At 45.1% G+C, this 124,198-nt stretch overlaps 2 protein-coding genes and 1 non-coding gene across 4 annotated transcripts; 1 reads left to right on the plus strand and 2 right to left on the minus strand.

Moving 5' to 3' along the window:
* The first annotated feature begins 14,933 nt into the window (after positions 1-14,933).
* Positions 14,934-31,622, plus strand: LOC144125641 (uncharacterized). 2 transcript variants are annotated; one of them, XM_077659214.1, is made up of 6 exons: positions 14,934-15,488; positions 16,989-17,043; positions 17,830-17,920; positions 18,995-19,109; positions 25,698-25,766; positions 28,418-31,622. In XM_077659214.1, exons 1-5 carry the CDS (start codon positions 15,102-15,104, stop codon positions 25,740-25,742), a joined length of 693 nt encoding a protein of 230 aa, XP_077515340.1. In that variant the 5' UTR covers positions 14,934-15,101; the 3' UTR covers positions 25,743-25,766; positions 28,418-31,622. The 2 variants fall into 2 exon arrangements, with proteins under 2 accessions (XP_077515340.1, XP_077515339.1); XM_077659213.1 differs by lacking the exons at positions 25,698-25,766; positions 28,418-31,622 and having other exon boundaries at positions 14,963-15,488; positions 18,995-19,233.
* On the minus strand, positions 31,268-95,121 carry Ptpmeg2 (Protein tyrosine phosphatase Meg2). Its single transcript, XM_077659212.1, has 14 exons — positions 94,830-95,121; positions 91,490-91,633; positions 91,312-91,401; positions 83,238-83,362; positions 78,369-78,474; positions 77,847-77,957; positions 74,040-74,170; positions 67,911-68,157; positions 63,169-63,357; positions 59,731-59,810; positions 55,568-55,728; positions 49,435-49,670; positions 42,942-43,149; positions 31,268-41,007 (listed from the first exon to the last, which is right to left on the minus strand). Exons 1-14 carry the CDS (start codon positions 94,872-94,874, stop codon positions 40,769-40,771), a joined length of 2,112 nt encoding a protein of 703 aa, XP_077515338.1. The 5' UTR covers positions 94,875-95,121; the 3' UTR covers positions 31,268-40,768.
* A 2,346-nt stretch (positions 95,122-97,467) lies between these two features.
* Positions 97,468-97,571, minus strand: LOC144126447 (U6 spliceosomal RNA). Its single transcript, XR_013313497.1, has one exon. It is a non-coding gene; the product is annotated as a U6 spliceosomal RNA (small nuclear RNA).
* Positions 97,572-124,198: the final 26,627 nt, after the last annotated feature.

The following is a 124,198-nucleotide window of genomic DNA, read 5'->3' on the forward strand; positions in this document are numbered from 1 at the left end:
AAAAAAGTGCGAATAAGATTACCGAAATGCTTTGTGATGTGCTTTTTAACAACTTGTTGAAGCCAACGTGGTCAGATGCAGACGACATTTTGCGATTATTAAGTAGTGATATGACACCGGACTCGCTGATAGTAGTCTTCTGCGTGAACATATATGAAAGTGTACCTATGTTTGGGCATGAAGAGACGTCCTCGCGGGTGAATACAGGCGAAAATGCGTCGCTTAATATCTGTGCGCACTCTGACTCGGGAACAGTGGCGCCTGTGTGATCAGTAAGCGTAACTTCAAGATGACTGCTGGGGTTCATTACTTGCCACAATTTTTGAGGGTTGTTAGTCAGCATAGATGATAGGTCACGGTTAAAAAGTGTCAACGAGAGGATTTAAGTAAGGCTTGGTATTCTTTGTCGCACTTCTTGTATTTAAGCCACGACGATGTGTGATTGCTCTTGACGGCTTGCCTGTATAATCGATTTTTTTTTTTGTTTAAGCGTCGAAGTTGCTTGTTAAACCATGGTGCAGAACTGTTACTCCTAATTGTTATGGTGGGTATATACGTATCAACAAGGGCAGAGAACACATTTTTGAACGCAATCCAGTTTTCTTCAACTGTACGGGACGAGAAGCTAGTAAGAAAAACGCCAGTAAAGAGAGATAGTTCAGCATTCATTCCATCGAAGTTAGCTTTGCTATAGGATTTAATTTTCTTATTAGTCACCTTCCTACCTCTCTCTGAACAAACAATGTTTCCAGTAATGATGTCATGATCGGAGAGCCCCTCAATATAACTGATGTTGGTGCAAATGTCAGAAACATTAGATCAAGTATGCTGGAACATGTGGGAGTACGCAGTGTCGGTTCGATGATGAGTTGAGATAATGAAAAACCTAAACTTGACAGAAAAAATGCGTCCAATTTTCTTTCACTCGCCGTGACAGATAGTGTAGCCCAATTAATATGGCGGTTATTAAAGTCACCAAATATCAATAAAGAACAATTTGGAAGCCGGTTGCACACTTCACTCAGAATGCGTTAAAATTATTCACCGAAAACACTGCCCGAATCTGGGGGCCGATAAAAAACACCAATAAGACGGCGTTAATAGAGTTCATTGGCGTCGACAACTTTGCAAATGCCGTTGATTTTCACGAAAGGAAAGGCGCACAACCGGCTCCGTGAGTCACTGGAGACCTCAATCTCGCTTTCATGCACGTGGCGTTGGTGTTCAACTGCAAAAGCCTGCTTTGATTGCGTTCCGCACACTGGATAGGCAGCGCGCCCTCCCTGCCACACTGGGAGGTGGCATGCAGTTAATGGTTCATCGCGAGAGATCGATCACCAAATGAACACTGCGGCCTAGCTATTGCTGCAGTGCCGCCATGTCAGACACAACGCTGTCAGCGCTAATGCATTCAGGCCACATCTCTCTTTTCACCACCGCCAAAGGTATCAAAGCGCGAATGAGGCGTCCGCATATCCAGGGAGCCAGTTATGCGCCCTTCCTTTGCTCAAAGCCATCGCCGTCTAGAACATTGTCAACGCAAACGCCAATGAACACAGTGAACGCCGACATCTTTCGCTTTGTATATCCTGGATTAGCTGAGCTAATTCACGTTAATTTTTTTTTTCAAGGAGGGGGGCCTTATAAGCTTGAAGCTTGCTAACACGATTTGTCATCTGGTACTTATATGCTGCTCACATCCGATCTCATATGGCATCTTTGAGCCGCGGGCAGTGATTTCCCTAGCCCCCCCCCCCCCCCTTTGTTTTCCTGAATTAAGGCACCCCCTTAATTCGTAACGAATTTCTTTTGTTGTAATTCGACGGGTAATTTTCCTCATCTCTCTCATGAGTGTTAGAGTCATAGTTAAACTTTACGCGAAACATAAACGATTACGAATTTCTTTTGTTGCAATTCGACGGGTAATTTTCCTCATCTCTCTCATGAGTGTTAGAGTCACAGTTAAACTTTACGCGAAACATAAACGATTACGAATTTCTTTTGTTGCAATTCGACGGGTAATTTTCCTCATCTCTCTCATGAGTGTTAGAGTTATAGTTAAACTTTACGCGACACATAAACGACACAAATAAAAATGACTACGGCTTCTCCTCTACATTCAACACAACCCCCCTCCCCCTAATTTCAATTCCTTTGGAAATCCCTCGCAGCTGGAAATAGCCAAGTGGTCATGCAAACTAGCCTATCTGCGTTGCCACTCCAACCGAGCGAGCGGACGTGCAAGCAGTCGCGAAGGTGTCCATTTTCACGCAGGCTGGGATGTGGCCGCGGCCACAGCTAGAACGGGAGTGCCAGCCCCAAACAACGCTAGCACTTCCCACAGCGTCCGCGCTGCATAGTATACCACGTAGAAAATGATTTTGATAGCCTAAAAGCATACCTTCGGCCAAAGAAAAATGTGTAGCCCCGTACGTTCGATGAATTGCTGCTCGAAGTTGCATCCACATACAAGGCGGAGCGCAGTACCTACTTAGCCAGATGACGCACAACTCGTATTTTATAAACAATTTGGGACACCACAGCACAAAAGAATCAAAGGTTAGGCCTCTTCCTCAATCGTTCTAAGCTGGCTTTAAGCTTCTTTTGATCATTTTTACCATAAAGCACTAGGTCTGTTGCGAACTGCACTGCGCTAGAGGCGACGGAAACAGAAGATAAAGCAGCTGCTGTCTCTCACCTTTAGCGTTTCATTGCCAAATAGTGAATATCTGCTTCAGCGACAGTGCCTAGAGATAGTCAACATAGAAAGTAACGTTGTGAACCAGAATTCAGGTGAGCGAAAAGCCAAATGCAACCGCGGCGAGTAGCAGACGATCCGCACCCGAGCGCCGGGCGGAGAACAGCAGCGCCAGATTTGTTGTTACGAGGCGTAGGCGCGCGGAACTACGCTTTACCCCCATACCTGTCGGCACAACGTTACGAGATTAAGGTTTAATTCTAGTAACGTTGGGTCTGCACCACTGATCTCCACTAGGTGGCGGAGCGCCGCATTTCCGCTTTCCTAAGTGGGCGCCACGGTGTGCGCTAGTGAAGCCACCAAAAGTTGGGTGGCATCACTGATCTCCACTAGGGGCATGGAGGAAGTTCCTTCCTCCATGACTAGGGGGCTGGATGCCGCATCAGTAGCTCAAAAGTGAAGCCACTGGAAGTTGGGCTACGTGTCCCGGAAGTCAGCCTTTGGCAGTGCACAAAATCGGACCTCCGCACGGTTTTTCAGCTTCAGTTTTGTTTTCCACTTAGCATTTTGTCTTTTCGACGTTCTCGTCTTTTTTCGTGACAATGCCTACCTGTTGCGCCGTCAATTGCATAAGGGGAGCAGCAAAGTCCCAGGGAAAGACGTTTCAAAAATAAGGGTCCATTGCAGCGCTATGGGACGACACTATAGCAGACGATAGAACGTCGCTGCACGCAGTACGTACGGAGCCTCGTCTGCTCAACTGTGTCGTCCTGTTGCGCTAGCGTCGCCAACTCTGCTCTTTGTTGTGATGCACGTTGTCGCGCTCTAAGCCAGAGTCATACCATCAATGGAGGATAAATTTAAGAAAGAATAGGTGGAAACCTTCATTAGGCAGCCGTCTTTGCCGCTACCATTTTACCGGATTATGTTTAGACAACCGTACTGTTTCGTACTGTCGCAAATTATGCCTGAATGGGCTTTTATTCGTGATGCTTGGTGCAGTTGACTTCTAACGGGGATTGTCGCATGCGCTGCTGCATTCGTCTTTCTCGTCAGTCGTTTCTCTCGCGCTGTGTAGATGAAACGTGGCTGTGCTATAGAGTTAGATTAAAAGCACGTCTGGAAGGTAAATGGCACACTAAAGCGATAAACATCACCTATCATCGATGAGAAGAGACATCGTCCGCTACCAACCCGAAATTGAAACAGCGGCAGCTGTATAACGAGTGGCTCTTTGAGTGTCCTGATTTCCGCGCGATTGCCTTTTCTTTGCTACACGAAAATTTGTTTTTAAGATGACCTAGACTCATCGTCATTCCACTACTTGTCCTAACTATGCTCGGAACACAAGAACCAGGTTAGAAAATAGTGTTTAATGCACGCACCCCTTTGCCGCGGCATGGTGAGACATGCATGCCTGTTCACTTCGGCTCCTCTGAAATTACAGCGTTCCCCGAACAATGCTCAAATTTATCACGTTCAGCCTGCTTATTCCTTTGATATTACAGCAGACGTTATACGAAAACAACGCGAAAAACTGAGGACGGAAGCGTGAAAGACGCGACCTTTTGCATTGAAATACACAGGAGACACCGAACTTTCGGGACATGCCATGCAACTTCCGGTGGCTTCACTTGCGCCCACTTCAGAAATGGGGAATGCGGCATCCAGCCACCTAGTGGAGATCAGTGGGTGGCATATGTCCTGGAAGTTCGGTGAATGCTGTGTATATCAATGCAAAAAGTCGTATCTTTCGCTCTTCCATCCTCAGTTTTTCGCGTTGTTTTCATGTAACGTCTACTGTAATATCAAAGGAATAAGCAAGCTCAACGCGATAAATATGAGCACTGCTTTGGGAGCCCTGTATTTTCAGAGAAACCGGCGTGGCAAAGGAGTAGGTCCATTAAACACTATGTTCTCATCTGGTTCTTGTCGTCCGAGCGTAATTAGGAGAAGCAATGGAATGACGATGAGGCTAGGTCATCCCAAACAGAATTTTCGTGTAGCAAAGAAAAGGCGAACGATGTGTCTTCTCATCGACGGCAGGTGACGTTTATCGCTTTAGGGTGCCATTTACCTTCCGGACGTGCTTTTAACATAACTCCATTGCACAGCCACGTATGAGCCGCGCAGCGCGAGAGAAATGACTGACAAGAAAGACGAATGCTGCAGCACGCGTGACAAAGCGCTATCACAAGCCCACTGCACCAAGCATCACGAATAAAAGCCCATTCGGGCATAATTTGCTACAATACGAAACCGTACATGATACACTGCTGCGTCGAAAAAGCAGTACCATATACATTTTGGACGCGCTAATGTGAGCCAGCAGAACACCGACGTTCTAGAGCACTGTAACCGACGGCACCTCACCGGATTGTGGCCTAGCCCTAGCTCGCTCCGGTTCGGTCTTAACATAATTCGGTAAAATGGTCCCAGCAAAGTCGGCTGCCTGGTGAAGGTTTCCACCTATTCTTTCTTAAATTTATCCCCCATTGATGGTATGACTCGGGCTTTGAGCGCGACAACGCGCATCACGACAAAGAGCAGGGCATGGCGACGCTATAGCGAAACGGGACGACACAGAGGCGAGCAGACGAGGCTCCGTACATGCTGTGTGTAGCACGGTTCGCACGGTGCGGTGTGTAGCGACGTCCGGCGACAACTATAGCACGGGCATTTCGTCTAATGCGACACTGCTCGGAGCCGTCGGGAGACCGCCGCTGTTCACTGGGGAGTATTAATTCGCGCTGTTCGTTCACCATTGGTTCAATACGGCGTGCGCTGCAGCGTGTTTGTCGGCGTTTTGTGCGAACGTTCCGTGGTCATAACATGGGCGGAGAGCGATACTGTAAAGGAAGCAGCTGCGCTAGCTTTGTGCTTAGTATTCAGAAACTTTGTTGCACGCCCGTTTGAAGCATATAACGTCTGAAGCGTCTGGGAGCTATTTTCCTCTCTGGCGTGCCGGACTCAAGTGTATTCATTCATATCGAGGTCAAGCCTGTATTTTTGATCGCGTGCTACTTTTAGACCAGTTTCCTGTGGCAGGTATTGTAATTGCTTTTCTGGCTGAAGCCTGTCAAGAAGGGCGAAAACGGCGAAGCTCTAACTGAATTTGGAGACGCCTTTTCTCACACGTGTTTATTGTGTGTGATAGTGTTTGTGGTAAAAAGCACTTAGTGAAGTGAGGATCCACATGTGCATTGAATTTCAATGATGCCTATGATTATGTTGAAGAAAAATAATTCCATGAGTTCATTACGTACAATGAATTCACTTTCATTGCCTGTATTGTTGATCACAAGTAAAGTGTGCTGCTATGCAGTAACATTACAAGCTATACTCCATTTCAAACATCATGTGCAATGCTGTCAAAGCTAGTGCTAATGTTTGCGCTGCCTGCATCCGTGACCAAAAAGTAGTGCGATATTTGTGTGAGCGAGACATAGTAACTGTTTTGCCTGTAGGCTTACTACATGACACATTGGTTATGATCTTGATTAAATACACTGTTATTGCTGAGAACACTGTCGCTTTCTCATGCCATAGACTACATGGGCACAGAACAAGCGCGGAGTAACACGCCTCCCTTTATTTTCCCGTCCGGACTATTTCCGTACCTTTCACAGCATTGCACCTGATGTATGAAACGGAGTATAGTATTCCATCAAGTAGCGAAAATTGGTGCGTACAGCTGCAACTCTGCACGTTAATCATGAAATACAGCATTGAAATAATGCACAGCACTGTGAAACATACAGCAGCCACTGGGTACTTCTAAACTTCTAGAAGCAGTCTGAAAAGCTGCGGTCATATATATTATGCTCCAAGCTAGATCCGTGGATGTGAAACATGCTGTGTTGCAGTGCTGCAATGCGTGGATTTATGATGATTCTTAGAGGGGCTCTGAAACACCTACCGAGGAGAGGACATGAACTTTCTCAATCACTGCATTGTGTTGTCTTAAACACCTGAGCCAAATAATACACTTCTGCAAGCAGCAGAGGACCCACAATCATGCGCGAAAGTTGGCAAGCCCTTCCCGGCAACTTTTCAAGCTCACACCCTCCTCCGTCGCTCGCATTTACGTATACATGTTGAGAGAGGGCTATTGGTTAGATTCTTTCAGACGTCAGGCCGCGGCCAATAAGCCGCGTAGCTCCGGCGGGTCAGGAAGCTCTCCCCCGGAGGTGGGGCCGGCGGATAAGCGCCGGCCTTCCAGCGTGCAAAATGTGGCGAGAGGAGAGGGAAAGGCACGAAGACGCTGAAATTCAAATTTTGACCACAGAGAACTCTTTCTACTAAGCGCATTAAAAAATTCTTGCTAGACAATATTCGTGAAGCGGCGTGCTTTAACATCCTAGGCATACTGCAACTTTATTACAGCCCCTTTAAAGAGGGCCAATCCTATTTGAAGCATGTATTTCTTGGACTGTTTTTGTTAAGAAAAAGGGGTTCAGCATGGTTTTCCTAAGCAAAATTTCTGGCTTTGGGAGGGAGGCGACACCCCACCGCCATATATCCTCGCCTGCCGTGCTACTTTTCGGCCCTTTCTGTTTCTGTCACCTCTATGAGTGGCTCTTGGAGTTGTGAATCAAAAGTCATTGTTGGCATGACCACCTTTATGAACATGTTCTGATACTACATTTTGCATTCAGGGTCAAGAACTCTAACTTTTTAGTATATTTTCCCATCCTCACTGCTGTATGGGAAAGCATTCCTGGCATGGGCAGCTACACAAAAACATGTTATGAAGATAAATACAGTATTCAAGATCAAAAACAAAATACTGCAGGATTTTTCTCGTCAGCAGAAGGCCCTGTTGACACAGCTGCCCAAATATACGCAATAGGGACAGGTTGCAACATTGAAAAACAAGAGCAGCATTAAAAGGTAGGCTGAACACTAAGCTGGGGTGTGACCATGCATGGCAGCATTGTTCACGACTCAGCCAAAAGCAGACGTGTGCACGCTCATCCAGCATAAAACTGAGAGGGTTGTGCTAGCCACCACAGAGCGTGATTAAAGTGTGGCCAGTATGTGGGCCACTGTTATGCGAGCATAGCATGCAAACAACCCGACATCAAAAACCTTACTCAGGGATTTCATGAACGAAGCTCTAAATTCATTCTAGTAAAGAAAGATTTTTTTTACTACCTCATGAGCACATTTGACAGCTGTCCACTCAAAAATCATTATGCTCTCAAATAAAAAGTGTTGCACAGGGCCATTTAAATATAAGCCCCGTGCCAGGAAGCTGGACACAGAAAGCTTCCAGGGAGAGCCATGTACTAAAAATTTTCAATGAGCTTTAGTTTAAAGGCAGCACTTTACAATGACATTACCTGGCATTGCTCGAAGACGAGATCCACTGCCTCCATGGTATCAGTTTCCTACAATCTGTGATTTCACTCTTACACAGTTAAGTAAAAATCAAACTCCACAGCAAATATAACACAAGAATTTCTTACACTTGAGGAAAAATACAGTACTTTCACACCTTTTTATACAGATGGCTCAAAAACATATTTACTTTGGAAACACAGTGATGAAAGGGAATTGAAATGAAATAGGCTTCCACAGTGCGCATCAATTTTCACGGCCGAATGTTACGCTGTCTGTGTAGCCATTGAGCAGATTGTTTGCAAGAACCTCACAAACAGTATTATTTACACAGACTCCTTAAGTTTACTTACTGCTCTCCACTCCAGAAATGCAATCACTCCTATGATTGGTGACATCCTACACAACATTTTAACAGCCACAGCTCTAGGGAAAAACATAAAAACTGTGCTGGGTCTCGAGTCCTATTGGAATAAAAGGCAACGAGAGAGCAGATTTGTGCGCTGCTATATCTCGTGGCAAGGAAATAAAAAAGTAAATATATCCTTTAAGGATTGCATGTAACAATGAACTTGTAACAATGAAGTAAACAACAAACTGCACTTGGTAAAGCTAGTTCTAGCTGAATTGAAGTCATGTTTGCATAGGGAGAGCTTCATAGAAATTATTTTATGTCGTCTCCGTATAGGCCACATGCACCTTACGCACAATTTTCCATTGACAAGTGAAAACAAGCCAATTTGCGAAAAATGTGGAGATGACCTAACCGTTAATCATATTTCATACTCATGCACAAAACTTGAAAAACTTAGGAAAAAAATGTTTTACTTAGTTTTGTAATGAACATGTTCCTTTACACCCATTGTTTCTTTTGAGTGAAGATGCAATTGTTGACACGACATGTGTTTTTAGCTTTTTAAGAGAAGCAGGTTTTCTCAGCAAACTAAATTTTTAACCACTGATTCGCTTCATTTTTTTTTATACACCTCAGCCACCTTCTCATTTCTGAGAAGGCTGCAGTTTTGTTTTACTGGTTGGGAGGCTCAACTATCTTGCCCAGCCAAGGATGCCTGCTGACTACCCCACCTTCTTTAAAGCTCTTAATATTAGCCATTCATAAAATTGCTTTCTTTCTTCATCATTAGATAATACAAAATAATGTTTTATGCCCTCTACACCACCGATAATTAATATTTGTAAGAAAGTCTGCAGAAAACAATTTTCCTTGCCTTCAGTTTGGCGCATGATGGCTTGAGTTGCCTATGTGCCATAAAACACAACACTGTACTTTACACTGCAAGGTGGGGTAGTTGGTTCGGAAGCATTATGAAATACAAAGCATGATCCAAGACACACTGCATAAAAAAAGCAATGAAAGATGATACGCGGCACAAAGTAACAATTTCTATTTCAGTGGCACCATGGGTAACAGTTTACATAAGAAAAAAAGAGAGAACACAAACAAGCATGGTCTTCAAAGTGTATGCTAGATTAGGTTTACTTTTCTTCTGCTATATTTTGACAGCGGCTGCATAGTTACACACAATTTCAATGAACTAAAATTTTGTGCCCTTCACCTCATCTGGTGAAATTAACCTTCTATCCCTGCGATTAACACGAGACTAGCTATAGGATGAACCTGATGTAAGTATCCCAGTATATTTCGGCAAGTGCAGCCTGCAAGCAACCCAGGGATACATACCTCCGCCGTCGCAAAACGACGCAAGCAAAAATGGCAAAAGACACTCCATACCATGGTGGGCCACCGTAATAAGTGAGAGTTCCTTCCCGCGCTTACCACAGTTGCGATAAGTGGCTTCGCCGAATGCTACTTGATTATGGCCATGCTAGGCCGGGCTGCCTCGTTAGAACGAGAGAGCGGGGATGGCGCGGAGACGACGCGGCAAAGAGCAATAACTGGAAGGAGCCAAAGGTCTCGCACGAACGCTTCCGACATCTCCCGTAGATGAACAACGGCCAGAAACCAAGCACCACTCGCACTGGTCTCTCTTTAAGCCGGCTCCTTCGCGTGGTTTGAAACGCGCGCGCGGAAAAAAACGTAAACAAGAGCGCGGATAAAAATAAAATGAAGCGCGCCCGGACAATATAGCGCCGAGCTAGTTTCCGGTTTCAAAAAATGTCACTTGACAGCCTCTTGTTTAATCATGGAGGAAGGAATATTTAGTTTTCGTTCCTCCATGCCTTTAATATTTCCTTCCTACATGAGGGTATGTAATACTGCAGGATATATAACCTTGCAGTTCACTGTACTTTCGGGCGCCCGATGCACTATCCAGCCCCCTAGTGGAGATCACTGATCTGCACACTTACTTGCCACCGTAGTAATAATAAGAAACTCGTCGTACTCCTTCCTTTTCCGTCTCGCCATTCTGCAGAAATGTGTTACCAACAACTTCGCTCCTCAGTCCTCATGAGAAAATCAAGCTTGCTTCAAACAAGTTTCGAAAGCGAAACTCTTCTGCCATTTTATTGTGCGGCCGTGTGACGCTGTCGGCTCTAGCCACCGCCCCAATTCAATAAGGGCTCTAATAAAATCTATGCACGCGTTAGGGTCACCCTACATCTGTCCAGCAAAATAGGGGTGGCCATATTTGCAAAGTTTGTTGGAGCGTCTGTCTGCGAATGCGCGGCTTATACATGCGTAACGACAGTTTTTTGTCATGGCTGCCAAAGAAAACGCTAACAGCATCACTAGAAGGGAGCAGTATCCAGCTAAATTCAAGCTCAGAGTCATCGCACTGGCTGAAAAAGTAGGAAATCGCTGCGCGGGCCGCCGATATGCTGTGTCCGAGCGCAACGTGCGGCGTTGGCGAATTGACAAACACCGGCTTCAGCACTGTCGCTCCGACCAACGCTCATTTCGAGGACCCAAGGCAGGCAAGCTTTCGTTTATCGAAACGGAGTTAGCTGCCTTTGTTGTTGCGAGCCGCAAGAAGGGCGTCAAAGTGACATGGAGCATGATCGCAACCAAGGCGCGTGTGCTGGCCACTGCTTACGGCGTTTCGCAGGACAAATTCTGCGCTTCTAGAGGATGGATGAGCCGCTTCATGACAAGGCAGGGACTTTCCGATGACGGCTTCAGAACCATACCACTGCCGCGGTATCCTGTCTTCACCAAGCACCGCACTGAGAAATTCTCCCTTTCACAGATCGGAATAGTGTGTCAGGTGCCTCTCTATTTTGATGATCCCGCCGATTTCCTCGACGTCGATGATGGGTGCTGCGAGTATGATCCTTCCAGGGTGATTAACATCGTGCTCTCATGTACTGCAGACGGCCAGAAGTTCCCGCTTTACATTGGGTTCAAGCAAAAGGTTCAAGACGTTTCTATATTTCCTAGTAATGCCCACGTGAGTAATGTTCTTTGTCGCTTTATGATGCCTTGCATTTTTAGTTATGTCTTCCTTCTATTGTTTGTGGTTTGTGATGCACCGTCTTGTGCCTATTGTGCTTTGTGCTGTGGCTTATGTCTTCTTTGGCCTGCATTATATTTGAGTGGCCCGAGTCAGTATGCTGCTTTTCGTGCAGATTGGTTGTCGCCGTACAACCGCCCAGAAAGATAGTTTTATTTAATTCACTTTCCTCCTTTCGTTTTACTCTTTGTTGCTGAAGTGGGGCAATAAACACATTGACGCTTTTTCTTTTTAGGTACGACATGTCGCCAATGACAGCGATGTTCTGCATGACTGGGTCCAGACAGTCTGGTTATCCCAGTGTGGCCCTCAGTCTCTGAAAAAGTCGGTGCTTGTTGTGGACAGCAGCAACTCAACAACCGACCCAAGGGTGCATCGTATCCTAATTGACAAAGACACACAGCTGCTCGAGGGACCAGGCCTCTTTGACACCGTTTGCTCTGGCTTCCTGTGTACAATGAGTGCTATTTACACAGACTGGATTGTGGGCGATGGGCTTTGGAGGCCACGATTGTCAGCAACATGGTCGCATATTGTGGACTGGATCGCCTTAGCTTGGCTGTCTGTGCAGCGAACATTGGTGGTGCGTGCATTCACTGGCTACAATGAGAAACTGGGTCTTCGTCTTGCTGACGAGGGCACTAGAACAGCGGTAGTTAAAGCCCAAGATGTTCAGACAGCTTCCAAAGCACCTGTGAAAGTTGACGGCACCTCAAAAAGTGACCGTGCGTTGGAAAGGAGAAAGGTTTCCTCAGAACGAACTGTGCATGAGAAATAGTTTGGGACTTGTGACACAAATACACAGACAGGTCAATAATAAGACACCTACTAGAAAAGTTAACTTGCATAGAGTGTCTTGTTTTTGAATGAATGAGAGCATTAAACTTATAATTTTGCAAGCAGTGTCTGAAAATACAAAGCCATGAACCAGATATTCTTTGAATTGAGCTGTATGGCATATGGTCTACTATGAATACACATCACATTTAATGCTCATTTTTACATTTCTGTCATACTGCATTGCTGCATAGCTGACAGATGTATGCAGCAACACATGACTCTACAGTGGTTAAAATTGGTAATATGTTGACCATTGATTGATAAAGTTTTATAGCGTGTTGATACCCTACCCATAAATTTATTTTGATATTGCTGCTAGGTCCGCTTATTTGGTGCACTATTTTTGTTTTTTATTCATTGACATGGACATAAAAGCAGATGTTGGTGCCCGACTATGGCACCGGCTACTCCTTTGCACATAATTGAAGAAAAAACACGAACTGGCAACATAACGCTCAACAAAGCACAGCTACAACACAGACAATCCACAAGACAAATAATACATTGGACATCCCAGAAATGCTAACATAAAATATAAAAATAAACTGTACATAATGATATTACCTAGTGACATAAAATAAGGACATACTATAAGCAACGATATGTACTAATCGTAATAGACGGTATAAAAACCACAAATTCAAGAAATGAAAAAGAAACAATGAGCTGCAACAATAATGATATCGCATGCATCAGCTACATAATAGAAACACACATAAATGATTGCCAGGAGACTGGACAGCACATGCCGAGGGAGGCGAACAATCACAGAATTTACACACGCAATATCAAGTACTTCCCGAGGATGCCACTGTCCTTGAGGAAAAGCCTGTTATATGTAGTGGCACAGGCAGGGGCTTAATTGTTCACATTCTTTTTAGGCTGCCCCACCATACTTTTTGTCCTTGAGGAAAGACTTCAGTGCTATGATCGCCCGTTTCTGTAGCGCATGCGTTGGCCATAGACCTGATACATTTTGAAGACTGAAGGGCCTATTATCGAGGGTGGGCAAGTCCCAATTTTTTGGTGGTGATCATGCTTGCTGTGCCTTGGTAAGTCTAATTTTTATGCAGTATGGCCCGAGATATTTAAAGGAATTTCGTCCTACTAAATTGACAATTTTTTGCCTTTAATTTGCATTCATTTCATTTCATTACGTTAAAGGCCCCAGGGATGAAGTACTACATAAGGGGTTAGAAATATTGGGTTACATCGTTATGATGGCACATATCTTTTTACACTTTCAATGAACTTCGATGAGCAGGTGATAACAATATCGCTTCAAAGGCCGTTCCAGTCTATTCACAGTAAACGGTATAAAAGCCACAAAATAAAGAAATGAAAAAGAAACAATGAGCTGCAACAATAACGATATCACATACACCAGATACATAATAAACCGATATAAATGATTTCGAGGAGGAAAGGAGGCAATGGCTAAAATTCCGCAACATCGCTCCTCAAAGTGATTAAAGAATTAAGTTGGGCTAGTTGGTGCTTTTGATCCACAGACTGCGACATATTACTAGCGTTAAAATACAAAGCGCAGAAACACACAGGACAGACGCTAGACTTAAAACTGGAGCAATACACGAACCAATGCATATACTTTGCTTCTGTACGTAGGAGTGAATTTTAAAATCGACAAGAGTAGAGGAAAGATAAAAACTCAGCAGTTCCAAGAAGTTGTCAACTGACAAACCAGAAGAATTCTGGAAGGTGACTGGACCATGGGACTTGATGCTCTCCCTAACAGCGATACAGAGCTCTGCCTGAGGTATGGAGTAGAACAGTTCCTCCACATCAATAGAAGGCCCGTAACGCATATCTGCACTGTCCTCGTGTGTTGAAAGAAAATCAATAACCTCATTCGAGTTCCTTGCAAGAAAAGATAATTCAATTGCAGCAGATTAAGGCTCTTTGCAGGAACTTCGAGAGTTCACCCTGCCAGCAGCCCTACTCAGTGACAATAGCTCTCAGAAGTATCCCTTCCTTATGGGCCTTGGCTGAGAAAAACAAGCTTAGCTTGTCCCTTTTCGTACCCATAATACTTCTGGCGAGGCTACCAAGGCTCATTTCATGGCACAGGGCCAAGGCTCTTCGCCTTTGCCGGGACACTCTTGGAGCGCATAAATTTTTTTTTCCACAGCTCTGCATGCCTTTTCACTGAACGTTGGTGTAGGCATAACAACAAATCCCCCTTCTTAATCAGAAACGAGCGTCTGTCTGTGTGTTTCTGCTCTTTGTCCTTTGTATTTTAACCCTAGTAATATGTCGCAGTCTGTGGATCCTCAAAGTGATTTTCATTATAGTGAAAGAGTACACTAATTGTAATCAGAGAATAAGAGTTGCCAATAAATTGTGCTCGAATGCCTGACGTTGTCTGCAGTTAAGTGCATTTCGCTGATATTACTCTACGGCTTGCAAGGCCAACGAAAAACTAAATCGAAAACCGCACATAAAACCTACATAAAACTTCACAGTCATTTCTCGATTATCTAGGCACCCAAACACGGCTGCTGTCTGAACCAAAGTTTACTTCGTACGAATCAAGGAGGTTATACAACGTGGCGCATGTCATAATTGGTCGAAGAGCAGCTACGATCCGGCAACCATGTGCTATTTACGTCCACATTTTCTTGCAGCTCCGCGTCTCCGACTCAAGGCGATCCGTCAGTCCGTGAGCCCGAGTCGTGACATGGTTGTTCCGTAATGGGTTTCATTTGTTAGGTTCTCCTGTGTTCCTTTGAGCCAGTACTCTCCGCACCACCGGGGCTGAAGAAGACATGAAGTCTAATGGGAGCAACCGCGGCGCACTGCGGCCTCACTACGGCGGTCGTGCACCGCCGTTCCTGCTTGCCGCACTCTTGATCGGTTTGGTTCTGATTGGCTTCTGCTACTACAATCTGTCTTCGCAGTACAGTGCCTTGGAGGTGCAATACCGGGACTTGCAAGAGCGGCTTCGAGCTGTGGCCGAAAAGCGCGAAGCGTTAGAGACGCGCTACGATGAGCTCAAGAAGACGCTCGAGGACAACTCCAAGTCGCTCGACGAGAAGGACAAACAGATATCGGCGAAAGAGCAGGACAGGGCGGCACTTGAAGCTGCGCTTCGCAAGAAAGAGGACGAGCTGATGACGAAATCCCGCGAAGCGGACACAGCCGCAAAAGCGCTGGTACGGAAGAGCATGGTTGCGGCATTGCGGTCGCTACCTGTGCTTCGCGCGTCCGTGTGCTCGCCCGCGTATTTCTGTCCATATCGCTGTACCTGACGGTTTCTAATGTACAGCACACGAGGTCGTGGCGGCAGTGTGAATTATGGCGAGGTGCGCGGCAATTTCTCGCTTCTCCCCTCTTTCGCCTGCCTGATCCGCGCAAATGTCGAGCGGCTGACGTGTTCAGCAGCTGTTGCTGCGCGCAATTACCCCGAACATTTTTTTTTTTGTTCTGTTTGTCCTCCATTGTATTTCACGCGAGTCGGACAGATCACTTGCTCCGGTTGGGGCACGACACTCGTGGGGAATGTGTCGGGCAGAACTGTATGATAACGCACCCGAACAACTGGAATCATTACTGAATTCAGAGAGCAAGTTCATTGCTAATGAAGCAGTCGAGGAAACTTGCCCGCGATTTCCTGTAGAATTTTAAATTGACGAAGATTAGGCTTGCTCATTTGTGAATGACACATAATGAAAAGCCTGCAAATCTCTGAAACTGATGTATCAGTTCTCCACATTCCTACTTCTGAATGCAGTTTATATAAAACGGTATCAAATGTAGGCTGCTCGGAACACTCATTGGCCAGTCGTGTTCAGTGGGAAGTTTTGATGGCACTGTGACTCAAGCCCATCTTAATGCTGCTCAGTCTACAACACAAACATACGTTGTCCCTAGAATGCCTGTAAGCTTGGTGTGTCAGTAATTTATTATTAGTGACTAAGCATTCATTGTGATATTTCTCTCTGTTATTTCTTTGGTCGCAGATTTCTGTATGCTTTTGATCATGGGTGCTAGGCGTTGGGGCTCCAAGTGCGGAGGTGACAGCCAACCCAGTCTTTCCTGTTCCGTCAGCTCAGCTGAAACTGCCATTGCATCAGTAGTTGTAGTGAAAAAGTGAAACTCGTGCTACAAATACTTCAGATTTATGTTGAAGCATTGGAAAGCAGAGATAGGTGCCTCTGTTCCATTTAAGGGCAACGGAAGATTCTGTGCAATTAACATGACCCAAGAATGCAGTGGCGGTATTTGCTGTATCCTTGAGTGTATGAACATGCCCAGTGCAAGCCACACCCAACCCCCATGCCCCTTTGGATCATGTTCACCTAGGCAACGTTTTGTTTATCCAGCAAGTGAATGTGGGTTTTTTCAGTGCTGACATAATACAGCACTGATGCTCATTATGTACCCGTGGTAAACAACTGTTGTCTAAGTGAGCTTGACCCGTAAGGGACATGTCATTGCTATCCCAACTACATTATCATGTGATTCATGTAGAGGGCTGGTAAGGCTGTTGCTGCAACTTGTTTACCCCAGTAGGGTGTGAAACGGCTGGGAGTTTCTTTAATGTAATCTTTTGGTCTATCTGGTCCTCAGTTGTTTGGCAATGTGAAATGTTGCTACGCTTACAGTACTGCCGTCATACTGTATGCATCTCTCTCATCCACTGCCTGTTTCAGACTGGATGCCTGCAGAGGTTGAACGAGACTTCCTCGAAGCTATCGGAGAAAGAAAGTAAGAAAGTGCTTGGCATTTGTTGTTTCTAAACTCACGTTTTGATGGATGTTGCACCAGATTCAGATTCATTGGTGAATTGTACTGACACTAAATGGCTCTGCCCGCCTCGGTGGCTGAGTGGCTATGGCACTCGGCTGCTGGCCCGAAAGACGCGGGTTCGATCCCGGCCGCAGCGGTTGAATTTCGATGGAGGCGAAATTCTAGAGGCCCGTGTGCTGTGCGATGTTAGTGCATTTTAAAGAACCCCAGGTGGTCGAAATTTCCGGAGCCCTTCACTACGGCGTCTCTCATAGCCTGAGTCGCTTTGGGACGTTAAACTCCCATAAACCAAACCAAACAAAATGGCTCTGTTATGGATAGGCAAATTTTGTGGGGATTTTAGATGGATTTGCCACCTGAGAGAGAAAGTTTACATAAAATCCAGATTGGTTCTTAGTTTGATTAACAAAGGAAGTTTAGAAACAGCGAGCGGAAGAAGGCAGGCAGTGAGGAAAAGTTCAAGAAAGGCTTGTTGCGGGCGGGGTTTTCTTCTGTTGACCTCAACCCGCAGTCAGGCTGTACAAATAGATGTGCCAAGAGCGATTCAGTGAGAGGTCAACGCCTTTTTCAATATGTTACTTTGTCTTGCTCCTGTAAGTGCAGGTGGGCATGCTGTTGATCCTCATTTATCTATTGCTTATTCAGTGTTTAATGTGTGTACGCAGCTAACAAGCTATCACATTTAAAAAACTTTTTTGGATGTCACTATCAAATGGTATATCATTGTTTAACCGTATTCAACAGCTTCACTTGCCAAACTGACCAGTGAAGTTGACGCTCTCAAGGCGGCAGTCAGGGATGCCGAGACAAAGGCAGCTGCTGGAGCTCATGTTCCGTAAGTTCTGTTGCTGCTTTTGTGATTTTGTGAAGCTTAGCTTAAGTTATGGGATAAAATTTGTACATTGTAACTTTTGTGTCTGTTGTTGTCTGTGGTGTTAGTGGTAGTGCATTCTCATGCTAGTGTGACTTTTGGATCTAAGGTTCAAACAGTGTATGCATTACTGTTCCTTGTTAGTGTGCGTGTTAATTGTTCATTGCATGGCATGTTCATTACTTCATTACATGTGCAGTATGTGGTACCTTAGAAGAAACAACTGAGCATATTTTGATAGAATGTGGCAATATTCATTCAGATGTCGATGCAGGCTCAGAGGTAACGAAAGTGATGTGAATTGCACCTGTGGTAGACGTTAGTAAGAAACTGTTGGAGGTTTGGTGCTTTGAAAGCAGAGCAGTGACTAAAAGATACAAGTTCACGATTCAGAGTGTTTGTATAGCATTGAAGTCAGTGGAATTTGTATTTGAAAAGGAGAACTTCACGATAATACATTTAGGCTTGACAAATTGGTTAGCGAAGAAAAAAATACCGAGCATATTGGCACCAGCCACTACCTCATTCCAAAGGGGGGATGCTCGTAACATCCATCCTCTTCGATGTGGCCACAGGAAATAGCTGGGTGTTGAACTGGAGTTTTGCAGCTGATACGATCTGAATGGCATAAGTCTGGCTGTCTTTATGGTTGCTAGGGCATGCATAGAAAAAGGCGATTTTGTTTATTGCTGTAGAATTGGGAGATTGGTGGCAGGTGTGATGGAGAGGCATAAATGTGTCTGTGCAGTGCCAGCCTTCCGGCTGACAACAGATTGTTTCAGTGGAAAGCAAGAAAAGAAAGCATCTGCGGGGGTGGCTGTCACTTGGAGGTGCTAAACTTGGGTAGTCATTTTTGAATCAAAGCCAAGAAAGGGTAATCATTTTGTTATCGTGACATCGAACCTTGGGCTGTCAGAGATCGGAGGTTTTTTCTTTGTTCCCAAGTGCACAATGTCTTCAGTGCAGTTGGACTTAATGATTTTAGCCATTGTTCCACGAAGGTGCATATTTCTTTCTTTTCTCTTGCATCTCACCCAGGGCAAAGCTGGCAGCTACTGAAACAGGCCAAAATGGGAACGTAAAAGATGCAGAGGACGCTGCCAAGAAGGAAGGTGGTGCAAAGGAAGTTGGAAGCGCACTACAAGATAGCATGGTGAGAGACCAGATACATGGGAGCAGTAATACTTCTGCTTACACAAAGATGGCAACTCACCCCTCAACACCGCTATCATCACCGCCACCAACACAATAAAGATGCACATGGCTTACATCCAAAACGACTGCCGTCACTGTCTATCAAGGTGCAATTAGTAGATCGCAGTAATATGAGGCACTTTTAATGGATGATGGGCCTTGCGGTGTGCTTGCCCTTAAGCCAGCCACTCAGTGTCTCCTGTCAGTGTATCGAGATCTAAATAAAACAAAAAAGTGGTTTTATGGAGGTCCTGATACAGGAAAAGTGGAGTACTACCTGACTCATCTATAGTAGACACCTCAACCATTTTATTGGGTAAGGGGAGAGAAAAAGAAGACTTTAGTGGCAATCAACTGGAGACCCCCCGAGATGGTCTTCCGCTATGCAGACTAAAGCCAGCTGTTCAGCACGAGCCTCTGAAGCCGCAGCACAGAAAAGAAGAAAGCCGCCCGGCCTAGCTTCTAATTTTTTTTGAAGTTATGGGAGGCAGGCTACTGCTACTGCTCACGTTTCAGCATAGCTTTACGTTATCCTTAAATATTGTGCGAATATAAATGAATCTGTTTACAGTTGTGTACTGGCTGTGGAGAACGTTGTTCGTGTCTCCAGTCATGTGATTGCTGCCTCAATTGTGCCGGACTGCACCAAAAGGCAGAGCCGGCTACATGCTGCTTCATTACGACCAATTACGAGTAATCTGCACCCAGCCTGCACCAAAACTCCTTATTTCCGTGCTCATGCGCCACGTGTTACCCATACCTCAGCGTTAGGCAGCACTAGCGGAAGACGCAATTTTTTCGAGGATCCTTCAATCAGTACTTAGTATATACCGGGTTTCCCAACTAACTTAAGCCAAGGGCTGGAAAATTAAATTTTAGAGGCAGGCGAGGGAAACCAGTTGCATAATGCTAGCAGCCACCTTGAGCACCACAGGCAATTTTTTGTTTTTGGTTAACTAGTTAAGATTATTTACCTAAATTACTGAGTATTGGCATTAGACAATAAATGAGGTTTGCAAAGTTGGAGAACAGCTGCAGAAACCCCCACTCTATTAATTGCAATAAGGAAAGCCTCACCTGTACCTTTTTCCCACCTCCAACGAAAGCCCGCAACATACAAAAAAGCCACATGACTAGCGCATTCGCGCATCACGATCGATCGTGCTACTCTCAACCATGGTTTGAGCAAACAAAATCAGCTGCGGCCGTGACTCGCCGGCCCCATTTCAGCGGTAGGCCGATATGTTGGCAATGGTTTCTTCACATGTGCCAGCCAGTGGGCGCGCGCCACGGTGCAACTTAAAGCCACAGTTGATGTTATGCGCTCAAACCATGGTTGAGAGCAGCACGATCGTGGTGCGTGAATGCGCTAGTCACGCATTTTTTTTTTTTTTTGGGCTTTTTTCGGAGCTGCAGCTACTCTAACTTTGTGAATCCTATTTATAGTCTAAAGCAAATAGTTAATAATTTACGTAAATAAACTTAACTAATCAGTTGCAAAACAAAAAAAAAATTACCTATGGTGTGCAAGGTAGCTGCCAGCAGTAAGCAACTGGTTTCCCTCGCCTGTCTCTAATATTTCATTTTTTAGCCCTTGGCTCAAGCTAGCTGGGACACCCCCGAAGTGGGGAAACTGCACGCTACCATGAAGTTATCAGTGGGCATTGATGTTAGGGTTTGCTTCATTGCCCTATAAAAAATAAGCGGATAGTCCCAGATAATTTTTTTCACTCACGTCGAACTGTCTCCCTGCTGCGGAGTTCATGTTCCCCAGCGCATAACCAAACGACAGGCAACTTCAGTTTTGCATCGTAGCTTGTTCGCCTCGCAGGCGGCATCTTGTTGAGTAAGGATGCACGACGTGCACAAAGCCATACGGATGTGATGCTGAAATTGAAACTTGTGAGAAAATCTTGTGTCGCCGTCGCATTCAGCCTGGTTGTTGCGAGATCATGGGATTATAGCCGTATGGTAACATTTTAAATATACAGTTTTAGCACAGCGCGATCCGCGTTCCACTACCATGAACCGCATCCGCGGTGAGCTGTCTGCGCATTGCGCAGATGGCCCTGAGGAGCGCACACCTGCAAGTGCGCAGGTGTAGTTGGGTCCCTGCGGAAACAGATCACGCGGTAGTGGACCGTGCTGTGCTAAGACTAATAACTCTATTCTTCTTTTTTTCTTTCAATCACCAATTTTCTTTTCAAACATGGTTACTAGGAACGGCAAAAGATAAAGCGTGGTGGCGTGTCATTTTTCGCAGTTACACCTATGAAAAATTAAAAAGAAACACAGCTTATACAATGGAAAATGTGGTATATATCTGCACCAAACGCTCGCTTTTCTGCGCCAAAAGCCACTTTTGGCTGTTCCAAGAGCTGCTCCAAAGTGACTTCAGCCAATCACATCACTGTGTCTCTTGATTTAGTTATCACCTGGAAAGTGCTTTGAGCTTTAGGATGTAGTCTTAATTCTGCATGGCACACATCTTAGAGGTTACTGGATTTTGCTTTCTTTTTGTAATAGTCAAGCTGGGTTTTTCTAGCTAACATTGAAAGAGGAGGTTCTACTGGGCTGTGCTCGGAAAGCCTGTTATGGAAAGCCATGTTTACTCTGGCGCTCATATTTCCACCTTTGACTCAAACTGATGTGTAGAAGGCAAAATGTGTGCAAATGATCATGTAACCTCACCGTAAGCTTGCTGTAGTGTCACAGTTGACTTTGTGGTTATTTCCTGCAGCTTGTTTGCGAAAAGTTTTTCACACATGAATGCGAGATCTGTGAAAGGGAGCACATGTCGCTCCATGCCTGGCTGTGTGCGGGGCATTAGTTAGCAAATTAGAAATTAGCAAAGGCTGTTTTGACTCTGGGACTTGTAAATCATACTTTATATTTGTTTTGTTTTATTGTGACAGTGTATTAAAACATTGCTCATAAAACTGACACGGCATTATCCGCTGCTGTGGCTCAGTGGTTAGGGCTCTCGGCTACTGAGCCGATGTTCATGGGTTCTAACCCAGCCGCGGCAGTCACACTTCGATGGCGGCAAAACGCAAAAGGCCCCCTTGTGCTGTACAGTGTCAGTGCACGTAAGATCCCCAGGTGGACGAAATTATTTTGGAGCCCTTTCTTCTGTTCTTCTCTTACTTGCTCCTTTATCCCTTGCCTTATGGTGTGGTTCAGGTGTCCACAGAGATGAAAGACTGATACTGTGCCATTTCCTTCCCTCAAAAACTAATTTGCATTTTTTCATGTCAAGCCAATTTACTGCTTGGAGGCACTGGTATGGGCATCGGGTGTGAGTGCAAATTCGACGCCAACTTCCGTAGGGTTTGAATCTTTCATCTTATATAGGCGAATTTTTCGACGAGCCTTGTGCTAGTGTTTTTTGTACTCTGTAAATATTTTATTGTTTCGGGCTTTCTTTTTTTTACCCACCTCTTGGCACAGAAGAAAAGAGACTGTTTAAGGGGGATACGGGCCTTTAAAAAAATTTTTATTTATGGTAGGATTGTTATTAAAATCACTCTAAGTGCATTTTTTTTATGTAGAGTCCAAATATGTAATTAGAGTTTGAATAGCACAATTAGAATCTTAGAAGTTTGGTGACTTTAATTGGGCTCTTTGTTACAGCCATTAGCCAAAAAATGCTAATAATTTACATGTAATATTTGAAGAACTGATCCACCTACAATACACTTTGTGTGGTGATGCTGTCTTTACACTTGCTTCAGTGAAAATACATCGGTTAACAGCATACAAAACAGTTGTCGGATAATCTAGGAAAGCAACTAATTAAATTGAATGCATCTTGTAAAAGCCAGTAAGAATTGCATCACTGCACAGCTCTACTCTTCCTGAAGAAATTGATACTGAGCTCATTTAAATTGTCCAAAGCAAACCTGAGAAAATGTCTGTAAGACAGATACTGTATTTGTAGAATCACGAACGGAAATAATGGAAAGTTGGGCTAGTTGGATTGAATTATACATCATAATGCTAAACAACGAAGATGACAGAGAAGAAGACGAGATGGCGCCATCTTTTAACTGAAGGTTTATTTACGTGAAAAATTACAGAAATAAAGAGGCGTGAAATCCGTGTGCTCTTGTTGAGTTGCAGGAAATGAGTTGCACGAAAACTCCTTTAACTTTCTGAGGACTACAGCGTAGTTGCAACATGGTATGATGAGCCAACAAGCCAGCCACTGCGTATTAAGCCTTTAATTTTGGCTGTGTTGATGTAATGCTATATTGAAATATGTCGAACGAAAGGGCATGAAATGAGCTTTCAAATGGTAGCAAAATGGTGGCGATCGGAAAGCGGTTTTGTAATTGCGATCACCTGAAGTGGAACGTCATTTCGAAGCTTGCCCTTCGTTTTTCAGTTGCACACCTCTCTAAGTATTAATTTTTCATACTTTGGGACCGTTTTGAGCGTGGATATTTTTCGGAGATATAGTTTGAAGTATATTTCAGGGTGGACGCGTGTTTCGGTAGTGAATTTTTTTATTTCTGTGTGTAGGGTCAAATTTAGCGTGCCTATTGGAAATTCCACTGCATGCTTAAATACAAAATTTCATTAAATATCTTAATAGCTTTTGGCATTATAAATTTTTGTGTGCTTCATTGCGATACCAAACCTGCAGAAAGCGTGACGTGACAACAAAAAAGGGTAGGAGTCAGCAGTTACTCTTAAATTCTACCCAAATGCATGGTGGATGCAGTGGTATTGTCCAAATATTTTTAGCGTGCTGATGTTTTCTATACAGCATGTTATATCCGCGCCTTCATAATGCACTGATCATCATCATGTCAAATTAATGACTGATATGAAAAATGAGAAAGTAATTTAGAAGATAGGAATTTCGCTGCATAAAGAATTTATAAAGGAACAGAATGCAACAAACCATGAAAATCCGTGGAGCCACTGTTGTGCTAAGCTTTCTGCAGGCAGAGCAGTCGGGTCAAAAAACACTTTTGAGAAAACTGGCACTGATGTTGTGCAAGCAGTTCATGTCCATCAAAATGCCCTAGAACTGTAATGTTCAATGTTTTTGGCTGCGGGGGCCTTGTAGACACATGATTCCGACAGGAGGAGAATTGCAGTGAAGCCGGCTTTCCAGTGACACCAATCTTGCCACGAGTGGCAGTCTAAAATCGGCCATTTTTCACTAAGATTTCAGCCTGTTTTTTTTCTACCTACAATCACAAAAATATTTTTCGAAGTCACTTATGGGCCATTTTCAGGGAAAATTTTTTGGAATGTGATTAAAAAGACTTTGTAGATACTAAATGCACAATGGCGGAACCAGCGAAACGGACGCAGGACAAGAGCAAGTAGGCACACACACAACACCTCGTCCTGCGTCCATTTCGCTGGTTCCACCATTGCGCATTATGAACCAACTAGCCCAGCAATTTACTCTATTGCAGATACCAAATTTGATGCTTTCTAAAATCACATTTTTTTAGGTTTTTGTGATTTGAAAGCTGCGTCCCCTTTGATTACGAAAAACCGTTCTTTCAAAACTCGACATTTTTGTTATTCTTTGCGATCATAAGACCTGTACCCCCCTTAAGGGGGATGATGGGATCGGAGAAAACTTTATTTTTGACTTAGAGTGATGAAATTTGGCAGACTGGCTTGAAATAGCCTCAAACGGACAGCTACAAAGATTCACAATGCTATCTTGAGTAGCTTTTATTTTATCATTGTTTATATGTTGTTCACATGTTGCTTGCTCATGGAAAGCCTAGCGTGACAGCAAAATGGGTTATGGGTTTGTAAATGTTTTTAATAGTTACTAAGAAGTGTGGTCTAAATCAAGATTCTCTTAATTTCTTTTTAAATTTCTCTGCTATTTTTCTAAACGACATAGTATGCATCTTCTCTTTATGTTTAGAACATATCGCGCTCCAATTATTGTGGCCGCAGCCGTGGCCTAGTTGGTTGGGCGCCCGCCTCGGCTGCGAGAGGTGGTTGGTTCGAAACCCACCGCCGGACACCCACCGGTAAAAATGGGTACAATGGGTTGGTGAGCCTAAACAGTAAACCTAAGACTATCGTGACGTAAGGCACATTTCAGCAATTACAACAAAACAAACGGGATTAAAATTCATGCTCCCATTGCCGTGCAGTGCTTTCCACGAGCAAGGTGATAAGCTCAAAACAAACATTCGATAAAACAAGCTTGAAAGTTCTAAACTAGCACACACTTTCTATGTGTAGATGCTTACAAATATATTTATTTGGACCACTTAGAGTTTATTTTTGGGTGAAATATTTCGGTACAACATAGAAAGAGTGTTATAGCTACCAAAAAGTGTACTTTTCAAAAATCTGCTTTTTTTATTTTTTTGAGATCATAAGACCTGCATCCCCCCTTAAGAAGCAGACAGCCTGAGATGGTGATTCAGGACACTATATGATGGCATATTTTGTGCTCCTTAGTGGTTCAGCAGAGTATAAGCTCGTGCACTTGGAGCCAATATCTCTTGTACTAATGGTGTAGAGTGGTGCTTGATGCTATGCTGTCTGTTTCTAGCCACAAGACCCTGATGTCAATCCACCTTTGGATGCTGGGCAGTAGCAAGTACATAAAGGAACACTACATGTGAGCATTACTTATCATTACGGCACGAAAGTCTTCAGGTGTTGCTTGTGTATGCTTAATTTTAATTTTGCACTAAAATTTTCCAGCCTGTCTTACTGCTGAGAGCATCTGCAGTGAAATCTTTTTAGTGCATTTTTTAAGAGTGACTGATGGCAGATGCTGTGAATTGGGGCCACAGAGAGGAGGTTTACGCTCATAGAAAGGCTTTGAGAAGTCAGCCTAAGCTGGTGCACTGAGGAGGAGAAGAAGAAAGGTTACGTTGGGTGGCGATGCAGACGGGATAGGCTCATCATCCTCATCATAATCAGCCTTACTGCGCCCACTTCAGGGCAAGGGCCTCTTCCATATCGCTGCAATTAACCCTGTCCTGTGCCAGCTGGGGCCACCCTATCTCTGCAAACTTCTTAATCTCATCCGCCCACCTAACGTTCTGCCGCACCTTGCTACGCATGCCTTCTCTTGGAATCTATTCCGCTACTCTAAAGGACCATAAGTTGTCTTTCATTCGCATTACATGCCCTCCCCATGCCCATTGACTAGGATGTCATTAACCTGCCTTTATTCCATAACCCACTCTGCCCTCTTTACGTTACACCTAGCATTTTTCTTTCCATAGCTCGCTGCGTTGTCCTCAATTTAAGTAGACCCATTTTCGTTACCCTCCACATTTCTGCCCCATAGGTCAGCACCAGTAAGATAAAGCTGTTGTATACTTTTCTCTTGTGGGGTATTGGTAAACTGCCATTCATGATCTGAGAGAACCTGCCAAATGCGCTCCAACCCTTTCTTATTGTTCTAGTTATTTCACTCTCGTGATTCGGATCTGTGGTCGCTTCCTTCCATAAATAGGCGTATTCCTTTACCACTTCCAGCACCTCGCTACCAATTGCAAACTGCTGTTCCCTTCCAAGACTGTTGAACATTACTTTGGTTTTCTGCATATTAATTTTTGGACCTATACCATTCTTCTCTGCCCGTCTAGCTCATTGATCATTCTTCGCAGTGCATCTCCTGAGTGACTTAGCAAGGCAGTGCCATCAGCAAACCGGAGATTACTAAGGTATTCTCCATTAACTCTTATCCCCAACTATGCCCAGTCCAGGAATCTGAATATGTCTCGTAAACAGGCAGTGAATAACATTGGCAAGATCGTGTCTGCCTGCCCGACGCCCTTTCTTATCGGAATTTTATTCCTGACTTTATGGAGGACTATGGTGGCTCTGCAGCCATTATAGATATCTTCCAGTATTTTTACATAAGGCTCTTCTACACCCTGATTCTGCAATGCCTGGATGACTGCTGAGGTTTCGACTGAGTCAAATGCTTTTGCATTATTTATCAAGGCTATATATAGGGATTGATTATATTCTGCACATTTCTCTATCACCTGATTGATAGTGTGAATATGGTCTATTGTCGAGTATCCTTTACAAAAGCCTGCCCGATTATTTGGTTGACTGAAGTCTAGGGTTGTCCTGACTACTAGCTTAGTAAATGCCTTATAGGAAATGGACAGTAAGCTGATCGACCTAATTTTTAAAGTCCTTGATGTCTCCTTTCTTTCCTTTCTTATGGATTAAGATGATGTTACCGCTCTTCCAAGCTTCTGGTACGCATTGCGTATACAGGGTAACTATTTTTCTGGCACAATCTCCCCTCCGTCCTTCCAACAGATGTGCTGTTACCTTATCCTCACCTGCTGCTTTCCCCCTTTGCATTGCTCCTAAGGCTTTTACTTTCTCTTTCGTTACTGGCTTGATGTCCCATTGCTGTGTGATACTGCCCATCTTATTTACGTCCCGATTACATTGTCTGCTGTATAGATTTATGTAGAACTCATTGGCTACTTATCTTAACTATATCTTATTCATTTTGCTAATGACATTGCTCTTTTTGTCTTTTAAGGCATGCATCTGATTTTTGCCTATGCCTAGTTTCCTCTTCACCGCTTTTAGGCTACCCCCCATTCTTTAGATTGCTTGATTCTATCTATATTAAACTTCCTTATGTCATATACCTTGCACTTATTGACTAGCTTTGACAGCACTGCCAGTTCTGTTCTGTCTGTGGGGTTTGATGCTTTCATGTTTTGGCGTTTCTGCAGACATCAAAGAGAAAGAATTATAATAAGACCACGTGTGCTCAGCATGCTCTTAAATTCATACTAAGAGCTTAGATGATCAGAGTGGACATTGGAATTCACACTTGTGTATCACCAGACCTTCTTGGCCGCCATGGCTTAGTGTCTGTGGCGTTCGGCTGCTCAGCCCAGGGATGCGGGATCGAATCCTGGCTGCAGTGGCCACATTTCAATCAAGGCAAGATGCAGAAATGCCCCTGTGCTGTATCTTGTAGCCTATTTTCAGCTTTGGGATGTTGAACACCACATACTATACCATACTGGCTTGCTTTCTTCTATCTTGACTGTTTGCGTAATTTTTTCTGAGGGCGATGCACTGATTGAGGAAGATATGATCATGTGCATTGGACAGGTGGCATTGGTTCTTTTTGTCTGCATACATATACATACAAGGCTTGTTCTAGTCTCCAAATTTTTTATCTCTGGGTAGCTACCAGCATGGCAGCTGCTGTAAGGGGAATCGAGAGACACTATTTTAGATTGTCATAATTGCGTGTTTTGTCTTGAACAGCAAATGTCCATTTAGCTGCCTACCGGGAGGAAGGCCTGAGGTGCCATTGTCTAAAGGTTCAGGGTGACGCACGCTTCACCGCCTCCCTGTCTGTCATTCATCTCAGCACGTTGGAATGCAGGGACTTCCCAGGTGATCTTCATTTTCTGGCTGGCTTCAACTTAGCACCGCCTTGTGTGGCATTTATTATATCCAATAGGCGTGCATTACAGCACGTCTACCTCTGTGTTCGAGATTACTCATGCTACCTCAAGGCTTAGGGTTAAGTTTGCCAGTCTTACTCCTTACATTGCACACGGCCGGAGGTAGGCACAGTGCTGAACTAGCAGCGGAAATGTTTAATGGTCTGATGAACCTCACTCAATATGTATTCATGATTTCTTGTATTGAATGCACGCATTTGAGTTCAGTGCTGTGTCCTGTTAGTGTGTGCTGTTCTTTATGATGAACCGTTACCAACTCTACCAGCTGGCTGTTGTTGTGCACTGCACATGGCTAGCAGTGCTTCCAATGTATAGTGTAATCGGAGATACAAATGCGGTGAATTCTTCGCCAGTGTAAAATAATGGGCTGTTTGAAGAAACATTCTTGAAAACTGTTTTATCTTTGTGTGCCTGTCAGAAGGGCACCTGGCAAATAATGTGGCCTGATTTGTTCTGCTTTTTTCATTATAGTGCTGTGTGTTCCTTTTTGTGTTAGCAGTGGTGCAACACTTCAAGTCTGTCACTTGCATACCTATTTGCACTCCATTTGAGGAACTGTTTTGTGCATTTGTATTTGTGTTGATTGTCATTTTCTTTGCATGTGTTGCAGTGCTCCTTTAGCAGCTGCAAGTCTTTAGTGGCACTTGGAAGTAATTAACCATGGCTTCTTTTTCTGATTACTGACATGCCACAGAGTTTTCAATGCAATATATTCCATTATATAAGTGCACATTCCTGGGCTCAGAGCAGTCATTTTCTTGCCAGTTTTTATACTTTTCTTTTACAAGGAGTTAGTATTGTTCTTGCTGTTAGGCACGATTTATCGAGCCATTTTCGTGTTTACGTGCGATTCTAGTGCATAGGACATGTTTGCTTATGGAATGAGTTCGCGAGTTTGTCGGATTAAGTTTACCTTTTTTTTTCTTTACGCTTCATACATTTGAAAACTGCCAATGCAATGTGCGCACAGCAGATGTGCTGCAGAATGCTACCACACAAATATATACTGTATTTATTCACATAATGAACGCACCACTTTTTACCAAATATTTTGCAAAAATATGGAGGGTGCATTTATTATGGCAAGCAACCTATTAGTAGAGATTTACATTTTGACAACCAAAATAGCGAATGCGTTCATTACATGAGTAAATATCGTATTCTTTTTTAAGGGGACCCGGACCACTCCCCAGCGGTGGTTAAATAAATGTGTCTAGCAGGCATTGTTCATTGCAGTGCGCCTTTTGGGTGCATTCTGCCGCCCTACATAGTGTACAGTGCTCTCGTATGAAATGCAGTCATGCCCTCCAGTCCTCATGGAAGTAGCCTTCCTTGCAGTTCTCCATTGGCAACAAGGTGTCGCCAGATCATCCCTGTGGGTGTGCCTTTATACTGCTGCCATTGATTGGTGGTCTGAATGTTTCTGGTGCAAAATCTGATGAACAGAGTGCAAAGGTTCACCCAAATGCATTTAAATGCACAGTAATTGTTATTATTAAAATCGAGAAGCAAAATATGTCGAAAAACAAAATTTCCTACTTCTTTTAGGACCATAGACACCAAATTTTTGTTTTGTTTTCATCTTTCAAATGATGCGTTAGGCATTGGTATACATGGTGCACCCCGTGGTATTTGTCTATGACCGCTAAATAATATAAAATTGAATTTCTTCTTGACACTGTTACGGTTTCATTAACCGAACGATGGCTGTGATGTGTAGTACGACTGTAGGTCACGCGAGGCACACAAAAACTGCAATATAACTGCTGATACGTTGTTTATTGCAATTCTAGCTCTTGAAACAGGCTGGTTTAAGTGGTGTAGTATGTATCAGCATTTATATTGGAGTTTTTCCATGCCGCCTGTGACCTAAAGTTCAAGTGCACGTCACGGCCATCGTTTGGTTGATGAAACCGAAACATTGAGAGAATTCAATTATAAATTATTTAGCTGTTGTAGGCGAATATCACGCAGTGATCCATGTATTCTGTCATTTTAAAAGCAACAATAAAATTAGGTGTCTGTAGTCCTTTAAAATGGTGCATTCTGGGTAGTTTCAGAAAGTGGTTTCGTCTACTCAAGCTTCGTAGCTTTTGCTTGTGGTTTTCCCTTATGGTGCTGCCAGCGGGCATCACTGCTGGAGGCAAGAGTAGCGGAAAGACAGTCAAGATGCTCGGAAAAACTGAGCAGGTAAAAGCGGGATACGATGACTTTTTCTTCTCTTGCTTGGAAATGGGGGAAAAACTGTTTTACTTCACGAGTAATTTGCCATGCCAATGGCAAGACATTCCTTACAGCTGAAAGAGAGGTGCATTGGTACCCCTTTAAAACGAGAAACAGATTTCAGGCTACTCTGTATTGCTATCTCTTGTCAATAGCTGCCAACTGTGTTCCAGTAGTAGCCAAGGATTGAATGCAGAGATGAAAATCCCTTAAAAAATAGGGTACAACTCTTTGAGTGTAAGGAGCAGGTTATTAGCAGTATTTTGCTTTATTATTGGCTGAAGTTAATTTTTGATTTCCCACTGATATGTTTTTCATGCACAGTAGGAAACAGTTTGATGGCTGTGAAGCTCCTGCACATGAGAATGGTGCAAAGTTAGTGAAAGAAAAAAATGCACAAGGAAGGGCTCACTGGGGAGCGCAGTTTAATTTTTGAGATGTTTTTATTTCCATGCTACATGTGATAAAAAGTGTGTTAATGTTTCGGGGCTTCTCAAGCGTCCCCAGGACTATGGAACAGTGATTGTGTGAGTTGTCTCGCCACAAAGCACAATGGATACGGCTGGCGTTTGGCGAAAGTTTCTTTGTTAAAACCAAAGCCAAAAAAAAAATTACAATAACGAAGGAAAGCTCCACTGTCGGAGAACAACCACGTGTGTAAATCTTTGGAAGAGTGAAAGAATTGTACCGGTGATGCAAGGTTGTATACAAGTTGAACGAGAAAAAAAATTGTAAACGGACAGTTGTAATAAAAGTGACGACTGTCGCATGGCATCACAGCTTTTCATTTTGGTTGTCAGTTTCTGTGGTGAACTGTCAAAAGAAGCAGGCTTGCCACCGTTCTCATGCATAACCTTATTCAATGCATCAATGCCATTCAGGCATCGTGCCTTTCAAAACAGTGTGAATGACCTGCACCAACTGTGAAATACTGCACAATGCAGGGAAGAAATTAAATGTTGCGCAGCAGGACAAACCGAAGCCTGCGAAGGCAATTCTGTGTACTAATCTGTTTTGTTTATGAATTCTTGCTTTCACTCTTGCTGCTTCTCAGGCTCAATCAACCAAACTTCCAAACTGGCAGTTTTGACAGAGGCTGTTCTACACATGGCTCACTCAGATGATCAAACAGCGATGACAAGTCATATTGCTGGCTGATGTGTGAAAAACTTGTCTACTGTTAATGTAGCTCCAGTGAGCATTTCGAAATATACACGTTTTGTTACAGAATTGTTAATAATGGTTAGCCTTCAATGAATTAATGTACCATGATACTCTACGCAAAAGCAGAAACATTTTTTTTTTTTGCACAAGTCTTAGTTTTCATTGTTTCTGGCGCTGAGAAATGGCTTTCTCCCTTGCTATAAAAAGCACTCAGCTCAGTGCACACTTGAAGTATAATACATACCACTTAACACAAACACCATCTAAAAAATTGCCCTCTCCACACCAGTACAAGCCTTTGTACTTTTTAATTTGGTGGGGGATGAGCTTCAAAACAATAAAATTGTGTGCTTCTTTTGAAATCAGACTAACCTCTAGTAGTTTACGAGCTGGATAAGACTTACTGGTCCAAAGTTTAAAAAATGCGGGCACCGAGGACACATTTCAGTGTGTGGGACAGTAACCTTTTTTTCATTTATGCATTGTCAAGAAAGGTATTACACTGGTACTGGTGTTTTCCTAAAGAATTTGATAAAGAATGATTGCTTTCCTTTATTCACCGACAAGCAAGCGAGAACTCTTCCTGCTTATATAAGCCCTGCTTGCAATTCAACTTGAACAATTTTGAGAATGGAGAAATAAAAAAAGGGATGGTCTTGTCTTCTTTTTACGAACGGCTTCAAGAAGCTAATAAGGAAAAAAACTCAAAATAAATAGCAACTGTTAGGCAAGTGGTCTTGGACAAATAGTATCCAAGGGAAATTAGCACAAATAAAATGAAACCATTTTCCACGAAAAAATGAAAACATCAATCATCATCAGGAGCAACCAACAATCTTACATACACTCACAAAAAAAAAACACGAATATATATGGTATCTTAGTTTGGCAAAGGAGGCCCTGTCATTCACAATGGCAATAGCGTTGTTATAAATAGCAGAAGAATAATGTCAACAACATGGGGAAAGAAAGTCCCTTTTCTCCGGCGCTGCATACCCAAGGGCCAGTGGCAGCAAACCGACGCTAAAGTGATGAGAAACGATTTGCGTTTAAATGCACACAATTCACGCACCTAAAACGTGACTAGGATAATACACGGGGAAGGAATCCACCACACACATGCACACACAATCACGACACGGCGGTTTCCCCGGCAGACTTTTAAAAGTAAGTCACTGGTAGCTGTAATCATAACTGTAATCGTGACTGGTGACAGTGCAACACATGCAGTGTTTTATGAGGCTTCCAGACCACTTTGCTGGGGGCCATACATTCACTGAATTGGGCAGTGGGCCCACGGCGTTACTGAAGCTTTGGAAAACTGCAACAGGCTGTTCTTTCCCCTGCCCAAACAGTTCACACCTGTTACGGTTGCAAGACATGTAGCACGAGAATCCTTGGAAAGTACTGCACATTTTTGCATGCGAATACCACATAATTTGCCATATCATCTAGAAGTTCGGTCCCACCAAACTACCATGTCAGCTGTTTGCTCCTGCATTTTTTTTTCTCTTGGTTATGCATCAGTGAATATGACAGCTCTCACACTGTTCAGGCTGGGAATATTACGGACAAGTTACAGCATTTCAATGACAGTTTTCTTGGGAGTTAAGTAGGCAAAAATAGACGTCCTGCGTTTACAAAACAAAAAATAAAACACTATACATAGTTCTTGGAAAGCTACAAAATGTAACACTCCTTTACAGAGAGAAGAATTGACGGCAAGGCTGGATGTTTGCACATGCACGCATACAGACATCGTGAGAACAACAGCCCGCTTCCCGTTCATGCACTCAAAAAAAAATGCTACAATATTTACAAAGTTTTTCGTACTTTAAAACAAATCATTTTTATAAGAGATCCTGAGGCAAAAAATGCCAGTGCTCAGGAAAACAAAGCCACCACCCAGGGAATGCAATGCAATACTTACTGTTGCTGCCTCCAGTGCACACAAAGTCAGAGGCATCTACATGCAAGTTAAGCAGCCTAAGCTGCAATAATCACTCACAAACAGGAACACGACATGTCACCTATCCTATCCGCTACAAATAAAACATGAACACTCCTGCTTTCTCTTCTAATCACAAGATATTTCAACCCATACTTTGCATCAGCAAGTGAGTGACTTCATCACACTTAACACAAACCTGCTTCTGTTGTCTTTTCTCCCTCTGATCTCCAGTGGCAGTGCAGCAACACTACTTTTTCACAATATCCGTTTCCTGGGCAATGACACTTAAAAGAAGCACTAGTATGTCATGCGCATTTCGGTTACGTGTGATGAAGTCTGCAATGTAAAATTCTAGAAGCCAAGAACATTTGCAGGCAAGAGGCCACAGTGAAGAGAAGAACGTGGTAGTAGCAACTGATGTTCCAAAGCCTTACAAATCGTCACGTCAGTGATTCAATGGGCAGGCTCACGCAAACAACGTTTGAGCCACCAGTGACAACTGGCAAAACCTGATGGAACTAGCTTTTGCAAGTTCACAGCACAAGATGCTCAATGCATGCAAACTTGTTGGCAGAATTAACTTAACCATGTAACTAAACACAGCACTGTGATGGCATCATTTGAAACGACAAGAAATGAGGTAATTTGATTTGGCTTTTAAAATCAATTGCCACTTCACTAACTTGCTGCTTCACATAACCTGCATTTTATTTTTTTGGAAAGCATCTAAGTTTCTTTGTACGCAGGACACTTATCAAATGCCAACTTACTTCCACATGCCAGCTCGGGTTCTTCATTGCACCTTGCTGGAAAGACGTTAGCACTGGATTCAACTGCGCTACTGTGCTTACACTCAAGCATAAAAGCCAATGACAAACAGTGAGAGTACAACACCTTTAACCAAGAAACACTTTGCCAAGGTGTCTAGCTTGCCAAATATACACGATGGTGACGACTTGCCTTCCAGTCTGCTATACCAAAGTGCATACCACAGACCGTATCATGCACTCGTCCATGGCATGCCTTTATAAGACATTCCCCTAACATGTGTGTCATGCATCAGTGTTATTGCCAGGCTCGGCACTTTCCATTGCTGCTTTATGGACCATCAGACACAAGAGTGCAACCAGCCAGCAATGCTGTGGCACTACAACCAGAGAGGTCAGAGTGGCAATTCCTTACAGTACCCAGCAGAGTACAGTCTGGTTTTTCACACAGCACATTGCCGAACAGTCAGCATCACCTTGACAGTGACAAGAGCACAAGCTACACCACAACATTGCATGAGAAGACTAAACGAAGACAAAAATAATTACAACAACAAACTGGAGCAATCACACCGTGAAGCTTATTTATACATTCAGCGGAGAAGGTACAAAGAAGCACCATTTTCCACAACGCTACAAGTGAAAGGAGGTCAAAGCTGTCTGAAAATACTAAAATGTTATTCTGCAAGAATTTTTAAAACCAAGATGCTGTTGTATTCCAGCAGTGTAACAAAGCACTTGCATGGTTACACCACATTTCTGCATGAATTCCTCTGGCATATACTCAAGAAAAAAAAAAGTGAATGGTGACTGGCAGGTTGTATCCACTGCACTACACTGAGATGAAAGTGGCTTAGATGGAAAACTTTGGCAGTACGAGAAAGGAAAAAAAAACACAAAGCAAGCCCATGACATCATAGCACTAGCTAACAGAGGCACAACTAGCAACTCGCACTCGCTGAGGTCACTTGTGCATAACACAAGCTGAACGAAAATTTCGCCAAATATTTTCACAAGTGCAGTAAAACAAGCTATAATAAGTGATCTTTGTGTGCACCACTGCAAAGCAAGGAATGCATTAGTCCACAGCTATAACGCTGTTTAATAACATGCGAATACAAGTTGCTGTTTGTAGCAGTATTTCATTAGTGCCACGAAGTGCCTTCCTGAAGCTTAACTGGGCTCTGCAACAACAAAAGCTGCTTCCTAAACTTAGGTCTATATGCACTAAGACACTAAGAAAAAGCACACAATCTCGCTATTTGCAGCAACTAAAAATTATACAGGTGTTTCAGGGAAGCCTGCCATTTCTGAAGTAGAGAATTTTTTGTGGCATAGTAATACCAGTGTTGACGGACGTCAAAAAATCAGGCGAATCACGTTAACTAGTAGAGTGATCAACTAAATTCCAATAGTCAATTTTCCAACTATCTCAGATAGATGCCCGATTGCAATTAGATTTGTAGCCGGTCATTAGTAATACCCATACCAGCTGTTAGCATTTTAAAAGTGCGGTTACCCTCCCTGCTGTGGCTCAACTAATTTGGGCCATTTCTGACACTTTGAAAACCGCGCGCCTGCAGGGAGCGTAAAGCGACATCAATCAAATCGTGTCACTTCGTGATGACCAAACCACACGAAAATCTCTGCCCTGCTTGTGCTGTGGCGCCCCCCGCTCCTCGCCACTTCGCTGCTCCAGCTCAGGTGGGGCAGAGATTGTTGTGTGATATGTGGTATCAACGCTGGTATTACAATGCCACCAGAAGATTCTGTTTACCTCAAAAACACTGTTTTTAATAATTAGTGGCAGGCTTCCCTGAAATATCTGGTATATTTATATATGGGTAAGGGTTAGACTTTCCGGTTTATATTTTTTGAGAATTTGGTGGCCATTTTGCAATGTTTATTTCAATATGCAAGGTTTTTTTGTTGTTTTTTTCAGCGAATACTATTTTCGACGAATGAATTACAGTAGGCTACCTTAAAGATGAACTTGAAGGGACCGGAAAATTTGTTCGTTTTATCAGAAGTTCATCTTAACAGAAGTACCTCCAAAAAGATACGTGAGCATGCTATGCGTGTACAAATATGTGTTACATGAAAACAATGAATAATATGACCTTGCAGTGAGAGGATAGTTGCAAATGGAACATACATGGCGTTATTCATGAAGTGAGCTGAGGGCATGAAGCAAAGTCATGTTACCATGCTTGAAAATAGCACTGGTCTGGTTTTCTTCTTTTCACCATCTCTTTTTTGCTCACTCCCTTCTGCAGGGACTGCTGCCTTTCAGTCTGCCACAGGCAGCGCCCATGCAGCGCTGATATCCAGCCATCTCTACGCTGCGATAACACGTATTGCGTTGCCATATCAGTTAAAAATTCAGCTCCCAACTGTTTAAGCTCTATGTCAGTCAGCGGATGCACACTGCGCCTACTCGCCTTTTAGTCCGCCAGTGGCAACGTGTGGCATGTGACAAACACACGATGCTGAGATCCAACATCTCTGCTCCACACATAGCAGGAGTGAAGAGGCCCTGCCTTTTCCGCATTAGCAAGAAAGCTTCCCCACAAGGAAGCATGCCCGGCATGACAGCTCCTCTGCACAACGACGCTAAGTTGCACTGAAGCTATCTTATCGGGGCACGCTTTCTTGCGTGGAAGTGTTTTATACATTTTTCCTTTGCTCCACAAAGCCACGCGGGGTCATCGTGGTTCGTAGCTGCTGTGAAAGTTCACCTTAACCAAATCACGTGTGAAACAGTTCGTCTTAAGTGGATTTTTTTTACACTGAGTCCTGTGGGAAACAAAGCAAAGGCCTCACATTGTTCATCTTATCCAAGTTCATCCTAACGGGAGTCTACTGTACAGACTATTTTTCAGTGATTTGATGTGGCAATCCTATGTGTTCAAAAGTCACTTAGAGTCTATTTCAGTTTTTGTCAGCATGAACAGTTTATTTACTATTAATTTACATGCAAATGGTAGTACTAGTAGCTGTACTTGTAGAAGGAATTGCTATCACCATTAAAAAGTAACGCAAGTTAACTGAGATAGCCGGCAGACAAAAATGTAAGTGGAAATTTATTTCTAGGAACTAGGTCGACATGTCATCGATGGGTTGTCACACTGGGTTGAGCGAGAGGGCGTGGCATCACATTGTCTGCAAGCTGATGCCAATGAGCGATTTTGCGTCTGCATGCTACGTGCATTTGATAAGCCGCCATAACTGACTAGCTGCTATAAGCGGGTGATGGTAGTGAATAAACAGCGCTCAGCGTAGGCATGTGCAGTGGGGGGGCAAGGGGGGGCAGTTGCCCCCCCCCTAGCAGACATGGGGAAGGGGGTGTAAATTTTGTACCACATTGTTGCCTGCTACTCAGAACACATGAAAGGGCACTGCCATGAGCTTAAACTTCCCTTATGGAGAAACCTGTGCATGCCTATGGTGCTTAGCTAGCAGGCTGCAAACAGGCGATGCTTCCTGGGCTGCAGAGTCGGGGAATTGAACAACTACGCTGCTAATCCAACAATACTACTGTCTCATCCCGCCCCTGGCTTCCCTACCTAGTTAATTTCCAACTTTGAACTCTCACTCAACAGCCAGCTATTCATTCCTCGCATGCAGAGAATACCGACCTTTTTCTGTGTAAGCTGAATTTCAAAAAGAAATTCGGCGTACTTTTATATATATTTTTTTTTCAGTTTAAACCGATAAGTTAAATCCTGTATATGGGACAGCCTGTGCAGCTTTACACAGCCATGTGATGGACCACTGATATGCTCTGTATGGGCAAACTAAACCACACGCACTTTGCTGAATCGCACAAATACCATACTGATATGTCCACAATGGCTGTGCTATGCAAGACCAGCACAGTTTAGTTGCTCCAGAAACAAAAAAAGAACAGGTAAAAAAAACAAGCTGGCTACCACACAGTGCAAACACAAAAATAGTGAGGATATGGCACCCTGATACATATGAGTATAATCTGCTAGTTTTCACCTTTCTCCATTCACATTGTTCCATGTTTCTCTGATAAAGTTTGATAGCAAAATGAACTGAAATGCACAAAAGTAGCAAAGTTGAAGAACTTAGAAGGATGCCCAAAAGCTTTTAGAAGCAAATACACTCGAGCCCACCTGTAACAACCGCACATATGACCAACGCTCTATTATTGTAAAATGATGGTGGCACTAGTGACAAAATATGTATTAGTGCAATGGCAATGCAACTCAGATACAACGAACAATGCTGGCAGCAGCACTCAGTTATAACAAACGAGAAAGTGGCGGGAACTTTCCCCGAAAGTAAAAAAACTCACGCTTCCAGCATGCACCGAGACCAAATAGTGTATCTCAGCCCTCGTGACACCATATCGGAAAGAAGATGGCGAACAAAACAGAAATGAAAAGGGCGGCATTGAAACCGCAGGTAACTGTTGGCCAAGCCCACGGCGATCGCCTACATGGTCGTGCATTCCGTGCATGTGTGTTGACTGGGCAAAGCATCAGCAAAGGGATGATAAAAGGCAGCTTCGAAAGCGAAGGTACTGCGCATGGTCGGGGGTCAACCAACGGGAGTGACTTGAGAATTTGAATGCCTGACTGATCCCGCTGGTCAAGAGGTATACGTTGCCTGTCTAGTCAGCTCTCCACAGTTTGAGCTGCTACCACATGCAGATAACACGCAGACCGTAGACAGTGCAGCCGACAGATTCTGTACACACATGCGCTGGGCTACCTTCATCGCTGCATGGGCCCACGAACGACAGATGATGCTGTTGAGAACACATGTGATCAGATGTATATGGATCTGCGGCAACGCATTATTGATGCACAGATGGTTGGGTATCTCCTGGGATGACTTCATTGGTACGGACGTTGACATCGCAGATGTGCTCCAACAAAGCCAGCGTACGCGCAGTACAAGCACTCCTCGACTGATAGGAGTCTGATTAAGAAGGCCGACTTGCCATCAGCTGCTGTTAACGCTGGAACTGTGATTAGTTATAGAGCGTCCCTAGAGCAGATTGTTGGCCACAAAGGTCTCGGCACAAGATCATGATCGCGCCCGTGATCACTGCCCCGATTTAAGTTTGCTTTGAAGAAATAGACGCACATATCTTTATATAAATAAACACCATTTTTGTTGGACTTAGCATTTTTTGCAGTAATATAGGAAGTCCATTTGCAACAAAATTCGGATACAATGAACGCCATTTGCGTGACCGTCACGTTCGTTTTACGTGAGGTCGACTGTAATTCACGTTACGAAGAGAATGGCACAGCATAAAAACTGTTCATGTTCCAAGCATCCACCATCATGTATTGTACAGTTTAGGCACAACACTAACTGGAAAGATATATAGAACTGCTCAACATTTTTAAATCCGTTGCCTACTCAAAAAAAAAAAAAAAAAAAAGTGGCGCCTGTTACACTGGCTGCAATTCTCAGCCATGGCCTACTTTGGTTAATCCAAGCAATGAACAGCTTTTTTCAACATTCAGGTAGTTCAACAAAGTATAAGAACAGCATAGCAGGGTAGTAGGGAAACTAAAAAAACTGGCCCCAGCCATACATGCAGCACAGAATAAAACAATGCTCGGCATGAGCCTATCACTCACAAATTGAGGGCTTCACTTTGTCCTCTTTCTGCTTTTCACAATACGCAGTTACATATGAGAAGAAAAAAAAATCTTTCGCTAGAGTATTGTAAAGGCAAACCTATAAATCTCTCAAGATAGGTGGTCTGCAGGTGACTAAATAAAGCCTACACTACATTTTCGGTTGTCACAGGCTAGTGTTTACAAAGCCTTATCTCATTATGTCACCAAATAGCATGAGTGCTCATTCAATCAGGTTTCGCATGCTTTGGACACTTGCACCTCACCCTACATAACCCAACCAACTTGCGACAGTGAAAGGAAATCAGAGCATTGCAAGCACTGATGCCACACTCCTAACCAATTGACCCGAGGGTCCATATGGCAAAAGAAAAACAAAGGTGATCTCCTAGCTTCACAGAAAAAAAAAAAAAAAATCACTCGGAGTCAGAGCCATCGCGGTCGTCATCGTCATCAAACCCATCCAAAGCAACGTCCTGGAGCAGCCCACGGAGCAGGGCAAATTCCAACAGAGCGAGGTGGCAGAAAACGTACTGGTCAGGCATCTGGATGCTAAACGCTCGCTGGGCACGAATTCGTTCCACAGTGGAACGTACATCCACCCGGCCTTCCTCCTCCAGCTGCTTGATGCATATGTCCAGGGTAATGAATGTCCCTGCACGAAAAGAATGCAAAGCAGCATGACTGTTGTCATTCCAGCCTTTGCCATTAATAAGAAACAATGGACAACAATCGGACAGCCAAATAACAATGTCATCATTCCAGTCTTTGAAGGTATGCATGCCATTTCACTGCCAGGCACAGCTCTTGCCGATAGTATCCGTTTACATCTTGATTAAAACTCTTAGTGAACAGTGAGCTAAGGAATGTGTGATGCTCCAAGTTGCCGGGGACAAAGCAGTCTCGCTTTCCGCCTTCTATAAACGCTCTACAGTGCGAGAGCATGGGTGCCGCAATTCTAGGTCACGTGGCGTTTCCGTGATCACCGGCCCTTGGGCCTTTTGGTTCCTATAGCTGCTGGCACACTGGAGCCCTGTTGCAAGGTGCTGTTCCAGCCCTCGCTGTGAATAACGAGCTGGTGGACGGCACAAAAACTTCATGTGGACAAGCATAGTATGAATTGGTGGTGCAAAATGTTCGATTCAATAACTTGATTTGGCTGTTGACCAAACTGGTCGCGTGCAGATGTGTCAGCGTGGCGCTCTGCTCTCTGCCAGCGAGGCGAGGCCTAGTGGGGACCTCTTCCCTCTAGGTCGTCCCGTCCGGCACCGAGTTTCTCCCTTGCCCTAGCATGGGCGAACGTTCGCTTGTAACCTTGCTGGTGAGCCGGACGATCTCGATTCCTTAGCATTGTTGCTGTTGTAGCAATAAATGCCTGTTTGTGTCAGCCAGAGTGCTGTTCCTTTGTTCCCCCTCAGAACAAGGCCTACTGTGGTCTGCGTGCGCTCGGTAACGCGCACAATCACGAGGTGGGGTCCGAGCGGTTTTGAACTGTGTCAGTCGCGGTTGGGGGGGGGGGGGGGGGGGGGACGTATTTATCCCCCTTATCAAACCCCACAATCTACATGCGGAACCGACGTATTTGTGAGGTGTGAGACCTATTTGTGAGATCTTGAACAGCTGGCTTTAATGGTGATTGTGCCGAAGCACGACTTTTGCTTTTAAGTGGTGACTCCACAGACGTCTGCTAGCTGTATGCGCTACATGCCTCAGAAAGCGGCGCCCGTCTCTATGTGCCAGCTCCTTCTCATGTTTGTGCCATTGCGCTTGATTAGTGAATTTCAGACAGAGAAGGGTGGCTGCAGCAAATGCAGTCAGCTCAAACTCGTCTCACGGAAGTCAAGGGAACCCATGCGTACTCTAAATGATGCATGGTGCCGTGCCGGTTCCAGCGCATGCACATACACCTGGCAGGCACAAATCTAAGAGCCACGCTTGTCCCTGCTCACGACTGCTGCTGCATGCATGCGCAGACAGACCCTGGCATACACGTGGGCATGCGGAGCATACGCCTGGGAAGTTTCCACGAAGTTGGGGCCTTGGCTGCGCACGCATGCCGCAGTGCCATTCCGGAAGAGGTACGGTCTTTGTCAGAAATATACAGCCTAAGGGGGTTTGCCGCGCTGCTGGGCTCAGAAGCAGACCTCTTGGGCTCTATGCTTTTGACAAAGACTGTACATTGAGCCAAAACCACGCAAAGCAAGTGTCCCAGAAACGTCATTCACGTGAGAATAATACTTCGAGGTTTCTAATACGAAACATTTGGATGGAATAGAATATCGAATACTTTACTATTTGACTGAATATTCGAAATTATGGTATATCTGCACAGGCCTTGGTGTGTAAAGAGTGCGTAATGAATTGTCTCAAATTATTTCGGGCATGACTGTGAAAGCGTTGAGTGCAAGTGCACATTTGCTGCTTGATGGTCCATTTTGCTAACAGCTGTGATCAGACACCATGCATTTCATGAGGTGAAAGCACTGCCAAAGGGTCATCACAGAAATGAACTACAAATTCTACATTTTACAACGACAGAAGGCTCTGTGAATAAAAGGGGGGGGGGGGGGGAGGCATCTCACAGCGTACCGGTGCGACCAATTCCAGCACTGCAGTGAACCACAATGGGTGGCCCCAAGGGATGCCCATCCCATTTGGGCTCCATGGAGGCCACTGCCTGAGCCTGCTTCTCACGCACCACTCCTCGGAAGGCCAGCATGGCCAAGGCCGAATCAGGCACACCATAGTCCGGCCAACTCGTAAACTGCAGGTGGCTTACAGAGCGTGACTCCTGGCTCTGCATCAGCGAGAGGAGAAAGAGACAGAGTAATGAGAGCAAGCTTTCATGCACTATACATAGTATAACTTATAACAATAGTGGTTATAACAATATATCGGATATAACAATGATCAGTCACGGCACCGTCAGTTCTACCATGTGTTCCATGGTAAAATAAACCGCTCACAGCAATGCTGTCATAACACATTATTGGTCATAACAATTAAATCTGGTCATTTAGTGTAACCATAAAAAAAACAAACATGAAAATGCTACAACCGCACCAACAAAACCACGCTTACAACACAAAAGCGTGCGTGTGTGGAGCCGACCCGACGGACCGAGCCAGCACAGCGACACCGCGAAAGCAAAAGAACCCGTGACCACCCATTCGGAGACACTGCCACCAGGCGCGCCGAGGATGCTTTCTTGTCACAGTGATGCAGGCAGGAGAAACAATGGATGCGTTCCCCTGTGCAAAAGGCCCATGCAGAGAAGAAAGTAGGGAGCATAGTAGGGAGCACTGGTGGAGCAGTCCATTATTAGCGTTTCTGAGGGGTGCGCCGCTCGCAGAATGGAAATGCAGCGGCACATTTTTCTTTGTTTTTGCATTCTGAGCTACGGCTGGCAGTGGCAGCGCGTGCATTGTCCCATCTGCCCTTGTTCTTTGCTAACTTGGCCACGGTCTCCGCTTTGCAGATTTCACGTGTTCCAAGGGCAGGCGGCACCACGTCAGGCGAGCTGCTGCGTTGCTGCATTGGCCACGCGCACCATGCGTACTCCCAATCAGTCGGTGCACGCGCGTTGCCAGCATGGTTTTTCTCTTGTCAGCTGTCACCGCACCCTTGGTTCTGCACGCTCCTTGGATTTCCCATAAGAACTGCTCCACGAAAACGGGTTTGATGCCAGTGACGCAGAGGCGCTCGAAGCTCCCGCCAGTGCAGTGATGACGGCGATGATTGCAGCGTATTAAGTCGAAGAATTCTTGCACGCTGACGATGCAGACATGACAAATGAAGACCTCATTGACGAGGCGATCATGGCAGCTGTCACTGGTGCAGACAGCAATGAACAGGAACCTTTGCAAGTTGTAATATAATAGTAAAAGCTCGTAATTCGACACCAATTAATTCGGAAATCCAGATAATACGAACTGCCAGCAGGGTCCTAGCCAACGCCCATGTAAGTCTATGGTGTCGTACGCTTGCTAAGGCTGCCACTGGTGCCTATATAACTGCGCTTAAACAGGTAAAAGATAAGTTCCTTCCTAACACTTTACCATCCATGCTATCTACCAACATTAGAAAATTTTGGCGCGTCATCAACCCACATACCGAAAAATCTATTAACTTAACTGACACGTCAGGGGACCCTATTCCAGCTCATTTATGCGCATCAGTACTTAACAAAACATTTGTTCAGAACTTCTCGTGCACCAAACACACCACACATCCTGTTCCACTCGAGTATAATTACCCATCTATGCTTCAAATTTTCATTGATTCATATGGCGTTGCTAAACTTATTCATGACCTCGAATTTCATTCATTGCCCGGTTTTGACTGCATTAATGGAAAATTTTTTAGACAAACACAATCACCTGCAGCTCCTTAATACTAACCAAGATTTTTCAGCAGACTCTCGATACTTCCATTTTGCCAACACAATGAAAAGTCAGAAAGGTGGTTCCACTATTCAAATTAGGAAATAGAGCCTGGCCTACAAATTATGGCCCTATCTCGCTCACTATTACTTGCTGAAAACTATTAGAAGACGTAATCTTCACTAACCTTGCTAAATTTCTCGAGTATAATTCGTTTTTTACAACCGCACAGGATAGCTTTCAGAGGTCATTTTCTTGCAAAACCCAACTTGCCATCTTCACAATCAAACATCACCATATTTTAGATCACGTATCAGAAGCTGACTGCATTTTCCTTGAATACTCTAAAGCATTCGATAAGGCATGTCGCCGGTTATTATTTTTAAGGCTAACTCAACTGAATATCGACTACAACGTTCTGAAATGGATTAAATACTTTCTTCTTAACCGATCGCAGTTCGCCCCTGCTAACAATTTTAACTCACCTTTCAGCAAAGTTTACTTGGGCATGCCAAAAGGGTCAGTGCTTGGACCCCTTTTATTTTGTATTTACATCAATGATCTTACTTCCATTGTATCATCTAGCATTCTTTTGTTTGCTGACGACTGCAGAGTTTTCCGCGAAATAAAATCCCCCGACGAAGCTAACCTTCTTCAGCGCGATCTCCCTAACATTTTCTCTTTGGTGTAACGAATGGCTTATGGAACTTAACACTAATAAGTGTCAAATTATTTGAATATCAAGTGCCAACATTCCACCTGTGTACTACCTAAATAATGTTCCCTTAGAAGCAGTCACTTCATATAAATACTTGGCTATCCATATTTCTGCTGACCTTAACTGGATGCGCTATACTGAGTACATTAGTAACTAAGCTAACCGCATGTTGGGCTACGGGCGCCGTAACTTTTCCAAAGCATATCTTCCTTGAAAGTATTACTTTACAAAACACTAATATGTTCTAAACTGGAATACGCTGCCACCATATGGGATCCCTATCATGAAAAACTAATTACTTTGCTTTAGCTGGTCCAAAATAACTCTGCTCGTTTTACCTTATTCAATTTTAACCGTACCGTGAGTGTAACAAGCATGAAAGCTAATCTTTGTTTACCTCTTTTAGCATCCTGCCGGCAGATAATTTGTCTGAGCATTTTTCATAAACTGTATCATCATCCCATACTACTCATTTCATGACCATCCCATTTCCCTCATTTCGCGGGTCAAACCGCATCGATCATTGTCACAAAGCTGGCATTGAAACATGTAACACTATAACAGCATTTCCGGCTTTCTTGCCTCATACATCATGTGAATGGAACCACCTTCCCGCAGATATCGCCGACATCAGTGATAACCAGCACATTCGTAGAGCACTAGCTAACATTGTATAACAAGAGGATGAAAATACTTTGTTATTATGTACTGCATCTGTTTATGCATTTTTATCTTGTAACCACTCCCTTCTTTAATGCCTTTGAACCTGAGGGTTCAATAAATTAAATAAATTAAATTAAATTTGCACAGGCCTATGTCCTAGTCATTTTCGAGTGCTTCGCCCCTTTACATCTCAACAGTGCAGAGAAGCCGCCGCAGCTTCCTCACTGTGTTTACACACAATGATGCACTCGTATACAAGTTGTCGCACATAACTTGAGCAAAGATTTTAAAAATGAAGGAAACTTCGGACGCGAACTGAACTGAATGCATGTTAGCACTAGCCTATAGTTACTCAGGCTATTTTTTATTTTCCCCTTGACTAGCTGATTAGTTATATTTAATTAATCATCTTTTTAAGCATTGGCTGCAGACCCCCGAGTGTGATTGCCAAAGCTGTAGAGCACCTTCAGAAACCTCTCAAAAAATTGTTTCCTACACGATGTATCTCACGTGGTCCTTTTTTCCGCGTTCCAAAGATAGCCCATGAAATATGAAAAAATATCACGTGACGGGGCGCTTGCGCTCACTTACTGTGCTGCTATCAAGCATGCGATAGATGAACAAGGTCGGCTTCTCTGATAGGTCGGCTTTTCAAGGTTAGTTCTCTGATATTGTGGTTGGTGTCCGATATACTTGATCCTTGACGTAGCCCCAGAGGAAGAAATCGAGCGGAGTTAAATCTGCTGACCGTGCCAGCCAAGCAATGGGCCCATGCTATCCAATCCACTGCTGCGGGAAGATTTCAGCCAGCCATTTGCAAAATTATCTGCTGCCGTGCGCAGCAGCACCATTACGCCGATACCAAATATCCTTGATCTTAGCCTATGGAACTTTGCGATGAAAATCCTCAAGTGCCCCATCAAAGATATCATTGACATCTTTCGCCCACAAGCAGGTTATCAAAAAACACGGGGCCTATGATAGTGCCACTGTAAGTTCCACCCCACACATTAACCGACCACTGATATTGATGTGTCTTCAAAACCTAGTGGGAGTTTTCGTCACTCCAATAATGAGCGCTGTGGATGGTCACATGGGCATTACGTGAGACGGCAGCTTCATCGGTCCACAATATTTTTTTCACAAAGCCTGGGTCCTTTTCCGTCTGAATTAAAATCCAGTTTGCAAAATCTTTCAGATTTTGGAAATCGCGGAGCTCCAAGATCTGGTGCATCTGCACGTGGCGTGGATGAGGTTGTCTGTTCTTCAGTATTCTCCACACTGAAGTCTTTCACACTCCAGCTTCAACACCACACTAGGAACACTTGCACGTTGGTCTGAAGAAAATTTGTACAGAATATCTGTCTCCATGTCCTCGCCAAGGATTGAAGATTTATGTTGTTTCTTCATAAAACTCCAAGTCTGTCTCAGCGTTTCATATGCACGCACAATCATCATTGAGCTCGGACGCGTATCTGGATGCCAGCGTTGAAATAGCTCAACTGCCCGCCTTCAAAGTCCACTTGACGCACTGCACCTAAAGCAACGCACCATGTACAACTCTGGTCATGGTGCGCAAGCGTGGAGCGAGACGCGCCCACTCGATACTGTGACCACGAAGCGAAGTGCAGATGCGGGGTGTGAGATCAAAAAATAACATTTGACAGACTGTGAGAAGGAGAGGGGGCGAGGCCATTGCGAAAAGAGTAATCGTCTGAAGAAGACATGCGTAAATTTCTTGAATATAGCCAAGGTTTTTCTTTTTTTTACCTTTACTCAGTTCTGTACCCCTGTGATTTATCTGCTGTTATTCAAACCCAAGGTTTAAAGTTGCAGTATCATCGTTCAATGCGGAAACTACTAGAAGGTAATTTGTATACAAAGGCAAAATTGTAGCAGCCGTCATCGCCTTCCATCGTTCTCACGCGCTTCACCCTTTCCTTCTTCAAAGCAAAACCAAAACGCTGTTTTCTTCTTGTCTTTTTCATAGCCTTTGACGCTTTATCGCTTCGGCAACGCTCAGCCAGCAGCATGCATTTGCGGCGTCATGTGATAAGAGCCGCATGCCAGGATATCTACATCAGGCATAACGCCCTGTCTCAGAACACAGTCTCTCTGCAGCCGACCTTGTTCATCCACCGCACGCTTGACAGCAGCACAGTAACAGAGTGCAAGCGCCCCGTCACGTGGTATTTTTTCATATTTCGCGGGCTTTCTTTGGAACGCGGAAAAAAAGACCACGAGAGATACATCGTGTAGGAAACAATTTTTTTAGAGGTTTCTGAAGGTGCTCTACAACTTTGCCAATCACACTTCGGGTCTGCAGCCAATGCTTAAAAAGATGATTAATTAAACATAACTAGTCAGTTAGTTAGCCTGAGGAATTCTAGGCTGGTGCCAACATTATGCATTCGGTTCAATTCGCGTCCGAATTTTCTTTCATTTTTAATACCTTGGCTCACGTTATGTGGGACAACCTGTTTAAGCGTATCGCTGTAGTTCTCAGATGCTCTAACCCTTGCCCTTAAGCACCACAAAGAAACTGCAGTGTTTCTCCTTTTCATTTCGTGTTCCCGCAAAACAGCTGTCTCGTATGCTGACACGATGTTTTTATTAGTATTTTTTTGGTTGATGGTGGCGCTTTGCCTCCTCGCACATAGGCACTGCAGAGAAGCCACCACGGCAAGTGACCGCCACTACATTTCAGCTCTTCATGTTGCGTGCCCTCACGTTCGGCTCATTTGTATGTATTATACGGCCAAAAAATTTCAAACATGGTAGCCAGGAAGACGTGTTATCTGGGAACGCATTAACCGGGAGACATGTAGCGTAACTCTGTGAAACATTTTTAACGTCCACGAATTTCAGCATATGAACCTGGAATGTATCAACAAGGTTTTGCTGAAATAGCACAGGACTATACATTTTTATTGAGTTATGCATACCCATTCATGAAGAACACTGAACACATGAAACAAACACCATAAAGTTTGAACTCTGCTGTTTTAGAATAATTTAATCCTCTAAAGTCTGAGCTAATGGCTACGCCTTCTGTAGACTTTAAATGCAGTGGAAGTGGCTTGCAGTGGCAGTGGCTAGTAGTCACTGGGTAATAGCCGTGAGTAACTACATATTATCTAGATAATGTGCTTTGTGAAGAATCTGCTGCTTTCAAACATAAAGCCCAGAAACAGGACACAAAGCAGCAATGTAAGTCGCACACAGTCGTAACAGAAATAAGAAAGGTGGGAAGGAAGACAGGACCTGGCAAGCGAAATGAGCGACATGCGATGTGGCATGGAGGCAGGCGCACACTTGCCTCACAGTTGTACAGCTCCAGCTGCGCCTCCACATAGTCTGGCTTTGGGTCCTTGGCCAAAACAGTGATCTTGAACAGGTCTTCCAGCTCTATAGAGGCACCAGCCTCCCCAGGTGGCCAGTACTGGCCACATTTGCCCCGCCCTCTCTCAAACGTCCTTGTCGTCATGACGATCACAGCACACCGCTGCTCCCAGATCATGCGCCAGAAGTCTGTGTATGTCTTTGGCAAGGGTCCTTGGAAAAGAAAAAAAAAGAAATGAAGAGGCCCTGTTAGCCCAACTCTACGGAATGCCAACAAATAAAAAAAAAACAGCTGGTATTGCCTTCCAATTAAAAGTACCATATTTATTCCATATTTTTACCGAAATTGGAAGTGAAGAGTCGCCCCTTGCATTATAATCGAATAATACGCAGAGAAAATGGTGTACCATGCCGTTTTCACTTTCGTATTTGTTGGTAGCGTCATACAGATCAACCTCCACTTTGGAAGCCGGAAAAAAGGGAACAAAAGAAAAAAAAGTTTGAATGCCGTATTGGTCGACCAATAAGAGCTCCGATCCACAAATATTTAACCAAGGCAACCAGCACGGCACACCACATATTGAAGCAGCGGCGAGCAGAGAGGAACTAGTCATCGGAGAAGGTGAACTTGCACTCAGTGTGCGAACGCTACGCATCATTCCGAGGAAACACGGTGAAACACTCAAGACGTAAAGGTCTTCTTTCATTCTATTAAGACTCAGTAGACACCCTCAACGTCTGCAGTGCCAGCAATGCCGTATGATAATGGTACTAATCCGATTCGGGTGCACGGAAAGCTTGGCACTGCTATTGCATGTGAAGAGGCGCTCTTGCTGCTTCTGCTTCTATCATCAGAAACTGACGCACTTTTTGACAACTTCAAACTTGCGTGCTGCCAGGCAATTTTTCGGTGCCTCCACGCGTTACATGACGGCTCATTAAAATGCTGCCGAGAACAATCACTGATGTTCAGGAGACATGGCTCACTGTGCGGTTGAGCAACTAGAAGTTTCGTTATTACGATGAGGCCTCTAAAGCACATGGTCGATGCGGTGATGGCACAGCGGATATTCGTGTTGACTGTACCAGTTTTCTCTGATAAGCATTTTTGTGGCTCTCTTGAAAAAGAAGGGAGCATGAAACCTTCCCATAATAAGAGTGGCAGCAACTGCTGCACTAGGTTAAGGCTTGAAGGCACGCACTAGCCTTCCTGCAAAGACAAGTCACAAGAAAGCCATTTTTGTAGCGAGAGCTACACTATGCCAGATATTCCGAGCCTTCAGCATGGCACCCCTTGAGCTCCGTGGCAGCACCGTGGCGGCACCGTGGCCTTGAGCCGGTTGGTCACGTGGTGCGGGGCAGCTGCTGCTGCCAGCAGCGCGGCGGCGAAACCGAGCTGCAACAACTGTGCACATGTGCCGTGTCAAATGGGGGGAGAGGTGTCGCAGCTGTATAACTAGGCGGCTCGGCGGAGCCGCCGGGGCAAAGACGGAGAGCGGAGGAGAGGACGAGCTGAGCTCAGCAGCTCTGAAAGAAGCCAGGGCTCAGCGTTGGAACGAAACCAAGAGGAGCTCTCGCTCTCGCGTCACTCCAGGTTTAACCAGAGATAAACCACAGCCAATTTTTTTTTAGGTGCTTGTTAGTAATCGCCTATCAATTTTCAGCACACTTTCCTCACGTTACTATCGCATTTATTAATTTTCTCCTGTTTCATACTTGCAAAGTCGATCCTCGCATAGCATTCGGGTAAATACAGCAAGTGTCTACCTTCTCAAAAACCACATATCATTGCATTTACAATAGAATCTCGATGACACGATCTCACGAGGGTGCGAAAAATATTCGTATCCAAAATGAACCAAACCTGCATGCAGAAGCACGGAAAACATATTTACGCAGATCCGCTTATGGCTGATGGGACTGATTTATGGCTGCGTGCCACCGGCCACTCATGACAGCAATGCGCTGGCCGCGAGCCACTTCTCACTGCTCGCGGTGCTAACCGATCAACAGGCAATCGCGATGTCGGCGATGTGCTGGCCATATGGCACTGCTCATTGCTCGCAGTGCATTCTGCGTAACTGGCGATCGCGGCATTGGTAATGTATGAGCTGTGTGCTACCGTGCGTCAGCCATGTGGAGGTAGTGTACAGTCCTTCAGGGCGCAGTTGTGGCTCATGCGTTCGAGGAGTGTTCAGAACACTCAAAATTTTGCACAATGTACAAATACAATCCAGTCAGGGAATTTGACAGACTTGTACTACCCCGAAATTTGTATCAACCATGATCATATCATTAAGATTCTAATGCAGTTCATTTACGGCTGATGTCATCTGGCATTTTGAAAAGAAACTCAGCTCTGCATCCACTGACTTCGCTTCACTACACTTCTATCAAAGCTCCTGCACCTCTGTTGCTCCACAGCTTAGATGTCTAAAGGCTTGAACTTCCACAGGCTGCTTAACTCAACTCACAAAATCAGAGCCTCCCTTGCTGCAATCCTGCCTAAATTAGGTATGGAGAAATACTTCTAAGTTTGCTTCAACTTGACTGAGCCTGACTTCAACTTCATCTCGACCAAAATGCGCGGCCATTCCGTACATCCCAGGCATAAGCAAAGCCTTGGCATGCGTCTTCAAGAAGCACAATGTGCATACTGCCCAAGTGCCTACTAGCAAATTGCGTGGGGCTCTTGTTAATGTGAAGGATGCTTTGCCCCGTTCAAAGTTTCCGGGTATCGTATATAAGATGCCGTGTGATGATTGCCACTCCCATCTACATCGGTGAGATGGGGAATTTACCAAGGCAGCTAAAAGAGCACCGCAATGATGTCGCCAGGAATCGGACCGCGTCAAACGCTGTAGCAGAACACGCGCAAAAAGAAGGGCATGAAATCGCTTGGGATGACGTAGCAATCATTGCTGCCGAAAGAAGCCCCTCAGCATGGCTGCACCTGGAATCACTGATCATACAGTTAATGCCGCACACTATCGACAGGACTAAGGGGACTCTTCACCCAACTTACACAAAATCATTGCGTCGACTTTTCAAAGCTTCTTAAGCTGCTTCTTACTCGTCCGGTTCTTCATTGTGAACAAGGAACCCGTACAAAACGCCAACTGTTTTTTGATAATTGGTCAGTGGACTTGTTCAACCATGCTACTACCTGAACAGACGGCATTCCGTCAAACCCCGGATTACTTCATTGAAGTCACTCCATGAAGAAAGCATGACACTGATACTGGTTGCTCTGCAGATATTGAACAAGACCATCAGTTTTTTGTGCCTGCATTTCTTGGCATTGTGATGTTTGTTCAACAAGGGCACCCTTGTGCTAATTTGTTTTTTTAGTGTGAAAGCACTCTTAGTGTTAAACTGTACCATGCTCTTGCGCTGTACATTGCACATCTTTTTCATCAACTAATACTACTATCAAACTAATATTCGCACTTTGACCTATGTGGCACCAGTGACAGAGAGACATGCGCTGCGTGCATTGGCGTGGACTTCGGTGGCAGAAACATGGCACTAGAGCCATACATGTTGCCGTTGACAAAATTGCTGCAGAAGCGCTGCCGGCATACATTGGGTAAACTGGCATTGACGATGAAAAGGTTTAAAACACGCATAACTGGCACCCTGGGTCAGTAGATATTTCAATTGCGCTTTCAGGTACGTGGTGGTAATGTCCACCTGCAAAAAGCTGTAATTTTGCACAACACGTCGTGCTTAGCTCTGTTAAACTGCCAGCCATATTTTCTGAGAGGGGAAGCATACAATTTCTTTGATGCTGTACATATACTTTGAGAGAGACACAGCTGGAAACAGTGCTTGGCACACTCAGCTTTATAAATCACAACAGCCGGCTCTCAATTATTGCAAAACATAGGTTCAAGCAATTGAAGCAGCAGATTGTTTGCTGCAGGCACTGTCTTTTGCCATCAGTGTCTACAAACTAGGCTGCAACTGAACTGCTATGGATTAAACTTACAGTAAGCTTGTTTCTTTTCCCCCTTGATGCGCTTCCTGAGGACCTTTCAATATCCTGAGCAACGTAAACCTACCAGCTATGCTCCATCTCAGTAGTAGACTTGCAGCCCTACCAAGACTGCGATGAGTGCAGAGGCGATGTTCCATGCGCATACACCAAACACTACCATATTTACTCACGTAATTTGCGCACTTGCATAATTTGTGCATCCCTAATTTATTACCTGTGTTTTTTTTTTAAACTTTCACACTCACATTTTGCACTCCTTGCTGTAACAGACCATCAACATGCACACAAGTGCACGCAAGGCAGACTTGGGAAGATTGCTGCAGCAATGTTGCCGTGTGCGGCTGTGAAATACGCGAGTGGTAAGAAGATGAGTTGCGCACCGTTTAACCGGATTGCTCGCACTGGCAGTCACGTTCCCGGAACAAAAGTTGCAAGAGCACATTTCTGGTAACCTCCTGAGCATGCCGGAATCCGAAACTGCGGAACTGTTTGCTGTTCACTTTGCCGCTAGTCAGGCAGGCCACATGCAAAGGCAACGTTTTATCGCCTTTTATCTCCACTTGCTTCCGAATGCTAGTGATTGTATTGTTGTTCATTTATTGTTTTGAGCTGCGCATGTGCCCTCATGCCTCCCCGCTGGGGACTACATAATGTGGGCCATGGCGGAAGAAGGTACACGCCTTATATGTGAAGTCAATTCTTGTTATTTTTTTCCAGCAAGGTGAGCGAGCTGGGGGAGTCGGTGCATAGGTAACAATATATGGTATATATTTTGCATTACGATCTTAGTAGTTTTTTATAGAACAAGTTCTTGAAATCGTGTAATTTGCATACCCCCTTTTTGAAGCCCAAATTTAAAAAAAAAAGTGCACAGCTTACGTGAGCAAATATGGCAATTCAAATCATCCCATAATTTACGCTATTTCCCAAGCTCAGCGTGCGCTGAAACAACTTTTCCACCATGGTGGCATGCTTAGAGAAAGAATCCCTCGTTTTGGAGTGAATTCATCATTGTGACTTGGTTTTTCATTGTGTTCACTCATCATAAATAGTGCGTAGGACTTTCATTTTATTTCAACTCGCTTACAGCATTACCCATGAGCAATATACTTTTTATTTTTTTTTACTTCAAGTGATGATTCTTCCACTCCTAGGCCTAAAAGGAGTGCCAGCTTGTTATAAAAATGGTTTCCGTTAAGAGAGCAAATGGCACCACTAGGCTGAATGAAGTTAACGTTGTATGCCGCCATGGTGGCTCACTGGTTATAGTGCTCGGCTGCCGACCCAAAAGAGGCAGATTCAATCCCAGCCGCAGCGGCTGCACTTCAATGGAGGCACAACGATAGGGGCCTGTATACTGTGCTATGTCAGTGCATGTTAAAGAACCCCAAGTGGTCGAAATTATCTGGAGCCCTCCACTACGGCGTCCCTCATAGCCCAAGTCGCTTTGGGACGTTAAACGCCATAAAGCAAAAACCGGTATCGTTGTGTCTTCAGTTGCACGCGCAGCAAACAGTGTAACATCGCGTATAACGCTTGCGTTTAGTGTACATAAGCGTGCATACACTCTTCTAAAACATGAGCTTGGAACATGATAGCCTCAGATGCTTATGCGCCACTAAACCCCCCCCCCCAAACCCAGCACAACAACTATTCTAAAACTGCCTAATGTACCTTCAATGTTCGATACATAGACAGCATCTATTTATACTCTTTTCCAACCATATCTTCATACACTGTGAGCAGATGACGAGCAGATGATGAGGTGCAGAGGAACACGTTTAGTGCACTCTCCTGATTGGCTCAGGAGGTCTTTAGCTTCCATAGTGCTGCAATGGACTTATGAGATGGAGTATAGGCACCTGCAGCACATCTCTAAAGGGACACTTAGGACAAATTTAACCTGACCAGCATCAGATGATTACTGCAATCTAATGACACACACAGGCTACATTCACTGCAGAAATTTCATAAACTAGAAAAGGCCAGAAAAATGAATCATATGTATCACTTCCAGCCAGTAGTCACAGAGTCTATAAATCTCTCGACATCATTATCAATTTCACTAGCTTGAACTGGGTGGCATGGAAAAGCACACTAGGTTCCACACCTTGGGTTGATATGAAAGCATTTTTCTGGTGGTAACCATCCACAAAGTTGGCATTGATGTAGGTGCTGCAGTCATCTTCATTCCTCATGGAAAGAACAACCCTGCTGTGGTCAAAGCAGAGTACGTCCGTGTACCTATTCTTGCACTGGTTGGGCTTCAATCTATATGCAGGGAAAAAAAAAAAAAAGAGTGCAGATTATGCACTGAACATGTGAGGCAGCTAGAGCAGCACCGTGTCTTCAACCATGCAGTGTTGCAGCCTCTTCGTTAAACATGAAAACATGCACAGAAATCCATGCCATTGCTACTCGGCAATTCCCTTAGTTTTCAACCCGGAACGAATAGAGAGCCAGGTTACTGACATAAGCTACTCATGGGAGTATCAGCTGAGCCCGTTTACAATAAATCCACATGCAATGACCGCTCACAAAGTACGCAGACAAATTTCCCACAGACCAGCTTATAACTTTTTACATTACATCGAATGCGATAATACAGCTTTAATGCCAGTGGAGGTGAGCTTAGAAGACATTTTTGCCAGCATTGGCGACAAAAAAAATTGCAGCAACAAGGATGGGCTGAACAACGATGACATAAAATGTCTGTACACAGGCCGAGCCAATAAATTTGTGTGCTGTGTGTATGCCCCGTCCTTTATCAGCAAACTATGCAACTTAGTCAGTCATTGTTAACAGCATTACTGGTGCTCATTGCACAAGCTGAAAAAATACAATTGTTCACCTTACAGAGCTTGTGCCGTATGAGCAAAAAGATGGCAGGTTTCTTTGAATAAATGAATGGATTGTTTATAGTGATTCTGTTTGAAGATTGCTTTGTTCATATGAGTTCCCTTTGTAAAAGCACATAAATATCATTGTTGAGTGTATTTACTATGTTAATTCTGAAATCTTTTTATCATTACAGTGAAAACTCGTTAATTCAACCCTTGTTAATTAAAAAAATCAGATAATTCGTCCTGCGAGCCTGGTCCCTAAAAGATATACAGGAGTCTATATGGTGAAATTCTTGTTAAAAATTCACGGGGGCACTTTGTGCGGTGAGGCGAAAGCCTTTAGTGTGGTGTTGCTGCTTGTGTCACTGATGGGTGGTAAAAGTACATAATTGTTTGTGAATCTTAAATGCTGGAGACACTGGAGGGCATTTGGGAGGCATCCGTATGATTCGACGCCTTTCGGCAAACCCTCTCCCGCATCCTTACACCAGACAAAAATTATTGTGGGACGATAAAAAGAACGAAAAAGAAAGTGTCCCTGGCCGTACCACTAATTATAACGGGCTCCTTACACTAGACAAATTATGGTGAGACAAAGAAAACCACAAATGCGTTGTGAGGAAGTAGAGTAGTCGTTACGCTCGGCTGCGGAACGGAAGGATGGTGGTTCGAATCCCGCCGTGCACAAATATTTTTTTTCTTATCAAGTTGACGGTGACACGACATCAGTGTGACATGACTTGAGACCAGGCATGACCTGAGACCAGACAAGGTCATAGCCGCAAGTATGAACCATTAAAGGTGTTCGCCTTAATTCGGACAAATTTTAGTATGCATCAGTTCATTCGACATAGCTCCGTAAAAATAATGCAGCGTAGGCCATCCGTACAGTCATCATCATCAGCAGTGCGAGGGAGGGTGAGCATCGAAGAGGTAATGGCGAAGGAAGCGGGGTCAGCGGCGGCCGAATGCTTTGTTGTCTTTGCAGCCCTACCTGTGCATAGTCGTGTCGTAGTCGTATTAAAGGGGCCCCGAAACACATAATCAGTTCATTGTTTTGCCCATTGGTTGCATAGAATGAGTTATAGCTATGTTATTAGCATCGGTTGAACCGCATATACTCCAGTTTTTAATATTTAAATTAGCTCGCAAAAACAAATTTATGGTGCTGACGGTGTCACCATACAGTGGCAGTTTTTAGCAGTGGATATGACATCACTGGGCGGGCGCTTGATGACTGGACAAACAGTAAATATGCTGCAAATTGTGTTAATAAATAGAGATAAGTTTTGTCAAGTTCTTGCGTTTTATATTACATCAACAAAACCGACTTGTTTGCCTTAGATGAAAGTGCTATAAAGCAAGAGAAACAAAAATACACCACCAGAGGCTCTGCCTATTTTTTGCTTCGAAGGACTTTGCGCCTCTCTTTGCACATCCTAAGACCTAGCACACAGCACTTATAGCTACTCTCTATGCATTTGAGAACAGGTTTGCGGAATCGATCCGATCAAGCCATTGAACTCTACAAGCGTTTGTTTCGGTCCCAAGGAAGGATACAAAGAAAAAAGCCATTCGTTTCACATTTAGCAGTGCACATTGTCGGCTTGTGGAGGATTACCGGGCGGCAGCGCCATATGACGCCACGTTCCCGTCAACAGCGTGCGCGCCTTGCTTGCCGTGACCAATCAGCGCGTTACTAGTAGCAGCCGTGGTACGCGGCAAGCAGTAACGGTACGCGCTATCCTAAAAGTAACTAGTATCTTGCACAGGGTGTCACTCCGTCGCAGTTATCTTGCGCTCAAGTTCGGATCCAGAAGTAGGGGGAACGCCACTGATCACTGCTCCCTTCTGTGCTGTCGACGTGACAATGAAGCATCGCTGGGTCAACTGGGTGTTCAAGTGGTTGTTGTAGCAATGAAAACGACGCTACCAGCATTGGCAAGAACGAGTTACAGCGATTAGGCAACCATGGTGTGCTAACTTCCGCGACAAGCTCAGATCGGCAGTTTTGATTGGTCCCTCCCGGTGTCGTCATTGGGAGAGTGAAATGGGAATGGGAAGCCTGGCAAAAATCGAGTTGAGGGCAGCATTTTGTTTTTGCTTGAATTCTGAAATTTCTTCATTGAATAACTCCCATTCCTATGCATCAATTCCTGTAATTCATTTTGAGTCAGCATCTGTGTGACGAAGAATCCATCTGAAGTATAGCCAGCATCCGTTCAAGCAGTTTCGCAGCCTTTTTAATCCTATCTTCAACATATGTCACTTTGGCATGTCATCGCCGTGTGCTTTTTGCTACTATGGTCGCATTTACTTAACCCTAAGTCACCTTTCTTGGTTATTGCACGCTTCACCGTGTTTACTGTGCTGCTTCTGAGTGTGTAGCGTGCTGTTCCTGCGCGTCTTGCCACCACGTCGTGTGCTGCTGCGATAGTGACACCGCAAAGTGGCTGAAGTACTTGGCGACGGACATAGCCAAGAAAGCGGAAATATTGAATGTGCTCAAAAATGGTGTGTCATGCCGCGGCTTGATGCACAAATATGAAGTGAAAAAAAAAACCTTGGCCACATATGTCAAAAATGAAAAAAGCATCTTAGCGGCATTCGACAGTGAAATCTTCAATACTATAAGAAAACGACTGCAGACGACGGCTCACCTGGAACTTGAAGAAGTACTGTGCTGGATCGCAAACGCATATGAGGCTTATCTTTCTGATTTTGATGAAAATGTAAGCGCACAAGAAGATGGGGAGAGGCGAGAAAGACAGGACAAAGCATCTCTCTCGCTTGTCCTACTCTTCTCGTGTGCTTACATTTTTGTCAAAATCATGAGCAACCAACTAGCCCAAGAAATAGCCTTGTTGAACCTATCTCTCTGTGAGTGGGCCACTAATTTGTGCCCAGGCTGAAAAATGAACACTGAAGATGTTAAAGCATCCAAAGGTTGGCTTGCTTGTTTGAGAAGCCGGCACAGTCTGACTTTAAAAGAATGTGTGCGGTGAAAGAGCCTCTGTGAACGAAGAAATGATCGAGAAGTGGCGGACCATCGGGCTTCATGAACACCTAGCTGCGTATGATGCTAGGAGTACATTCAACGCTGATGATACAGCTATCGGCTGCATTTTCGAATGTAGTGGTTCCGAGAATTCTGTCGAATGTACAATATCACACACACATGCCAACAAATATTTCACAGATGTGGCACCACAACCAGTGTACACACATACTTCTGCCTCCTGCAGCTTGCACCAATGTCTGCATGGTATATTAACTGAACATGCACCGACAATCAAGTCTAAAATATCAGTGCCTGGAAATTTATGTAGTTTCATGCTTTGAGCTTAATGGTTAGAGTTCATAATGACAGTTCGTACTGTGCAGGAGGGCTGCTTGCAAGAAACAAGCAGCAGTAATAAGTGCCTCTTACCTTGCTGTGACAAATGTGCCCTCAGGACTCTTTGCTTTCAGCTCAGCGTACTCTTGATACAGGCCACGGCGACCTTTCACCTGCAACGAAATGCAGCGTTTTGAGACAACCATCAGCTTACCATTATAGCGCGCCAACAAAAGAATGATTTTAGTTCAGTGGGATGAACTTAAAAAACAACCTTCACAGCAAACTATAAACCTAACCATCACAGAAAGCCATTTACAGTCGAGCCCATTTATAACAAACCTGACAGTAGTGCGGATTGTGTTCGTTTTATCCAAGATTCGTACTAAGTGGACTTCCCATGTTACAGCCAAAAAATACAAAGTCACTAAGTAAATCTGTTTTGCGCGTGTTTATTCAAACTACTAGTCCCTATTGCATGCCCCTCACCAACAGTGTTGCTGACTTCAAGTTGCTTTAGGGACGCGATATGTATTACTAATCGCAGTGAAAGCCTCCATGGCAGCCAGTGGTAGGTGGGCCTCTTCATCATCGTCAGCAGATTCATGACAATGGGACAGTGTTCGTACTTCGCGAACTACTGTTTTCATCAGCGTCGTCGATTCATATTTCATAACTAGAATCGGACTGCCAGTATCTCTACTATGAAACAAACCTTATATCTACCATCACTTGCCTCTCGCCGCTATAGTTCTCGCCTTTGCCTTTTTCACAAAATTAACTTCCATAACACCCAGCTGCGCAAATCAACTAATCTCTAATCCGTCCTATCGTTCTGCCCGCGTTGACCAATCCCACAAAGTTGGATTTATTTATTGTCACACTGATTCCTATTCCCACAGTTTGATTCCACGCACATCACAGGATTGGAATCACCTTCCCGGACTTATCGCCACTATGGAAGATCATCAACGTTTTAAAAATGCACTAGCTAACATTGTATAATTAGGAGCCTAATAACTTGTATTTTTTATTTTGTTGTGTTGCTTGCTTTTGCTTAATATGTTATCCATTTAATCATTCCCTCAGCAATGCCAAATGGCCCTGAGGGTATTAATAGGTGAAATGAAATGGCTCTCCAGTGTTAGCATCCTCAACAGAAACAACTAGCACTAAAATCAGACAACACACAGCAAGAAAGACTGCACAGGCGCATCCTCGCGTGCAACAACGAAGTCATCCCTGGTAACATCAAGTTTGGCTAGCTATGCATTGAAGACATGCTGCCATAAATAAACATGCGCTCAATAATGTGGGTGTTCGACAGTGTCCTCCATCGTTCCTAGGATCACAAATTCTGCCTCAAGGAAGCAACTGCTGATGCACGCTGCAGTCAGTTCTATCCACGCAAACTATTCCATGACGGAAAACAGAGTCACCCGAACTGAGACGCTGGCACCTTGTCAGTCAATTGCTATCATTTCTCTCAGCATGCACTAGTGACGGAGCACCTATAGAATACCTCGGGTACATGAATTATGGCAATGTCAAGTGGCAGGCCTGGCTCATTCCGTTCATTGGCAAAAGAGTGTGGTCGCCACAGTCAGAAAAGGCAGCACAAACAGGATCTTAACAATTTTTTTGTCAAGCCACTTGGAAAACAAGTCGCAAATTTATGCCAAGTGGCACACTCGTCGATCAAAATGTCACGCATCGTCCAGTCCTTTGTGTTGTGTGCACGAGCATGTAGCTTCCAAAACACTGCGCCTTGCCAGTCTTTGCAAGGACACGCAGCGGCCAATGGTCGCTGTCTTCCATGCTCGGGCATTGAAGGACAGTAACTCAAAGCTTAGTGCACTTTCATCAGCTTTTTTGAAGGCATGCGTTTTTGATGGCCGCATCTGGCAAAAATCTTCGTCGACGTTACATAGCAGCCCGTAATTAATTTTTTTATCTCTGTTCTTGGGGGGTTGCCTTTTTTTCTTAGAATGGGGGGGAAGGTGATGTCACGAGGGCTTGGAGGTGCTTGTCGCTCTCTGCTTCCGAGAGAAACGGAGGTTTTCTACTCCAGGGCCGAGTTTACATCGCCTCCTCGTTCGCTGTAACAGAGTTGCGCGGCCACACTTGTTCGTTCTATCTGAGATACAATGCCATTAACCTTATACATATTTTGATGGAAGATCCGCCTTCATTCGTAATAAGTGAGCATTCGTTATAACTGCAGCCGTTATAAGTGGGCTCAGCTGTATATGATAAATCGTGACCTGATGTTTCTGGGAGTTTTGCGGCACACAACTGCAATAGCTACAGAAGCACAGCAATTGTAAATAGCAAATATAATGACTGCTGTAAAAACCGGAATATAGGTCGAACTTTTTTTCAAAAAACCATGGCGAAAAGTAGACCCCTGTCTTATATACCGGTCATTGGAGAAAAAATACGGAAGTCTTGCAACAATGGGCGGCTGAAGTCAACAGCCTCCATCACCATCTCCATCAGCAGCAGTGTGGTGTGGCACCTCCATTTTGCGTTTCCGTTGCAAAGCTTTCTTGGTTAAAGGCATATTTTGTTTCAAAATGAGTGGAACCCGACGGCAATTCACCGTCGCATTCAAGAAAAACGCGACTGGGTACGCGGAAGCTCACAGCAACCTGGCGGCACAGCGCAAATTTGGAGTATCTGAAAAGAGCATTTGGTATTCATGGAGGCAGAAGCTGCATATTACAACTTGCAGCAACTAGAAGAAAACATCATTCCGTGGGCGGACCACAGCGTATCCAGAACTGGAAGGAAAGGTTGCGGAGTTCGTCCGGGAGCTATGTGCAAGATCGTTGCCTGTGACTGTCGAATGCGTCCGCGTGAAAGCGGTAGAGATCACAGCACGGAGCGGCGAAAGAAGCGAGAGTAAGCGCATGTCTACACATGCGCGTACCTCGTTTATTTTCGCCGCTCCTTCCCATGATGATAAGGTGCTGACAAACACGCAAATCGATGGGCGCAGGATACTGTTAAAAAATTGGCCGGGTGTAGATATGAGCAGCATTTAAATGAAAATAAATACTGTCACCATTGTGCAACCTGTTGAGTCGCATTTGTTTCAAGGTAAGGGTGACTTTCGGTGCTTTTTCCATTGAAAAAGATTTTTTTTTTCATTTTTAGAATTGGTTAGTTGGGGGGTCGACCTATACTCCGGTCCGACCTATAGTCCGGTTTTTACGGTAAGCTTCTTCACAGAATGCCAGATGGTGCTGGGCTACCTCACACAAGAATTCAATGCATGCAACACATTCTCATAGTGAGAAAAACTGGAAATTTTCTCACCTGTAGCTTATTGTTTCGGAAAAAAATGCAGGTTAGTTACAAAACAATGAATTCACTGCAAATTATACAAATTCCTATTACACTTCTTGGCTAGACACACCTGATGCAACAAATTACAGATGAACCCAGAGCCAGCTGATAAAATAAACATGCATTCAGTTACAAGAGTCTAAGAGGCGGGCAGATATGGACAAGATGACTTCTGCTCACTTGAAGTTGGCTGATAAACTCCTCAAGAGTGACGGCCCCATCCTTGTGGTCCCCATTGGCTGTGCCTTCATCCCACTGGGAGCAAGACGACACTGATGATGAAGATGGACATTTTTCATCCTCATCCTCTTCCGTGACGAGCTCGGGTGAAGCAGCAGTGACCCTAGCTCGCTCAGCGGGCTCTTCTTCCTGCTTGTAAATGCATGCTGGTTGTGTAGTTAGGTAGGTACTGCAATTGAAACTGCTGTCTTTATTTTGTGCATTTATCTGCAGCAATCCATCTGAACTCGAGGCATATACCAAGAAACTGCAGTAAGAAACCTTAAAAAGTATGAAAAAAGCAGGGGTGTGTGACTATTAAAATTTTCGGATACAAATCGAATACGGATATGGAGAAAAAATGTCTTCGACTATCAACTTGAACATCTGCTCAGGATGAGAAAAAAATTTCAGAAAAAGATAATTTAGCGTTTCACAAAACAGTGCATAGTCTTTGCAGCTGAAATAGACAAACCTAAACTGACTCAGCACTGCACAAAAAAAAAATGACATGCACAGAAACGCATACCGTTGGATTAAACAGCAAAACAGTATGCAACATCTGCTGTGGTGATGCAAAATGAGTAGCAAAACGAAATCCATGAATGACACAGGACTTCAGGGGACCATAAGAATCATCATCATCACCACCAGCCTGACTACGCTCTCCCATGTCTCTCCAATTAACCCTGTCCTTTGCCAGCTGCGGCCACCGTATCCCCGCAAACTCCTTGATCTCATCCGCCCACCTAACCTTCTGCCGCCCCCTGCTACGCTTACTTTCTCTTGTAATCCACTCCGTTACCCTCAAGGACTAGCGGTTATCCTGCCTTCACATTACATGCCCTGCCCAAGCCCATTTTGTCTGCTTGATTTCGACTAGGATGTCATTAACCTGTGTTTGTTTCCTCCCCCACTCGGCGTGCTTCCGATCTCTTAACGTTATACCTATCATTTTTCTTTCCATAGCTCGCTGCGTGGTCCTCAATCATCAGTTGAACCCTTTTCGTTATCCACCACGTTTCTGCGCCATAGGTGAGTACCGGTAAGATACAGCTGTCATATACTTTTCTTTTGAAGGATATCGGTAAACTGCCATTCATGATTAGAGAGAACCTGTCTAATGCACTCAACCCCATTCTTATTCTTCTAGTTACAGTCGAACCTCGATATATCAAACAGTGTGGTGATCGCAAAATAGTTCGATATAGCCAGAATTCGATATATAAAATCACTTAAAAAACGCGTCAAAAACTAGTGCAAATCAATCAATGAACCAGTCGTGGCGCAATAGATACTCACTTGAAGCTTCAAACAAAGTGTTTATTTCATTGGTTAAAAGTACTGTAGCAGCGTAGCCTGCTTCATATTGGCAACCGCGTGCTTAACCACAGCGTCCTTAACATAGTGTAAATGATCCAAAAGCGATAGTCCGGTGGCTTCTATTGTGCCGCAGTAGTGGCGTACAAGGGGCTTAGCTATAGCCTCTGTTACAGTCGGGAGCGGGGCAACATCAGCGCTTCCGGGATCAACTTCGGCAGTGTCTTCGTTTAACCACTCAGCAGTAACTTCTGCTGCAATTTCCACGTCTGTCAACTCCGCCACTGTTCCGGTGCTGTCGTCACCACCATTTGTGCAGCACCTTCTCAACGTCTTCAAAGGCAGCTTTGCGCACCCACCACGCGTCTGAGTGCTGGTTTTGTTCTGCCTTGGCCTTAATGTCACTCGAAAGCTTCGGCGATGCTTGGCTTCTTTTCACCATTCTCAACGCGCTGGATTACTTCTAATTTTGCAGAAAATGTCAGGGACGTCCGCTTCTTTGCGTTTGCAGCCATCACAACACCAACCACGCCACCACAGGCCTAAGCCATCGAATAAAGAACCACCTAAGCGATCACACCAACCACACACGAACACACGATAACAATGACTGGCGTAGCACAAACACCGGCGCCGAGGAATCAGTGCGGAAAATGTAATGTGTCGTTGACGTTGCCCTATGACGTTGTCAAACTAGCCAAGCCGCCGCGTGCGTATGCCGCATTGTTCAAATGGCGCCCTCGGCGCGATCGATGTGTGCAGCTATCGTGCGCAGCAGCTGGGAACGCCCATCGCGCCGCTATCTTCAATGGTGTTGTGGGAAAACTCGCCTCCTGTCAACAGAGCGCACGTGGTCTGGGGTGGCGTAGTTCGATATATCCATTTTGCACCCGGCCCCTTTCGAAATTTAAAAAAATAGAAATGCATGCAGTTTTCTGCGTGATATTGAATGTGTTCAATATACGCAACAATTCAATATATCCGTGTTCGATATATCGAAGTTTGACTGTATTTCGCTATTGTGAATCAGATCAGTGGCCACTACCTGCCCTAAGCAGACGTATTCCCTTACCACTTCCAGCACCTCGCTACCAATTGTGAACTGCTGTTCCCTTGCGAGACTGCTGAAAATTATTTTGGTTTTCTGCTCGTTAAAGACCTACTATTTAACTTTGCCTGTCTAACTCATTGATTACACTTTGCAGCTCATCTCCTGAGTGGCTTAGCGAAGAAATGTCATCAGCGAAACGCAAATTACTTAGGTATGCACCATTAATTCTTATCCCCAACTGTTCCCAATCCAGGCCTCAGAACGCCTTCTGTAAAGAGGCGGTGAATAGCATTGGCGAGATCGTGTCTCTCTGCTTGACATACTTCTTTGTTGAATTTTATTGCTTACTTTATGAAGGACTATGGTAGTTGAGCAGTCGTTATAGATATCTTCCAGTATTTTCATATAAGACTCTTCTATACCCCGATTCCGCAGTGCCTGCATGACTGCTGAGGTTTCCACCGAGTCCAATGCTTCCTCGTAATCAATAAAGGCTACATATAGGGGTTGGTTATATTCTGCGCATTCCTCTATCATCTGACTGATAGTGTGACTATGGTCTATTGTCAAGCATCCTTTAAGAAAGCCTGCCTGATCATTTGCTTGACTGAAGTCTAAGGTTGTCCAGATTCTATTTGCGATTTCCTTAGTAAATACCTCGAAGGCAAGGGACAGTAAACTGATCGGTCTGTAATTTTTCAAGTCCTTGATGTCGCCTTTCTTATGAATTAAGATAATGTTAGCGTTCTTCCTAGCTTCTGGCATGCTTGAGGTCACAAGGCACTGCGCATACAGGGTGGCTAGTTTTTCTTGCGCAATCTCCCCTCCGTCCTTTAAGAGATCTGCTGTTACCTGATCCTCACCAGCTGTCTTCCCCCTTTACATTTCTCCTAAGGCTTTATTTAATTCTTCTTTCGTTACTTGCAGGATGCCCCATTGCAGTGCGCTACTGACTCTCTCATGAACGTTCTGAGTGCATTGGCTACTGTACAGATTTGTGTAGAACTCTTCGGCTACTTTAACTATTTTATCCATAATGCTAGTGACATTGCCCTCTTTGTCCCTTAGCGCATACATCTGGTTTCTACCTATGCTTAGTTTTCTCTTCGCTGCTTTTAGGCTACCTCCGTTCTTTAGAGCATGCTCGATTTTTTTCCATTTTAAACTTCCTTATGTCGGCTTCCTTGCGCTTATTTATTCACTTTTGACAGCTCTGCCAGTTATATTCTGTCCGTTAAGTAAGACGCTTTCATGCTTTGGCATTTCTTAATCAGATTTTTCGTCTCTTGAGATAGCTTGCCGGTACCCTGTCGAACCATCCTACCGCCTACTTCTACTGCACACTCCGTAATGATAGCCGTGAAATTACCATTCACTGCTTGAACATTAAGACCGTCTTCCTCAGTTAGAGCCTCAGTTAGAGAAAGCGCATTCCTCTGAATTCACGAGGGTGCAATTCAAAGGCTTGCCATCATGGGTGCGGCAATTTATGAATCGAAATGGCTTTGCTCTACGGCGGCATACTTCCGTCTGCCAGAAACTGCCCAAAGAGATGGTGATCAAGTCTTTTCGAATATGCAGCATTGGCAACATTCTGGACGTCGCAGAGGACGATGCTCTGTGGGACATAGGCAGTGAGGAGCACTGCACTCATCATCCGACTGAAGATCTGATGACTCGGATGACTCCGAGTGATACCCCTGTCACATGGGCACCACAAAGGCCTTTGAAAATCAGGTCCTTATGCTCAAGGGTGCAAGCAGTGCAGCTACACAGCACAAATGTTGCGCCTTTGCCGCCAAGGGCCTTGAAGGCAAAGGCGCCCGTCCGAGACCGTCTAGAGACCGAGACAGAGAAAAGCAAACTGCATATGCTTAGTTTTGATGCTCTTAAAGGAAAAAGCATGTCTCATGCTCCCGTGAAGAAAACATATCGTTTCACCCAGCCTGCTTCTTGGAGAGAGCCCAGTGGTGAACTCTACGCTTGTCAGGAGAGACAAGCACGTTTATCAACGCAGAAGAGCTGAGAGCTGAGCTAGTTGGTATATGTTTGATGAAGGAACCAGTTGAAAAACAAAACGAAGGACCACGAGGTAGGCACACACCAGGAGATTGGATGTGTGCCCCCCTTGTGGTCCCGCGCCTTTTTCTGATTGGTTCCTTCATCCAACGTTTATCAAGCTATAATATTCTGAAGCAGAGAGCACCATTTACATTTTATAAAAACAGAAAGAAAAAAAACCAGAGGCATGCATTTAAAGGCACAATGGCCTTGGTCACTACTGTGGCATGAATAACACAAAATGACTGATTATTAATCTTTCTGTGCTGACCTTTTTCGCCATCGCAGGGGCTGAGGCTGGCTCCTTGATGACTTCCACCTCTTTCTCACGCTCCTCGCAATTCTGTTTCTCTTGGACGGAGTTCTGCGTTTCAATAGGGGCAGTACGAGCAGCCGAAGATGCTTCTTCCTCTTCTTCCGTCATCTCCCCACCACCCCCTACATCATTTTCGACAGGTTCTGCGGGGTTGGCTGACAGCACCGCCGGCGGCACTGGCACCTCGCTTGACAAATTGTACCTGCATCAGGACCAGGCAAGCAGGTAAGCAGACAGACTTGTCTTTCTCTATTTCTATTCTATTTTCGTGAAAGCACTTGGTACGTAACGTGCACTCCAAGATCCGGCCACCCCCCAAGCACGTAAATTTGTGCTGAAGAGCCATTTAAGTGGTCTACCTGAAACAATGGCCATTTGGTTGGGCACTCGGTGCAAGCAGACTACAGACACAGAAGCATCCTTTAAATCATGGAAGGAAAGACACAACTGAGAAGTGGCTCGGAAAATATGGTGTACGAAAAGTCAAACTTAAGTGCACTGCCATACAGTTCAACTCTTCCCTTACTGTAAAAAAAATGACCGATTTTGAGTGTTTTCAATTAAAAGTTATTTCCTCAAGAACTTCCAAATCCACTGCGCATTGTAACGCATCAAACTGTCGCTTATTGGTTATACTTCCGAAGGAAAAAAAAGCCGGCAGAGTGGTGTGTGCAAAACTTTTCAAAAAATTATTGGATAAATATGTTGGTAACACACACACACAAAACGATATAGGCAAAACAAAAATAAGCCCCTGCCCTGGGCCATAAGTTGATTACAAAAAAATTGAGATATACAAAACATTGTACATGCTCTTTCTTAGCTACCATTCTTGTGATTTTCATCTGCATACTTAACACACTGCACTTTCTGCAGCCTTTCAAGTTGGGGAATAAGTTGGGGAATACAACTGCTGTGCCACTAGAGAAAGCAGTCACGTGAGGACGTGAAGTGGAGACAGATCTGAAATGTGCTGCATATTACACTTGTTCTGAGTTCTGTTCTTGTTTTTTGTAGCAGAGCTTGTAGTTCCTCCTTTTCTCCTTTTTTTTTTTCAGTTGGCAGCACGGTGTAAGAGTACGTTAGGTGAGTGAACGGCGTGGGTGGGGCCCTATGGGAGAGAAGGTCATAGGGTTCTGCTTTGGTGGCGTGTCAATAGATGGTGTTAGTAACTTGTGCCCACTTTTGTCCTACGTGCCATTAGTTCATTTATGCCTGTTGCGATTTGTTCTATCTTTCGAGCGTGCTTTTAATCAAATCCAGCGCTTACTGCTCAAGCTATTTTATGCAGCGGTGTGATGGTGAAGTGCTTCGTACCATTCTACAACAGCGGCTACAAACCGTGCAAGGTGAACTACTGTCTTCTCATGCCTCCAGATGATGAAGCAAGGCTCGAAGCGTGGCGGCTAGCGATACCTCGCCAAGGTAGTGTACTTCAAAGAACGGACCGTGTTTGCGAAAGACGTTTTGCTCGTCACTTCATCTTGAAGACATCGTCAGCAGAAGTGGACAGCTGAGTGTTAACATCCAGATAAAGAAGAGCAGGCCTTGCAAAAGATGCAGTGCTGTCTATCTTCCAAGGATCTCCTACATACCTGTCCAAGCGAATCAAGAATCCTCGTAAGAGAATGAAGCGACTTTCTGATCCCTCTGCTTCTTTTTCGTACTCTCAAAACAGCAGCAGCGGCGTCGGATCATCATTGCCCAACAACACGGCACGCACTGCGGCAACCTCTTCCAATGAAAGTAGCGACGTTGCGGAATCTTGCAAGACTGTCACTTACTGACCACCGTTTGAAACACTTTTCAATGAAGCGAGCAGCAGTTGCCTACCACAGCATTCATGGGCAGTGCATCGCACCAACGCTGAAGAGGTGAGAGACATTGTCTTTACCGATGCAGCGGTAGCACACAGATGAAGGGATGGTTCTTCAGAAGTGTTCAACCGAAAGACTTTGCAAGTGAAAAGTGACATGACAGTTCAGGTGTGTATCTTTGGCAGGCCAATGGACTGTGCTGCTGTTGGCATAAATTCATTTGCCACGTCAACGGTTAAAGTTTAAATTGTACTCAAAACTTTTGACAGCCTTGATGTGCGCCGGGGAGGGCTGAGTTTGAAGGACTTCCTGAGTGTGCCTCTGTAGACTGCCAGAAGAGCTGGTGACACAACAAGAGCCTATTAGTGTTACCAGGGGCCATACGCCATCAGTGCAGTGGCCTTGCTGACACTTTGCCGTTACACGCCGACCACCAAGCTGCAAGAGCGAAGCAACAGCGACCATTCAAGCACATCAGGCTATCCATGCTGCCTTCCCATCAACAGAAGCTGAAACTTTGTGCCGCGTGAAATCAGTGCTTGGGCAGTCACAAGCATGACTTTTGAAGCCCAACGAACGCTTGATCAATCAGATGCAGGACACCAGGACTGATCTGAGAAAGTTGAAGGAAGATGTGAAGGAGAAGCTGCAAGTCTTGAATATGACACCAGTGCAGCTGCTTGTATATGAAGAATGTGTTAAAGCTGCCAGGTGCACAGCCAAAACAGACCAGCAATAGACAGATGACTGGATCCTGTTGTGCCTCTTGCCACACATACGCAGCCCTGCTACATATTCTTTTTTGTGAAGCAATGATATATTGCCATTGCCATGCATTACTACTGTGAGAAAGTACATAAGCATGGTGGGCCTGAAATGTCGTTTTGACGAAAAGTTCTTTCAAGCCCTGAAGATGCCAAGAAGACTCCTCTTCAGCGCTGAGGAATGGTGATTATGGATTAAATTCAAGTGAGGAAAGAAATGGCTGTAAATTCACAAACAATGATCTATGCTGCTCTCGTCGATCATGGGGAGGGTGTCAATCAAAGCAGTGAGCTTACAGATCATGGGCTCGTTTTTGGTTTCGCACCTTTCGTCGAAAATTATTTACAGCCAGTAGCCGTGTTTGCAGCCGACGAAGGGAACGCTGCTTGCTCAGCTCCTGACTCAGTGCATTTTATTACATTTAGAGAAGGCCGGCTTGTTTGTTGATGAAGTTGTGTGCAATGGCGCTTCCAACAACCATGCAATGTGGAAGCAACTCAGCATCAGTGCACCAGGACATGCGGTTAACTGCTTTGAACACCCAGTGGACATTTCAAGGAAAGTGTACGTTTTTTCCGATGCACCTCATCTTTTCAAATGCACAAGGAACCGTCTACATGACAAAAAGGTACTCAAAAAAGATTGCAAATTTATTAGATGGTCATGCTACGATGCTGTGTTTGTTGCAGACAGCAAAAATTCTGGCGCATTTTGAGTCTGTCCCAAGCTAACTTATAATCACGTGAGCCCATCCAATATGCAGAAGATGCGAGTACACAGGTTTTCAGCAATTCAGTCGCCAAAGCAATGCTGTTTTATGCATGCAGAGGCGCACCACGGCTGGCTAAAGCCGCACCGACAGCCGAGTTCATACATTTTTTTAATGATCTGTTTGTAAAACGCTGGTACCCTGCAGAAGGCATTCGACTAGGATGTAGGGATGTCACCACTCTCCACACTGCATCTCAGTGGATCGTCACATGGGAGGAAGAGGTCAACAGTGGTGAATCCCGAAAGACTTTTTCTTGAGCCAGTCGACTGCCGAAGGTTGGCGCGTTACTCTGAAAAGAGCTTTCAAGCTACCCTCTGAAAGACTGCAGTTTCAAGTCCTATCGTCCAAGATGAATCAAGACCCCTTGGAATGCTTTTTTCGGCAGGCAATCAACACCCCCTTTTTCCAACAGTCTTGCAGCTCTGTCAGATGCTAAGCTTGTATTCTTTGCTAAATTTGGAAACTGCACAACTTCTGATAAGAGCCAGACTGCTGTTGTGACATTGGTAGATTTGAGACAGATGTACAAAAGGTCAGGTATGCAGCACCCAAACTGGAGAAACTGAAGCAAAAGCTTGATGGGCTGATCGACGAAGACAGCTGGGAGAGTGGCATTTTTGAACTTGATGACAGCGACGCAACGGTTGTTACTATGCTACTAGATTTGTCTCAAGAAAGCTTGGAAGCGAGGCCTTGTGCACCATTTGCAAGAAGGCATTTGGAGGACAACAAGGAGTCACAAATACACCTGCGGCCGACCTGCTGAATCTCAAAACAAGAGGCAGGCTGACACACCCTAACATGCATCATCTCTCTGACCTTTTTAAATACTGCAAGGGGAAGTTTGCAAAATATGCAAGTGACAGGAATGTTTTTGATAAGACCACTGATGGTTTTTACGCGACAGCATATAAAGCTCGTTCGGTCAGAAATCCATCAGCGCAGTAGTAGTTGGCACCGCGTGTCGGATGTAATCGGGGGCTGCGTAAAAAAAAATGTACCACGGTAATTTGTGTCTCTAGCAATTGATGAATGATTGGCGCGTGATAGGCGATGATAAATTAATGAAATCATTGTAATTAATTGATTCATTAAAGAGATTAAAAATGAAAATTTTAGAAAAAGGGGGTCCAAAGGTGTCAAAATGCTCAGAATGTAAAGCCAATGCTTGATGGTGCTAATTAAGAAAATTTAGAGTGTGCAATTGACCAATTAATTAACTGAAACAATTGAAAAAATAAAAATGTGTTCAAAGGTGTCGAACTGCTCAGAATCGAAAGCCTAACCCATTACGCTATCACGTTATACCCAGCGGAGCTTAAGTGTCCGCTCCAAATTTTATTTTCTTGAACATGGTGTGTTAGAACAAGCAGTTTTGGTAGCTGCAGTTTTGGTTATATTTCTAGTTCCGTTTACCCGATGGTGGAAAAATTTTGCTTCCAATTAACGAAGTGTTTTTCACAAAGCTTTAATACAAAACCAACGAACACTGAGAATAGCGTTGTGTTTAAGTGGGAATTCCATTTAGCCGATTTCCATCTATCGAGCTTCTACAGTAAAAGCTCCGTCTTCAATAAGAGAAGTCTTTCTGATTAGAATGTGGTACCCTTTCGATACAGGCCATCTTATATTTATCCTCAGTGTCCCACTAACAAAGTACAGCAGTTACTATCAGCATTACTGCACGAACATTTCACCTGCCCATTCTTTGAGCTGCTCAAGTTTTTTAAGGTAAGGCCAATACAAAGGTAGGCACAAAGTCCCGCTACACCTTGGAACCAGAGGCATAGGCACGAAAACAAAACTTCTCCTAGTCACTCAACCACATGGTGAGTTGTGCCTCCTGGACTTTGTGACCATTCTCGGCAGCATTTAAGCAAATCATCGTTTGTACACAGAGGAGTGGACAAAATTGTGCGGCGACACACGAGTTCAATATTGCCGAAAAGTGCCAAGCCTCCCGTGGACCCACAAAGGATTACTGCCATTAATGTGCAACGTCGGCAGCACTGCAAATGTTAAAGGTGCCTGCCAAACTTTTATTATATAAAACGAAGGTCTTTACAGCTTGCAAGTTCCATCACATGTTGCTCGGAATGATGCATCAAATTCGTGCTCGGTGACGAGTTTCTCACTGCACTACTGCTGCTCTGATATGCGCCGCACTGTGCCAGTTGCCTCAATTGAAAGTTAGTGGCTCAGAGCTTGGGAGGTCAACCCTTACGAGACAGTGAACAATGTGCGAGTAAACACAATAATGTCTTCACAACTGCTTCTGCATACGAATCAATTATAACATGTGGGGGGTGAGTTCTCACTTCTCTTGTTAGGAAAAAAACTTGCATTTCATTTGGGTACACACAGTAGTATTTTGGGTGCAGACACATTGATGGTTTGCATAGGCGTGCCTTGAAAAGTAAAATTGTCTGATAATTCCTGATCAAATACTGCTCAAATACAGGACACAAAAGGACAAGCACTACGCCTCTTAGGTTAGGCTATATTAACAAGCTTCTATGTGCGAAACCATAATTGGCTACGAGGAACACGGTAACAAATCGGTGTGGATTTATTTAGGCCATCGAGATGGGCTTCTTTAATATGCGCTGGAACCTCACTCAACAGAAATTTTTTGCATTTTGCCTCCAATGAAATGTGGCCCCCATGACGTGGACTAAACTAAAAGTATGCTCACTGCTCTGAAATTGTTGCTTCTTCGTTGTGGCTTACCTGTTAGCCATGGACTTGAGACAATGGAGCAGCCATGCCTTGTGGTTGATGGCCAAGCTGCCCCCCAGTTCTCGAGGCAATGAGGTGTATGGAATGTGTGCACCTAGCTGTTCCAGGCTAACTGTAGTCACCTGCAAGGCACAGTACATCAAGCAGTGCAAACATTATTTGACAAGGAACAACCTCTGCATGCAAGAGGCACGTCTACACCAATAGATGTGCCGAATATGGTTATTAATGATGAGGGAATTAAATCACTCCTGAGTAACTTTAAACTGACTCCAAGTTCTGATAACCTGGGCTTTAACAATAAGATCCTTGCTCGGGCGCAGCATGACGTACACATCGGCTGACAAACCATCCTTCTTCGTGCTTCACGTGCATAACTGCATTTATTTGTATGCAGGAAAGAGCGATAATCGTTTTGTGCTGCTGCTGCCGTGCCCATGGATTTTCCTTTGCGTTGTAAACAAGTGTTTCCACACTGCTGTACTTTTGTTCTCGGCGGGGTTTGTGGAGAAAAATCCCGGTCCCGGAACTTGCAACAAACCATCTGATTCTGCACGTTCCTCCGAACAAGAGGCTACCGAGAAAGCTGCAAATGAAATGTCATTATCACAAGCGGATCAAAACCGTGAAATTCTGCGCATACTTCGTGACTTGCAACTTCAGGCCACCACAGTTCAGGCTAGCAACGAAGAATTAAAAAGAGGCATGGATGAAATTCGGCTTGGGCAATGCAGCATTGAAGCCTTACTTACATATATTGACAGCAGTCTAGAAACTGCGGAAATAGAGTTGGATACGCTTGAAAGCGATAATCAGGATTCGACACACACTTTCGACGAAATTCGGAAAAAAACCCAACTGTTACAGTCTCATATCGACAAGCCAGAAGACAGGAGCCGATGCAATAGCAATCTTTCACGGAATATCAGATGACATAGAAACATGGGCGGAAACCGAAGGCAAGGTTTCGAAATTACTAGCAACCTGTCTGGTTCTCCATTTGTCACCATCTGATATCGACCGCGATCATAGATTAGGCCAGTATTCCTCTCGCGCTGCTGCCCTATCATAGTCAAATTCACTGTTATAAAACAAAAGAAAAAATTTGTGCTTACCTTGTGTACCGATGCTCCCCCCTATGTAATACCCTCGACTATAGGGCCTTTAGGGGTATACTGAATAACTAACTAAATAAATAAATATCTAGTCCACATTTATATCATAGTTCTTACGCATAATACCTGAATAGCTAGCATACCTATGAATCACACCTACAATTTTATGTACCCTAACTGACATATATACTCAGATAAACCAATATTCACAGCAGGGACAGAATAATGGATCACTCTTGGAGGGAGCGGCTGGGGTGGAGGAGGGAAAGTCCCATTTAAATCACGGTATTTCTTAAACTTTCGTCGAAAAAATGGGGTTCAGCATGGTTCTCTCATGTAGAATTTCTCACTTCGGGGTGGAGGCAACACTCTCCCCCCAATTCACAGTACAGGAGGAAAGATTTTTCTTAAAGCACAAACATGCTGTGAGATGAAGGGAAGCCTCTGACTGCTGACCGATGTTCCAGCAAGACGCAGTGTCATGTCTGTGCTGTTTGCAGCGAAATGTATAGAGTCTATGTACTGAATCATACTGGCACCTACCATGACATGGAGGACATGTCAATGGATAATCCTTTCCCTTAACTGGATGTGTTATACTGTATTGTTCGAGCCTAGAATAAACTGCAACTTCAATCAAAGAGTCACAGTGCTGTATGTGTTGTAGCACGTCTGTTATCACATTCCATTAAACCTTCTTCCTAGAATCTATCACATCGACATTACAATTATTTTTTCTTACCTGAAAAAAAATTAATTATTGCAATGTGACACAGCTCGCATGAAGTGCGAAATGAACAAAACCGGCATACATGAGACACAGCCCCTGACTAAATCTGAAACATAAGAACCTAGTTTTTCTTGAATAATAAAATTTAAATGCAAAACAGAAAAAGCCCGAGTGTGCAGCTGGAAAGCATTAGCCACTCGAGCAATATGGCGAAACATATTTTCATAATGCATGCATAAAGTAAAATGTAGGAGTGTATGAACATTCAAAATTTCGAATATGAATATTTTTGACATTCGGTTCATATTCAAGAAACTGATATTCGAGAATTTCTAAATATTTGAAAAGTCTCGGATATTCAAAAGCTTTAAAATATTCGCCGGTGATTGGATACTGCGCCAACATTCATAAATTCGACTGTGGAAGCAAATTACCTGAAGATCGAGTTTAAAGTGGTGGTGGAGGTAAGACATTTTTTTAAGGTTAGTTATAGCTGTCCAAGATGGGCAGAGTCCTCAGTTCAGCACCCCCATGGCTGACCTGATCTGGCATACACGCTCGATCACCAATAGCTGGCCGCTCAGGGGAGAAGGCAGCCTCCCAGGAGGAGAATTAAGGGTGTCTGGTTTCCTGATGGGTGCAGGCGCTCCCAGAGAGAGTGATAAGAGTGTTAGGAGAGTTTAAAGTGCTAGGCAAGCAGTAAAGAGGCATCCTCTTCGGTTTTTTCTACGTCGTTTATAGCATGAACAATTAAATCACATTCGGACGCTGCTAGGCTTGTAACCCATGTGAAATTTCATGAGCGGGCTTTCCCCCATATGACACCTGATGAGAGCAAGACGGCCAACTACCCACTGCGAACAATCACAACACGAAAGGGGTTGTTTTGCTTGTTTTTTTAATCATTCCGTAATGTGGCACATACCTAAAGCCCACACTCATGGTACTCATCCTGTCGCGTTCACAACTCTTATAGCGCGAGTCAGCCACCTCATTGCGGTCAGCTATGATATGACGGAAAGCCCACTTGCGAAATTTTGCATGAGGCTCCCGAATGGGCGCGTAGACGTGTCACAGCAGGGCAAGCAGGCGTGTAAAAATCCCACCTATTGCATGGTGCATTATAATCAGTACGCATCTCAAGTGCATGCAATGGCAGGCGTGATGATGATCGAGAGCCCCTGTTGCTACGCCAAAAAATAGCCTGGCCGCGTATTTTTGGTTCCCAAGCTTCATTGCTAGCCCACCTGCGCATCTGCATTTCATCCAAACCCACCTGCACACCGCTTTCGGACACAGAATGGTGCGTCATTGGTCACTTTTTTTCTTTTTAAAAGCAATCTCGCTGTTCCGTGACACCAGTGCATGTTCCTCTTGCTTACGTCCACGTAATTCTTCCAGTATGTTGAAACTGCACTCATCACAGGCTTTTCGGTGTTAGTGTGTGGAGCCTCCTCATAAAGCTTCACCGCAATTTCGTATTTTTGGCATGTTCTTTTTCGGGAGCACGGGGCATTATAAGGTGCTGAGTCAGTCTAGTTTAGTTTATTTCAGCTGCAAAGACCACACGTTACATTTGCCTGTGCATCTTTATGTGAAAAATTTTTTTTCAATAAAAAGAGTAAATCAGCCAACGAGAGAGGGCTGGGAGGCGACCTTGTCCAGCTGCTTGGTCCTGGAGTCCCAGAGGGGCTCTGGTTCAAAGAGTGCGGGCAGCGGCTACTGCCAATGGTGTCCCGGAATGAGGACTACCACCCAGCCAAGGGAGCGGTGAAACCCTCCACTTTCCTCTAAGACCTGCCCCAGTGCATCCAATAAAGTTTTACCACCGCCATAATGAACAGTTATCGATTCAATATTTGAAGCCATTTTTCCTTCATATTTGTATCTGATTCATATTAAAAAATTTCAATATTCGCACACCCCTAGTAAAAAGAAATCAGCGAGACGTACCCGGTCCCTGAGTTTCTCCCTGACAAACAAGCGGAGGATTCGAAATGGCGCCTTGAACCACAACGGTGCATTGACGATCAAGACTTTCTTCAACCTCGCCGGGTAGGCACCCTGAAATGTGTTGCGGCACAGTTTTGACAACACAGGTACTGGCAAAAATAAAGTGTAAGTCATCTCCAGCTAGGAAAAATATGTCTCCTTCACATACTTAATTATTAAGGTGAGCCTTATGATAGACACCATAGAGCAAAATTGGCACCTGCACTGACAATTTACACATCTGCATTCATGCATTTGCAAGCACTAATGTGGAAGCTGAACATTTCTGTGATTCAGATATACTTCTCAAAGACAGAGGGCAGAAATTTCATCATGCGAGAGCTCTACATACGTCAATTTCTTGTAACTGTAGCAACTAAGGTGACAGCAAAATGGCAAGGACTGTATGTCAAAGAAGTAGAAACTGCCATCGCACACAGACAGGAAAAAAAAAAGAAGAAAAATATTTAAGAAGGCAGTCACCTTGAGAAGGTTTAGAATTTTTTGGCTGAGTTCGTAGTCAAAGTTCTGGTACTTTGAGCCGGTCATGTTGTATATGAACACTATTCCACATCTCTGGCTTTCAAGGCTGCAAAAAAATGCCAGAGAAACATGAAAAAAACATGCCAAATGACAAGTTGCCATATTCACACTATAAGAAAAGACCTCAGCCCACTTCATACCTGTAATGTGCTGGAAGTGGTACTGCACAGTACTGAACAGCATAGTGCTCTATGTTAAACAGACAAAAACAATCTCTAAATGAGAGGGATATGCGCTTCACACAATTGAACCAATTTTATGCATGGTTGCAATTAAAAAGTGTATTTTACACCACGAACAAAGTTTGCTAGCTCCTTGCCCTTTGAGACCAAATGAAAGAAAGAACAGAACAGAATAAAAAAACATCAATACTATATGCATCTTTTTGTAGCCTAAGGTAAGAGGCCACTTTTCTGAAAATTTTTTTAATAGTAGATAAAAACAGAAAATCAGTTATCTTTCTTAAGAAGGGCGTTGTTTTATCCTATCAAAACGTCAAAACAGATGAAAAATAAATATATTTCATTTTTACTTTTTACAAATTCACTAAATATACATGATGCCAGCAGTCATAACTTTAATTTAGTTCCTCATAAGTGAAGTTGCTGTTGCTGTTATAGGCAATGGGCGAAACCAACTCCGGCGCCGACAGAAGCACCACTCACGGCGAGGAGCGCACCTGCTGCAGGATAAGCTCGCTGCCGCGCAAGCTCCAACAACTGCAATCCGATCGCGGTGGTGGATCCTGCCGCATTCTCAGTTTGCTAAAACTGTCGCTTTTAAACACAAATTGTAGCGTTGTCGCATAGCTGTCTACTGCAGGCTTGAAAATCTGATATTTCAGCAGGAAGTCAGATTGACAGCTCCAGTCGCTTGATCGCGCTTGTTCTGTGGCAAATGTTGCACCACACACACTAGCGTTTGTGGGCTACCGGACAATGAAGCCATATGTATACAAATTCCCTGCAAGAATAATTGAGATTAGCTCCCCACACAACAGTTGAGAGTATGTGGCAAGCTTTTTGCTGCGGTGCAAAACCAAATGAAGCCCACCTGCCTTACAACTGCTCGGCACTGTTGTAAAGGTGACGCTCGGGCTTCTCGGAGGGGGATCACTATGTTAGTGCAGATTATCTGGGAGAAAAAATTCCTTCGGAACTAATTTGTTTTGATCACAAATTCTCATACCTTGGTTGAACCCTTGTACCTTTTGAAAACCGGCCTATGATGATTTCAGAAAACAACAGCCCATAGGGAACGTGCTTCTGCTGTGAGACCTCTTTCTACATAAACCATGAGTGGTACATGAATCACTGTGAAAGTTTGGGCATGTTCTGGAAAATTACGAATATAAAAATATCATTAGAGATTTTCTCATCAAGCCAGAGTGTTTTTTTTTTTTCTTGCTTGCAAAAGTATAATTATGTTATTACTGGATCGGTACAACTCCTTGCAAATATGTCACCCTTCATAACGCAAGTGAAATTACCTTAAGTGGTCAAACCAGTTGAAGAAAGTTTTTCCCAGGTGGTGTCAACCGGTTTCAACTGGAATCAACTCTTTGATTACTTCGGATCTTTTCACCTCAGATCGATATTATTTATTAATTACTCCCTTCACTCACTGCTGTCCTCCTTATGTCCACCAACCGTCGCCTGCTTTCAGTACCGTTTTCGACCTCCAGAAACGCCCCAGGCTTGTGCTTGGCATGACTGAAACTTCGAGTCTAGAACGCTCGTTGCGACAGCTGCGCCATGCTCGCATTTTTTTTGCTTGCTGCACTGCAGTCGCAGGAGAATGGGAGTATTTTGGTGTCGGCAGTAGGAAGTTTTAGCATTTTAGTCCTGTCACACAGTAAATACGCCAACTACGCCTGTACAACCACACAGCAAATGCAAGCAAGCACGGCATAGCAGTAGCAAAGGCCACGCGTAACAGTACTGGCCGGCCACGCGGCTGTGCTAAAACAGTCTAAAAGCAGCGAAATCTGTAGGCACCCAAAATGCAAGCATTTATTCTGAGGAAGTACAGAGGTGGATTTATCGTAGGTGGCGTGCATTTCACTGTGATCTTAGAAGCACCTGATAACACTAGCTCCTTCATGTGATGTATGTGTACTTATTCATGAGAGCACGGGCCCATTTTAAATTTCTTCGACGAAAAAAAAAAAAATCTCGGAAATCAACCTTCTAGGCCACACGGTGCTGTCGAAACAATTGTCCTCACGCTTTCTCTTGCGATGCCTTCGGTTACATGCTATGCTACTCAGTCAGCTGCGCCGGAGCGATCCTGCAGTGCTTTCACTACCGCTCGCTTGGCGGCGCTGGGCGCTAAGCGATCGAGGTGGCTTCTAGCAAATGCCTGCGGCTTCACACATAAAAAAGAGTTGTGCAATGAATGAAAATAATGATGACACCATCAGTAGTGATTGTATAATAGGGGAATGACCAAGAACAATGCTTTTCGTACAGGCATCTTTTGAGAAAAAATGCAGCAGTAAAAAAAACAAATAGCATGATTTTATTTACGGTGGTTCATTGCACAGCTAGATATACAAGAAACAAGTGTACAAAGTGTCAATAAAATATCATGTACAGGGATAAATTGGGATTTCTCACATAAGAAGGAATGGCAAAAAAGTGAGTTTTGAGAAAAACAAGAAAGAAGATTAGAATAACTACAAACGCTATAAACCAATGTCCAAGAAGGTTAAACTCCATCATCTCCACCTTATTCTTACATTTTTCTTGATTTTGCTTGTGTGGCAGCCCACTTTTTTTTGTGCATTGTTTGTGACAACAGTAGACAAAAAAGGAACCTTTTCAGACACACTGTTGGTCACCTGTCAGGCAAGCTTTGTGAGTGTGTGTGTGGACCAAGTTTGATCCCAACGCGCGTCAAAACGTATAGTGTACATCCGTGACCATTGGTGAAATCACACATGCCATGATACAAACCAAACTTCAGTGTTGCTATCCTGACAACCATCCAATGTGTTCCAAACACGTTTTGTCGCTTTTGTGAGCTTTTTATTTTTAGTTATTAAATACAAACAAACACAAACACAGATGGTAAGAAACAATCATTACAAGTCTAAACTGTAAAATTAACAAGAACAAAAACCTATAAAGAGAAAAATTGAGTTTTTATTTGGCTGGAAAAACTTCTAGTTTCAGCTTTGCAAGGTGTGCAGGGAGTTACAACTTTGGCTGTATCTTTGTAGCGACGCTAACTAGAAACACAGTTCATTTTGCAGTCCATTCAGAAATGAATTGGCATAGTGATGAAAGAAAATTTTAAAACGTGTATTTTATCAAAAATAATGCTTTTTAAGGTGGGGTGGGACTTTGAAAATGGTTTTCCAAAATCTGGTTTAGTTTTTTTTATGGCTTTGATGTGGTTCAACACACTAAAGTGACTTAGGCTTTGAGGGACGCCATAGTGGAGGGCTTCAGATAATTTCAACCACCTGGAGTACCTTTAACGTGCACTGACATTGTACAGCATACAGGTCTCTAGCATTTTGCCTCCATCAAAATGCGAATGCCGTGGCTGGGATCAAACCTGTGTCTTTTAGGTCAGCAACCGAGCACCATAACTACTGAGCCACCGCGGCGGCTTTTTTCAAAATTTGGATGCTGAGCAGTTGTAATAAAAACTATGGCTATAAAATTTGCAAGGAATCTTAAAGGTAAAAACAGCTTGCATTAGAGCTCAAAACTAGATTGAAATTTTGTCTAGTATCTTTTATTTGTTTCTTACTTTCCTCTACTAAAGTACCTTTTTCTAAAAATCTACAATCAGCAGAGTGTTGAAATTTTGCACGACAGTAGCAACCAATGTTGTACATAACTGGTACTAAAATTATGCGCTTCGACTTATGCACTTTGCACGCACTTCGAATTATACGCTTTGCAAGCAGGCACACCCACTAAGGACCAGTCAAAAGATTCTCAGAGAAATTAGGTTTTCTGCTAGTGCTGTGCCTAAAGGAGATGCAGGGTTATAGGCAGCACCTGAGAACTTTGTTCACATGGAAATATGGACTTTTGGTGCAGGCTTGGTGGCTCACACTTTGCCATAATGAAGCAGCACGTAGCAGGCTTTGCTTTTGGCGCAGCAATCACATATAGCTTATAAAAGCTCCGTGTTCGGTTCAAGTAGTGTCTCTGTAGTTATAAAGCGGTAATCTATCAATACAGGCAAACTTCAATATTTCCTCAGTGTCGCTTAAGTCAGCTAGCCCATGTGTTTTTCAGGAATCTTTGGAGAACTGGTGCATTTGTGATAAATTCCACTACAAACCCCACATTACATGCACAAGTATGAACAATCATTAGAATGTCAAACATCGTACCAAAATAGAGGAATATTTGGGATAAACAGCTCTGTCACTTGTCAGAAAAAAATTGTGACTACACTTTAACGCAAGTACTGTACCAAGGATGAAAAGCCAGTACTGTTCTAGCCATCATATGAGGGCTCTGTGCAAGTTGCCTTTACCAATTGGCCACAAGTACAAAAAAAAGTATCAGAGCTAATCACATGGCTGTTAGGTCATGAACTGCACTTGCATTTTTCGCAGTGCAAAATTCCCGCTTCTGGTAAGGCATATGCAGGGCAGGCAGAGTAATACCCTAGCTGCTATTCGAGGCAGACACTGCCTATAAATGCAAGCGTAATCCAATTTCAACCCGTCCCCAAACCACTGTGGAAGAAAAAAATGGAAGAAATGGAAGAATTCACACCAGGAAGGTATCACAAAATGTGCCGAGATTCAAACCCGTAAGCAAGAGAGCAAGCATGTACCTCTCCAAGGCCACATCTAGCTGGTAGACAACACCCTGCAGTGTGACCTTGTGCGAACTCTGCAATGGCCAGTGTTTGCTTGCTGTGAACATGGTGATGGCTGCTCCGGAACTGTCTCGTGTCGGCTACAACCACAGAAAAAGCAATGCATTTCATGCGACATTTTACACATGCCATACACACAAGCAGTGGTTCTCAGCAATAGAGAAGAACGAAAATTTCTAACGCCTTCTCAAAACATACTTGCTTAAGAACTGCACCTGTTCACTCTATGCATAATAAACAGTCATATTACAGTGCACCTCATGAAAATTTTTTTGGCATCATGACCAGGAATAGCACCAGTGACATTGAGGTAATAAATCATTATGGCCATAACGTTTAAATTCCAATGGCAACACTGGGGCTATGAGAAGGACCTTCAACTACCTACCTACAATCCCAAAGCAACTCAGGCTATGAGGTACACCGTAGTAGAAGGCTCCAGACAATTTCGACCACCTGGGATCCTTTAATGTGCACCGACATCACACAGCACATGGGTCTCTAGCATTATGCCTCCATCGAAAATGCAATCGCCATAGCCAGGATCGAAACCGTATCTTTAGGGTCAGCGGCTGAGCATCATAACCACCGAAGCCACCGCGGCAGCTGCTGATGGAGCATGATGATGATAGTCATGACAGTGAATTTTTAGATCTCCTCGATTTAGGTGCACTTTCTGTGCCAGTTCAGGAGGGGCAGCACTCGCACTCGATTTGACAGTGCAGCTAGCGCCACCCGCACTTCGGCACTCGATTTGACTTCGTGCTGCACGAGTTCTTCAGCACTTCTGCATTAGCCTCCTGGCAAGTTTCTGACAGACGGCCCCGCGAGAGAGAGAGAGTGTGTGTGCGTGTGTGTACGTGCGCGCGTGTGTGTCCAGCCTCGCACTTTGCTTTGCACTTTTTCTCTTTTGTGTGCAAATATTATTATTACACGCATCACGATTGAGTGTTTGCATAAGAGGCAGATAGTGAGATGTTTTTAATAAGTGGGTGATCGCAACTTTTGTGATGACTCGCTGCGATCGACATCATCTGCCACATATAGCGACTGGCCTTGAGGTCACCGTCAGCCCATATGCCTTCGCTTGACAGTCAGTCTATGATAGTCACTCTGCTGACACCATCTGCCGACAGTGAGCGCGAGTTGTTGAACTGAAAGAAGTCCAAGTTATCAGGCAACTCTTTCGTTCTGTTATTGGTGGACAACCGCAGTCACTTTTCGGACAGAACGGCAACAGCCTGAATCACACGATTCTGGCAGTGACAGCGACGGTGCACGGACATGATCTAACCAGCTCCCCTGCAATTTTACAGGATGTGGCTCGTGCTCTTCATGTTACCTGACGAAGATTTCAAGACCATACTGCTGCTTTCTCGAGGATCAGGCCTCGATTATCGACACGGTGCGGCTGACAATTTTTCAATTTGACTTCATCGCAACTGCATCGCCGAGTTTGCCATACACACAAGCTTTCCGCAATCAAGGTCCTGTTATCGCTGCCTCTGGGGGCGGTGTTTCATCGGAACTTTTTGGTTATTCTGGCAGTGACAGTGACGGTGCACGGACATGATCTAACCAGGTCCCCTGCAATTTTACAGGTTGGTTTAAATTTTCTTACGTGAAGCGTCTCTTACGCAATTATAATAATTTTGTCGCTGTCGCTTCCAGAAGTGTCTGTTTAGGTTTTGTGGGTGTTCTCTTGTGCGCTGTCTTGGATGTTACCTTTTCTCTATGCATCCATGTTGGATTCGGGCCATGCAGTAATAAGGGATGCTAAAAGGCTCTGGTGGCTAAGTGAACACTGAACTGCTAAAACGTGTTTTCACCCAACATGTCCACGAACTGCCTTGTGTGTTTGGAGGGGTTTGCGCCAGACTGTCTATTTCTTTTATGCACTGAATGTGACAACCGATATCACACCGGAAGATGCTCAGGTGTTACAAAGACTAGTCTTAAAAGCATGCCAAAGGACAAGCTGCGGGCCTGGTCTTGTCCCACCTGTATTGCGGGCAAATCTCGGTTAACACGTGGTCAGGGGAGCACCGAGTCTATCTCTGATCACTCATCTGAAAACCTTCAGGAACCGTCCCTGACAGATATCATGGAAAAATTTAATCTTGTTCTTCTTCGTCTAGAAAAACTATAACCGAAGCAAGAGGAGCAAATGGCAAAGCATGAATTGACACAGAGTAGCATCCAAGAGCAAAGAGAAACAATTCAGGGCATACAAAATTCAATAGAATTCCTTGCATCTAAGTGTGATGGTGTCCTGAACACTCTAAGCTCGCACAAGGAAGACATAAAAGATCTCAAAGAAAAAACAAGTGACCTCGTGGCTCTACTAGTTGACAAAAGTGCACAAATTTCTCGGTTAGAAGGAGCTGTAGAGAGACTAGAATTGTTTTCGAGGAAAAATAACTTGGAGATTCAAGGGGTAAAAGAAAGCCAAAATGAGAATCTGATGGACACGCTTGGATTTATAGCAAGCAAACTCGGTCTAGATGCTCCCAGTCTTGATGACATCGAGGCAGTTCATCGAATTAAAGGCAAACCAGGAACACCTCCATTAATACTAGTGAGGTTTGCTAGGCGCACAACCAAAGAAAAATGGATGGAAAAGAAGAGCGCACTTTTAGCAGATGAGGAGGAAAAAATCTTTCTGAACGAGAAACTGACACCGGCTATAAAGAAGCTTCTCTGGCAGACGAAAACTTGAGAGCAAAGGAAAGGCAATATCGCTATGTCTGGTTTCAAAATGGGCATATTTTGGTAAGAAAGGCAGAAGGGTCCTCTGTTATCCACATGAAAAAAGAGGAAGATTTGAGCGCAATAACATGAGAAACAAAAATGTGCAACTTACTAAGACCCAAAGTAAGCCGCAACGAGGCTGCTTTACTCTATGGTCGCACTACCTATGCGTCCAGCAAGACATACTTGAATCTAGAACGGTTACAATTTTCCTTTCAACATGGCAACACCCATGACTCGCGATAAGAATCTGAACACTGGTCTTCTGAAGCAGCGTGATTTGGTAGCATCCATTGGCACTAGCAAAGAGAACGTTTCATGCTTGCACATGAACGCTCAGTCAGCCCGAAATGAGGAAGACTCGATCATAACGTTACTTGATAGCTTTACTTTCCGTTTCGACGTGATAATGGTGACTGAAACATGGTACCGCGACGAATGCGAAGTGTTGAAATTGCCTGGATATAATAATAATAATAATAATAATAATTCGTTTTTGGAGAAAGGAAATGTGTAGTATCTGTCTCATATATTGTTGGACACCTGAACCATGGCCGTGAAGGAAGGGATAAAGAAGGGAGTGAAAGAGAAAGAGAAGAGAGAGGTGCCGTAGTGGAGGGCTCCGGAATAATTTCGACCACCTGGGGATCTTTAACGTGCACTGACATCGCACAGCACACGGGCGCCTTAGCGTTTTGCCTCCATAAAAACGCAGCCGCCGCGATTGGGTTCGAACCCGGGAACTCCTGATCAGTAGCCGAGCGCCCTAACCACTGAGCCACCGCGGCGGGTGTGCCAGGATATGTGTCGTTCTTTTTAAACCGCTCGAAAAAAGAAAGGTGGTGGTGTCAGCTTACTGGTCAAAAACACTTTTGATTGCGATGTACTTACTGACTGGTCAAAAGCTAACAACCGATTATGAGGTTTTGTCGATAAAAAGTCCATTTGATATTCTCTCGACCATTTATAGGCCGCCTGGAGGGGACGTAAACTTTTTTTGGTTTCTTGTCTCATATTTGGGTTGGATTAATGACAATAACTACGATTTTATTCTCGGCGGCGATATAAACATAAATCTCTTGATCAGCAATCGGGATGACCTTTCTAACTTATTAACGGCTCACGCATGCACAAATGTTATAACGACTCCAACCCGCACTCAGCTGAACGCGTCGACGTTGACATTTTTATCACACACTCTAAAAACACACCGCTTTGTTCCGGTACTTTAGCCGTACATGTGAGTGATCACTTGCCGATTTGTTTGGTGCTCAGATGTGGTTCGCTCCCGTCAAAAAACTCAGATACCCGTGTAATCAGATTTAGAGATATAAATAATAGAACGATTGAACTATTTTTAACTTCCCGTCTAAAATTGATTGGCATGAGGTCTTTCATTCTAAAGATGCTGAAGAGGCTTATGAACTGTTCATAGAAAAACTTGAAGCGTGCTACAACAGTTGCTTTCCATATGTGACGAAAACGCGTCCGCGATTAGCACGCAAGCCTTGGGTTACACTCGAATGTCTCAGGGCTGTTCATGAAAAAGCACTCTCTTTGAGCGCTTCCTTAAGACTAGGAATTCGGAAGACCTTAAAGCGATTAAGAAAAAACGAAATAAAACAAACAAGCTTTTGCATAAAAGTAAGACTCATTACTTTGAAAACCTGTTCAACAATGATACAACCAAGTGATCTGACCTCATGTGGAAGCGTTTGAACTTGTAAAACAATTGCCATTCAGACCAAAGTGACTGTCCAACTCAGTTGACTGTCAATGACAAAACCCTTATCGGTCATGAACTTGCAGAAGCATTTAATAATTTTTTTGTGTCAGTGGCGTGCAGTAAGCATGACCCCAATTGCATGAGTTATCTGAAGAACAGAATACCCGAAAGTGCATTTTTGTTACCAGTGACTGTGCCTGAAATCAAAGAAGTGTTCTTGTCCCTGAAAACAAGTAGGTGTGTCGATGTTGATGACGTGCAAATTCAACCGATTAAGCATGCCATTGATATTTTAGCGCCCCTGTTGGAACATGTTATCAACGTTTTCTTTTCGACAGGGCATTTGCCATGTCGCTTACAAATAGCAAAAGTGTCTGTCATTTTTAAAGGAGGAAACAAAAATAGCATGTCAATACAGACCGATATCAATCCTACCAGTCTTCTCAAAGGGCATTGAAAAATTAATGCACAAAAGAATAAAATGTTTTCTCGCTAAGCACAACATATTAACGCCTCTGCAATTTGGGTTTACAAAGCACCGTTCAACCGAGACCGCGTTACTAACATAAAAGGAAACCATTTTAGACTCTTTTGAGTGAGAACACTATGTGCTGGGTATTTTCATGGCCTTCTCGAAGGCCTTCGATCGAATTAACCATACCACTCTTTTAGCTAAACTAGAACACTACGGTTTTCGAGGCATATTTCTGATGCTTTTGCAAACTTACTTAAGAAATCGACAGCAGCAAGTCCAAGTGAACAGTTACACTTCAAATTTTACACATCTCCGGAGTGGTGTTCCTCAAGGCAGCATTCTCGGCCCATTATTATTTAACATTTACGTAAATGACCTAGTAAACATTAGTGATCATACTAGATTTATCGTATATGCTGATGACATGAGTCTTTTCTTTCCTGGACCTAGCTTGACCAAACCCAAATATAAAGCAAACAATGTACTTGCACTTTTAGCAAACTGGAGCATGGTAAACTCTCTACTTATGTTACGAAAACGAAAGCGGTTTTATTCTGCCCGAAAAACAAACCAGAGAACGTAACCTTAAATCTTAGCCTTGCTGGATCCAACGTTGAAACGGTGTCCGTTGTCAAAAGTCTCAGAGTTCTTTTCCAAGAAAACATGTCGTGGGACGCTCACGTTCAAATGGCTTGCTCCAAAATATCTCTTAGCGTCGGAATAATATCGCGCTTTTCGTTTTCTTTTTCCGCAAAACATAAAATTAGTGCTTTATCATTGCCTGTTTTTCTCCACACTAAGATATTGCTACTTAGTGTGGGGTACTACCACTGTTACGAACATCACCAAAATACATAAGTTGCAAAAGAGAGTTGTGCGTGTCATTTCTAATGCTGCTTACGACGCACACACCGGGCCAATTTTTGAGAAACTAGGTCTAGTCCCACTTCCTAATTTTTACAATTCATTGCTTGCCTCGTGCTATCAAACCTCAATGAAGAAAAATGACCTTTATCTCAAGGAACTTGCGGCTCTGAAATTTCGTCACACTGTCTATGACACAAGGAACTCGGGAACAGTGGCAGCTACCATACACACGAACAAATTACGGTCGCCAGATGCTACGGTACACCTTGCCGACTGTGCTAAATTCTGATTTCCTTGCGCATTCCTAATGTGCCTTGTGCAATGTTCTGTCTTTTTCTAGAGCTTTTTCTCGAGCCTATAGCCTTTTAGTATGCATAAGTAAACTTACTTGTTAGCTACATTTTTCCGCGCCTGTTTTTTGCTTTTGTTTTTTTTCTCCTTTCACTGTTATTGCCTTGACATTTTTCTTTGTTTGTTATTACAGTGTGCAAAAAAACGAGCACAAATTTGTCGTAAATTTTTGTAGTGTAAACGCTTGTCTCCATATATCGTTTCTTTTTCGTCCATGAAGTGAAAATGTACTCGCTGCGAGTTTAATTTTTGCTGACGTGTGTATTTTTGTTTCATTTTCTTTTTTTTTTCTCTTTTAATTTCCATACACCTTTTTTTATGTCACAACTGTGTCGGTGTCATCTGCACGGGGTGCAGGCCTTGTCAAGCCTTTTTTAAGGCTTTTTGCTTGCCCCCCTTAACATCACTCCTGTCCAGTGGACGTTGGATGCTGAATATAAAGCTTACTTTGAAACTCGAAGGTCGTCTCAAGTGGAAGTCTGAATAAACTCTTGAATTCAAATTTTGTTGCCTATTCAAAGTACCCATTGACTCTGTGACAGTCGACCTGTGCCACTTTGCACAGTGCAAGGGTGGTATCAAATTTATCACTTCTGGAAGTAACAAATTTCATAGCCGTTTCACGAGATGCGCCACTTCGAACAAATGCACAGCGTTCAATACGACTAACACAACCCCACGCATATGTCAAACCACGCGACAAACACCAGCACACGGCCGCAGCAGACGAACATTTCTGCACTTTTTCACTCGATTTGGCCGCTCCACCGAGAGCACTAGTGTCAGGCTACACTTGTGCTGCAACAAGTGACGCTGCACTGGCATGGCACTTTTGTGAACTAGTGCCGAAAGTGCAGCCAAATCGAGGAGACCATTTATGGCGCAAGGGCATCTGCTGTCAAAGAGCACCATGGCACAAGGTATTTTCGCTTTTTCGAGGCGGGGTCAAAGACCCATTTCCCAAGCATTTCACCCTGAATTAGCAGAGCACCAGGCCAGGGGAAGCTTGTACCCACTGTATCTTGTATCACCGGTGGGTACCCAGCGGCACTGGGGATTGAGCCCCGCACCTCCTGCATGGCTGATGCAGCATGGTTGGTGCAGGCCATAAATTGCAACTGTAGCAGCAAAGGCTTTCGGAATGCCCAAATGAGCAAGCAACCATGGTAGCATGCAACTCAACAGTGACGTGGCACATACATTCAAGCCCACTTATAACGAGAAAACAGTGTTGTCGCCCTCCTGCCTAACACAGTCCTAGAATATCGCATAAATTAATAATTCATACCTTGCCATCTCAGTTTGCCAATGTAGGGGAACTGTGGCTACTTATTAGGCGGCATTCGCACCATTCCCACATAGGTCAAGTGACATGTGAATTGCTCTTTTTTTTTTTGTCATCACAGCCCCTACTGACTAAGAAGCCACTTTATGTGCTAAAACTCTAGTGGGTAAATAATGTGGTGGGCCATGATTTTTATAACTGCTGAAAAATAATGGCACCTTTGGGGACTATTTCTGTGAGCAGATGTACTTATCGGTAGACCTTTCCCTTCTATGCCACTGGTTGGAGGACCTTCTGTGAAGTGCACCTACAGCTTGGCCCTTGAGTTTTACGAGACTGCAGTATCGCCGCATCACGATAGTTGCTATTTATGACATAATATCTGCAAAAGCTCTTGAATCATACATTTCCCTGTCAACTCAGTTTGCTTTGATGATGGACTGTCAATAAAAAAAAAATCCCTTATAATTTAGCATGCCCTCTGGCCAGTCATGCTAGGCTGTCAGTAAAGTCCCACCAAATTTCAATGTCATCCAGGTAGGAAGGGAGTCGGGCTGGGCAACAAAACACTCACCAAGACTGTGAACTTCCCAGTTTCCAGTTCCCCTTTTAAGGGCTCGGTTGTAGGGTCAAAAGTGCACAGCCCTTCTCGATATCGAGTGATCTGTAGTGACAAAGACAAGATCAAGTAAGGTGATGCTCTGTTCACTCCAGGCTTCTGCACTGTCCAAGACGTAAAAAGGTGACGGTACCTCGTGAGCTTCATAGAGGGATAAGGCGCGGCGAAGATCAAACTTTCGGGCCATCATGAATTTAACCGCAGCATTCCATGTCAGGGGCCCTGCGCTGTGACTCAACCTCTGTTCATTCACCACTTTCATAAACTCCTTCACCAGCTGTTGAAAACAGAACAGAAAAAATATCAGGAGAAAATATGAATAGCAGTATTTCTTAGATAGGCAGGATTGACAGCCACCCACAAGACCAAAATCCTCGAATTACAAAAAAGAGGATATGTAAGTAGGAAAGGTGTCTTCACATCGTTCTTGGTTTTACCAATATGTTACCGTCAGTACTGAGTCAAAATCAGTTTCTTTAATGACAATCACATGCTGTTTGGCCCAGCTTTCTGTGATTTTTCCACTTCTGGGTAATCTGCGATGACCGTAAATTTTGCACTGATTAGCAAAAACTGCACCTGCCCGAGGCATTCACCCGCAAAGCCTTTTCTGTCTTGTGACTAAATGAAAGTTCTGAAACAACGACCCATTTCGCTTACAAATTGAAAATCAAAATATCATGGCAACATTACTGTACTGTACTGACAATAAAAGCAGATACCCTTTGCTTGCAAAACTGAGACTCACCGCAGATGAAATACTGCATGCATAACTCATACTGAAGGGTGCAAAACTTATTCGTGATTTGACAAGAACGCTTAATTATTAAGCCTGGTGCCACGAAATATATGAAGGCGCATTAACTTCACTAAAAGAATTCAGGCAATACAGAAACTATCTAAATAGTGCCTTAAGACAAGCAAAACGCGACTACTTTCAAAATATGTTTGATGGAACAGTCAATGTGAAATACATTTGTAGTAAACTCTTTTCAATTATATCTCCCCACAGATCCACCTCTGATACAAAAGCATTAATAAATAATGAGCAGCTGAGTGGCAAAATGTTGGCTGGCAAATTTAATAAAAACTTCGCGTCTCTTATTGATTGTAGTTATAATGATAGAGCACTGCATCATTTGAGGCCACAGTTACAATTATCCATATCTCTTAATCCAACCAAAAAGAATGAGGTACTAAATGTGTTCATGCAGATTAAAAACAAAGTGCGAGGACATCTGCGGCTTAAAAATAAAACCAGTCAGATTTGTTCTCGGCCTTATCACACCATGTGTAACCTACACTTATAACCTCCTTCTAAGCACGGACATGTTCCCACAAAATATGAAGCATGCTAAGGCAATTGTGGTGCACAAAAATGGAGAAAGTAATAACCTATGTAACTACAGACCAATTTCAATATTACCGTTGTTTTCAAAAGCATTGGAAAAAATAATTAGCACTGGAAAAGATAATTTTGGTCAGGATGTCTATGTTTTTTGATTATTACTTTCTGATCACAGTTCCACAACAGGATTTTAGGCCAGGTCTGTCCACAGAAACTGCCTTACTCTGTCAAAAAGAATTAATTTTGCAAAATATAGAGGCCAAAAAATTAACACTGGGGGTTTTCGTTGATTTTTTGAAGGCCTTTGACAGGCTAAACGATAATACACTCCGAGAAGAGCTCTTTTGCGGTGTTCATGGCGTTGCAGCCGAATTAATAAATAGCTATTTGAGGGATCGATTCTAGTCTATCTGTACAAATCAAGAACTATCGAACTTGGAGGTGATTAAATGTGGTGTGCCTCAAGGCAGTATTTTAGGGCCCCTGCTATTAATTATCTACATTAACGACATTGCAAACATTGATGACTTAGCCAAGTACCTAATGTACGCAGATGACACTAGCCTTTTTTTTTACTGGAACCGATGCAGACGACCTCGTGAAAGCAGCAAACCGAACACTTAGTAAATTATATTCATTATTCATGGTCACTTGAAAATTCATTACTAATCAATAATGGCAAAACCAAAGCATTCCTTTTCCGTGTGAAATCGATGTCATGTAATATCTGCACTGTCCTGCATATAAATGACTCTGTAATAGAATTTCCTTCCACTCTTAAATCACTTGGGATTTTTTCCATGAGTTCACGCTGTGGGACCATCATACTGATTTCCTGCGCACTAAACTTTCTCGGGTTTTAGGTATGATCGGAAAATGTCGACATTTGCTTTCACCTCATCTCATGCGCTTACTGTACAACGCACTTTTTGACTCACAGCTGCGTTATTGCCATCTAGTCTGGGGAAACAGCACAAAAAGGGCTCTCCAAAAGCTGGTCATTATGCAGAAGAATGCCCTAAGTGCAGTTGCAAATCAGCCTAGTCATACCCAAACTCATTCACTTTTCAGAAAATATCAAGTAATTCAAGTCAATAAGCTCTATGTGTACAAGCTTCTGTCAAGTCAGAAATGCATAAAAGGTGCACAACTCTGCAAAAAATAGCAAAATTAAGAGAGAACACTTCGTCTTGCCCTACTCGATATTCACAAATTTGGCTCGTACCGACACATTGCACAAATTACGGCATGCAAATGATTTGTTTCAGTCTTCCATAGCACTAAATAATCTACAGCTCAGTGCAGAAAACTTGCATACATTACAAAAAGATGAGCTGGTCGCTGTGATCGCATCAGGCAACTGCAAATGATGTTTCTCCGAGTGTATCATTTTTCTAATCATGTGACGTTTTTTTTTTTTGCCACACTACATGATATTCTGTTGGCGATTTCTGCTTGGTGATGATTTGCTGTTGGTGATATTCTAACCCCTGCTGCCACTGTTGTTGTAGATGTCTGTTCTATGGGAGGTGGGGCCTGTCAAGCCACCAAACCGTGGCTTTTTGTCTCGCCTTCCTTATTACAGTTTGCTCTACAGCACTTTTCTCGTATGTTTCTATCATGTAAAATTTTGACTGTGGTAGAATAAAGAAACTCAAACATATCAGAAGTGCTTGTAAGCAGATTACTGCACGACCGGGTCTGTGGACTCCTGACAAACCAAGTAGTAACCAAGATATTCATATAAAAGTCCCAAGAACGAAAGGTCCCAAATAGGACGGCGTTCGTCATCATACGGACGTCGTCATTAAAGCCGTGTTCTCAATCTTAAGTCGCAATAATTAAAGAAATTGTTCCCGATCGAAATTCACAAAAGAATACAGCGAAATGCAATAAGTAAAATAAAAATTAATAATTCATTTTCATGCGACCATGCCATAAAACATGGACTCGGACGTATCGAAAAACCTTGCATGGTTTCGCGTGATGATAACGCAGTTAGAAAGACGGAACAAGCCAGCTATTGACAGGTAGCGGCGTATCCGAAAGGTCTGGTTCCGCCACATAAAAGCCAAACATTCTATTCGTTCTGTTCACGCACATTCAGAGAAGATGACAGCTTTACCTGCTCTTCCTGTGAACTCAGAGACGCAGCCATGTTGTGTTTCATTCTTCGTTACCCAAGAGGTGTTTTGGTAGACATACAGCAGCACTTAAACTATGGGTTCGTTCGAGCGATGGGCTCCTAGCCTCGCTGTATGAATGGCGTGGTTCCGCTGAGCTCGACCCATCCCTCAGCCAAGCACTAAAAAAAGCTCGAAAAAATAAATAGTACCCGCGGTAAACAGCGGAAACACGCGATCGCTTGCGCGAACCGATTCACCGGACCCAGCCGTCCATCTTTGTGAGCTTGGCCAGTGCTGTGGCATGTTGCAAGTTGCGCGTCCGCGCCATAAGTGTCGCCACGGTCGGAACGATTGCAGCGATCCTGGTATCTGGCAGCAAACGCGGCTGGAGTCAATGACACAACGCGTCTGCGCCGCCAGTGCCGCCGCGGGCAACGCTGCAGCGCAGTGGCAGCAGACGACAGCGACCGGCGCAAGCATAGCGAGCAAAGTTTTGAGCAATTTATGTTTTTACCGCCAACTCCCAGGCACCGCCACCGTCGCATTTCAAAATCGTCCCCATTGGCTCTACGGGAATGTCACACCCTTGGCTTGGCCCAATCGGTTATGGATCAGCTATTTTCTGTCTTGCTTTTCTCTTGTTCTTGAAGTTCTCGGGTAAGACGATAAGCCATATTATTACTATTATTATATTTTGGCGCAAATATATTTTTTCGCATTTTATGCAAAACAAGAAACAATTATAATGAACACACATCAAACCGCAAAACGACGTCTTGTTCTCTTATGAAGCAGAAGGTGGCGCCACTAGTGCCACTAGCTTAGGGTGCCTCAATGCAAGCGCGCTGCGCTGCCGGCGCTGGCATTTGAGGCACCCAACACTAGCTCAATCACAAACGTGGTAACCCATGATTAAAAATATATAGAGCGCAGCTTAAAACAGACAAGCACAAAGACGAGAGTCTGCTCGTCTTTGTTTTTGTCTTATTTAAGTTGGGCTTTCTCTCTCTCTCTCTCTCTCTATATATATATATATATATATATATATATATATATATATATATATATATATATATATATATATATATATATATATATATATATATGCATGTAAACGCGTAAAGCGCGGCAACCATGCATAGGGACATAAGAAAGACGACGGACAAGCGCGCATGAAGGAAGGAAGAAAATAAGAAAATAAAACAAACACTATAAGGCCTTCAGTGCTTCTCAGATAAGGTAATTGCAACGGAGAAGAAAGATATCGCAGCTTTAGTCGCTTTGGATATCTCCAAAGCATATGACAGCGTAGAGCATTCAATCTGCAAGCCACCCACCTGGCGGCTGAGGCCGTGAAGAAGCAATGCATCTTCATTGGTCCTAGCCTGCGGAGCATCCCCTACCCGCATCCCAGGCCTGCGTGCCGGGACCGGGGATTTGGGCGCTCCTTCTCGGTGGACAATAAAGTTTTCATTCATTCATATTCATTCAATACTCTCGAACAAGCTTGACGAAATTCGGTCGCCTTTCTACATTCGACTCTCGAACAAGCTTGACGAAATTCGGTCGCCTTTTTACATTTGACTCTCGAACAAGCTTGACGAAATTTGGCCGCCTTTCTAGTATTCTTGCATCGGTACAGGAACTCCTAACTGTTCCGACGGTTCCTTTACTTCTGAAACCTATAATTTTCTCAGACTAGAGGTGTGCCTCAGCTAGGATCGGTCCTGTCACCATGCAACATACTCAGTCATGCGGGACATATATACCTATTCATGGTGATATCAATTAAAGTTTATGTGTATGCAGACATGACATAGCCTTTTTTGCATCTGCTAGAGATATTCATTCACTGTACCACTATTGCAAGGCTATAGCGGCGAGAAACAGCGTGAAGCGCTTAGCGAGAAAATCTAAGCGGCGAGAAGCGGCGTGAAGCAGCGAGAAGCAGCAATGTTCTAGTTCACTGTAGCAAGGCTACCTCAATGCCCTCGAAGTTTGGATGTGTAAGTTACATATTTAACTCTTAACGATTCTTCCGTTCTTGTTTTCCCACCAGCGTCCCGTACTGTATTGTGGCGCCCAATGTGTAATATACGACCCTCATTTATATAGACAAGCGTCAGGCCGTGACGTCAAAGAGATGCGAAGGCGCTGGCATCAGAAGTGACTTTTGTTGTGTAGGCAAAAAGCGGGACCTTCCGCATTTGGTGCGCCACGCTTGCGTGCTTTTGAGCACAATTCACGGCGTGCCGACAAATTGTGGTGCGGTTGGTTGAGCCGCAATGTAGAAGAAAGGAGGCGGCATACACAGACAGATAGGCGCGAAAGCGACGGGAAGGGGCTGAGGAGCAAGACAAGGTCGGCGGCGGATCGGCTTCGCGGCTAATTATTACCGCCGAGCTCGTCGGTTATTACGCCGAGCTCGTTTCACCCTTTGGGTTATTACATTGCGTTTTTGCATTCAAATCTAATAAGTTGGTTCGTGTCTCTGACTTCGCATATCGTTGCTAGCTGTTCGGTCGCGAGGTGAACAGTGCAAAAATCATGTAAGTAACGCCTGCAACTCGTTCTCATTCTGTCATGCTCTCAGCGTAAGTTTAGGCGCTATATTCCATGTGCTTGGGGTCGTAAGTTGAATACAGGGGGCCATTTTCAGATGCTTATCACCTGGAAAACGCAGGGGCCATGCTAATCTTCTCTGTATCGTTCCAATTTTAGTATATGTACTTTGGAAGTACCTCGAATAGCTACTCTCGTCAAACGTAACCTCACTGTCCTCCAACACAATTTAGATCCAACTTTCCCCGAATACGTTTTCTTAGAAATATTACCCCGACCCTGGCGTAAACGTTGCACTAGTCTGTTTATAATTAATGTCTACAGCCCTCCCCGAGCTCATAAGGATATTTTCGGTCCGCTTTTCCTCAAAGCCCAGCAGCTGGCGCAGGGGCAACCCCTCCTCATTCTCGGTGACTTTAATGCGCATCACCGCGCTTGGGGCTACCACTATGACTCCGCTAAAGGTCGACGCCTTTGGAATGACTGGCATATGAACCAGCTGACTCTTATCACGGACGTGTCCTACCCCACTAGACACGGTACAGGCCTACATCGTGATACAACGCCGGATCTGGCCTTTACGACCTCCGGAGTTAAAGCGACTTGGTGTCACACTCACGAAAACTTTGGGAGTGATCACTTCATGCTCGAAATCGTAATACACGAGCCCACCAGGCAATGTACGCGGCCAGCTCAGGTGATTGACTGGGACTCCTTCCGGAAGCACAGGAACCAGCAGGACATACCTCCCGCTATAACTGATATCAAGGCGTGGACAACCGAAATTGTCAAACAAGTGGCCGACGCCACTCAAACCGTCGAGTTAGAGGACAGTATCCCACACTGCGACCGCTACTACGCCCATCTGTGGGAGCGCAAGAAGTCGCTCGAAGCTCTACTTGCCACTCGGAAATGGGACCGCAATATCCGACGTAGACTGGCGCGCGCACATACGAATATCGAGAAATATGCAATAGAACTCACTCGACAGAGCTGGCACAACATATGTGACCAGATGAACAACACTCCAAACGCTCGTAAGACGTGGAACCTCCTTCGACATTTACTCGACCCAGAAGGAGGCAAGCTCCAAACACGCCAACAGCTCGAGCGAATCTTCCACCAGTATCCTGGCACGTCTGACGAGCTTAAACAAGAGCTTATAAATACTTACATCCGCCCTGAACCAACAACCAACCTCCCTTTCTATCAGGGCGCGGAAAATCTCTGTCTAGACGCTCCGATCACTTTAGCGGAGGTCCGAGCAGAACTCAATCGCCTCAAGACGACTTCGGCGGCCGGTCCTGACCGCATTTCAAATAAAATGCTTAGGAATCTAGACGACGCATCCATTCATGCTCTTACCGACTATTTTCAAGAATGTTGGGCCAGCGGTACCATCCCTCAAGAGTGGAAATGCGCCAATCTAGTCCTCATCCCCAAGCCAGGCAAACCACCAACCTTGGCCAACCTCCGTCCCATCTCTCTCACGTCCTGCGTTGGGAAGCTGATGGAACACGTTATCCAGACCAGACTCTCACGATACCTTGAAGACAACCATCTTCTACCAGACACTATGTTCGGCTTCCGCCCTCATTTAGCAGCCCCGGACATTATGCTTCTTCTCCATCATCAGGTAGTCATGAGACGTACACTAGACACAAAAGTCATCGTCGGCCTCGATGTTGCCAAGGCATTCGACAACGTCCTCCATGAAGCGATTCTTCAACAACTTCAAGCTCTCGGTGTCGGACATCGCATGTATGCGTACATCCGAAACTTTCTCACCGACCGCACAGTGCAACTTAAAGCCGGCACGGGAGATCCTTCCATCATCTCTCCGGGAAACCGTGGCACGCCGCAAGGCGCCGTACTTTCGCCGATGCTTTTTAACGTCGCACTGATAGGCCTGCCGAAGCTACTGGCCGACATCCCCCACCTGCATCACAGCATTTATGCTGACGACCTCACACTTTGGATCACGCGCGGCAGTGACGGCCAGATTGAAGAGACTTTACAGACCGCGATCGAACGGATCGGAGATTATCTAAGTACAGTTGGCCTCACGTGCTCGGCGACAAAGTCCGAGTATATCATCATTCCTTCCCCGGGACGACGCCCTTCAAAGATACTTCCGGACATCAACCTCCAGGTGCAAGGAAACCCGATTCCTCGAACAGACAACATCAGGATCCTGGGCTTGCATCTACAGGCCAACGGCAGCAACAACATCACGATCCAACGCATCGACCAGTCGGTTGTGCAGATCGGACGCCTCCTTAAGCGAATCTCCAACAAGCATCATGGCATGCGAGAGTCCAACCTCCTGCGCCTCGTTCAAGCTTTCGTCTGCTCCCGCATCACCTACTCTGGACCCTACTTACGTCTCACTCGTGCCGAAAGCGAACGGCTAGACGCGTCACTTCGAAAAGCATACAAGACGGCCCTAGGTCTTCCCATGTCCACAGCTACCCATAAGCTCATGGCTCTCGGAATCTCCAATACCGTGAGCGAACTGATCGAAGCAACCCCCACCGCCCAGTATGAGCGGCTCTCACTCACACACGCTGGCCGAGCGGTACTGCAGCAAGTTGGGATCTCCCCGCCGAGATCGGCCCCAAGTTACGCTGAACTTACATCGGAATATCGCCTAAATCTCCGCATTCCTCCCATTCCCAAACGGATGCACCCGGAACACCACGCCGGGAGACGGGCCGACCGGGCTCGTCAGTTCGAGAAACGCTTCAGCGGACGTCCGGACGTCACGTATACGGACGCCTCTTACCATCCATCGAGAGAAACGCTTCAGCGGACGTCCGGACGTCACGTATACGGACGCCTCTTACCATCCATCGAGGCCAGCGATGGTGGCGGTAGCTCTCGCCCCTCACCGCAGCTGGTACACAGCCTGCAGCATTCGCAATGCAGAAACAGTCACCGCAGCTGAGGAGGTTGCCATTGCGCTCGCGCTAGCCGACCCTAATACCAAAGTCGTCATCAGTGACTCTCAACAGGCTATTCGCAATTACGATGCTGGCCGTATCTCTTGCCAGGCGTTACACATTCTACGTTCTACAGCACCCTCTTCCACATCTCGCTTACTTCTTTGGGCTCCAGCCCACGAGTCGCTCAGCGGAAACGCCCAGGCACACACTCTTGCTCGAGATCTCAGCTGCCGAGCCGAGAGTATGATCAGCCACCCTGCTTCCGCTGACACTAATATCCCACGCGCTTCACTATCTCTACTCACCACTTACACGGACATACTCCAGCACTACAGACTCCAAAGGTGCACATATCCTCCCGCACACCGCGATCTAACAAGGCGCGAGGCCGTCCAATGGCGCAAACTACAAACTGGCAGCTTCCCACACCCCCTCTTATACAGCAGGATCTTTCCGGAACAGATAGCCCCCATGTGTAAACACTGCTCAACTCCGGCCACACTCATACACATGGTGTGGACTTGTCCACATTACAACAGAGACAACGCAAACACCCCAGAGACGTGGGAGTCTCTCCTGTGTACTTCCAAGCCAGCAGACCAACGCTGGCTTATCCAGCGCGCGGTGGAGGCCGCGGCATCCCAAAGGATCCCCGCCGACCTCCTCTAAGTCAGCGCAACCGGTCCTTTGACTGGTCCCCTGTTTTTGGGCGCAATAAAAGAGTTTACCTACCTACCTACACCCGGAAAACGTCCGGATCAAGCATCACTTCGCGCAAAAAAAAAAAAGACAAAAAGCTGCCGCCAGTCGCCTTCAGCGTTCATACCGTGCCGCGCTTGAAGAAGTACCGGACTCGGGTGGTAGCACGCACGACGGTTTTTTTCTCTGTTTTCATTTTCGCGAATTTCAACAAGTGTGTCGTTTCAACCAAGACCTACTGCACTAGATACCTGCACATTTGGCACTACTCCAGCGCGCACCTTCTAGTTCATGTCTTTTGCCGCTAGGGAACGGCAGCTACGGGCAGCGTGGCGCTACAATTAACCTGTTGAACAAGTAGCGTCGGTTATTTTACTTCAAGGATGTAATAGTTTTGTCCTTAATAATAATAATTGGTTTTTGGGGAAAGGAAATGGCGCAGTATCTGTCTCATATATCGTTGGACACCTGAACCGCGCCGTAAGGGAAGGGATAAAGGAGGGAATGAAAGAAGAAATGAAGAAGAGGTGCCGTAGTGGAGGGCTCCGGAATAATTTCGACCACCTGGGGATCTTTAACGTGCACGGACATCGCACAGCACACGGGCGCTTTAGCGTTTTTCCTCCATAAAAACGCAGCCGCCGCGGTCGGGTTCGAACCAGGGAACTCCGGATCAGTAGTCGAGCGCCCTAACCACTGAGCCACCGCGGCGGGTTTATAGTTTTGTCCTTTGTCTACGTTTTGAGTATTTATCATTTATCTATTGCTTTAGCAAAGATGCCGGAAAGTCTCACGCATGCATGCGCGCAAACAGAATATTCACCGCTAGGATTTAAAGTTTTGTCCTTTGTCTACGTTTTGAGTATATATCATTTATCTATTGCTTTAGCAAAGATGCCGGAAAGTCTCACGCATGCATGCGCGCAAACAGAATATTCACCGCTAGGATTTAAAGTTTTGTCCTTTGTCTACGTTTTGAGTATATATCATTTATCTATTGCTTTAGCAAAGATGCCGGAAAGTCTCACGCATGCATGCGCGCAAACAGAATATTCACCGCTAGGATTTAAAGAAATGTCATATTTGCATTGTTAATTACTAGGTTTTAAAATAATAAGACGGGAAAAATGCACAGGGAGGCAGTGAGAAGAGAAAAATGATTTGTCGCAAGCAGACGATGATGATGATCATGACCTACGAACAGGTCAACCGAGCACCCTCAACGGCCAAAACGTTAACGAAAGTTGGCGCACGCAGTCCCATAGGACCCCGCCAAATGTGCAGGTCTGTAGTTCTGTAGGTCTTGGTTTCAACACCGGTTAAACGACGCTAGAATCTCGACAAAGTCGCGCAGTGTTATTTCCCAAATTATTTGAATTTTCACACTGTAGGTCGATCAAAACCTGGCGAACACAGCAAATTCCACGCCAAAATTAAGCCACTCCGATCAAGCAGAATGCGCACACATGAATAAATTCTAAAATAAGAAGCAAAATTTTATAGCTTAGCGGAGTGAGCGTAAATTTCGTTTGAAGCTCGAGGAACACGTCTATGCATGAGCTCGTGGAGCTCTCGGATCGCATTTTCCTTATTCAAAGCAGCTATAGTGTTCATTAATTTCCAAGGTCTCCTGAGTGAAGCGGCTCGCGGTGAAAATAGGAAGGTTAGTCGTGTGAGAAAGCCGATTCGCGTCGTGCATCACGTCGTCCTATCTTGCACTAGCAGTGGGATATGCTTTATCGGCCCATAAGTAGAGAACTGTGGACGATTAGTTCCTCCCCATACCTCGCGCTTTCACCCGCCGTAGCGCTGCGCTGTTACGCCAACTGGGAGCGGAGAAGCACCCGATGCAGCGCTCCGCCTACTAATTCCGTCTTGCGGACAGGCTGAAAAAGTGCAGAACTACTCTCCGAGCATCAACAAAAATGTTTCTAACCACAAGCGACGCGCACGCCTTGAAATATTCGCATACACCAGCTGGTTTCGAAGGCAGCGTCGCTTGGTGCAGTGCAGGCGCGCTGCGTTTTGCCTACACCCCGCGTCGCTGCCGACCGCAGCGCCACCTTTGTTTACAAACATGACGCTTGTCTTACCACGGCCGGGCTCGAGTAGCGGCGGCGTCGAAAGAGCGCGCGCTTCTATCGAGACCGGCTGTGGTCTTCAGTGTCCTTCTTCTTCTTCTTCAGTGATTGTTGGGAAGGATGAAAAGGAGGGAGACACGGGCTTGTCTACTGGAGGACTAGCCTCCACGCCCACTGCCGGCGTGTCGTAGAAAGAGGAGGGGAGGGGAAAAAGATTGAAAGGAAAGGGTAGGCGCGCAGCCGCAATGATAATGTCGAATGACATACGCAGTCCCCTGTGGCCTATAGGCGGCCAGAGAGGCCGGAGGCCTCCAGGAAGTTGAGGAGGTGCCGGAGGGCTTTGGCAGGATTATGACAGCCGGGGAAGAGAAGGTGGTCCGCTGATGTGCAGGGGAGGCCCAGGGAGCGGTAGCCAGCCTCCATGATAGTCCTTGCGGAGACAAGGGCAGGGCATTCACACAGGAGGTGTTGGGCAGTCTCTTCCGGGTAAGTGCAGAAGGAGCAACCCGGGGAGTCAGAGAGGCCGATGCGGAAAAGGCGGGAGCCGGTGTTGGTGCAGCCTACCCTGAGTCTCAGTAGGAGGCTGCGCTCTTTGCAGTCCATGCCTCGAGTTGGGAGTGGATGGGGGGGATGGCCGTTTGCCACCCTGGGATCAGGGTGATCTAGGAGGAGGAGGCGGTCCACTGTGTTCCTTGCCAGATCCAAGGGGCACAGGTTCCTGGAGAGCGGAGTACCCGGAGAGTGGGCAGATTTGGCAAGGGAGTCCGCTTCTTCATTGCCCTGGACACCGATATGGGCCGGGACCCAGGTGAGACGGATGCGGGTTCCCCTGGAGCACAGTGCGTCGAGCCGCCAAGCAAGCCTGCGGGCGATGGGAGAACCCTTGAATGGCCTCAGGAGGAGCTGGAGGGCTGCCCTGAAGTCGGTGTAGATGGCTGCCTCCTTGATCCCAGGGCGTTGGTTTAGGATGTCAGCGGCCAAGTGTATGGCGGCAAGTTCTGCGGTTGTGGACGATGCCACAAAAGGAAGCCTGGCCTGTCTGCTCAAGTGGAGCGATGGGGCTGTGCAGGCTGCAGCCGCAGATGAGCATGGTCCTGGGAGGACGGAGCCATCCGTGAAAACAGTGACGGTGCCAGGGGGTTCAGCATGAAGAACCGCAGCGACCTCCTGACGTAAGCCCACAGCGGGAGTGTCCCGCCTCGTCCGGGAGCCAGGTAGAGAGGGGTTAACCTCGTAGAGGTGTCCAAGGTCCGGGCGAGGAGGGAGGGGGAAGGACTCAGGCTGTCCCCCCACGAGGTCTTCGAAGAACTGGGCCATCTGACCCATTTTGGAGTTGGGCCTCGTGAGAAGGCGGTCCACAAGGGGACGGCCATCGGGCGCATTGTGGAGGCGCTCGATGTGGCGGAGAGAGGTGCGCCTGGATAGCAGCTCCAGAGGCCAAGAACCTGCTTCTGCCAGGGTGGCGGCCACGGGAGAGGAGCGGGGAAGTCCAAGGCATAGTCGTATTGCCGCCCGCTGTTTCCGCTCGATGGCCAGGTATTGGCTCACAGTGAGCCGGATGAGCTGTAGTGCGTAGGTGAACTACAGTGTCCTTCTAGAACACTGTAGTCTTTATACCCTCCTCCACCCCGCGACGTCACGAAGATGCGGTGGCGCTGATGTCAGCAGCGACTTTCGCATGGTAGGCAAAACAGTGTGGGTATGTGCCATCTTTTGATAGGCTAACAACAACAACAGGTTCCGCCTGCCTGTGCCCGTGCCTATCGCAGCCACCGGTGGCTGCATCATGCACTGCAGAAGCAGCATGTATTGGCCAGCTGTGTCTCTCTTTGAACCACGTAGTAGCATACAACGAAATTTAAATTAGCCCCGATAGATTTCTCGCAGATAAATACCGCATTAGGAAACTGGCTAAGAGGGAATGGACCGCGGTAGTAAAACGCTAAGTCTTGGAGTCGATCGGCACTGCCACTCAATGTACTTAGTAGCATGCAAGGTACTGCATCCATTCACCTGAACATCAGCATAGTACGCTTATAACTTCGGAAAGAAAAAAAGCACATATGTAGCTGCACACGCAATTATCACCTTGAGCCGGTGTGCACGGGGTGTCGGCAGGTTCACTCGCCCCCAAGAAATTCGCTCCTTTGTTAACAGCACAGGATGTTTTAATGGCGCGTTTTATGGTATTTAATATTTACTTGAAATTGTTTCTTAATATTTACCGACGTAATTATTTGAATCGAGTAGAAAGAAGTCTGGTAAGTTGTGTCAATCCTGCGCGGTCACGTTGGCGTGCTTATAATATATGTGGTTTTTAGCACACTTAAGGTACGCTGTAGCGTACCTTTGCCCACATGCTTTTTCATTGCATCATGCATGTGTCATGTGTTTCATCAGGTAGTACATGATAGCGAAGCTTGTTTGGAAAGAAGCAGCGGCAGGCGTGCTACTAACCGACACGTGGCGAGATTGAGAGGGGACGTGGCAATGAAAAGTGTTTTCGTTATTTATTCATGCGATATGTAACTAAATTTGGCGCAAATATGAAACTGCTACGCTAGTTTCAGTAATGCCTTTTATTTTTAGGTGCAGTTCTTGGATAATTATAATTAACACCTTCGTCAGGTCACCTCAAGGTCTTAAATAATTGATTTGAAACTGCGCATTTTTTTTTATGCCAGCATGTTCACAAAGCCCTGTTCTGAATGATGACGCTATTAGTTTTTTTGTTAGATGATCATGCACTTATGCATGCATAAATACATGAAAACGTTTCTTACAAAAATACTGCACGTGTAGGGAAAAAATTGGGAGATTTATTACACTCCTCAATGTCTCAGGAATCGTTTGCGACAAATAGGATCATTCCATTTTCATGCGTTACGAAATTACGAAGGTGAGTGATGCCAATCGCAGAAAATGTGAAAGGTTAGAAAACGAACCTTTTTATTCCCTCGTTTTTGGCCTCTTCGCTTGCGCTTTGGTCAAAGAAATGCGGCACTGAACTCAAAGAAAGCCTCAAAGAAATTACCTCACAATTTTCGACGACCGCACATCAAGAAGGCGTAATTTATAAATTTCTACTGAATATTTGGCTATAATTTTTCGTCATGAAACAGAATACCCCAGGGCTAGGAAAGAAAATAATTTCAGAAATCAAAAATTTTCACCAAATAGGCCAGTTTAACAACCGCAGCGACGCGGCGCGGCTGTGCGCCAGTGCATATACCCCCTGGCTCCCTCATCGCTGCGGCGACATATGCCTAGCGCGTTCGCCTAATTTATGCATACGAGCAACGGCCGTGCCACAACTTGGGCGATGGAATACTGGTGCTTGTGTCGTAAAGTGTTGGCGCAGCGCATGCATGCTCTATCGGTTGGTGGAGCCCCCGTTAAGCGACACGTGGCTGTATAAGCTGCTTAATTCCTCGGATCCCGATATATACATACGAGCCACGCAGAACTCGTCACGTTGTAACCGGGCCTTCCCTCGATGGCTGTACTGCGTTTTTCCTTTCGCTTGTCTTTCATGCCGTCACTTGTTTTCTGCGCAGGCCACGACAGGGGCTTGTTTATGGGTCACTCTTAGAGGGGGCGATTGCGTTTGAGCTATGTGAATTTCTTCAACTTTTATTCGCAACAAAATGCTGTGGTTTAGCTTTGGTTAAACCTGGTGAGAAGCGAAAGGTTCTCTTGCACGGTTACACTTGGTTTCAAGCTTTTGGAATAAAGAAATTGTTAAACACGGTTTCACTCTAACGTTTCATCTTTATTGATTCCAATGAAGACGCTGCGGTGATCCGTGAAGTAGTGAGACTTGGTAGTTACTTGGTCAATTATATGGGGTTTGATGTCATGTGGTTTCGCTGAAGAACCAAGTTCAAGTTGGCTCGCCATTATGCAGTCGTCTTTTGGTTGAAGATGGATTAACTCGAGTTCAAACCATTCTTCTACAGCGGATTGGAACGCCGGGTCTCTCTTTGGGTCTTTGTTGTAGTCACCCACGGCAACTGTCAGCTCCAGTGTCGAAGTAGAAGAAACCTCCGACTCTGCGTGTTGGGTTAGGCGTACCGCCTGATGTACTTTCTGCTGTTTCTTCGCAGTAGCACTCTTCCGTCGATTCTCGACGCGTGTCGCACGTTTTCCTTCTGTCTATTCGGCACGTCGTTTCTTCCTAGCCTCATTGAAACGTCGAAACTTCGCTTTCCGGCTCGATATATCACGGCAGGATATGTTCTTCCTCCTCCATCTCAAAACCGGTTTCCACAACCACCGGCTCGCCATTGGTATATATACACAGCTCTCCATTGACGTCACAGACGGTGGCTCCGCCCCCGTTGTGAAGCAGAGTATCTATCTCCATGATTGATGTGCTTAATTGTTTACTAAAATTCCTCTGCTCCATGGCCTACGGAACTTTGCTCCACGGTTTGACCTCTAAAGCTTTTCAAGGTCATAAACGGAACTAGTACACTACCCTCTTGAAAACCTCGCGTAGTGAAGCTTTCGCTTCAAAAAAATATATATGGTTCAGCATGGTTTCTTTATGTGAAATTTCTCGCCTGATGCGAGGGGGAGCGCGAAAATCCAGTTGGTGCATGGCCAAATTTGACGGCAGCATCGCGAAAGCATGAAACTGGGTCGATTGCATCCGAGGATGTAAGATCAGAAAAGCTCAAGTTGTTTCGCTTGCGGATCATTTTGCATGGTTCGTCAACAGCACAGTGAGGCTAATCCTTTCAGAAGGAGCCATTCAGCACCACTGTTGACTTGCTGAAACACTTTTAGGTCGTCAGCGTGCATTTTGACAACTGAATTCTTAAGTATTGTAAATACATCAGTGACAAAAACAATAAATATATGTACACGTACAAGGTTAGAATCCTGGGGAACTTCAGAGTATAACTGGTCAGAAACGACCTTATGCCGGCTCAGATACTGCGTTCGTGACGCGAACTGTGCTGTTACGACTGCGCAGGTAGTTGTCAAACCACTCACAGTGCCTGTTACAAAGACCTTTAAATTCGCAGTTTCAGCGACAACAGATCATGAGCAAAGACGCCGCGGTGGCTCAGTGGTTATGACGCTCGGCTGCTGACCCGCAAGACGCGGGTTCGATCCCGCCCGCGGCGGTCGAATTTCGATGGTGGCGAAATTCTAGAGGCCCGTGTACTGTGCGATGTCAGTGCACGTTAAAGAACCCCAGGTGGTCGAAATTTCCGGAGCCCTTCACTACGGCGTCTCTCATAGCCTGAGTCGCTTTGGGACGTTAAACCCCATAAACCAACCAACCAACCAACCAACCTTGTATTACATAAAAGTGCAAAATGAGGAAGGGGAGCAAGAGGAGACCCACTTACTCAAAACGGCCCCAAGCAGCCCTTCCCTTTTTTGATTTATCTTAAACAATAAACGAGTTAATGCCCGCGATATCGCTACGTATATACTGCATTGCAGGGGGCGGCTGGGCGCTGCTGTTCCGTGCAACGGTTCCGCGGCCAGCCGTCAAGCGCGCGAAGTCCAGTAAAGTACCGCAGAAGTTACATCAAGGTTGGGCTCCTCTGAGATTTCGCTCACTCGGGCTTTTGGCCCGCTCCCTTCCTCATACCTTTCGGATGTAAAAAATAGCGAGTCATGTGCTGCTGCTTTTATCATAGAGCGCTCCTGTCCAGCGTCCCACATACAAATCTCGCGCGTTGTTTTCAACGGGGCAAGCTAATTCTTTGTGAATTAACCATATTATTAGCTGAATACCAGCATCGTGTCGTGAAACAGATGAGGTTCTGGCAGTCCAGCAATATGTCGTCAAATGCATTTGACTGATGGACGCCCATTTAGTGCCGTGTCCCGGGACTGGAGTAATGAATGGTTAACGTCCTTAAACACTGAGAAATAATCCCTTATTCCATGGTTGACACCCTTACGACTGAGAAGCCACATACACACTGTGACGTTAGCATCACTTCCGCCGGGCACCTAAACCAACTTGCCCAACTTTCTGCTCTAATCACTTCCACAGCCGCCATTTTAGCTCATCTACTGACCTCTCACGGATCACACACATTTTCCAACTTCACAAAGAACCTAACCGCGTCCTTCGCTATCTCAACCGCAATCTTCGATTCGCCCTCTCTTCTGTGCGACTGCAATCGTGTTCCTCCTCGCTCTCGTATAAGCGTGCAGTATGCTCGCTATCAAGATGCCCACATTAGCATATCATAGTTAGTGTGAAACCATGCTTCGTGATTCATCTTTTTTTTTTCGTACGTTCATAAACATAGAGCAGTATGCGATGAAGTCTATGCAAGTCTTGCTTCCTGCCGCAAAATTGCCCGCCTCTCCCCCTTGGTTGAAAATTATTCCACGACTGCCCTCAGGGCTCGCTATTGAACCAGCCTCATGCCGCATCAACCGCAAAAAGCCTAGCTTTTCATCCATCGTTCTGTTTGCCACCGCGTTTGCCTTTTTGTTTGGCGCTGCCATCCAAAGAAAGCGCTGACATTCTCGCAGTTGAGTCTGCCGCGACGTTAAAGAGCGCGCTGCAAATGCGCTAACAAAGTGAAGACTAAGTGCTCTGTAGAACATACATTCTGGCGCGTTCTGACGCAAGCAAAAATCTACAAGTAAATATCTTAACAGAATCGAATAATTTAACAAAATTTGAAGCAGTACACTCCGCGAGCTCGTTATCATGTTAATGATTGTAAAGCCTAACGTTGACCTTACGGCGTTAAAATTAAAACGTAGTATTGAACACACTGGGCTGTTAATGGGAGGTACTAACGCGCATGAGCTTATGAAGTTAATTTTTTTTTCGAAGACGATACGTTGACAGGATTTTCAGCAACGCACTTTAAGAGGAACCTGACAGTGTCCACTACTTGTTCAAGCTCACTACCGTCAGACGCAATTAAGTTAACGAGTTCACCGACGCGCCGAGCTGTCTCGCAGGACTGTGGACCGCGGTGGCATGTGGGTAGACAGACAAGACTTACCCGACGTTCTTCAATGGAGAGAAGATCGGGCGTATGTGGAGAGCTGCAACCATGAAGTCTTCACTAACCGCGCCCAGTACATCTGGCAACTAGAGGATGGGGAAACCCGCATTCGCATTTCCCAGCGCTCATTTGAAGGCCGGTCCACTTCCGCATAGGGCCATCTACTCTGCGGCTCACAGCCGCAGCAATTACAGTCGCCGCTCAGGATGCAATTACGAGTGACCTGCTACCCCCCCCCCCCCCCTTTTTGCCCTCTTTCTTTTGTTATCTAATCTGTCTATTCATGTGTTATCTTCTGTGTTCTATTTTCTCAGAGTACTTTCACTCCAATGAGATTGATATCCGGGTGGGTCGAGAAGCAGCGTTCACGGGAATATGCACTGGGTGGTGGTGTAAATCACCATCATCGCCATCATCATCATCCTTATTATGACCTTGAGGACCCAAAGGGCATCACATAAGGGAATACAAAACATAAGATGGGCTCAAAACGTCACATAAAGTAATTTGTAGCTCGGTGATACAAAAACTATTACAATGAAATCGACAACTGCGAACCAAGTGGCTCTTTCCAACGTGTACCTTCAGCTGGCCTCTCTCAAAATTTTCGCGTTCACCTGTTGGACAACGGGGATGTTGGAGAGGGAGTGAGCGTCCAGGAGAATGTCCTCTGGGTGATCATGAGGTTCTGGAGTCTTTTTCCTGTGTGGGCTTTTCAGGGAAGCCCTCATGGTGTGGAGAGTGGTGCAGCTATTGTTGCCAGCCTACCCGAGAGTAAGGCTACATGCCATGTTCTAGTTTTTTTTTTTGCGGCAGTTCGACTCAGACAAGCTGTATTCGTATACAGGTGGCTCAGTGCACCGCCGTTTTTTCTAGCACCCGAAATATAGCCGCCGATTGGAGCTCATGGGCATTGGCGCCGACTGCGGGGGAGGAGGGAGGGAAGGATGAAGTCCCCCATCCGAGATTGAGCAATAGGGTCAGGGGGCACCATGTCTTCTTCCGTAGAATTTTGGAGAAATCGGTAAAGAACTACAGTAGCCTAAAAGTTGGAAGAACAGCAGAGCCTTAAACTGTCGCGGATACATAGATTTGTCTCCCGTCAGCAAAGGAGAAGGACGAGCACACTAAGAGTTTTAGATGCAGTTCGCCACCAAGGGATCCGACTGGCAACGGGAGCTTTCCTCATGTCTCCTGCTACAAGTCTCTATATGGAATCAAATGAACGGCCACTTGAAGCGCGGGTTTTTCTTTGGTGCGCAGTCTTTCCTAGGTCTTCGAACCCTCCCCGAATTCCCAAATCATGTCGTTACCCGAAACATCAACTATGAACGTAGTCTTTGTCATAAATATACAGAGACGTTTCGACTTCCACGCGGAACGCTTCCGTGTGGAAGTCGAAACGTCTCTGTCATCTTGACTACAACTTTTTGGTCGGCGCTTCTTTATTTTCACAAACATAAAAGTATTCACATTTTCAATCTACTACAGGGCTTGCACTGTCCGGTCAAAGGCGAAATAAACCTGCGTACGTTTTTAAGCTCAAGAAGGAGGAGGTAATCAAGTTAATTAAAATCTCTGTGAGGACAAGTCGGTTACTCATCATGAAAGTCTAACGGGGACGACGGAGAAACACACAAACGACCGCGCATGCGCTGTAGCCGTCCTGTTGGCCATGTTCTTTGAATCGTCCTCGTTTTGCACGCCGCTTTAAATTTGCATCATTTTGAAGGCTCGCACTGCAAAACCTGTGACTGGTTCCAGTGCGCATAGATTGTTTCTTCTAGCGTACCACTGGTGAGCAGTGCTCTTGATGGACGTAAACTGTGCACATCCTTTGAAGGCAACATTTTTCAGCAGCGACTTCTTGACCGTATACAGGCATTATTCAAGGAATAACTAAAACGTGTCTCTTGCATGATTAAATTTGTGCAACGCTAGCAATCAGTAGTCTCCGAGTGTGCTCTAAAATCGGGGTCTAACTTTACGGCTAACTGGAGCTACATCCGCAGTATTTGTGGCACCGAGGAAGTTTTGTAACTAAGCAGGGCTCTCGCCTGTCAAGCGATCGTTGGGAAAAATATTTCCGTCACCGCTTGTTCACGATTTACATCAATAAAAATCGTCGCGTGCCTATATATGCTCCAGAATAAATCAGCGGAATCTAAATGCGCACAGCAGACCGTCATTGCTACTTTGTATTCTTGCTTTCTTCTTGCGCATAGACCACGATTTTTAAAGTTTTTTCTTGATGCGACGGCGTAAGTGCAAAAATCGGGTGTAAAACGAGGCCACTGACTGCGAACATCACGAAACGCTGGCGTCGGTGAGTACCGTGAATAAGATAAAAGCCGGAAATTTTCTGGTATCCGTGTTTGCTCGATCTACACCGCGCACATGTCCCCGCCACCTTTTTTCCTGTGATTAGAGCCGCATGCCGTACGTGCCGGACCTGCCGCACCACGCTGTCAGCAGCCGAATGTTTTGCATACCAGGCCAGCAACACCTGCGTCGGGTTTTTTCTATCGCCGCTGCGGTGCCTGGGCACACACTGATGACATCGCGCATATCTTCGAGCCAAAGCACAAACCATGGCTTGCATACACGAACGTTTTAAAGGAGCCTCAGGCATCGCAGCGGAGCACAGCACAAGGCTAGTGCGTCCGCCGGAACATCTCTCGCGCAGCCATGCTGGATTACCAGTGGCGCCTCCTATGGGCTCCGTGCGCTAGTATGGCGGCGCCAGCAGCGACCACATCGCCAGCGCCGCCTCGTGGCACTCGCCGCGTTAACCGGACGCTCAGTCACGGCCTGTCTCGAAGGGAGAGCGCCCGCCCGTCCCCCTCGAGGCTGGCCGTGGTGGCCCTGTGTTTTTCTCCATGCCCAGTGCGTTCGCGTCAGCCCGGCCCCATAGAAGACGCGCACTGACCGCGATGCCATTCTGAGTCAACGCCTGCTTAATTCTCAGCGGATTTCAACGCATTGAAAGCCTTGACGCCACTGCTGCTACATTTAGTTTCAATTGATTTCAGGTTGGGCTCATAACCGATTCCGAGCAGCCATGATTGTGTTGCAGCCGCGACGGCACTGCAACATCCGGGAGCGCAGTTCAACTTATTGAGATTAGTTCAGTGCCTCTACAGTTAGAGAAACGAGTGTCTGATTGACCCAGGTAATGAAATCAGCTATGTAACTTACATCCACTGTGACATCTACTATGCGAATGGTCGGCTAGAATTGCGAAAAACGCAAACTTACTACACATATCAGGTGATAATGATTTACATCCTGCAGGATTGACGCTGCTTTACTTTGTTGTTGTTGTTCCCCTCACAAAATGGCACATACCCACAAGGAGAATTGGCCATAACCAGGCGGTGACTATTTAAATTGCAGATTGCATATGGCAAGCGTGGGATGACCTAACAAAAATTGTGTAACTGTTTTCGTAGCAGAGGAGGTTGCAGGAGGTTAGGGCGACCTAACAAACTGAAAGTTAGGTAAGGGAATCACTAAAAAAAATGTTAGAGGACTTTCATTTTAAGAATTTCATGAATGCACCAATTAAATGAATTATTTCATTCGTATTTTTCTTTTGGTAAATACTTAACTCTAGAAAGGCCGCCGCGGTGGCTCAGTGGTTATGGTGCTCAGCTGCTGATCCAAATGCTCGGGTTCTATGCCGGTTGTGGCGGTCGCATTCGTTCGAGGCGAAATGTTTTAGGCCCGCGTACTGTGCGATGTCAGTGCACGTTAAAGAACCCCAGGTGGTCGAAGTTATCTGGAACCTTGCACTTTGGCGCCCCTTATAGCCTTAGTTGCATTGGAACGATAAATCCCATTAAAATCAAGATTAACTCAAGAATTTAAGGGCTTAGGTATGTTGTGAAATTCAAGAAATATATATACGGAAATTTGAACCACTCACTATTTTTCTTTTTATTCATCCAGAACAGGATTTTAGATCTCGGGAATGCAATAAATACATATAGAAAAATTTAAACCACTGTAAACAATAAAATGATACTAATAAATACGCAAAAGCTTAGGTGAAACACTGCGAAAAACGACATAAGCACTCTCAGAATGTAGGTCACACCCACAGCATGCACACACGCACAAGCAAAAAAAAAACTAGAAACAAAACCGACGCGCTGAACCACAGATGAGCATAACAAACGAAGACAAACTTCAGATGCTAGCTCCAAGAACTTCACCGTAGATCATTTCCTGTGACTCACTGAGCGCATTTATTTCCTCTACATCAAGACACAAAGCCACTCCTGACTCCTACCGGTGATGGCACGTTCAATAAAACCCAGTCAGTGTAAACCCTTTCCCAGTTCACACTCATGAATTTAATTCCATAGTACACCCATTTTCCAGCAGACCCTCTGTGCAGGAGCGAGCCTGCACGATCTCCAAGGAAAGAGTTGAAATATATTCGGTAAGTTGACTACAGAGTTTTTATGGGTGTTATATGACATTGGTAAACACAGCAGTAGGTCGAGCACCCATAATTAGCTAAGTTTCCTTTCGCCTTTGGAGGAAACACCTTAGCGCTCGTCTCGCTCATTCCAAACTGAACCAGAGAGGTGCGTTGGCTGCGTCCGCCTTTCGCCACCGCTGTTAACCAGATGGCGCCACTCGCGCGCCAAACTTGCGAATTACAAACGAAGAGTTTGCAATGAATTTATAACATTTGAATTGTTAGCTTGCTATGGAAATGTTTGTGTTGTCCAGTGTTTCTTCTCACTTCGACTAAAGACGTTATGAATGTCTACCAAGAGTTTGCGTATTTTTCAGCTCCTTTTGTTCATTTATTTATGTAGTGTGTTAAGAACCATAGGGTCATTCTTTTTAGCATATTCGTTCCAATAGAGAAAAATGAAATTAAAAAAAGAGAGAATGGTCCCGGACGGGACGAGTCTCCCCGCCACTTCCTCGCCCCGCTGGCGAAGAGCGGAGCCTCGTGCGACACGTCCGCTCTCGCCGACGATCCCAGCCGAAGAGGGCGATGGTGTGTCCCGCGTGCAGCAAGGCGTCTGTGACGCTGTGACGCCGGCGCCCTCCCTTGTCAGTTAACCAGGGAGAGTCACGTGGCGCGCCTCTCCCGAGGTGAAGTGAAGCCGTGGGAGAGTGCACCGCGGGGAATCTAACCAAAAGGGGAAGTCTTGAGGGAAAATCCCCACTATACCCATGTATTTTATGGTATCGACTTGTGGGATTGCGGTATTACGATACAGCAAGCAGATGTAAAGAGAGGATGCCGACAGGAAAACAAGGAGGGCACTGTTCATAACATTTAAAACTTACCTTAGGCTGTCCAGCCAAATGCTTCCAGAGCATTGAGGTACGCTTGCAACATCCGATACAAAGTGTGGACATATCCTTCGCTGAAGCGAAGAATGCAATGTCGTCCTCGTACACATAGACCTTGACAGCCGGGCGGACAGGAAGATCTCGCATGAGTATATTAGACAGTAACGGCGAGAGCACCGAACCTTGAGGCGTGTCCCTTGGTTGAGCGTATGTGTTGTCATTGTAATGGCCTTCAGTGCAAAAGAAATGCCTATCGTTTAAGAAATCTTTTATACATGCAAGGAGGCACGAAGGAGGTTTGAGGTCAGCTAGTTTATGAAGCAAAATACTGTGTTCAACGCTGTCGTATGCCTTTGCAATATCCAAAATAACTAGAGCTGAGACCTTCTCCTGCATCATTAATTCGGCTCTCCAAGTCTATGTATGTGGACCAAATCGAACACCCACTCCGAAAACCAATCTGAGCCTCACTGAGGGCACGTAGAATCGATCCATGATTCGTAAGATGGATGTGTACCACCCGCTCCACTAGTTTGACCAAATTTGAAGTGAGAGTATCAGGCCGAATATTGTCAAGATATAATCATTTTCCCACGTCTTTTAGCAATAAAGTTATTTTCGCTGTTTTCCAGTCTAACAGAATCCAGGCTTTTTCCAAAGACCAGTTCACAGTGTGTATAGGATATCCTGGGTAACGTCTTGAGCTAATACCTTCAACATGCCAACGGTGACTCCATCAACGCCAGGGGCGGCGAACTGCAGACCACTAACTATATAGTTAACTAAGATTGAACGACTGCAGTGAAGTCTGCAAGTAGATGCGGTATATAAGATCGAAGAAACCGTACTGCGTGCATGAAAACGCGCGGCGAGGCCCTGAGCTGTGCAGTTCAGATTATCTATAATGCTTGTTGGGGGATAGAACTGTAGACTGTTTTACGGGACTGGAAGGTACAGGGTTGGTGTGTTCCATAAATCTGTACAAAACTTTTCGATATTCGGGGCTAGAAAAATAGCTATTTAAAATTGCATTGTATTCCTCCAGTTAGCTTTAGAGATAGTCCTTTTAAACGACGCTGCAGGGACCCTGAACAGGGGGGGGGGCACCCCCCCCCCCCAACGTTTTTTTAGAGGGGGCAGCGCCCACTCCCCCTATTCTCCAATTGCTAGCACTTGGATCAGATTTCTGACAATTGAAACACTTCAGTTCTAGGACTCTTCTAATGCAAAGCACAGTGGAGCTGAGCTACTATAGGCTTCGTAGCCAGTCCCAACAGAAATCGACTGTGTGACCCGTGTACATTCGCAGAATTTAAACAAACTATGCACAAACGTTTTTAATGCAATTGATCACTCCTCGTGCGTGATAAAGCTGCCCATTTCAGTTAGTTTTAAAATTGCCGTGAATCTTTGCACCGTTATATCGTTTGCATTCAAAACCACTGGCACAGGGCTTTATCATTTTGTTTTGTAATGCGAGATGCGACCAGACTTATCTCCATCGATCGTGGCCACGTACAAATGCTTCTACAATTTTCCAGATTTTGTAGTTGCATTTTGTTCTTTATCTCGAAGGTATCTTGCCAGCTTTAAATTGAGCGCGGCCAAGAACTGCAGGCATTCAGTTCGATGACCACCTTGCAGTTTGCATCAACCTTTGAACATTGAAAAATAAAAATATACAATTTATTATCTAAATAAGCATTAAATAAATAACAAAATAAGCTCGAATTTTTGCCCTCCCCATTCCCCCCCCCACCCACACACTAAAAAAAAAAGTTCCCGAGCCCCTTCGACGCTGCAAAGAATTTGTAATTTATCCACTTGCATGGGGACTGGTTATGCGCTAGTTAGGCTCTTCCATGCTGCCTTGCTGCAACGGTACGCGGTTTCGCAGTCTTCATTTTGCTCGCGCTTTCCCCTCCTGACCCCTCGGTCTCGGACCGGGCCCCCCGAATTTTATCTTCTCTGTTAGAAGCCATTCAGCGCTCTGTCTTTACGGTTAATTCAGCTGCAGAGGTCTCCGGACGCCTTGGATTTTCCTATGGCTGCGTTCGTATGGGCTTGCAGATTTCCCGATTGGAGATGAAAATGCTTCAAAGTAAAGCTAACACTCCCTGCCTCTTCAGTGCCTTTGCTCCCGCCCACAGTGTGACAATTACATTATCAAGAACTCCTTCTTCGGATAATGGCAGGGAGTGGCGAGTTGGTTTTCTATTCTGACAGTGAAAGCGCTCAAAATGACAAGGACGACAGAATAAGACAGACATACGAAGCGCTTACTTGCAATTTATTTTGTTTTATGCGAAAAATAATTTTATACTCTTGGTAATCACCTGCGCATGCTTACAAGACAATTACCAACGAGTGATGACTGACACGTACATTTCATCGGGCAACCCACGTGCCCGATCATGTGCCCCCCTCTTTTGTTTTCCACGTTGTAATTATGCTCTCCTAAATAACCTCTCATTTAGGTATCTTCGTGTCTGCCCTGTATAAAATTTGCCGCATGCCAAGGGCACCTTGTACACAACGCCTTCTGCGTGCCTTGCATGCAAACGGCTTTTGGTGCCTGATTGTGCAAGCGGCCTTTCCCTGGTTTCCAGAAGTGCTTTTCCTGCACAGGGCGCTCAACATGCAGCAAATTTTATGTAGGGCAGACAGGAAGATGCCTATGAGAGGTTAGGAGAGCGTATACTGTTAGATGTGGGGCTTCTCTCCCGTAGCAGGCCACCGGTGTTGGGGGATTGCGCTTCGATCCCACCGCTGCCACCAGTTGTTAGATGCGGGCCCCTGGTTCGCCTGTGCCGTCTCTCGCCAAGGTCGGTGGTGTCCCCGGGTTCCGGATCGGGAGACTGCTGTTGTGGGGGTGACGAAGAGATGAGAGGGTCTTCGAGGTGAAGAAGAGACTGAAAGGGTTTATTTACATTTTTACAAAGTTCGAAAGAGTGAATCGGGAGCTGGCTGATCACACGCCAGATCGTTGCTTAAATAGGGTCCGCTGTCCCCAGGTCCCTAGTTGGGGAATCTAGTTCATTAAAAATGCGTCGAATCACTGTGATGTAGATCACGTGCCCAGTATTCAGGGTCCGCCTTCCAGGACGCCCCCAGCCACACACTCTTGCCACTTCCGGCAGGTTATGGTCCGCGCTGTCCAGGCTACAGTGATGAATAGCCCGAAGGGGGTCCCATGGCAGCGTCGAAGGTCAGTCACCTGCACTTCACAGCGGTAGCGTGGGAACTAAAGGTTGCCACTGCAGTTTGCAGAAGGTTCCACGTATGGGCTCCGTGCGCTGGTATGGTGGCGCCAGCAGCGACCACATCGCCAGCGCCACCTCGTGGCAATCGCCGCGTTAACCGGACGCTAAGTCACGGCGGGTCTCTCGAAAGAGAGAGCGCGCGCGCCCTCGAGACTGGCCGTGGTGGCCCTGCGCCTTCCTCCATGCCCGATGCGTTCGCGCCAGCCCGGCCGCATAGCAGACGCGCACTGGCCGCGATGCCATTCTAAGTCAACGCCTTCTTCTCTGCGGATTTCAACGCATTGAAACCCTTGACGCCACCACTGCTGCATTTCGTTTCAATTGCTTTCAGGTTGGGCTGATCACCGATTCCCAGCAACCATGATTGTGTTGCAGTCCCGACGGCACTGCAATATCTGGCAGCGCAGTTGAGCTTATTGAGATTACTGAAGTACCTTTACAATTTGAGAGAGGGCCCCGCCGCGGTGGCTCAGTGGTTAGGGCGCTCGACTACTGATCCGGAGTTCCCGGGTTCGAACCCGACCGCGGCGGCTGCGTTTTTATGGAGGAAAAACGCTAAGGCGCCCGTGTGCTGTGCGATGTCAGTGCACGTTAAAGATCCCCAGGTGGTCGAAATTATTCCGGAGCCCTCCACTACGGCACCTCTCTCTTCCTTTCTTCTTTGATTCCCTCCTTTACCCTTCCCTTACGGCGCGGTTCAGGTGTCCAACGATATATGAGACAGATACTGCGCCATTTCCTTTCCCCCAAAACCAATTATTATTACAGTTTGAGAAACAAGGCTCTGACCCAAATAATGAAATCAGCTACGTAATTTACATCCACTGTGACATCGACTATGTGAATGGTCGGCTAGAAATGCGAAAAACGCAAACTTACTACACATATATATCAGATGATAGTGCTCTACATCCTGCAGGATCGACACTTCTTTACTTTGTGTATTCCTCTCAGAGAAGCATAGCTCTAAGCATACAAAAAGACGATGTGTTTCTTGCTAAGTATCTTCCACAGGACTTTAATTTCCGGAATTTCATGAAGACACCAATTACATGAATTATTTTGTTCGTATTTCTGTTTTGGAAAATACTTAACTATAGAAAGGCCGCCGCGGTGGCTCAGTGGTTATGGAGCTCAGCTGCTGACCCAAATGACTCGTGTTCGATCCTGGTTGCGGCGGTCGCATTTCGGTGAAGGCAAAATTATAGAGGCCCGCGTACTGCGTGATGTCAGTGCCCGTTAAAGAACTCCAAGTGGTTGCAATTATCTGGAACCTCCTACTATGGCGCCCCTTATAGTCTTCGTTGCATTGGGACTATAAACATAATTAAAATCAAAAGATTAATTCCCGAAATTAAGGGTTTAGTGATGATGTGAAATCCAAAAAATATATAGAGAGAGAAATTTGAACCACTCTCTATTTTTTTTATTCGTCTAGAACAGGATTTGAGATCTCATAAATGCAACAAATAAAGATACAAAATTTTAAACCACTGAAGGAAATAAAATGATGCAAATCAATACACAAAAGCTTAGGTGAAACAATGTGAAAAACGACATAAGCACTCTCAGAAGTACGACGTCGCTCCCACTGCATACACACACGCACGAAAAAAAAACTAGAAACAAAATTGACCAGCTGAACCACAGATGAGCATAACAAACGAAGACTTAAACTTCAGATGCTAGCTCCAAGAACTTCACCGTAGACCATTTCCTGTAACTGACTGAACGCATTCTTTCGCTCTACATAAAGACATAAAGCAGCTCCTGCCAATGATGTCACGTTCGAAACACCCCAGTCAATGTAAACCCTTTTTCAGTTCACTCTCATGAATTTAATTCCACAGTGCACTCATTTCCAGCATACCCTCTGTGCATGAGCTAGCATGCACGATGTCCAAGAAAAGCGTTTAAATATATTCGGTACCTTGACTGCAGTGTTTTTATAGCTGTTATGACATTGGGTAAACACAGCAGTAGGTAGAGCACCCGTTATTATCCAAGTTTGTTTTCGGCTTCGGACGAAACACCTCACCGCTCGCCTCGCTCACTGCAAACTGAACCAGAGAGCTACGTTGGCTGCGTCCGCCTTTCGCCACCGCTGTTAACCAGGTGGCGCCACACGCGCGCGCCAAACTGCAGCGCACGGAGCCCATAAGGACAAGCACTTAGACGAGGTTATTTTCGAAGCACGAGGATTCCGGCGTCGTTGGCTTAGTCAAACACGGCCGCATTTGCCACGGCTCATTTGCAGTCCCGCCGCTCGCCGGCTCCCCCGTCGTCCCCTCCGGGAGAAACATGTCCCGGGTGGGTCCGGTGTTGAGAACAAAAGACAGCTTCACCAAAGCCATTCTCAGACAGCGGAGGGCCGTTTCACTCCACAAACAGCGGGGGGGTGGGGGGGGGGGGGACCCTTGTAGACGCCACCACCTGCACTCGTGGCGCTGCAACCACGTCGACGGCCCTTTGAAGCCTCTGTCGATTGAGGCTTCTCAGTGGCTTGAATATTCTTGTCATGTTGGCGTCTCCAAACGTAACAATACTTACAACATGGAAAACAAAGGGGGGGGGGGGCAGAAATAGTATCCATTGTCTCAAGTGCATGCAAGTACAAAGGCAAGGAAAGCTGTCGTCCCGTTTTTCACAGATCTAAAATACTTTTTAAAAGCAAATGTCAAATGACGCGAGAGATTCTCGAGGCTTTAGAGATAGCACGAGCGAGCGATGGTTAAGTAAGCGCTCCATCAATTTTGTTGTCCGGAAAAGAGATTTCATATCATACATCGGGCACGTGGGTTGCCTGATGAAATCTGGCAGTCATCACTCGCTGGTAATGGTCTTGTAAGCATGCGCAGGTGATTACCAAGAGTATAAAACTGTTTTTCGCATGAAATAAAATCAGTTGCAAATAAGCGCTTACGTATGTCTCCTTTATTCTGTCGTTCTTGTCTTTTTTAGCCCTTTCACTGTCAGAATCGTTCTTCGGCACCGACTGTTTCGTGCCTGTGCGGTGAGGAAACGTACGCGTTTCAGTAATGGGCACGTTGAATTGTTTTTTTTTATGAAGTTGTGATTGAAATATAATTATTAGTGAGTGATTAAAATGATGGCATATCGCTTGGAGCACTGCAGAGGATCGGCCCGGCATCCGATTCCGACGACAGCAACTTGGTAAAAATAGAGAAAACAAATTACGCTTGCGAGCACCACACGTGATACCGAAAGCAATTTTAGAGTTCCATGATACGAACATTATCTTAATTCATAAGAAGGGAGACGCCAAGGACTTGAAAAATTAAAGGCAGATCAGCTTACTATCCGTTGCCTACAAAGTATTTACTAAGGTAATCGCTAATAGAGTCAGGGCAACCTTAGACTTTTATCAACCAAATGATCAAGAAGGCTTTCGTAAAGGATATTGCACAATAGATCATATTCACACTATCAACCAGGTGACAGAGAAATGTGCAGAATATAACCAACCTCTATATATAGCTTTCATTGATTACGAGTAAGCATCCGACTCAGTGGAAACCTCAGCTGCAGTTGTACATGCATTTCGTAATCAGGGGGAGTATAATTTCAAAGGTCGTTCGTTTCTTCCAGGATGGTTCACAAACCCTTCCTCTAGTGTCGTTCGGCTTGGAAGATGGACAGGAGGCGAGCTTGTAGATGATGACAGCAGAGCATATATTTACAGCAAACATATACAGAGTTAAACTGGAAAAAGCAGAACTGAATTTACAAAAGAACAAACTGCGCTACTTTACTCATCGACCGGGCAGGTGCCTAAGTAGCATCACGTTACATGCTAAGCATGGAGCCCCAGCTCAGACTGGACTGCATCCGTCTACATGCGCTTTTAAGCACTTAATTAACAAAGGACCAAGGGTGGTCTTTTTCAGTGGCCCGCCCTAAGCATCAATTCTCCAATAAAAAATAACATGAGATGGGGACAACCCATTGGGTTCGGCTTAGCATGGAACCCAGGGTCTTGTTAACAACACAGACTAATACCCCTGTCACACGGGCATTTCGAGGGCCCTCGAACCGATAGTCTATCGACTCAAAGGCGATCGAGCGCTGCCACACGGGCAGTTTCAATGGCGATCGAGTCAATAGCCTATCGAGTCAACGGAGTAGCGCAGAACTCCATCGAGATTTCGAGGGCCTTCGAGCGCTGCCCAAGGTTGCTAGCGTTGCTCCGAGCGGCGCCAAGCGCACTTTCGTACACGACACATTCACGGTGAAAAAACATGAACAAACATTATTCGCATAAAATTTAATGTAAGCAGCCTGTAAAATTATTTTAAAATTATATTAGACTGGTTTTAAGCGCATTAAACGCATTAATTTTGCGTTGCAGTCTTTGCGTTGCTTGCGTACTTAACGTTGACAACATGGCGGCACCCTGCCCGCCCGCTTCACAGCGATAACAGCTTCGTCGCTAATCCCTCAAAGCAATATCGTGTTCTAAGCTGTTGTATTCGCCTTCGATTTGCCCATTCTTACTCTCGCATAAAGTTTCAAGAGAAAAATAGCTCTTGTTTTTCAGATATCATGGCGATTTCCCCGGTCTTAAGCCTGACGAAGCAGCGCTCCGACGCAGTTGGACTGGCTTGGTTTTGGCTCGTCTTGTGTTAAAGTGGCTACAGCAGTGTATGCATATGTACCTACGTCGCGTACGTGCAACTAAAAGGGTTTTTAATGACTTTCGCGTATGCCTGTATTTCAGCATTTAGTATACATTTATCAACTATTTTTGTTATTTTTGCAAAATCCAAAGTAGCGATTGTGGCGCCACTCATCTGTGGCGTAAGACACGAGAACCATTTCAATGGCCATTGAGATTTGCCGTGTAGCAGCGGCGAGTTCGATGGCGATTGAGAATCTCGAAGACCCTCGACTCGAGGGTGATTGAAACTGGCCGTGTGACAGGGGTATAAATAAAAAACAAATACGCCACCACTCTCTCTCAAGTGAGAGTATCCACACGCTCTCCCTTCGGAGCTAATCCTTGCCTCAGGCATACCGCCACTCACCATCGGTCCGCGTCGCCCGTCAGCAACAGAGGAGGGGGCGAAAGGGCCCACAATGCTGCCTGCGCTACCGACGGCGGGACACAGCATGAAGGGGTTTGTCTGTCGCTCCGGGAAACCAGAATAAGGATCGCCCCTGTCTTCCCACATTCTTGGTGAGCACTGCCTGTCCGCCATGACAGGTGTCCGTCACGGCCCTCCTGGGAATACGATTTTGTTCCCGAGGCCCGCCGGCACGCTGAGGTTGCCTTCCCGGCGATAGCCCACATCGTTAGGGGGGGGGGGTCCGTGCGTCAAGCGACCGTTTTCGTTCCCCGTATGTACTCAGGAGCTCTCGCTTATAGCGGTTTCCGCGTGTGCCGGCGTCCTGCTTCCTGCAAAGGTATGCAGCTGGAAAAGAGGGGCGGCCTTACAAGGGGGTAGAAGAGCCTTATATATATATATATATATATA

Source organism: Amblyomma americanum, chromosome 3 (assembly GCF_052857255.1).
Source record: "Amblyomma americanum isolate KBUSLIRL-KWMA chromosome 3, ASM5285725v1, whole genome shotgun sequence".
Taxonomy (NCBI): domain Eukaryota; kingdom Metazoa; phylum Arthropoda; class Arachnida; order Ixodida; family Ixodidae; genus Amblyomma; species Amblyomma americanum.

Excerpts from the sequence above, each read along its gene's own strand:
- LOC144125641 (XM_077659213.1), top strand. The coding sequence starts at position 15,102 with ATGAAGTCTAATGGGAGCAACCGCGGCGCACTGCGGCCTCACTACGGC. Across the intron at positions 15,489-16,988 it reads ACACAGCCGCAAAAGCGCTG|ACTGGATGCCTGCAGAGGTT; the intron begins GTACGGAAGAGC and ends TGCCTGTTTCAG. Across the intron at positions 17,921-18,994 it reads GCTGCTGGAGCTCATGTTCC|GGCAAAGCTGGCAGCTACTG; the intron begins GTAAGTTCTGTT and ends CATCTCACCCAG.
- Ptpmeg2 (XM_077659212.1), bottom strand. The coding sequence starts at position 94,874 with ATGAAACACAACATGGCTGCGTCTCTGAGTTCACAGGAAGAGCAG. Across the intron at positions 68,158-74,039 it reads CTCAAGTCCATGGCTAACAG|GTACAATTTGTCAAGCGAGG; the intron begins GTAAGCCACAAC and ends GTCCTGATGCAG. Across the intron at positions 49,671-55,567 it reads TGCTTTCATATCAACCCAAG|GACCCTTGCCAAAGACATAC; the intron begins GTGTGGAACCTA and ends TTCTTTTCCAAG.